The following is a 144,179-nucleotide window of genomic DNA, read 5'->3' on the forward strand; positions in this document are numbered from 1 at the left end:
ATCAAGTGAGTTCTCTCGAACCTCAACAAGCATCAAACTATAAACAGTCCAAAACCTTAATTTATCTACTCTCTCGAGCTAGATAGGTAGGATCGAATTAAGATTCACTCTCTCGAGCTGAACCCACACCAACCCAATCACTACAATCATCAATTGATAACCTTAATTCTAAAACCTCTCTCTCGAGCAAGCATAGAATACTAGACTAGAACTACATTTGAAACTGCAATTCATAAGATAAAACTCAATTATCCATCAAACCCACTTCAAAACAACAACTAAATCAGCAATATCTAAAGCCCATAAGCTAATTAAGTCAATTAATCACATAATCACACCCCCAAGAATGTGGGTGTTGGCCATGCATTATAAAAAGTAGGAATAGTGTTACCAACTACGTTATCCATAAGTTGGGCAATGCAATCCACGTCTTTACAATGGTCTAAAATGCTTAATATCGAAAACCCAACTTGAAATCTACTAGAAAACTCTCAAAAACTAAGAAGAACAATGTTTCAATCAAAACTCAGAGTCTAACAATGGCAGGATTTCTTTTTCGTCTTTTTAAAAATCAATTTATACGTTCCTAGATTTTGGTCTTCGGGGTCACTTGGTGGATTTAGTCGAGCTTCGCTGACCAGGTCAGTGATGTGCCGATTTCTCTTCTTCCTCACCGTTTTGCCTTACTTCTTCATCCTTCAAACCCTGTACCTTTAGGCGATCAAATTTTGCACCGCCGATCCATTCGGCGGTTCACCGAAGGTCCAATGTCATCGACAAGTCAGCTTCTCCCCAAGGCTAACACGCTGGAACATTTGGCAAGTTGAAGTGCCACTCGATGAGTTTGCGATTATCAGCTTTCACTATCTTCAACCTTTTTTATCTTTTTCTCTCTTTTTTGTCCGGTAATGTCCTTGCCTTGTTCTTTTGCCTTTATATCTGCAAATTAACATTTAAACATCAGTTTGGAGCACAAAATAGGATTCGAGGACACTATATATATGAATAACAAGCCCTAAATGAGTCAAAATCCCAGACTCATCAACACCCCCCAACTTGAACTTTTGCTTGTCCTCAAGTATAACACAAGATCAATCACCATTTTGCCTTACTTTTTCATCCTTCAGACCATGTAACTTTAGGCAATCAAATTCTGCATTATCGGTCCATTCGGCAGTTCACCGAAGGTCCAATGTCATCACCAAGTTGGCTTCTCCCCAGGGATGGCACGCTAGAACATTTGGCGAGTTGAAGTGCCACTCGGCGACTCGCCGAGTGGCTTTGGCGATTATCATCTTTCACTATCTACAGTTTTTTTCATCTTTTTCGCTCATTTTTTCCCGATAATGTCCTTACCTAATTCTTTTGCCTTTATATTTGCAAATTAACATTTAAACATTAGTTTGGAGAGCAATATAGGCATCGAGGACACTAAATATATGAGTAAAACTCCCTAAATGATTCAAAATCCAAAACTCATCATGCCCCCGAAAGAACCTGATACCATTGATAAGGTCTTAACAGATGTCCATGAAAAATTTCGGCAGAAAATAAGCCTGAATCCCGAATCACCAAAAATCCATTGACTATAGCACACAAAAATTGGTAAAATATGATTTTTCTTGCTTTGGGGGTCGTTTGAACTTGAAAATGCGTTTGTTTGCCCTCCAAGAGCAACTGAAGCCATTGATAAAGTCTTAATGGGCATCCATGAAATATTTTGTCCAAAATAAGTTGGAATCGTGAATCACCAAAAATCCATGGATATAGCACACAAAAATCAGTAAAATCTGGTTTTTCCTTCTTTGGGGATCGTTTGAACTTGAAAATGTGCCCGTTTGACCTCCCTCCTCGAGAGCAACTGACACCATTATTAAGGTTTTAACGGACGTTCATGAAAACTTTTAGCTAAAAACAAGATGGAATCCTGAATCACCAAAAGATTCATGGACTATAGCACATAAAAAATGGCAAAATATTGTTGTTCCTGCTTTGGGCTCGTTTGAACTTGAAAATACTCTCGTTTGCTGCCCTCGGGACCAACTGACACCATTAATAAGGTCTAAACGGATGTCCATGAAATAATTCGGCTAAAAATAAGTTAGAATCCCGAATCACCAAAAATTCATCCACTATAGCTCACAAAAATGGGCTAAATATGGTTTTTCCTGCTTTGGATATAGATAACTATAGAGCAGATTCAGATCCAACCAGCAAGGCATACGGTCTTGGACACTTAACCAAGCTCTTGATGAGTGGTATCCACCTTCACCTTATTCTGCTCTCCTTAGCCTCCAGCTTGGGCGTGGTGAAGCAAGGGGTCAGTGAGATCGACCCCGATCAGTGCAGTTAGATAATGTGGTTTGAACTTTAAAATGCACCCAGTTGCATTCAGGGACAAGTGACACCATTAATAAGGTCTTAATGGACGTCCATGAAAAATTTCAGCCAAAAATAAGTTGAAATCCCGAATCACCAAAAATCCAGGGACTATAGCATACGAAAATCGACAAAATCTGGTTGTTCCATCTTTGGGGCTCGTTTGAACTTGAAAACCCGTTTGCCCTGGTTTGCCCACAAGACCAACTGACACCATTCATAAGGTCTTAACGGACATCCATGAAAATTTTCATCCAAAAACAAGCCAGAATCCTGAACACCAAAAATTGCACACGAAATTCAGCAAATTTTGGTTTTTTTCCTGCTTTGGTACTCGTTTGAACTTGAAAATGCACTTGTTTTCCCCTCGCTGACCAAGAGACGCCATTAATAAGGTCTTAACGAACGTCTATAACACATTTAAGCCAAAAATAAGCCAGATTCCCGAATCACCAAAAATCCATTACTATAACACACAAAAATTGGTAAAATCTGGTTTTTCCTGCTTTAGAGCTCCTTTGAATATGAAAATACGCATGTTTATCACTCGGGACCAACTATCGCCATTTATAAGGTTTTAATGGACGTCCATGAAAAATTCGGCCAAAAACAAGTTGGAATCCTGAATCACCAAACTTGCATGGACTATATAGCACACAAAAATCGGCAAAATATGGTTGTTCCTGCTATGGAGCTCGTTTGAACTTGAAAATCCACCTGTTTGGCCCCCGGGACCAACTGACGCCATAAATAAGGTCTGAAGGACCTCCCTGAAAAATTCAGCAAAAAAAAATTGAAATCTCGAATCACCAAAAATCTATGGACTATAGCACACGAAAATCAGCAAAAATTGGTTTTTCCTACTTTAGGGCTCATTTGAACTTCAAAATGTGTCTGTTTTCCCCCGAGAGAAACTAATGCCATGAATAAGGTCTTAATGGACATCCATGAAAAATTTCGGCCAAAAACAAGCCGGAATTTAAAATCACCAAAAATTCATGGACTATAGCACACGAAAATTGGCAAAATTTAGTTTTTCCTACTTTAGGGCTCATTTGAACTTGAAAATGCGCTCATTCCCCCCACCCCCCGGAATCAACTGAAGCCATTAATAAGGTCTTAATGGACATCCATGAAAAATTTTGGCCAAAAGCAAGCCAAAATTTCGAATCACCAAAAATTAATGGACTATATATAGCACACGAAAATAAGGCAAAATCTGGTTGTTCCTGCTTTGGGGCTCGTTTGAACTTGAAAATGCACCTTTTTTCCCTCCAGGACCAACTGATGCCATTAATAAGGTCTTAAAATACATCCATAAAAATTTCGCCAAAAACAAGCCGGAATCCCGAATTACAAAAAATCCATGGACTATGGCACATGAAAATCGGTAAAATCTGGTTTTTCCTGCTATGGGCTCGTTTGAACTTGAAAATGTGTATGATTTTCCCGCCGGGACCAACTGACGCCATTAATAAGGTCTTAACGGACGTCCATGAAAAATTTTGGCCACAAAAGATAGAACCCTGAATCACCAAAAATACATAGACTATAGCACACAAAAATTGGGAAAATTTGGTCTTTCCTGGTTTTTTTTTAATTTTTACTTTTTATTTTTTTAGGTTTTTCCTGCTTTGGTGCTCGTTTGAACTTGAAAATGCGCTTGTTTGCCCCCTGGAACCAAACACCATTAATAAGGTATTAACGTATGTCCATGAAGACTTTTGGCCAAAAACAAGTTGGAATCCCGAATCACCAAAAATCCATGGACTATATAACACATAAAAATTAGAAAAATCTATTTTTTCCTGGTTTGGGGCTCGTTTCAACTTGCAAATGCGTCTGTTTACCCTCCGGGACCAATTGACGCCATTAATAAGGTCTTAATAGAACTCCATGATAGATTTTGGCAAAAAACAACCTGGACTCCCAAATAACCAAAAATCATTTGACTAAAGCACACAAAAATCGGTAAAATCTTGTTTTTCCTACTTTGGGGGTTGTTTGAACTTTAAAATGTGTCTGGTTACCCTCGGGAGGAACTGGCGCCATTAATAAGGTCTTAACGGACGTCCATGAAAACTTTCCGCCAAAAATAAGCTGGAATCTGAATAACCAAAAATTCATGGACTATAGTACACGAAAATAGGCAAAATCTGGTTGTTCCTGCTTTGGGAATCGTTTTAACTTGAAAATGTATTTGTTCACCTCACGTGACAAACTGACGCCACTAATAAGGTCTTTATGGATGTCCATGAAACATTTCGGCCAAAAACAAGCCAGAATACAAAATCAACAAAAATCAAAGGACTATAAATAGCACACGAAAATCGGTAAAATTTGGTTTTATCTGCTTTGGGCTTCATTTGAATTTGAAAATGTGCATGTTTGCCCCTCGAGACCAACAGAGGCCATTAATACAGTCTTAACGGACGTCCATTAAAAATTCCAGCCAAAAACAAGCCAGAATTCTGAATCACTTAAAATCCATGGACTACAGCACACGAAAATTAGTAAAATCTAATTTTTCCTCCTTTAGGGTTCGTTTGAACTTGAAAATGCGCTTGGTTGCCCCCCGGGAAAAACTAATGCCATTCATAAGGTCTTAATGTACGTCGATGAATACATTCAGCCAAAAACAAGTAGGAATCCCGAAAACCCAAAAATTCATGGATTATAGCACACAAAAATTGAAAAAATCTTCTTTTTCCTACTTTGGGGCTCGTTTACGAAATTGTTGAAATCTGGTTTTTCCTACTTTAGGGCTCGTTTGAACTTGAAAATACGCATGTTTGCCCACCGGGACAAACTAATGTCATTAATAAGGTCTTAACGGACGTCCATGTAAATATTCGGCCAAAATCCCGAATCACCAATAATCCATAGACTATAGCACACGAAAATCGATAAAATCAGGTTTTTTCTACTTTGGGCTTTTTTGAACTTGAAAATGCGCATGTTTTCCCCCGAGATAGTGACGCCATTCATAAGGTTTTAACGAACGTTCATGAAAAATTTCGACCAAAAACAAGTCGAAATCTCGAATCACCAAAAATCCATGGACCTATGCACACGAAAATCGGCAAAATCTGGTTGTTACTTTTTTGGGGCTCGTTTAAACTTGAAAATGCACTTGTTTTCCCCCGGGACCAACTGACACCATTCATAAGATCTTTACGGACGTTCATGAAAAATTTCAGTCAAAAACAAGTTGGAATCCTCAATCACCAAAAATCCATAGATATGCACACGAAAAATTGGCAAAATATGATTTTTCCTGGTTAGGGGCTCGTTTGAACTTGAAAATGTGCATGTTTACCCTCTGGGACCAATTGACGCGATTATTAAGGTTTTAACAAACGTCCATGAAACATTTCGGCCAAAAACAATCCAAAATCCCGAATCCCGAAAATCTATGAATGCACACGAAAATTGGCAAAATTTGGTTTACCTGCTTTGGGGTTCACTTGAACTTTAAAATGCGCCTATTTACCCCCAGGACCAATTGACGCCATTAATAAGGTCTTAACAGATGTCCATGAAAAAAATTTGCCAAAAATAAGCCGGAATCTCAAATCACCAAAAATCCATGGACTATTGCACACGAAAATTGGCAAAATCTTGTTTTTCCTACTTTGGAGCTCGTTTGAACTTGAAAATAAGCTTGTTTTCCCCTTGGGACCAACTAACGCCATTAATAAAGTCTTAGCGGATGTTTTTGAATAATTTCAGCCAAAAACAAGCTGGAATCCTGAATCACAAAAAATCTATGTACTATACCACATGAAAATCGACAAAATCTTATTTTCCCTCCTATTGTGTTCGTTTGAACTTTAAAATGCGCTCATTTCCCCCCTGAGATCAACTAACGCCATAAATAAGATCTTAGAGGCGTCGATGAAGAGGAAGAGGAGGAGGAAAAATAGGAAGAAGAGGATGAGAAAGAGGAGGAGGAAAAATAGGAAGAAGAGGATGAGGAAGAGGAAGAGGATGAGGAGGAGGAGGCAGAAGAAGAAGGGGAAAAGGAGGAAGAGNGAGGAGGAGGAGGAGGAGGAGGAAGAGAAGAAAGAGAATAAGAAGAAGAAGAAGAGGGGGAAGAAGAAGCGGAAGAAGAGGGGGATGAAGAAGAAGATGAAGAAGGAAGAAGGGAGAAGGAAGAAGATGAAGAAGAGGAGGGGGGAGAAGAAGAAGAATAAGAGGAGGAGGAAGAGGAAGAGGAGGAAGAAGAAGAAAAGCAAAAGAAGGAGAAGTAGGAGAGGAAGGAGAGAAATAAGAGGAAGTAGAGGAAAAAGAGGAGAATGAAGAGGAAGAAGAGGTAGACGAGGAGGAGGAGGAGACAAATGAAATAATAGAAAGTCTAATTCCCTCGAATCAGTGCCAGATAAATAGAAATATATGAACATATATTATTTAAAAATGATGTAAAATTAATATATATTTCAATAATTAAAAAGTTAAAAGACATGTAGAAAATTAGGTTGATTCTCAAAATATTATCAGCGTCGCATAAATTGGGACAAGAAAAGGAACATATATTATTTAAAAATTAAGTAAAAAACACTAGAAAATTACAATAATTAATTACTTAAAACATCTAAAAATCATATTAAATTTTAATTAACTATCTAAATTTTATCTATGTCACATAAGTTAAGACAAAAAAAAACATATATTAGACCCGTACTAGCACGAGCACTTGTGTCCAGTATATATGTAATCTCTTTCATTTGTTCATTATTTTAAAAATAATTTTTTATTTTTACTTATTACTTTTTCCATATCAAGAAAAGACAAAAAAAATCATGTTTTATTCTTAGTATTACTTCCTTCATTCCTATTTACATATTGTCCTTATTAAAATAGATGTTTCTTAATACTTGTCATTTCACAAAACCAATACATAAATAACACTATTTTTTTATCTTTTACCCTTGAGAGTATGATATTGACCTACATAAGAAAACTAAATGATTAATTCATGTTCATTGGTCAATTTAATTAATCAAAATGAATTCATTTGTGTTCATTTATTGAAAACTTGACTTCAAAAGAATATTCCATCCATCCAACTATAGTTGTCCACTACACTATTTTGAGATGTCCAACATTACTTGTCCACTTTATGAAATCAATGGATAATTTTACACTTAGTCCCTAATTTACCCTTATTTAAGGAAAAATCCTTTTGGCCAGAAATTTTTGGCCAGAGTGTTAAAAAGATCTATTCACACTACAAAATAGTTTCTTTTTAGACACTTTTACCCCTTTAACTTAAAAATTGAATATATTCTTGGGAACTCTATATCCCTCCATCATATTTCCAATATATTGAAAATAAGTAATGACATTAATTATAGATGATTTCATAGTCAATTATGAAAAAAGACTACAAATTCCACCAAAGAGAACATTAAGTAAAAAAAATTGTTTTCAAATTATATTTTACAAAAAAAATAAAAATTGTGACATCAGTAATAACAAAATATTTTTAACTTTAATTATATACATCTTGGTGTTGTTTAGCCATAAATATTCCCAAATATATTTGGCAAAAAAATAGAAAATAGTGTTCGACCAGGTCTAATATGTTTTGTGTTATTATATTTTAAATATTTTAGAAATTGTGTTTGAAAATTACTAAATTATATAGTATAATTATATTCAAACATACTAATAAAAAATATTTAATTGGAATTTGGATGTCATTTTAGTAACAAATATAAGTAAATTCTTAATTCATCAATTCGGCGTAATATAGGGGATAAAACTTGTACGATTAATACTATTAATGTTTGAGTCTCTTTGATTTGACATACCGGGTCTAATTTTTTTGAGTTGTCGCTATCCAATATTTTATAAATTACATTTAAAAATTATTTAACTATATAGTTTAATTTTATTTAAATAATAATTAAAAAAATTACTTAGGTAGATGTCATTTTAGTACAAATATAATTAATGATTCATAACTTATCAAATCGACGTAATATAGAGAAAAGACTTGTATGACTAATACTATTAATGTTTGACTCCTTGGTTCGACATATATGGACTTTATGCATGGTTTCCATAATTATCGACATTTACCAGGTCTAATGTATTTTGAGTTGTCGTTATCTCAATATTTTACAAATTACATTTAAAAATTATTTAAATATATAGTTTAATTTTATTTAAACATAATGCTTAAAAAATTACTTAATTGCAAGTCATTTTAGTAACAAATATAAGTAATGATTCACAATTTATCAAATCGATATAATATAGGGAGAAGACTTGTATGATCAATACTATTTATGCTTGATTCTCTTTGGTTCGACATGTATGAGTTATACGCATGATTTCTATAACTATCGATATTTACCAGGTCTAATATGTTTTGAGTTGTCATTATACCAATATTTTACAAACTACATTTAAAAATTATTTGTTTATATAGCTTAATTTTATTTAAACCTTACATAGTTGGAGGTCATTTTGTTAACAAGCATAAGTAATGATTCACAATTTATCAAATTGACAAAAAAAATAGGAGATAAGACTTATATAATTAATACTAAATGTCTGACTATCTTTGGTTCGACACATATGATAAAAAAAAACTAAATAGAAACAAAATATTAAGATAATGATAAACAAATAAATCCATAAATAAGATGTTTAAGACTGAAATTAATCGTTGAAACAAAAAGGTGAAAAAAAAAATTACATGTGAGAAGTATCAAATATATTACCGGACTTTGTGAGATGGATCATATGTCCCTATATGAATTTTGTTTTAAGAAAAAATTAAAACAAATAAGTTTTAAAAATTCAATATTTTCACTTCCATCAAGTGAAAAAGTTATTTGAACTATTTGTGTTACAGTAGTTATATGTGAACCACTTTATTTAACAAAAGTATATCAAATTTAGGTCGCAAAGTTATAATAATGATTATGATGATGATAAAAATAAAAATAAAAATAATCCAACATAACACAATATATTTTTTTTATAAAGATCAAACAATATGTTAGAAATCGAAACATTATATTTTTTAATAATTATCTATTATCTAAAATAATTACAATAACGACATTTAAAACTCAAAACACTTTAGATATAGTGGATATCAATACATATAAAAATTAGAAGAATCATATAGTTTTGATAGCTTTTGAATCATTAATTTTTTTATTATAACAGCTTATCAAATATTATATTTAAATATTTTAATAATGACATAAATTCAAAACACTTTGGACGTATTAAACTACTAAACATTATATAAATTATAAAATATATAATTCACATATGCGACATTAGTTAATAAATAACCAAAGAAAATCATACATTAATGTTGTAGTCGTGCATCCCTATGTTACGGTGTTTGATAACTTGCAAATCACTACTTATGTTTTTTTTATTAATATGACCTCTAATTAAGTAATTTAAATTATTATGTCTAAATAAATCTAAATTATGTATCTATATATTTTTTGTAATTATTTATTACAAAAGATAATTTCCTATATTTTACTCCCCGAGTTTCAAACTTATCGTCACATTTCACTTATTAAGAGTTAAATTTTGTGAATTTGACTAAGAATTTTAAATATTTATTTACATCAAATTAGTATGAGAAAGTGTAACGACATGTTTTCGTCATTAGGGAAAAGCAAATGGGGAAAGAATGAGACTAGAAAAACTTTTGGATAGTGACTTGAGAATTTCTAGCCTAGTCCAAATTTGGACGAAATCTGAGTCATGTGAGGTCTGGAAAAATCTGGTAATGAGTGAGAGATTTAATTATGAATTTGATGACATGAGTGGATAGCCAAGACGTTAAGGAACCCGTACAACTTTACGGAATCGAATTCGGGTGAGTAGAACTCTCGAAACTGATCTTAGCGTGAACGAGTAGTTTTTGAATGTCATGGTTGAAGGCGTGTTGTGAAATGGGTATTTGAAACTCTAATCCGACATTTTGTCTCCGCACAAGCCTCCAAGGAGAGGCAGATGTGGCGGGACGAGGTACGCTGTAGCGGGCCAATCGCAACGGGATTAAACCCCAAAAACATTATTTTCTGCAAGTTTCGTTCTTGATAGCTAAGAGACGACCCAAGGATATTTCTTGAAGGATTTCCACCTCTTCTAGCACTAAAGGTAAGGTTTTTACTCCCCTAATCCATTTTTCGATCCGTAGAACTTAGATTCTTGGGTAATTATTATTAGAGGAAGGTTTTGATCTGAAGTTAATGGTGGAAAAAGTCCTAAATTGGGTATTGGGATCATGGATTTGGTCTTGGGGTATTGGGTTGTTATAATCCGGGTAAATTACACCTTAATTATTGATCCTTGCGTTATATTACTTGTTTGTAGACCTAGAACAAGCATAAAGAATTCGGAAAGGAAAGAATCAAGTGTCTTACATGGATTCAAGCTTGATTTCGAGGTAGGTGATGGTTTTATTTCATGTTTATGTGATGTATGTGGGTATTTGCTTCATTGTAATGCATGTATGTATGTGAATATAGCACTATTGATCAAACCTAATGTAAATGAGTATGAATGAACGATTGTATGCCATGAATCAATACTTGATTGTATGATTATGATAATGTACATTGTGATTGTGATTGTGATTGTGGTATGATGATTGGATCGGGTGTCACGTACTGACACATATATTGGACCGGGTGTCATGTTCCAACACACTAATTGGGATCGGGTGTCACGTACCTACACATACATTGGATCATGTGTCACATTTCGACACACTAATTGGGATCAAGTGTCACATTTCGGCACACTAACAGTTTGGGTATGGGTTCCATGAGAAGACCATTAACTTGTTATATATACTTGTTGAGAATGTTGAATTGTACATTGCTCCGGAAATGATAACTAATATATATATTGATATTATGTAAATGTGTGTTTGTTATGTTGTGACTGCTTATATATGTTTCGCTAACTGGAATAGATGTATGATCCTACCAGTACAATGTGATTGTGTATTGATACTGCACTTGCGCGTTCTTTGTTGAGTCCAAGGCATCTTCAAGCGGCTATGGGTAGACCTCAGCTAGGAGATATCTGATTGAGACCGGATTCAAGGGTGAGCCGGTTCTTTCAGGCTGTCATGGATCCTTCGTTTTTGTTTAGTTCATTCTGTTCGGACTTAGACATTGCTTTAGTAGTTGTTTATGTTGGTTGGGGTTGTACCCCTTTCCTTAGACTTGTTGAACTTTAGATCTTTTGGTACAATGACTTTCAGGTTCTAGGGGTTATTTCCGCATTCGTTGTTAGATGTTAGTTGAACTCCCGGAGTTTCTGGGAACTCCGTATTAATTATTTAATTATTTAAACCTGCTTCGGTAGCTTTAAATGCTTAGCTTTCGGTTAAATTGCTTAGTCGGGTCGTAGTAATGGTTCTCCCACCGGAGGGTTAGTGTGGGTTCCAATCACGACGGTCTGGGACTCTGGGTCGTGACAGAAAGGTTGTAACTTGTAGTACTTTTACTACGTAAACTTTTTTTTATTTTTCTATCACATAAAAGTTATTACACAAAAAAAAAATCAAAAAGTATTTACGAAATTTACTTTACAATGAGTATATTAGTAAGGTAAAATGTCAAATTATATATATATTTTAGTATTGATAATAGAGTGTTTAAATTATTATAAAGAATCAAACTAATGAAAGCAAATGCAGTATTGTATACTTATGAAGCAAAAGATTAAGGGAAGTTTTTAAAATTATCTTGAATGTAATTAACTTATTTTAGAGCGTTATGTCATATTTTTGTTATAAAATATCAAAAAAAATTATAACACAAAAAATTAGTTTCTTTTTTTTTTATTACATAAAGGTCATCTAACTTTAAGAGTTATTACACGTAATTTATCTTACTATATTTATCACATAAAAGCATAAACTTTATTAGAAAAAAAATGTTATTGCTTGAAAAGAATTATCTTTAAAGTATATCATACAAAAATTATTTTATTTCTTTTTAAAAATATGATTATGAAATATAATATTCAAATGAGTATATTAGTGAAGAAAAAAATAATCAAATCATATATTTTTTAATATTGATGTTAGTGTATTAAATATACTATCAAGAAATTAAAATAAAGAAAACTAATGTAATATTGTAGATCTCCAACAAATTTTGTTTTATGAAGTTAGATATGAAGCAAATATTTTTTATGTGCTTAATTTTAGAAATGGAAGATTTGTATATAATAGAAATAAATAAATGTTATTTTACAAGTTCAAAAATTAGAAAATCATTGAAAGATTGTATCGAAAAATATCTTATGGAATTATAATTTGTATAATAGAATTAGTTTTACACGTAATGAAATAGAAAGAGAAAGGATTACAGAAAAGATGAAGAAAGAGGAATAAAAAAAAGAGTGAACTAGGAAGAATTAAAAAAAGATGAAGTTACATTGTAATGGGTCCCACATTATAAAGTCCATTAAATAATTTCCTTCACACAATTAAGGGAATATGTATAAGTATCCCCCAGCCTATGCCCAAAATCTCTAAGACACACCTAACATTTACTAAGGTTCTATTACCCCCTGAACTTATTTTATATATAATTTTTTACCCCTTTTCGGCCTATGTGTGGCACTATCTTGTGGGCCCAGCGTGTGTTGACAATTTTTTCAAGGATAGTGCCACGTAGGCTGAAAAGGGGTAGAAAATTATATATAAAATAAGTTTGGGGGGGTAATTGGACTTTGGTAAATGTTAGGTGTATCTCAGGGATTTTGGGCATAGGCTGGGGGTGTACTTATGCATTTCCCCCACAATTAATAATAATTCTAACTCATTAACATAATAATGGATGTTCACACGTATTTTTAGAAGTTTAGGAAATTGTAGTAATAAAGATTTTATTTTATTTTATTTTAAAAGGAAAAAGGTTAAATTAGTCTTTTTACAATTCATGCCACATAATTCTGGCCATTTAGCACTTCCCTATTATTAATTATAGTCATTTCCCTATTACATTTTTCAAGACATTGTATTTATTGTATTCAAAAAGTGATATAGTAAAATTATCCTTCTATTTATATTTTCTTAAGATGTATGCAAAGTCAATAGTAGACAAGTATTGTTGGACAGAGAGAGTACTAAATAAGTGTACAATAGAAAACTTACCTAGTTTGTTAAGGAGTGAAAATATTTGTTATTTCTGCCCAAAATAATTCTTAAATTACTCCCTCCGTCCAACAATACTTGTCCACTATACTAAAAATAGATGTTCAACAATACTTATCCACTTTATGAAATTCATGATAATATCACACTTAGTTCCTAATTTACCCTTATCATTAATTATAGTCATTTCTCTATTACATTTTTCAAGATATTGTATTTATTATATTTGAAGGGTGATATAGTAAAATTATACATCTATTTATAGTTTCTTAACCGAGTGTGTCAAGTCAATGATGGACAATTGTTGTTGGACAGAGGGAATAAACTTTAAGCTAAAAAATGTGTCTATGACACGTGACATTTTCGTCCAAATTATTTTGACAAAGGGATTTAACCACTTTAAAAATATATATTTTGTAGAAATCATCCCCCACCCCATCTTGTCCACCATACCCCTCTTTATGGTAAAGAACCTCAACCCCCTCAATTTTCTTTCCATAAAAAATTGATAACCATTCCTCAAAATTCTTCTAAGAAAAAATTATTTAATTAGACAAACATTTTGATCATAATTATTAATTATCGCTATAGTTTGAAATAATTCTATGTTATCTTACTAATTAAATTAATAATTTCATACCAAATTTCAAGTCAATACACATAGATATATGTAATTTTACTACTACATACATTAAAATAGGGAGAGAGGCGAGCGAGAGAAGAAAAGAGGCGAACGAGATAGTCTATGTATCCAAGTTACATGTGAATCACACTAAATACATGTATCTAGGATACTAGATATATGTATCAGAGATACCTGAGAGAGAGAGAGGATAGTGGCGAGTGAAAATTCATATACATGTGAATCTACTTGGATATACTATATCTAGAATAAATTACACTTAATTTTGAGTCGGTGTATCTAAGTACATGCATGTGGATGTGCCATCAGATACATGTATCTAATGTCCAAATTTTGGTCAGTTTTGTAATAATGAAAAGGGAAGGGAGGTAATTAAGTACTAAACTAGTGAGATTTCTATAAGTTGCTCATTTTCTATACCTTTCAATAATCAGATAGCATTAGCATTACATGTGTCAGAACCTTATTATTTTGATGTTTGTCATGATTTTCTTACCATAATTGAATTTTTCTTTTCTTAAAAAATGAAAGGTTTTATGACTTTATAAATAGAAATTCATTCTTTCTTATTTAATAGCATTCACAATGTAGTCCTATAGGCTTTGAGCATTTCATTTAGGGGAGGAATTTGTGAGACACAGGTGATACATTATAACATGTGTGAATTTGTTTTTATCTTGAGTGCATTTTGTGAGGTTAATTCTCTCGATATTTTATACTCTCTTTTATATAGTGGAGTGTTCATCTCCTTTTGTGGATTAGGTATATTGACCGAACTACATTAAATGTTATTTATCGATGGAAAGTTATATTAGGCATGTACAACGGACGGGTAACTTACAAAAATCTCACTAGATTAGGAGATAATTACTTATACATTTTCTACTGACGTTCTAATCTCAGATTTTATAATATTCATCATCAACAAGATATGTAGGCCCCGTAGCGGCAATCACGTACCCCTGTGTGATTTTCATTTCTCCTTATAATAAAAATATCTCAAAAGTTCATAATGCAGATGTTAGCTCCAACAAGTCGAGATTGCAGATCATTTTGAGATTTGGCAAAAGTTCTAACTGGATAGAATTTTAGAGAAAGACCTCAAAAATTTCAACAAGTATTGTCAGACGTTTGATAGTCAACTTCTAATGATCTAGCCTCGCCTGAAGTTCAAAGTCAACTTCAAATTCTCCAACATTGTAATAATGGAGCAAAATTAAATTCAGAATGTGAGCCACTAGCGCCTCGTACAAATCCTCCAATAAGACATGAGTCAATATTAACACAAAGTGTTCAAGAGCAAAATGAGATTAAAGGATCTTTTCTCAAGATTTCTTAACTAAGTCGCTAGCTAAGGCGACATTGTGTCTACTAATCGTTCCTTTTTGAGTACAAGAACAGGTGAAAGCATCGAGAGGATAACACTTTCAAGACACGTGAGAATCCACACCTCGTTACAGTTAGACAATTATCCAGTCATCCATCTCGTTACAATTGGATAATCATCGAGTCATCCACATCGTTACAGTTGGATAATAATCAAGTCATTTGCCTCTTTACAATTGGATAGTCATCGAGTCATCCACCTCGATATAGTGGAGAATTATCAAGCCATTCACCTCATTACAGTGGACAATCATCGAGTTATAACACTTTTAATTTGTTGAGAGGCCTATTACATTTTTCATTTATCGAGAGGGCCAATACATTTTTTATTTTCCAAGACGGTCATATCATTTTTTATTCGCCTAGAAGGCCATTGCATGATTAGTCGAAGGAGGCTAACATTTAAAGATATTTATAAGTCACATCTATTCAAAGGTGAAGGATGCTCGTTGAAGCCAGAGGAGGCTAACATGAAGGATATTTATAAGTCACATATATTCATAGGTGAAAGATGTGTAACCTATCTATTCCACGTTAAAGTCGGAGGAGGCTGACATGAAAAATATTTGTAAGTCGCATCAATTTAGAGGTGAAGGATGTACACCCTATCTATTCACGTTAAAGTTGAAGGAGGCTGACGTTGAAATATATTTATAAGTCACATCTATTTGGAGGTGAAGGATGTGCACCCTATCTATTCCAGATTGAAGTCGAAGGAGGCTGACGTGAAGGATATTTATAAGTCACATTTATTCTGAGGTGAATGATGTGCACCCTATCCATTCCATATTAAAGTTGGAGGAGGCTGACATGAAGAATATGTATAAGTCATATTTATTCGGAGGTGAAGAATGTGCACACTATCTATTCCATGTTGAAGTCAGAGAGACTGACGTGAATGATACTTATAAGTCACATATATTCAGAGGTGAGGGACGTGCACCCTATCTATTCAGGTTGAAGTCGGAGGAGGCTAGTGTGAACGATATTTGTAAGTCGCATCGATTCGGAGGTGAAGGATGCGTACAATATCTATTCACATTGAAGTCAAAGGAGGCTAACATTGAAGGATATTTATAAGTCGCATCAATTTGGAGGTGAATGATGTGCACCCTATCTATTCCATGTTGAAGTCTGAGGAGGCTGACGTGAAAGATATTTGTAATTCACATCAATTCATAAGTGAAAAATGTGCACCCTATCTATTCATGTTGAAGTTAGAGAAGGCTGATGTGAAAGATATTTGTAAGTCGCATCAATTTAGAGATGAATAATGTGCATCCTATCTATTCACGTTGAAGTCGTAGGAGGCTGATGTTTAAAGATATTTATAAGTCGATAAATTTAGAGGTGAAGGATATGCACCCTATCTATTAACATTGAAGTCAGATGTGGCTGACGTTGAAAGATATTTATAAGTCGCATCAATTTGGACGTGAAGGATGTGCACTCTATCTATTCGCGTTAAAGTTGGAGGAGGTTGACGTTGAAAGATATTTATAAATCACATCTATTCAGAGGTGAAGGATGTGCACCCTATCTATTCTCGTTGAAGTTGGAGGAGGTTGGCGTTGAAAGATATTTATAAGTTGCATCAATTCAGAGGTGAAGGATGTTCATCATATCTATTCATGTTGAAGTCAGAGGAGACTGGCATTGAAATATATTTATAAGTCGCATCAATTAAGAGTTGAAGGATATGTACTGTATCTATTCCACATTAAATTTGGAGGTGGTTGACGTGAAAGATATTTGTAAGTCACTTCAATTCAAAGGTGAAGGATATGTACACTATCTATTCCACTTTAAAATCGGAGGAGGTTGACGCTAATGGATATTCATATTATATTATCAGAGGTGGTAATGTTCATTACCGAAGGTGCTAATGCCAGTCATATTTCATCATCGAGGGTGGTAATGTTCATTACCAGAGGTGGTAATACCAAGCATATTACATTACCGAAAGTGGTAGTGTTCATTCATAGACTTGCATTTATACCCTACCGATGGATCCTTTTCATTCATCCTACCTATCCTATCGATGGATTCTCATATGTCCTACCGATGGACATGCATTTATATCCTATTGATGGATCATCTTCATTCATCCTACCGATGGACATGCATTTATATCCTACCGATGGATTATCTTCATTCGTCCTATCGATGGACATGTATTTATATCCTATCTATGAATCATCAACATCGTCCTACCGATGGACATGCATTGATATACTATCGATGGACCATTAACATCATCCTACCGATGGACATGCATTTATGTCCCACCGATGGATTCTCATACGTCCTAACGATGGACATGCATTTATATCCTACCGATTAATCATTATCATATGTCCAACGATGGACATGCATTTATATCCTACCAATGGATCATTCTCATGTATCTTACCGATGGACATACTTTTATTTTACCAGATATCCTACCAATGGATTCATATTTGTTCTATCAGTGGATTGGCAATCATTTTTCCGCCACAGTCATATCATAGAGATGGATATTGTTTGTCCTTTCAACGCAATCACACCACGCTTAACAATCAGATGAAGGTTGTCAACATGCATGACTTTTGAAGCAAGAATTACTTTAAATCACCAAGACACAACGTATCCACAAAAATATGCCAAGAACATGGCAGATAGTATCGTAAGTAATGCTACTTTTTTCTTTAAATTTATGCTCTACTAACGAGTTTTATCTTTGTTTTTTCGAGAACATCCAAGAGGATGCATCCTCAATTAAGTCATCGGTGTGGACTACCTCAACAAGGACGCAACACAACATTGAACCTTTTGGAACCAAGTCGAGGAGCGACTTCCACCACATTTGAACCACACTTTTATATGGTCATGTGTTCGGTCAAAATTGAGTTTGTCAAATTTTTTTGTCCATGATTTCTTTCATCAATCATATCCAACGAAAGGGATAGTTGTTCACACCCAATTTTGTTCTAATATTTTCAAATTTCATACTTTTAAGCTTTTTATTCGTTAAATAGTTCAAAATTTATTTTTTACCATTTTAATACAATTTGTCGATAATAATCCTTAACGTTAGGATTTTTATTAGTTTATTTTGAATTTTAATTAATTTTGATTATTAATATTTTTGTCACAATCAGTTGAATATATTGAGAATGTTGTCTTTATTTGATTAAATCATTATTCATTGTCAAGTTACATTTTTTTTAAAATGACATTGATTAATTTTTTTAAAAATTCATTGTAGTATTTTTTTTTTTTTAACATAGTCTAAGAGTATTGGTACACAAATATTTTTTAAAGGGCAAATTACAGAAATCACATACTTTTAAGTGCCAAAATTACAATTTATCCCTTAAAAGTTTATAATTACAGAAATCCCTCATTTTCGCGCATCAGATTAATGTATCAGCGCTTATATTAATGTATCTCGCGCATCAGATTAATGTATCAGCGCTTATGTTATTGTATCTCGCGCATGTATCAACACTTATATAGCACTGATACATTAATCTGATGCACGAGATACAATAATATAAGCGTTGATATATTAATTTGATGCGCTACATACAATAATATAAGCGTTGATACACTAATATGATGCGCGAAAATGAGGGATTTTGAAAATTTGTAAAATTTATAGGGGATAGTGGTAATAAGTAAACTAAAAAGTGAGATTTCTATAATTTTTCCAATATTTTATCAACCAACGATTTTGGATCACGGTCTTGAGCCCATGATTTGAGCCCACTACATTGTATAAGGTGATTTAACAAATTTCCTATTTAATTCTTATTTGGTGTAAAATAAAGAAGGGTGGTGGACATTTTCAAAAGGAGCAAAACCCTAAAATATTTGTTATCCTAAACTCAAAAGGAACAGCCGCTTCAAAGGCTGATTTTAGCGTTCCACCACCACCCATCTAAAAATCCAACCACAACATCAACCAAACTCAAACCCTTTCCCCTCTCCTTGTTCACTGCTACTGGCAGCCAAGTCAACAACAACAATGGTGAGCACCACCACGCCTTAAGCTCCCGCAAACATGAGCCAGCAGCCAACTACCGTCAAAACCCCACTGCTCGCCCGCTCCACCCTCTTCCTCACTCAATGTTCCTACGAGGAACGTACAAATGACCATCGCTTAACTACCACAACAAACTACAAAAGCTCCGACCCAAATCCCTTTTCAAGAGATCTCTCAAGCTCCGACCGAACCCCGATCAGATCTCCACCAACCAATCGACCCCAAGTTTTAACTCCGATGAAAAGCGAGCTCAAAACTTCGTCAAACAACATGCTTGAAGCTTTGAACTCCAGTTGTTACTCCAATGACAGTCGTGAACTACAACAACAACCAATGAGCTCACAAATTAGCAACCAGCGAGCTCCAAGCTCCATCTCCGGTAAGATCGTTGTCTTCTTTGATGATCATCATTGTTTTGGCCTATGCTTGGGAAACAATTACTTTATTTCTTTTATTTTTATTTTTATCGTGATGGGTTTTTGATAATTTAGTTTCATCTTCATTTACATACATTTTGTTTGCTATAATGAAGTTCTCCCGCTGATTTTTATGTTGTTTGTTTATATGGTTACTTTACATTGTTTAATTACTAATGCTCACTGTAATGTTTTGTCTGTTTTAAGTTGTTACTTTTGCCTCTTATTGTTGAGCGTTTTATTTACTTCTATTTTTTATTTATTTTTTTCATTATTATTTATTTAGGTAATTTTGATCAAGAATTATTCTCATTAACTTCTAATTTTCATATTGCTGCCTTTCTTTATATTTTGATGTCATATTAACTTTGGTTGTTATTACTTTATAATTTTGTATTAATTGTTATTACTTTGATAAATAAGTATTGTTTCTTGTTACCTGTTCTTTATAGTTTGTTCAAATTTTTTGTATACAAAGTGCACCGTCATTTATTAATGATTTTGATCTTGCTAGCTATTCTATCTTGTGCTATCTTTTATTTAATTAAATTTATTTAATTATTTAAGTTTCCTTTGGAATCTGGTTGTACTAAATTTGTATTCATGAAGTGTGTTTCTTTTAATGTTAAATTGATTCTTGTTGTATTTGAAGTTTCTTGTTTTATTTTAGCAAACTGCAACGATTCAACTTTTAGTTAGTTTATTAGTTTATCATTTTTCCTTTCATCATTAGTCTTATTTATATTTCGTCGATTTCCAAGGACTCTCATGAATAAAAGGCGGGTTTTATTTTTAAGTTATTATTTATCTCATTTATTTTTATTCGGATTAACTCATTACTAACATTTTTACTAAGTGTGTTTACAGGTACCCAGAAGTGCTTTCCAAGAAAGTCATTCAAATAAAGCTCGAATAATATTTTTGATATACTGTTGCGTATACTATTGACGTTAGGCAAACCCTAGGTTGTTTCTTATATTATTGTTTACTTTATTATTTGTGTATATTACATGCTTATTATACTTTTACATTATTTTTATCTTCTACTCAATTTGTAAAAAATGAATTTACTCGGGACCCACAATTGTGGATTTTGAAGGGGTCTAATACCTTTCCTTCGGAATCACTTGAACCCTTACCTAGAATCTTTTGTTTCATATATATTTTCTTTATTAATTAATTAATTGGTTTCTTAATTATTCCTAAAATTAGCTGGTGAATCCTTAAATCTTTTTTCTTAAATTTTTTTAAAATTAAATTTGATTGGATTAGTTGATTTTCTTTGAGTTACTATGACGTCTTGTCGTATTTGCAAAAGTAAGGATGTAAACACCAGTAAAAGTACTTTTTATACTATATTCTTAACTTGTCATTCTAATTTATTAGACATGATATCATGCACATATGTCTATTGTAAAGGTATAAAAATGTACTCATATTTGTACATTTGAAAGTTGATTCTCAAATGATATTTATGAATTGATTTCAGAATGTCTTATCAATGATCTTACTATATTTAAGATCATTGAAACCTCTTTCGTTCTCACTTTACATTGGTACATATTATGACTATTTTGAGTGTCACTTTTTATACACAATACATTCCACATACTGATTGCATACTTCTTTGTGTTGCATTCTTTCATGATATAGATTCAGGCACTCATTCTCAAATTTGTGGCTAGTCAGGTTTCAACATCCCAATCAGCAGTTGGTGAATCCTCCTCACACGGGGACTTTATGGATTAGTTGATAGTTAGTAGTATTGTTTTATGTTAATTGTTTGTTATTGATTGATGGGGTCATGTCCCGACATAGTTAGTTCTTTCATTCTAGATAACATAGACTTATTTCAAACATTAGTATTCTATTCATGGCTTTTCTTTCATTACTACATCTAACTGAAGTTTAGTCAGTTATCCACTATGTATGCTTCTGCTCATATTTGAGTTTAATATGATATGCTTAGATATGCTATGTCAAAGGTGAGTTTGAGATCACTTGTGATTTTATGTACCGTATCTCAGTTAGTGGGGTAGACTCAGATCATGACACATGGTTGCTTCCACTTCTCTTCTTTGTCATCACCACCATATTTTCTTCTGGAATTGTCACTGTCAATCATCACCTGAAGAAATTATTATTTATGTCCTCTTTAAATTTTCTCTCATTGACCTAACGCCATCGGAAAACATAAGAGGAAGAAGTATGCGATTAACATCGAAATTTATTTTATCTCATTTTGATTTTATTAAACCTAAGAAAAATCCTCCAGCTTTTGCAGCTATTTCAAATCTATTGTAAATAAAACTTAAATTGGGTTATTGCAAAAAAAAAATGTTTGACTAATAAATGATATTTATTCTTCCTCTGTAAAATCATTTGATTGATTGGTGATAATTATTGAATATGAAGTGACTACAACTTTAACTTCTTACTTTTCCATTTTCAGTGTCTTAGAAAAATTGTGGTGTTATTCACAAACCTTCTTTTAAATCTTTGCTTCTAGAGGTAAGAAAAATAAATAAGTTTTTGATGTTGGCTAAAATCGTTATTGTGTTTACTCGACTGTAATGAAGTTTTAATGGGGAAAGGTGATCGGAGGTTGAAAGTTGGCCAAAGGTATTAGGTGGTATGGTGGTGTTGGGGGGTGCAATTGTGGGGACTTATTTTGTCATAAAGAAATTATTATAAAAATAAAAAATAGTGTGACAAATTTTATCTGACATTGACTGTAACATCAGCACGACTGAGAATCACAATGAGTTGAAGGGGCTCAGAAGGTTGAGTTTCATTGAGTATAAGTGTTTAGTTGGCAAAGTCGTGAGTAAAATGGTCTAGTTTTAATCCGAGCCAATTACAAGGGCCTTCCAAGTCATTCTTCCTTTAAACAAATGCCTTTTTTTCTTATTTCATCTCACCCCAGACCCCTCCCCCTTCCCACCTTTCTACCGTCGCCGCAATCCCCTCCCTTCTGCCACTGACGACGTCACCACTTCCTCATCTTACTCCACCACCACCACTACCACCACCACTTCTTCCTCTATCATCATCCCTTCCTCCTTTTCTTTATCTTTCATCATTGTCACAACAACCACCACCTCCTCCTCCTTTGTTGTCACTACCAACACCAACACCTCCTTTGCCGCTACAAACTCTCTCTGTCACCGAATCTTCATTCATCTCATCTTTTGTCAGAAAATTAAATAACTGTCAAAGTTGTTGCAACAACTATGCTAAAATTGGTGTAACAATTTCAACAATTGTTGCAACCACTTGAACATTTATTAAAGTTCTTGTGACAATTCAAACAAGTGTTGAAGTTGCTACAATAATTACAATACCTCCTGCAGCAACTACAATAGTTACTGCAACAACTATCGTAGCAATTATAGTAGTTGTTGCAGCAACTTCAGCCGTTGTTGTACCAATTATCATAGTTGTTGCAACAACTTAAGTGATTGTTGCAGCACCTATCATAGTTGTTTGATTTTTTTGTAAATTTTCTACAATGACTTCAAAAAAAATAATAAGAATAATTCTTAGAAATTTTCAAATTTAAAGCAAAATAGCATAAAAATAAGGACAAAAAAGAGTGGGAAAAAAAGTGCGATAAAAATAATGAACGTCGATGGTGATGATGGAAGCAATAAAGACGATAAAGATGAAGAAGATAGAGAAAGAAAGAAATAAAGAAGAAGAGGGAGAGAGAAATTTGAAAAGAGAAAGAAAATAAGATTGAAAAGATAGTGAAAGTTGGGAAAAATTCAAAAATTGAGATTTAAAAGAGAGGAAAGACTTTTAATTCTTTTTTGAAATATTAATATACATTTTGAAGTTTCAAATTTCTATAATCAAAATCACTTTTTAATATGATTTGACCAAATCAATATCACCAATATTAACTTCAAAACTCGAATGCCAACTTATACTTATTTATCACAATTTAAATTTTTAGTGAGCTAAAATTGAAAGAATTGAGCTAATAAATACACGAGTCAATAAGTCAGAAACATGGATCATTTTAGTATGGTACTATCCAGATGGTATTGGGTAAGATCTCATTTGTTTTCATTAAGATTAAGATGTTTGAATCTGAATGCACGTCTGAATGATTCACATGTCATTTTTAGATCTGAACACTGAATGATAAAGATTGTTTATTTTTTAGCATCTGAATATGTATATTTCATCATCATCATATAAACATAATAAATATATAATTCAAATAATATTACTACGTGAAGTTAAAAGCTTAGGACGTTTAACAAGTATGTAAGAATAAAAAAGACAACTCTAAGAATTTATTCTAGCTTAAGAATAAACTTGAACTATTAAGAGTTCAAGAGTTACTAACAAGCCTAATATTGGGAAAAAAAGAATGTCAATAAACATAAGGCATGAGTGGGAAAAAATAAAGGGAAAAGGGACAAATATATCCCTGAACTAGTGTAAATGGTATATGTATACCCTTCGTTATACTTTTAGGATGTCAATTCCCTTACCGTCCAAATTTTGGTGTGTATATACCCTCTAAACTGACGGTGGTACACGTGTCTCAATCTTAATCGTCGATTTGTTATAATTTGTTAAATTTTTATCCAAAATTTTTTTAAAAAAAACCACCCAAATTATTAAAATATCCACATGAATAATTAAAAAATCCACCCAAATTAATATAACCCAAAACCTCCAATCAATTCACTTAATTTCAAATTAAGAGACTTAAAACACTTCCGTAGCAGCATCCTTTCCCCAATCTTCATCCCCAAATCATCCTCATTCTCAACAGGATATCCTCTTGTCCTTCCCTGACTCCAATTTTTCTTACATGAGGTTTTTTTTGGGGCTTCAATGGCTGAATTACTGGATTTCAAGGTTTCTTAGTGAATCTTCTTCTTCTACTTCTTGATATTGCTCTTCCTATTATAGATCTGGTGGGGTTTCATCTCTTGCTAATGGAGTTTCAATCGGAAACTTCCCTAACACCATGGCGGCGAAAATAACAGACACTGATTGATAGTTATATGGAAGCGAGAGAAAAATCGTGATGAATGGTGATGAGATTTACGAGATGCCTTAGATTTAAAGTAGGATAGTAGGGGATCAACGACTACTACTAGAACTCGCGAGTTTGAAGTCGTAAGAGGTTACATAACGCCGGAGTTTCCAATTAATAGTAATAGCGACATAGAAGTCGGCGTGTACGCATTTGGAGTTGTGATGTTGGTATTATTCTTCGGCGAATAGAGATTTTCAAGTATGAGAAGGCAACCGGAAGTTACTGTGAAATTTCCCTTATAATTTGGGTGTGTGTATTTTTTATTTGAGCGAATTTTTAATTAATCGGGTGGGTTTTTTTGGAAGAAATTTATTTAATATCGGGTTGGCTGATAGAACTAAGACACGTGTACCACCGTTAGTATGAAGGGTATATATGCACCAAAATTTGGATGGCAAGGGCACTAACATCCTAAAAGTATAACGAAGGATATACACATACCATTTATGATAGTTTGAGGACATATTTGTCCTTTTTTCCAAAAATAAAAATAGGTCATGTCTCTGTAAAATGCTAACACGCTGATGAAAATATTAATTTGCCTGATCATTTTGTTTATTCGTATAATCTTATTCCATAAAATCAGCACATACTTTGTATTATTAAATAAGCACACACAAGGCAACTAATTTTATAAACAAAATCTAAAACTGCAAGCAAAATTTCAGAGTACTTGAAAAGCAAACAACAAGCAGTAATACCAAGAATATTTTGATACACAATTTAAATTAATAAAAAAAATACTTATAATTTTTTCGAAAACTTAATTGTTCAAGAGGAAAAAGATTCAACACCCGTTTAAAGGAGAGAAAGGAATATTCTGATAATGGAGAGAGAGAGGGGGACACATATAAAGAGAAAAAATAACGATGTATGTTGATAATGGAGAAAGGGAAGAGAAGGGCGTATGCAGAGAGAAATAATAAATAAAATGTTTGAGGTTTATGACGAAATAAATTAGCATTACAAAAAGAGTCCAAACATAAATAAGACTCTCTCATAGATCTGGACGAAACAGATACTTTCAGACCCATAAAGTGATCTTTAAAAAAAACACATTTAATGACGCAATGTTTGAACCATTTAGAGCATGTTTGACATTTATGTTGGGAGGCTAGAAGCACTTATTTTGAGAAAAAAAATATTTTTGTTGAAAAATTCAATGTTTGGAAAATCAGTAAAAGTATTTTTAAACGAAAGCAGAAGCAGTTTTTCTGCTATTGGGAAGAAGCTAAAAATTTCTGCTTTAAAAAAAGTAGAAGCAGTAAAAAAAAAAAACTCAAGACTAAAATATCCTTTTCATATATACATATTTACCAATATATTTCTTATTAATTAATTAGCATATTTCATAAGTTTTGGTTAAATTTCATTTAAGAATTTTATTTTTTATTTTTATGTAATAAATTTTATAATTTATTTAACGTTTATATATTATTATTTTATATATTATATATTATTTTAAGTACTATTTTGCAGAATTAGAGAAAAGGTAACAAAAATATTTTTACAAGATTTAAAAAAACAATTAAAGATTTCAACCTCCCAAAAGGTATAATATTGATTGAAAGTTTAAACATTTACATTTTAATTTAATAAAAATAAAAATTTAATTCAATTTTTTTATGATAAATATTTAAATTAGTTTCTCTCTATAAAATAATTTTAATATTAAAAGTACATTAATAGTTATCTTTTTTTTTTGTAATTTGACTCTCAAAAACACTTTTTAAAAAAGATCAGTTAAACTCGATTTACTTGTGAAAAGCACTTTTCAAATGAAATAGCCAAACACAAATTATTTTTTTCAAAAACACTTTTCTGAAAAGCCACTTTAGAAAAGCGTTTCTAAAACTAAGTTGTTTTTAACAATGTTGCCAAACAGACTCTTAAGTTCAGACTTCCATTAAGTTAGTGCAAACAAATGAAGCATTTTTTTGCACTAACAATTAATTTACTTTTAATATATATATAAAGAGAACTCTAGGTCCGCCTACGTGGTGCCACCACAAACCAGGATTCCCTTTTAATTTATTTATTTTCAAAACTAGTCTTCCCCTCCTCTCAGAAACCTTCACAACCGTCACCACCATCTTACAAATTAAGCGTCCACCAAATCTTTCATATTTATAAATATTATCCCATTTGAACTTACTTAAATAACGGATCGCCCGATACGAATACTAGGCCAAACTTAAGTTTAACCAACTAGTAACAGAATGAAATATTGGGCCAAACTATGTGAGTTAGCTGACTCGGATGTATATATAACAGATATACCTTGAAAATTTTCTTTTTAATTTTGGAATTATGAATCTGTTAATCCTATGTATACTTGCATTGTTGCATGCATTAGTCTACTGTTTTTTGATAAATTTACTTTATCTTTGTTGATTTGAGTTAATCATTATTTTGTCTAGGGGTGGTACAATATATAGACTAAAGGTCAATGTCATTTATTAAAGCTTTGAATTGATATCTGAAGTACACGTTGTTGGATTTTAAGAAGTGTGAATGAAATATGAAGAGTTGCAACTTTCATGAAAAGTTGTGACTTTCATGAAAAGTTGCGACTTTTTTGAAGAGTTGCGACTTTTATGAAGAGTTGCGATTTTTAAGAAAAATTGTGACTATTATGAAAAGTTGTGACTTTTATTCAAGGTTGTAACCTTTCCAAAGGGTTGTAACTTTTCCAAAGAGTTGTGACCTTTCCGATAAGGCACAATAACCATTTGTTCACACTACCTTTTGTTGTCTATAAATTGAGAGATTTCCTCTCATTTTAAAACAACAAAAATTCTGAACTTCTTCTTCTTCTTCGGCACAATTAAATATTAGTATACTTTGCTCCTATTGAATGACTCATTGTCATCATTGTTTTTGTATCAATAAACAAGTGAATAAAATCGTTCTATCTTGAGAGAATCTATTCCTTTAAACCTCAGATACTAGAGGGAAATAATTTCCTTAAAGGGACATTATGCAATTAGTGGGCTCGATTTTTCCTTTCTGTTTCATTCTATTGTTACAGATCCTGGTATGTTTTCTAAAACCATTAATTTATACTTATGTTATTAATTGTTGTTTTTGAATACGTGCTTTAAATTTTGTAGTTTATGTTTCTGCAAAGTTATTGTTATAAGTATTTGTTAGTACAAATTAAATAACACACATTAATTGAGTATTCACATAAGTTTTCTCTCCAAGAATTGTTGAAGGTACAATAAACTACCATTTCTTGAAGACAATTTAAATTTGGTATTGTAACACCTCAAAAAAAGACTGGTAAGAAAGGGTTCAAGGATGGTGGATGAGTCCACGGTCAGTGAACCCATCCTTCAACCCAAGCCTTGTGTAAAATATTCTAAGTAAAGGGTCTAAGGAAGGGTTCAAGGAAGGTAGAAGAAACCACGATCAGTGAACCCATCCTTGAACCCAAGCCTTGTGAAAAATATTCTAAGGAAATGATAAACAGACAGGTTCACGGCCAGTAGAAGGGTCCACGGACGGTAGACTCGTTCGTGGAGATTGACTTAGAAAAATAAAACTCGTTAGTTATTTTTTCAAGGTTATATGGGTCTTTTCCTATGCATATAATACCTAAACTAGGTCATTTTAATCCTAATACTAGACCCTATATAAGTCTTTAAGCCTAAAATTTAACCAATCTAAAATCACTTTTGAAATTTCCCCAAATCCCTCCAAGTTCTTCCCCCAAAAATTTCTCTCTCTAAAAGCTTGAAGAAGAAGACTAGAATTTCAAGATCAAGTCTCCAAATTCACTATTAATTGTGGGCTTTGAACTCTAAGGCATGATAGTCTTCATTCATGGAGCTCTTTCCTACATGGAGTTCCCAAATTCTCCAATTTACAAAGTTAGAATTCTCTAATTGAGTTAGGGTTTTCTTCTATGTCATGGGTTCCATTAAATACTGATTTATTTGATTGTTTCATGATCTATCAAGCTTGAATTGATACAATTACATGATTATGATGAATACCCATGAACCCATGCTTAACCCATGTTTTCTAAATATTGATGGTTGAAAATGTGTTTTAAACTATGAAAGGTGAATTATGGAATTGCACATGTTCTTATGGAATTGATGAGATGATGTAAATTGCTTTGAGAGTAAAAGCATATATGTTGTTGTGGTTAATTGTTGTGAAAAGATTGCTCACATAACTACTTCATGCATGAATGTGAAAGGTTTTCTCACATAAAGGATTCTAAGGTTGACAGGTCTTCTCACCTAAAATGAATCAAAGATAAGGAGCTATTCTTATGAAACCTAGCTCGGATTGGTTACTTCATTGTACCTTTCCATGGATGACATATCTTGGATTGGTAAGATGACGTGCCCTTCCATGGATAATAAAGACAAGTTAAGAAAATGACTATTCCGTGGTGTTTACGCTTAGTACCGAGAGGATATTGATATGGGAGCTCCCCCGTTAGTAAAGGTCGGGTTTCTAGAAGCAATCTCTTTAGCCCATACCTATGTTCCACTATAGGATGATTTTCTTAAATAGGCATTAGCTAGTGGATCCACATAAGCTAGAAAATCATGGTCTTACCTTGGAAAGTAGGACACCCCTTTTTGGTATGGGGTAGATACCAAATTCTGTGTTGATAGCTCACATGGTCTTATATGTCGGTTAAAGGTAAATCTCCCATAATAATAATGAAATAAGGTTACTTCAAGAAGTATCTCACAAGTGTTCAAAGAACTTTAAAGATGTTGCTTGCATTGACCATCGTTTTATGACTCATGTTTTCTAACCCTTTTTAAATCTTGTTGTAGCTTGGTCATTGCATGTCATGAAATGCCCCTTTTTAAGCATGTAATCAAATGTTATATGCATGACTATCATACTTCGTACATATTTTGTACTAACGCATACTCTTGCCTACATTTCTCAAAATGTAGGGTCCGACAGTCATGGTTCCCAATTTCGTGGCTAGGGGTTGATTTGAGAGATTTCAAGCTTTGGTGAGTCCTCATGCTTCAAGGACAGATTTTCATTGTTTTCAGTTTTTCCTTCTTACTTTCAGTTTTGGACATGATGTATGGGCTAGGCCCAAATTTCATTCTTATGTGCTAGATGGCTAATGAGACAAGTGTTTAGACTTTCGCTTTACTTTTATAAAACTTTTGGACTTGAAATGTACTTCTTTATTTATTTTCATTTTATTTCTTATGTTATGAATGCTAAGTGGCTTGTATGGGGCCTCTCGGGGTCCTATACGCCATGTTACCCCTAGGGGTACATTGGGTCGTGACAAACTTGGTAATCAGAGCACAAGGTTTAGAAGGTCCTAGGAAGTCTCATAAGCTACGTTGATTAGAGTCTTGTTCATGAGTGTGAAACGCGCCACATTTATGAATCAAAGGCTATAAGATAATTAGGAAACTCCACTTCTTTCATTACTCTAAAGTTATTGATAGAGTGTAATTCTATATGTCTTTCTGCTTTTCAGGATATGGCCCCTCGAAGAGTTTACATTACGAGGAATTTGAATGAGAATAAGAATGAGAATGTGGAACGAGAAGCTCTTTGAGCTCCTCCTCAAGATTTTTAAGTTCCAGTCAACCCTTTGGTCGAGCAAGTGACTAATGCGGAGTTTAGGACTACTTTTCAAGTGTTGGCTCAAGCCATGATGGCTCAAGTAAATAGGGAGGTTGTGACCCCCGTGAACACAAATTCTGGTATTGCGGCATCTAGAGTAAGGGACTACACTAGAATGAACCCTCCAGAGTTTCATGGTTCTAAGGTTGAGGAAGATCCTCAAGAGTTCATTGACAAGGTTTACAAGGTATTGATGATTATGGGAGTGACACCGGTAGAAAAGGCAGAGTTGGCCACTTATCAACTTAAGGGTATTGCCCAATATGGTTAATCAATGGAAAGAGGAAAAGGAGGAAGATGTGAGTCCTCTCGATTGGGAGAAGTTTAAGGTCACTTTCCTTGATAGGTTATTTCCCCTTGAGATGAGGGAGGCAAAGGTGCTTGAGTTTATCAACCTTCTGCAAGGAAATATGAGTGTGAAGGAATATGCTTTGAAGTTCACAAAACTATCTAAATATGCTCCCACCATAATTGTCGATCCTAGGGAAAGGATGAGTAAGTTCATTTCGGGTGTGTCCGAAATGGTGGTTAAAGAATGTCGTACCACCACGCTCATCAATGACATGGACATCTCTCGTCTCATGGTACATGCTCAACAGATCGAAGAGGAGAAACTTAAGGAAATGTATAGGGAGGCAAAGAGGGCTAAAACTGGTGATGGTAATTTCTCTCATGCAAGGTCTAATGGACACGGTCGTCCTAAGTTTCGACAAAGGTTTTTCAGCCAAGGTTCCTCCAATGCTCCTTCTAAGTTCAACAAAGATAGAGTGTCTAACCATAAGCCTCAAAGAGGGAATGGTAGTGGATCATCATTGTCTATGTCTACTTGTGCTAGGTGTGGAAAGAAGCACGAGGGTAAGTGCCTAGTTAGCACGGATGGTTGTTTCGATTGTGGTATAAGTGGTCATAAGAGGAGGGATTGCCCAATGCTTACGGCTAAAGGAAGAGAGGGCAAGCAAGCTCCTCCTAGTGGTTCGAGTTCCAATGCTCCCAAGAAAAACTGATTCTATGCACTCCAGACTCATGGTGAACAAGAGGGTTCTCCTGATGTGGTTACCGGTATGTTGAAAGTCTTCCAACTTGATAATTATGTTTTACTTGATCTCGGTGCTACCTTGTCTTTTGTGACGCCATATGGGGCTATGATGTTTGTTATTCTTTTAGATGTGTTGATAGATCTTTTTTCTGTCTCTACCCTTGTTGCTATTCTATTATAGCTAAGAGGGTCTATAGAAAGTGTCTCATTTCCTTGTCCCATAGAGTTACTTTTGTTGACTTGGTAAAGTTGATATGTTAGATTTTGATGTTATCCTTGGAATGGATTGGCAGTATTCTTGTTATGCTTTTGCTGATTGTAGAACCCGTGTAGTCAAGTTTCAGTTCCCGAATGAGCTTGTCCTCGAGTGGAAAAGGGGAAATTCTATGCCTAAGGGTCAGTTTGTCTCTTGTCTTAAAGCTAGAAAGATGATTTCTAAGGATTGCATTTACCATCTAGTTAGGGTAAGGGATGTGGATTCTGAAACCCCTACTCTTGAGTCGGTCTCCGTTGTTAAAGAGTTTCCGAAAGTGTTCCCAGATGATTTACCCGATATTCCTCTCGAAAGGAAAATAGACTTCGGTATTGACCTTCTCCCATAGACGCAACCTATATATATTCCTCCTTATCCTATGGCTCCGATAGAACTTAAAGAATTGAAAGAACATCTCTCCATAGGGTGCTCCAGCTTTATTTGTCTGAAAGAAAGATGGTCCACTCTGAATGTGTATTGACAAACGACAATTGAACAAGGTTACCATAAAGAATAAGTATCATCTTCCAAGGATAGATTACTTGTTTGACCAACTATAATGAAGAGGTTACTTCTCTAAGATTGACCTACGATCGGGTTATCACCAATTGAGGGTGAAAGAAGATGATATTCAGAAAATGGCTTTTATGTTCATTTTGAGATTTTGGTGACGTCTTTTTGTTTGACTAATGCTCCAGTCGCTTTTATGGATTTGATGAATAGGGTGTTTAGACATCTTGACATGTTTGTGATTGTGTTCACTGATATCATTGATATATTCAAATAATGAATGTCAAGCCCCGAAGCTACCCCCAGGACGCGGACGCGGACGCGGGACCTAGGATCACAAGTGACCCTAAGCTAACCCTGAGCTGGCATATCATAAGCATACTTAACAAATACTGAAAATATAACTAATGCGGAAGATAAATCATGAGTTAAACTGAAATGATGGGGAAATACCCATATACTATCTGAATATATGATAACTGAAATGATGGGCTGTTAGATGTAGTTTCACCCCTCTTATGATGTTTTGAGAACGTCCTAGCTTGGAGTCGATAGTTCCTCTTTGGTTGCATGCATTTAGATGAAGTTGCATTGTAGGTTGGGTTATTAGTTCCTCTCCTACTCTTTTCGTGCTAGCTTGAATTTCATTCGAGGACGAATGATCCCAAGGGGGAGATATTGTAACACCCCGTATTCGAGAAAGGACAAAATACCCCTTTACAGAAATTGCAGGTGTCAACCCACATTGACCACCCACGGCTCCTGGAAGGGACCACGGACCGTAGGTGTGGTCCGTGGTTGACACACTGGCACTACCCAAGAAGGGTCAAAACCACGGTCTGTGGTTGGGTTTTGTGGTCCAGGACCCTCATGTTGGGGTTTCATACCACCATTGACGGCCGTGCAGGATGGTCCGTCGTCCAGACCACAGTCTGTCAGTGGGGTCTCGTAGGTCACAGCTGGCAGTTATTTTATGGGGCAGTTAGGTGTTTTCCTAATTAATTAAATCCTATACTAAGTTGTTTTTCCCTTCACTAAGACCCCTATATAAGTATTTTAACCCCCAAATTTCCCAATAAAAATCATTCTCTCAAATTCACCTAAATAAATTGGGTTCTTCCTCTGCAAAATATGTCTCTCTCTAGAACTTGAAGAAGAAGAAATGGTTCAAGCTAGGATCAAGGTCAAGTTTCCAATACTCAAACAATTGTGGGCTTTGATAAGTGAGGTATGATAGTTTTCATCCATGAATTCCTTCCCTTTATGGAGTTTCCAAATTCCTCTATTTTCAAAGTTAGAATTCCCCAATTGAGTTAGGGTTTTCTTCAAGTATCATGGGTTCTTTTGATTATTGATTTAAATGATTGAATTATGATCTCTTATGCATGAATTGATAAAATACTATGATTTTATCATGATTTCCCCATGAACCCATGTAATTCCCATGTTTTCAAGTTATGATCATGTGATATGAGATTTTGACTATAAATGAAGAGTTTTATGAAATTAAGCATGTATTGAGAGCCTTACATGAATATATGATGAAATCCATATCTAACCCTTATTTTCTAAATGTTGATGATTGAAAGTGGGTTTTGAACCTTGAAAGGTAAATTATGGACTTGTGCATTTTTTTATGAAATCTATACAAATGTTTTAAGGATGCTTTGAGAGTAAAGTATCAATGATGATGATGTAGATGTGTTGTTGAAAGGATTTTTCTCATATACACATAAAAGCAAGATGTGAAAGGTTTTCTCACCCAATTGAATCAAAGATGAAGAGTTATCCTAATGAATCTAGCTTGGATTGGTTATTGAAAGATACCTTTTCATGGATAATGATTTAGCTTGAATTGGCAAGATGACATGCCTTTCCATAGATAATAAGAACAAGTAAGAAATGACCATTTCAAGGGATTTATGCTTAGCACCGAGAGGATATTGAGATGGAAGCTCTCCCGTGAGTAGAGGTCGGGTTATAGAAGCAATCTCCTTATCCCTTACCTATGTTCTTGTAACAACCCGAAAAACTAGTAAGCCAAGCTAGAGTCTAACGAAAATGAATAAGTGAAACTAGAGCCTAACTTGTGTGTCTTTGAGTTGTTATGAGGAATAGAGTCATAGATGAGACTTCTCGTGCTTAGAATGAGGGGTTTAGTGGTTGAACGTCAAGGCATGTCTTACACCCTGTACCCTTATAGGCTAACCTAGGTCTTAGTATATGGGGTTGAAAAACCTAGGAAGCGGGCAAGGGCCTAAACTATCAAGGTAGAGGAAATGAGAACTTGTTCTTCTATGAACCTTGTTGGCGATTGGGCAGTATAATTGCCCAAGTGACTTGGCGATGCATCAAATTGCACTTGGGGTCGCCTAGTGGGATGTCCCCTTGGCCGAGGTGCTGGAAATTTGGGCGAGCCAAGTAGGGGCTTGCCGGTTGGATGGGAAAATCACCAAGTTGCCTCCCCATCGCCTAACTGGCCTGCTCAACTTAGTGAGCTACTGGAAAAATGGGCGAGCCAAAGGTCCACTTGGCAAGTCGCCTAGTGCCTTTGGCGAGCCATGAGGTTCAAAGGGTGAGGTAAGTCGAGTTTGGGGCAAATTTTTTAGTTTAAACTTTGTGGGTACTTAGTTCCTTTCCAAAGTTGAGTCCACATTATTTTATTCCTTCCCTAGCAAGTATATACCTTTTTAGACTTGAATTCCTTCAATTAAGTCACTTCTAAGGGAATTAAAAGAAGACCCATCTCCTCTCAAATATCTTCTCTCTAGAAACCTCTATTGAAGAACAAAGAAAGAGATCAAGGAAAGCTTGAAAAAGGGTTCTTTCCAATATGAATTTGATTGGATTATACACCTAAGGTATGGGAGTTTTGATCCTTGTCTAAGTTCCATTCAAGGAGCCCTATCAAAATATGTTTTCAAATCTCCAATTTTCCCCCAAAAACCTAGAGTTCAATCTATGTCATGGGTCTTCTTCTTAAATGATTTCAATAGTTAAATTATGATTTATTATGGTTGTTTATGATGAATTAACATCGGATTGATGGAGTTTTGATGAGAATTCCCCTTGGACCCATAATTTTCCCCACTTTACTAAATTGACTTTATGATGAGGGAATTATTGAATATTGATCCAATTATGTGATTTATGGTTGTTCTTGATGTAATTGCATGATCTAAGTATGATTCTACATGTATATTTGATTAACCTATGATTCTAAGGTGAATTGATGAGACCTAGGGCTATGTCATGAAAGAGGCAAATTGTGGGTTTAGATGTAACCTTCTAAGAATGGTGAACTTCTTGATGAATTGCCTTAGGTTAGATAACCTAGACATGAATTGCTTATAAGTAAAGCTTGTAGACATGAATTAGGGCTTATATGAATGATCATGTTTGTGTAGTGTTGGGAGTGAGGTTATATGTTCCTATATGACTATAATTGATCAAGAATCAGACATGTGGTTAGGCTACCTTGAGAACTAGGATTACTTAATAATCATGTGAGGCATTGCTTGAGAGTAATGCTTGTATTATGAAGATGACTCCTAGGGCTTAAAGGTAAATAGCTAAAATGAATAAGCTAAGGGTGTTAAGGCTCCAAGAAGGAAGTCATTATGTATGTTGAATTGTGTATGGCACTATTGTGAGAAGACTTCATCATGACCTCAAATATGAGTATATGAGTTTATGCATGGAATGAATGTTGTACTTGAGTTATGACTATATATATGTCTCATATGATGAATGCTAGATATGTTGACTTAACATGATCCTTGAATGCAATATATGTGAATTATGCATGATTGTGATGTTATGTACATGCTTATGAACACTTTGAGAGGGGGGGTGTCTATGATGATAATGTTGTTGTTATGTCATTGAAAGGACAAGTTTTCAGTCTGGGGTAGAACACCGGATTCCATGTAGCTCACATGGTCTATGTCGGTTAAGGCTAAATCTCCCAAAATGATAAGAATACGAATTATGATAAGAACATGAGCATGTTCTATGTTCCCTCAAGAGGTTCCACTTAGTATGAATGAGGGTATGGGACTTCATTCGTGCATTGCACAAGTAGACTTTGAGAGTGGGCTTGATATGTCTCTTTTATGATATGATGATTATGAATTGAATGTATGTTTTATATGAGTTATGAACATGAACTATACTTATGACTTATTAATGAGCTTTACTTAGTATGAGTGGGGGTATGGGACTCCACTTATACATTGCACAAGTAGACTTATGAAGGGGTTATGGTGTGGGTTCTCTTATGTTATGAAGACTTATGAGTTATGTATGAAAGGTATATCTGAATGTTAATGTTAACTTCACTTGTTATAAGTTATGAACATGTATGACCCCTTACTTATGTATGTTGGCTATGAATAAGGCAAGGTAAGTGTCACACCCCAACCCTAGGTAAGGCAGACAAGTACTATATGAACACATGATTTACAAGTGACATGTGATTAGAAAGTAAACTACTATGCAGATAGATTTACTGATGAGAAGCTTTATATACAACACATATTGACTAGCTGAACCGATATATGTGATAAGTGAAACTATGAATACAAATGATAGCTTTACAATGTCTACAAAGACTCTATTGGAATCCATGACTGTACCACTATGAAATACGCATAGTAAAGACTCGGCAAAGCCCCGAATCAACCTGGTGCTCACCAACAACCGCTGAGTATCATGTGCTTCTATTGGGGAGATCTACTAGTTGAGTACCTATACCTGCAACATGAAATGCAGCATCCCCAATAAGGGATGTCAGTACGAAAGAATGTACTGAATATGTAAGGCACAATACATCCATATGTACAATAAGAGCTCAAGTGAAACCAAATAGCAATAAATAAGGATTAGAGACCACCTATGAGCTCAGTACATGCTTTAAATTTTGTTGTTTATGTTTCTGCAATATTATTGTTATAAGTATTTGTTAGGACATATTAAATAACAAACGTTAATTGAGTATTCAAGCAAGTTTTCTCTACTGAAATTGTTGAAGGTACGATAAAAAAACCCTTACAAATCTCTAATTTGTTCATCAACAACGTCATTTCTTCACATATAAGGATGAAATTTTGTGTTTTTTAGAAAATCCTCTGAGAATTAAAAACTTTGCATGCCCATTTTTTTTTATGTTATCGTTATTTATTTTTACTAATTTTTTTCACTGGATATTATGAGTACTTTAAGGATTGAAAGTTGATTGAAGTGTTAGTTAATTTTCTAAGGTATGTTATTTTAAAACATGAGAACTTTTCTGGTTAGAATAATTTGTTATCATCATTGGATATCTCATAGTTTACTCCCTTTAATGTATGTTTTTTCTCGCTGTTTTGTTGTCTCCTTAAAATTGTATTTGATTATTTTTCGTTTGGTATACATATGATCTCACTTGGACAAAGCTTTCGTCCTTTTAATGTTTTTCTTTTTTTTCTTTCTCATTCAACTCTACTAAATATTTTTGGTGTGAGTTATGACTATTTTCAGCAAGCTTAATTTGATGATTATGAAACAAAACTTGCTCTAAATATAAGTAATATCTTAATCTACAAAAGATATGTCTATTAACATAGATTTGTTGTCCTTTATGTCCCAAGTCATTGCTGAGCATTTGAGTTATCTAGGTTAGACTCATTTTTAATTTTTGAACGTTCGAGAATATTTCTTTAACATGAGTCTAGAATCCAACATTATGATCTACTTGTACTTTCATAATGCAACAACTATACATACATATTTCTGAAAAAGTCGTAAAGTTGCATTGATGAAGCATCTAGAAGGGCCTCCAGAGTAGCAATTTAATGAAGAATGAATTTCTAAAAGGATCAACAATATTATTTTGTTGTTGTTTCAAATTTATTTTTCTCCTTCTATAAATTTTGTTAGAGTAACAAAGTCACAATAAAGAGAAGTGGTGAACGTTTGACCTCAAACAAGTAGATTGTCTCTAAAAAAAATTAATTCATGTTGTTGTGGTGTACATTTTTANAACTTATTTTAGAGCGTTATGTCATATTTTTGTTATAAAATATCAAAAAAAATTATAACACAAAAAATTAGTTTCTTTTTTTTTTATTACATAAAGGTCATCTAACTTTAAGAGTTATTACACGTAATTTATCTTACTATATTTATCACATAAAAGCATAAACTTTATTAGAAAAAAAATGTTATTGCTTGAAAAGAATTATCTTTAAAGTATATCATACAAAAATTATTTTATTTCTTTTTAAAAATATGATTATGAAATATAATATTCAAATGAGTATATTAGTGAAGAAAAAAATAATCAAATCATATATTTTTTAATATTGATGTTAGTGTATTAAATATACTATCAAGAAATTAAAATAAAGAAAACTAATGTAATATTGTAGATCTCCAACAAATTTTGTTTTATGAAGTTAGATATGAAGCAAATATTTTTTATGTGCTTAATTTTAGAAATGGAAGATTTGTATATAATAGAAATAAATAAATGTTATTTTACAAGTTCAAAAATTAGAAAATCATTGAAAGATTGTATCGAAAAATATCTTATGGAATTATAATTTGTATAATAGAATTAGTTTTACACGTAATGAAATAGAAAGAGAAAGGATTACAGAAAAGATGAAGAAAGAGGAATAAAAAAAAGAGTGAACTAGGAAGAATTAAAAAAAGATGAAGTTAGATTGTAATGGGTCCACATTATAAAGTCCATTAAATAATTTTCTTCACACAATTAAGGGAAAATGCATAAGTATCCCCAGCCTATGCCCAAAATCCCTGAGACACACTTAACATTTACTAAGGTTCTATTACCCCCTGAACTTATTTTATATATAATTTTTTACCCCTTTTCGGCCTATATTCAACCTTAAAGTATAACGGAGGATATTGACATACCATTTATAATAGTTCGGGGGTATATTTATCCCTTTTCCCTTTAATTTATGTTGAAATGTTCTTAAAACCTACTAAAATTTACTTTTTTTTTTTCTTATAACAGTCAATTATTGAAAAGCTGTTCAAAAACTTAGAAAAATTATTTATTTTGCACGGTAAATTACTTAGTATATATATATAAATAAAAATAAAAGGGTAAAACCCTGAGCTTGTTGGCTGGCAGGTGGTGGTTGCTCATAAAACCCTGCGCCGTGACTCTTGTGCTCTCAAATTCGAACGAAGAAAAGCGCGGGTTGGAAGAATTGGTTTGCTAGGGTTTCTAGTTACTCCAATGGCCACAACTACAGAAGCTAATGATGAAGCTTCAAGAAGAAGCACCACCAAGATTGTTGATGCTTCGCTTTGGTGGGACCCCTTCCCACACTTGCTCGCTGAACTCGAATCTGTTTCTCCCTCCTCTGACCTCCCTCCTCCTCTGGTAATTAGAGTAGCAATTTTTGTTTTTTTTGTTTTTGAAATCATAGGGAAATGGTTTTTGGTGGAACTGAAATTTGCATTAGAAAATCAATGTTCTGCTATGTAGTGCAGCTATTAATATCTTATTTTTATTACTCAGGAGAAGAAGATAAAGGTAAATCATGCATGGTTTCTGGACACAGTTTCACTATTTAAGCCACCAAACCTGAAATCAAGGGAGGCTTTAGATGCCAGCCGACTGAAGATTGGTCTACACCAGATTACTGTAGAAGCTGATAAAAAAGAAGCAGCCTTGAAAATTAGTTCTGCTTTGGTAAAACTCTACTTTTTCTGGACCATATGCAATGTTCGGTACTCAAATCATATTGTTGCGTGGTTGGCCTGTAGTCGCTTTTCAATACAGAAAGTTGTTTTATTCTAACTTTTTTCTGTTTGACATGGATCACCATTACTATTATTCTACATCTTGCCCTTATTTAGGTAATTGTTGTAAGGGGCTAAATCCTCATATTTTTGCAGTGTTTGGATGAGGTGCAGTCATATATTCTTGTTGATAGAACCATTAATCAAAAAAGTATCGTTGCTGATGGTGTATTTCACGAGCTTCCTCATTTGGTTAGTGACAGAATTCCCTTGCTCTTTCATTCTCTAATGCTACTCATACTATATTTTGGAGGAAACAGTTTTTATTAATATTGCGTGGAATAATAACTTCTAGCTTGTCGCTTCGCCTCCGTGGCTTAGTTCAGTGCCTAAGGTTGAGGGACTTGTGAGGTCACAGGCTTGAGCTCTGCGCCATGTGAACTAAGCCTGATATTTAAGTGGAGAAGGGAAGAGGGGGTAGGGTTGGCCCCAAACAGATTTCTCAGTCATCAGAAAAAGAAAAAGAACTTCTAGCTTGTTGAGGTATAAACAGGAAACATGTCTATATCTATCCCCACTGCTATAGCCCAAGCCCACACCCACACCCACACCCACACCCAAGCCCCACCCAAGTCCTGCAGTATTGAGAATTTCAGGTGAACAAAGTGACACATGGTAATTTACTTCAACAGTGGTCCTTGTTGGTCCAGCCATGCCTTTGCAACAAAGTACAGTTCACTTGAAATTTAATTTTAAGAATGTAGTAGTGCCTCATTCATTGTGTTGAACTATTTGTTGCAGGAGATGTTTGTACAAGTTCTCTTTTGTTTCATTTTCTTCTTTTTATTGTTGTTATCCAGGTTATGCTTCAGTATTATTTGGAACGCCAATGTTTAATGAAGTGCACGCGTCATATAATTATGCAAGCTTGTGAGTCTTTCTTCTGTTTGGTTGTTACTTATTGCATTGTTATTTTTAAACAACTGTAATAGGAGGTGCATAGGTTCTGCACAGTCCTTGCAGTGTTTCATATATGAGTTATACTTTTCAACAACATTTGGTAATTTCCTAGGCTGAAATATTTAGTTGAGACTATTAATTTGTGCTCTAAATTTTGTATATCAATTGTAGCCAGATATTTTAGGGTCATTTTAATGAAATCTTTGTTCATTGTGCTGCTACACTGTGATGTGAAAATGCTGAGAAGCACGTTGATGTTGTTCTAAACTTAGTTCTGGTGTTGTTGAAGGTGAAAATGGAGTAAAATGCAATCAAAATGTGAGTTAGTTAAAAAAAGGTGTAGAGGAACGAAATAAATAGAAATAAAATATATGTAATGCAAGAAAATAACTATAGTTGCAAATATATTAATATAACCACTTACACTTGCTGTAAATAGTTTATGACACCTGCTTTGTTTGATATTAATGATATGATATTTGATTTTATTAAAAATAAAAAAGATCAAAAAGTACAATTAAGTGAAGTATGCTTATCTTTTAATCAGGACAATTAAGTGAAAAATGTTAAGTAAAAATCGTTGTCAATCAAGTTCAAAAATCATTTGATGATTTTGATTTGGATGCAACGATGTAGTTTTATGTTTTTAATTCATATTTATAAACAAGTTTACAACAAAAATAATAACCACTACGCCTCAATCCCAAACAAGTTGTGATCAATTCTATGAAAAATTACTGAACATGTTCCCTATTTAAATTCATCTCAGTCCAATATAGTACAAAATAATAATCAAAAGTACCAGAAGTTCTGTATATTATATTGGCATAAGAATCTCTAGAGCTAAAACTGCTAGAAAGCATAGGGCCTAGAGTAAACGTAATAACATGCAGAACAATTATGGAGAATGTTCATCTGTCTAAAGGGGATAAGATGGGTGAAACCAGGGAGCATTAAAGGAGTCCTGAGCAGCTGGAATAGAGATGACAATGCTTCTGATAAGGAGAAGAGATGGAAACTTGTCCCAGCATGTATTTGGCGGACAATCTAGCATGTATTTGGTGGATAATCTGGAAAGAGAGAAACAACAGGGGTTTTGAAAATGGGCAGAATAGCTTACAGAAGATCAAGATGAATTGCTTAGCTCTGTCCTCTTTTTGGTGTAAATAAGATATATTAACTAGGACAGAAGACATCTTTGATGTGCTAGATTGTTTACAGGCAACAATCTAGACTAAGACTGTTTTCTTGGTAAGTTGTAACACTTTTGAAGGAGAACTACACTTTTGTTGAAGTATACCTGTGGATATATAGACTAAAGTTACCAGTTTAAAAAAAAACATGACTAAAAAATATATTCCCAATTAATTGGTATCACATATATAAACTTTCATCCACTACACCCTATCATTTGCTAAGTCTGCATTGATTCCAAGAGGTTGTAGGTCTTTCTTATGCTAAAACTATAATTTTTTTTGTGATTACTAACATTCATTAAAATAACGTTCGCATAACTCTTCCTTTTGAAAAGGAAAAAGGTTTGCAGGACACTTAACATATTATTTTTGGTAGCTGTACTTATTGTTTAGTGCTAGCTCTTTCGTCATTCAAGACAAAATCGTGGATGATGAATTGAACCTTGGTGCTTGCATTTGACTGTTGTCAAAGTGTGGGAAGTGTCCAACTTGCAATGAACTTGAATTCAAGCTTAAGCGCACCACAAACAAACCTTCAAGGACGCTGTTTAGTTTTTCCTTGATTTTATTGTGCACTCTTTCATGCTAGCATTTTGGTACACTTAAGTGTTCAATTACAAGTTCTGAATGGTATAACATATTAGCGTGATCCCACACGTGGGGTCTAGGGACTCAACTCAAGAAAAGCATTTTCAAAAGTAGGTTTGACAAATACAAGAGCAAAAGTTACAGTGAAATACTCTACAAAAGGAAAGTACTGACAACAAAAATAGTAAAGATAACTCAAGTAAAAGAAACAACAAGGATACAATTGTAGAATAAGATAATTCTAATAGTAATGCAAGTGGAGTAGGCAAGGTGCATTAAGCTACAACTCTCTACCTACTAACTCTCTACCTTAATTCTCTACGTCAATGCTTTCTTATGTATGGTCATGTCCTGTGTGAGCTGAAGATGTGCCATGTCATATTTGAACACCTCTCCCCAATTCTTCCCCAATCTACCTCTATCTCTCTTTAGACCTATCACTGCCAACTCTGGCACTTCCTTACTAGGGCTTCTGTGTTTTTTCATCTGCTCTTAATATGTCTGAACCATCTCAACCTCGCTTCCCGCATTTATCTACCATTGAGGCAACTCTCACTTTGCCCCATATATCTTTATTCCTAATCTTATCTCTCCTAGTGTTCTCACATATCCTTCTATGCGTCCTCATCTCTGCTACATTCATTTTCTGCACATGTGAATTCTTGACTGACCAACACTCTGCTTCTTAAAGATAGTCGATCTAACACCTACTCTATAAAACTTACCTTTATGTCTCAGTGGCACCCATCTTTGGAAGGTATCACTTAAACTTGAGTAAACAATTGCTTCCATAGCGTTAAATTGTACTGGTAGAATATGTGCAACAAGAAATGCTTTGATTCTTGAGTATTGTCTTAAATTTTGGACATTGAATTATGTAGTGTCCCCTTGTCTTTGTTAGAGGGACAATATTTTGCTGTTGAGAAAAATGATAACTCAGCAACATGGCTGCCCTATAAGAACACTTAAAGTACTTGTGCGTTGACATGGATATTAGGCCTGATTTCAGGAGAGGCTGATGTTTTCTTGTCACCTTTTCCCTTTAATTTTCAGTTGTAAGTTATATTAGTATAGAATGTACTCCATCAGCTTATTTTGGGATTTCTAGTGAAGTGTTCTTCAAAAGAAAAAAACAGCTTTCTGCGAGATTCCATTCAAGTACCAATTGTTGCTTCTATCTCATGAAATTATTGTTTTTTGATTGGAGTACAAATGAGCTGAAAATCTCTTTTCGAATTCACAATACAAATTTATCGTCATTTGAGACTGTTGTCATAGTTTGATATTTTCAATGTTTTAATGCCAACATAGAGCTGAGAGTCCTTATCAATGATCTGTTTGATTGTTTCTTCAATCTCGTTTTTTTTTTCTGACTCTTAGATGCTTGGCTTAGATTCCGATGTACATGTATCAATTTATTAAAAATTAGATCTATTTTCTTTTATTCCTTTTTGTTTCTATAACATGTCTCCACCATAATTGTTTATGCATATAAATTTATCTGAAAATTACATCTATTTTCTTTTATTACTTTTTGTTTCTATAACATGTCTGTACCGTACTTGTTTTTATGCATATACACATTTGTTTGAAAATTACATATCTTTTCTTTGATTACTTTTTGTTTCTATAACATGTCTCCACCATACTTGTTTATGCATTATATAAATTCATGTATTACTTATCTTATTCGTCTCCTAATGCAGTATATATCGCGACAAGATCTCAAGATTCGTTTATTGTAGATGAGGCACAGAAATTGATTTCTGATGGACTGGACAGGAAATTCTTTTCTGTCCTGCAGGAGAATCTACACTCTAACTTTCCTGAGAACATGGTAACTATGTTTTGTATTCGGTGTTCAGGATTGAGTTTGTGTGACTTCAACTCAGGATGTGGTGATCAAAAGTGCTGGGCAAGTTTGTGCATGCATGGGATGGGCTTTAAGGGATTGGATAATTTGACAAGTCTCTGAAGTGGCTAATTTAAGAACTTAATACAGAAACAACAACATACCCAGTGAAGTTCCATTAAGTGGGGTTTGGAGAGGGTAGAGTGTACGCAGACCTTACCACTACCTCGTTGAGGTAGAGAGACTGTTTTCGAAAGACCCTTGGCTCATTTAAGAACTTAATGATAGATAGTTATGGATGTATGAGCCACTAAGAGTGGTTTCTTGGCCTTTCATCCGCACTAAGAAAAGGAAAACAAGAATAAATGTGTGCGTTATAGGAGAGGAAGGAAAACAAGAGTGAAACTTCACCTTCGAAGGTGACTTTCTCTGCACAATCACCCAATTTTCATAATCCCTTCTCTACTAATAAGATAATAATATACATACTTGTGTATTAGAAAGGAATACATTTTTACCTATCAAAGAGAAAAAGAAAAAAGAAAAAAGAAAGGCGTGCACTGTTGGATCGGGATGCATTAATATGAAGTAAAAAGAACTTATGAAGCAACAAGTAAAAGGTGAGGATTGAAGAAACTTGGAAGCAAATGTGAGATCTGGACTTCTATGACTTTCTACTAAATGAATTTGGAGATAATGTCCTTGTTGCTCCAAGGACATCAAGGGAAACATGCGAATGTTAATTTGGAAGCCATGTCAAAACAGTTCTGTACTTTGTTTCCCACATAAGCTACTCTTCTTAATTAGAAATTCTAATTTATTGGTTGCATTAGATAAATTTTAGTTTTCTGTCTTATTGCATGAATGGCTGAATTAGCTTGGTGACAAGGTTTCAGCATTTTAGATAGACTCCATCATCGTCTAAATGCTATATATCAGAGTTCTAGTTCGTACTTTCTTCTTTGTTTTCATTTTTAGTGCAATCCGTTCTTGTTAATCATTTCATAGATTGAAGTACCTGCCTTCTCATGCATAGGATGTTGACCTTTATACTTTGTGGGCTGAAGAAATAGTAATTGAAGACAATCTTGTATTGGATGTTCTTTTCCTCATATTTTACGAGTTCTGCCCCTGCACGGGTGAACTGTGGAAAAAATTGTGCTCACTTTATGAGGTACTTCCTTGAAATTTCAGTTGGAGTTATTATCTCTTAGACTTGCGTATTTGCTGATTCTAGCACAATTTATTTCAGGGATTCATTTCAAATTCTTATAATTTTGGGAAGTTGGCTGTATCTGCTGAAGCAGTTTCCTCTATTTATCATGCCAAACTGCAGCTGCTGCTTATCCTCATAGAAACTTTGGATTTGGAAAATCTTTTGCAGATGGTTCATGATGAAACTCCGTTCAGGTTGTTGTTAACAGTTCATTAGCTCCATGCTTACTATTACTGTTGTACTTTTTTTAGTCAAGTAAGGAGTAAATTCATTAACGATGGGGAAAAACTCCAATATACACAAAGGGGTCATTTGATAATAGTTACTAGAGAAAATAATGCAGTATTAGGTTTGGTATTACTATTCCCTTGTTTGATACACTTTTTCAACCTATGTAAAAATTAGTTATACACCCTTTTTGGTACTATCCTATGTATAACTAATACATAACAAACCAGGTCTTAACTATATCAAGTTTATTAATGCATGCTAATGCATGGTTAAAGATACAATTTCCCCTGAAAGTGTATAAATATGGAGGGTATCTTTGAAAACAATTATTTTTAGAAATTATGCAATGCATGTTATTTGTAATACACCAAACCAAACCGTGGAAGTTGTCTTTATTACCCCTTTTTCATCATTAGGATCATTTAATATGAACAAGTCAACCCATCACCAAGTTCCATTACTCCCCAACACATACCATAAAGAAATACACGATTCTATACACTTAACAAGGGTCGAGAAATCCACTTGCCTCAAATAATCGAACAATCACTCCGGGACTTGAGCCTTCCCGTTTCGTTGTGCTTCCAAATCAATGCAATTTATTCAAATAAGTAATCACAATAAAATTTTGAAACTAACCACACCCATATTACTGTATTTTTTTGAAATAGGTAACTTTGTATTCACACAAAAGACCTCATCAAGAAATTGACGAGGAGGGATTTACAAACCCCTCGGGGGTGCCATCATTCTCAAGTCCAAAACCAAATTTTCAAAAATTTACAATTGTCCTATAAACTTTACTAAACTATCTGCTTCCCCCACTAAATCTGGCTTACACCAAAAAAACAAAAGACTAAGGCATCTCATCTTGATCGTCTAGGCACTGCTAGTCCTCCCTTCAAAGCACCTTCCATTCCTTTCTTTCCATAGTGTCCACCAAATGCAAGAAGGTACATTTTTCCACCAATCTCCCTTTAATCCTCTCTTCCCAATTCCTTGCCAGCGTGTTAGTACCTCAAAAGTGTTTCTGGGCATTGTCCAGTTAACCCCGAGTATACAAATGAACATGTTCCACAGATCTGCAGCCATCCTGCAGTGCAAAAACAAAATGGCCATTTTCTTCATGTTTTAGCATATTACTGTATGTTTTAGCCTTGACCCAAAAACTCACCTAACTCTATAACCAAGTTCCTAAATCTTGATGCCAACCAATAGGTCAAATCTCATATTTCCTAAATTTCAAACCTAGGGTTTAGTCTTAATTTCTCCAAACACTGCAACCCTAATAGTTTTCATATAATATCATACCCCCAATATTTAATTACCTATCTCAATATGTCAAAACTCGAATCATTATGTGATGAACATAAGAAAAAAACTCAATATTAACAATAATATGTAACCAGTACCAAACAGAAAGCTTAACCCAATTTGAATCCATTATATTGCCACTTTCAATCATTGCCAAATAATGGCCAATACTAATTGCTGGCAGTCATAGTTAATTGACCATCAAAATAGTTGAAAGGAAAGATTTAGACGTAGCAATTACCTGTGTCAAGTGTTCGTGTCGATGACGGGGGTGGTATTCTCCAGACCTTTTCCCCTTGTTTCCCTTGTAAAATAATTATGTACTAAAAGTGACTAACCCCACTAACTCATTTTAATAAATATGGGCCAAGTGATATAGGGTATTAAATAAATTAACAATATATTTTAGTCCATTAACCATCAATCAAATTAATTATTTAAAATTACCTGTCAACTAAACAACTGTAGTTAATGAATAGCTCCAAAATTCCCAAACCAACTTCACCGATTGATAAAAAATGACCCGGGGCAATTATAGGGAGGGGTAAAACTGTAATTTTATGAAAATTTCCAAAAATGACCTTCCAAGTTATTTCAATTTTTTAAAAAGTAATCTCTGAATGTTATACCTACACCACATGTGCTCCCAATAATTAAGCCTACTTCTTTCCCATGTCTTGAAAGTTATATTACCACTTAGATCCTCTCACCACTGCATAATGTTTCTCCAAAGACCACACTAAAAGGAATACTAATGTTTCTAGTTTTCCACCCTCTTCCAATATTTCGTATTATTCTGCTATTACATGTGGAATATAAAAAGCTTCTCATTGGCTTGAGTAATAATGTACCAAAGGTGCTCAAGAAATATGAATTTTGGATTATGTAGAGTATGATACATAAGCATCTCTCTGTTTAAGCTTAGGTAAGTGTAATATTTGTAATTAAATATACAATATTATATAGTGTCCTGTAGAATATTCTCTATGATCTTTCTTATTCAAGTATAATGAATCCAGGCGTGTATGAATCTAGATACATATGCACTTGATATTCTAACATGTCCTTTCAAACTCAACATGGAGAAACCAACTTGAATTTGCTTATTTTAAAAAAAGTAGAAGTTGGTGCTGAACTCTTGCTAGAATAGTGGCTAGTGCACAACCACCAAAACTAAAAGTAGTGTTGAAATTCTTTATACCAGAAACTGGTAACTACACAATGAAAAAAGTGCTTCTAGCACTACATACAGAGAGAAATCTATTCTCAATCATCGAAAAAGATAGTGTTGCAAGTCTTCTGAACATTATCAGTGTAACATGAATTTGCAGAACAATGGCAATAAATTCAAAGTTTAGAGGAGGGAGTCGATCATGTAAAATTTGCTGTGCTGTTATCACTGGTTTCTAGAGCGATGAATGGTAGTTGAATGATCTTAGATAGAAGAGCATGTTTGAATGGTCTTATGGAGACCAGGGCACATGTTGCAGGAGAGAGGAGCATTGTCGGGCACCGAAGAACCCCATGAACTACCCAAAACCTCATAAGGTCCATAAGGGCTACCATTCATCCACAAGAACAATTGCCTAATTGTAGATATTCAATATCTTATCCAATTTCTCCACCTGTATACATAACACATGCTCTCATAATGAAGTTTCGGAAGTTGCAGTTGACATGATCATATGCCTTCCCAAGGTTCAACATACACAAAATATGCAGGGGCTTTATCAGCCACATAGAGTTTCAACCCTTCCAACACTGTAGTTTCATCAAAGTCTCTTTGCAGCCACTCTTTCTCCTCTGTGATGAAAGACCTTCCTGTCATGTTGAATTCAGGCCTCCAGGTTTCAGTTTCAGCATAAAGATCCTGATGGTAGCCTACTATTTCCATTTTTGTATCTCTAGGATCAGTAATAACTTCCCTTGAACTTCCTTGTTATCAATATGGTTAAATCTTTGTGAGAGCTGGCCATTTTCTAGAAAAACGTGGTGTTTTTGTCTCCTTCCTTCAACCATTAAGTTCTAGACATTTGCCTCCATTAAATCTCTTCATATTTAGTTACCTCTTAGATTTCCATATAAAATTAGCTTTTTGTAATATTTCATCCTCAATAAATGCGTGCTCAATTCTTGCAAGTTACCCAGTATTAAACTCTGGTTCATTATCTCTATCTTCTTTATTTTTAAATTCCCATAGTTGTTTGTGTGAGAAATATAGGAAAAGAATAGTATTGAATTGTTGTTGTGTCTACATTATTACATTGAAACCCTATTTATAGACACTAGAATACAATCCTTTACCAAGTAGGATACTATTTACTATGCCTATTTCTATTTGTATTCCTATTCCTATTCCTATTCTAAATAGGATTGTATAAACCTATTCCTATTCTAATAGGATTGTATAAACGTATCCATGTTCTAACAGTTTGCATTCCATTTCTTCAACTTAGCTTTCATACTTTAAAGAAAATATTTGCATTCTTAACATTAATTAGGTGTACAGACTTTGTTTCTGGGTTATGTGCTAAATGACTTTGAGTAATGTTTTTATATGTTTCTTTTTTGAGAAATATTTGGTCTAGATATGTTAATAAACAACATATGAATGACCTATTAAACAAACTAAATTTGGTGAACTATTGTGGAGCAGTGGAGGTACTGTAGTGAAATTCTTTGGCCAAGATTAGATTAGCCAAATCAATTATGGAATCTCATTGCTTCGTGTGAGAGCAATAAATACTACTGCCTGGATTTGATTAGCCAAGTCAATTAGGATCATTGCTTCGTATCAGGAGTTGCATCAACTTTGGTGCTGTCTGTGGAGCAGTTAAAGATTATTATGTTTTTTGTTTATGCCAGTCCTTATGTTCAACAACAACAACAACAACAACAACAAACCCAGTGAAATCCCACTAAGTGGGGTCTGAGGAGGGTATAGTGTATGCAAACTTTACCACTACCTCGTGGAGATAGAAATGCCGTTTATGAAAGAATCTCGGCTCAAGTGCATCAAACCCAAGGAGAATAAGAAGAAAACAATGAAGAAAGCAAAAACAGTGCAAAGTCTCCACAAGAAAACACTAACAACAGTAAAATATTGATAATCAAATACAATAACATATGACAAGAACTACAAGGGTACGACTAGTACTAAGACATGCACTAACAAACCTAAACCTTCACAAGGCAAGACACCCTCCACCCCTACTATCCCTCTACCCTAATCCGCAACCTCCACTCCTTCCTATCTAGAGTCATGTCCTCGCCTCCTTGGTAATATAAAGCTGCGCCATATCTTGTCTAATCATCTCTCCCCAATACTTCTTCGGCTACCTCTACCCCTCCGCGAATCCCCTATAACCAGCCTCTCGCACGCCCAGTCCAAGATATTCTTTTTATATTTGTTGAGTTTTAACTATATTTAATGTCACTAGCAGCTCACCAAAACTAGCTTATCATTATTGGCACTTCTGTGAATAAGTAAAACAACATTTCATAGTGGAAATCAATTAAACTAAAAGATTCTCACACATCATATGCACTGATGTATCACTATCACAATTATGGTCTCGAATGATTCAATGAACTGCAGTCTAGTGCAACTCCTTTGGAGTATGAATAGCTTTTTCTCTAAGTCATGTTGCAAATTGTGTGATATCTACTTTTAATTATGGAGGGCAATTGCATGGCTTTTCTGCTGGATGATTGACCCCATTGGAGGGAAGATCAAATAGTACTGGTTAGCTATAAACCTCCGTCTTGTTTTCTCATCTTCTTATGGGTTCTTCAACTTCTCTCAAGATTTTCTGTTCACAGTTTAGCATTGTTGCTTCGGTATGTTTATCCTATTTCCTTATTGACTTAATGGCTACCTTTTTTCAAAATCAGGCAGGGTTATGTTACTTTTTCTTTGTCGGAGGTGGAAGAAATTGATGCTATGGTGTCCACTTTTGATGTTTTCGAAAACAATGAATCGGGACCATTGGTTTTGGCATGGGCAGTGTTTCTCTGTCTAATTTCATCTCTTCCAGGAAAAGAAGAAAACAATAAACTGATGGTCTGTTGTGCTTCATATTGCGTAATTGACTTGCTTGTGCTTTCTCCAATAGCTGTAAAGTTTTGACATTGTTTTGCATATCTTAATGCTGTTTCAGGAGATCGATCATATTGGTTATGTCCGCCAAGCTTTTGAAGCTGGATCATTGAGTTCTTTTCTTGAAATTATTGAAAATGATATACTGAGGGATTTTGATGTGAGTGAATTGCTTGTTTATTCATTATATGAAAATAATATTTCACCCATCTTACCTTTCTAAAATATTCAGGTGGTGCATTATATCATTTTATCTTTGCTTTGATATTTATTAGTTTTTTCAGGGTCCTATTACTGGTTTTAGAAGTGTTTTGCGGACATTTTTATCAGCATTTATTGCATCTTATGAGATCAATCTCCAGGTTATTTAATTTCAAAGACTTCATTGCTTTTTGAAGGAACACACACATCTTAATTATCATGCCTTTCCTGTTTTGCAGCTGGAGGATGGTAACCTGAAATTGATATTGGATATTCTTTGCAAAATTTATCAAGGGGAGGTTTGGATGATTGTTGTGTTTTTGAGCCTTCAAATTCATATGTTCTCTCATTAATACATGGTGACTATTGCCGTATTTTGTGCAGGAGTCCCTCTGTACTCAGTTTTGGGATAGGGAAAGTTTTGTTGATGGTCCTATCAGGTGCCTTCTTTGCAGTTTGGAGGGTGAATTCCCATTTAGAACTGCTGAGCTTTTACAGTTGTTAACTGCACTTTGTGAAGGAGCGTGGCCTGCGGAATGTGTGTAAGTAACTTTCTCTTTCCGAGGAATCATGAAGGATCCTTTCATTTATGTTGCTTGTAGAATGTGTTATGAGAAATTATGTATGCGTCTTGAACAGATTTAATTTTCTCGACAAGTCCACTGGATTGTCATCTCCTGTTGACATCAGTAGCTGTGCAATTGTGAATGATGCTTCTCAGACTGTTATGGTGGTCCAACCATTACAACTTCCTGGTATTGAGGGTCTGGTCATTCCTAGTGGAACCCGTGGTCATCTGTTAAAGATGATTGATAGGGATATTGCTCTAGTTAGATGGGAGGTAACTATAACTGCTATTATATTCATTTCACTATTATGCTTCTTTGACTGTTCAATTCTTTCTACCACTAGCTATGGGAGCAACCTTACCCTGATTTTTCGAAAGTTGTACTTTTTAGGAGCTAATTATGCTGTATTCATCTTCATTTTCATGCGTATCTTGGTATTAGTTTCTTGTTGATGCATATCTTTGATAAAATTCATTTTGTGACTTTGGTTTTGCAACATTCTATTGTTGACACAGCCAAACTTCAATGTTTAGAGAATTTTTAGATGTTAATATCGGACTGCTTTATGTTCCTTCTATATGACTTTGATGCAAATTCCATAATGGATATAATATGAAGTGTGATTTTTTTTTCCAAACTGGTAAAGTAGTAATTGTATTAACGGAAAAGGGTAAAAAATGTCCTTAAACTATGTGAAATTAACAAAAATGTCCTTGGTTAATAGTTTGGTCAAAAAATGCCCTTATTGTTACTTAGTGGGTCACAAATGTCCTCTTCCTACTGAAAATAATAGTATTTTTTTTCTTTTTTAAACATATGCTATTCCTAAAAAATATTACTATTAAAAAAATTAATTCTTGTTTCTTTTCTTTTTAACTCACTTTAACTAATAAATAAGTAGGAGATGATCTTTTTTTTCTTCTTAATCTCACTTTAACGATTAAAATAAAATAACTCAATTTACCTTTTTAACTAATACTGTAGGATATATATATATATATATTTTTTTTTTCTTTTGATAACCGAGAAATCCATCTGTGACCCGCCCTTTGGACCAATCACAGCCTTCTAAACTCGGTGGATAATGGGCCTGCCCCTCTACCCTTCTCCACTTAAATACCGGACTTCACTTTGCATGGTGTGGGGCTTGAACCTGGGACCTGAGCCACAAATCCTCCACCTTTTGCCACTTGAGCTAAGCCTTGGGGCCTGTAGGATATATATATAAGATCACAATAACTCCGTCATCAATTTTCATTTAGACAATGATAAAAAATTCCTAATAAAATAGAATTTCTTAATCTTTTTCGAATTGAAGTAGGATAAGCATTTTCTAATTAAAAAAATTATCATTAGGAAAAGAATGTGTTTAAAAGCAAAAGAAATAGTAATATATTTGTTTGGAAAAAGGGAATTTTCGATCCATTAAGTAACAATAAAGGCCTTATTGGACCAAACTATTGATGGCAAAGGCAGTTTTAGACCAAACTAATAATATTAACTGATTCCATTCTACTCCTGTAATGAGGCTATAAAGTCAAGCACAGTATTTTTCACTGTTAACATCCTGTAGGTTAGACCAAATAGCCACAAACCATAAGCAAGTGTGCTTAATCTTCTGTATCACCGTTATTTTTCTTTCAAAGCATCTTGCACTCCTTTCCTTCCATATTATCTGACACACGTGCTGGCACAGTATTCCAAATTTTCCTCACTGATTTACGCATTCCCTAACACCCCTGCTGGCCAGATGATCCTTTACTGAACAGGGCCTGACAAACGAGACCCTGAAAAGTTGAAAAAACAGCAACCAGCAACCAGATTTGTCTTGGTACTGTGTATTGTGAAAAAAGATGGCTGCCACTTTCCTCCTCACTGTTGCACATGAAGCTTCTGCTACAAATTGACACCCTTCGGTATAGGTTGCCTTGGGTGGAGACATGCATTCTGTGAGGCTATCCACATAAAACATCTGACTTCATAGGTAGCTTTCGTTGGTTTTCTCATTCCTAAGGACTTCCTGAAATAGCTTAATGGTGGAGCATACTCTTGCCAAGGCTTAGTTTGAGGGTTCCAGTCCCTCCTTCCGCTCCTGGCTTCATCGTCTAGTGGTAACAAGTGGAGTGCATAAGCCAGTTTAGACTTCAGAGATCGGGGCAAGTAGTTAGCACTTAGCAGCCACTTGCACAAGGTTCTAAGCCTATTTGACTAATAAGAGGAAAGTGCAAGCCAAAACTGACTCCTAACAAGTTGCGTTCATTTCTATGATATCAACTCACGCACGACACCAGCAATAACTTGACTCTTTGGAAAATGAAACCATATCCACAATCTCTCAATGGGGCTGGAAGGAACTTCTAGAACAATTCATGCCTTTCTGTTTCTATGGTCTGAATTCTTTCTTTATTTTCATTGTTCCCTGGACTTTTTATCAATATGAGTAATTGTAACACTATTTATGACACATGAATCGCTTGCGAGGCCAGCTTATGTCGTCTCTATCACTGTTAAGTATCTTCTAGCAAGAGTTTAAATAGAACACTGCATCTCTCTACCTAGTCCATATGGAAGTATATGGTACTTTTTCATCCAAACCACCTTCTTGAGATTTTCTAAAACAAAGGATTCCCAATCAAAACAATTTTTATGAAAATTAAGACATAAGTTGTGTAGGCATAAAAAGCTCAAAAGTAATTTTTTGATTCCCATTATCACAACTCAGCTCTAGTGTTATCAAAAGCGAAAAGCGCAAAAAAACTTTTAAGGTTCATAGGGGCTTTAAGAGCAAAAAGCGCAAATAAAGCATGAGCTTTATTGAGAAAAGGCACTAATGGAGAAAACATCAAAATATGTATTTAGTGTTAGACTAATAATTATAAGCATGAAAACAAATATATGGACAAATAAATTGATTGTTTTTATGATAAATTGAAATATCAATGGTTTAGCATCCCCTCTTCAGGAAATGCTCATTCACAAGGAGAAGTATGTCTTAGAGCTTTGATGATGACACTGAAGCGCACATTAAGCGAGGTGAAGCACTCAATGCGTTTTGAGCCTCATTTTAGGGCATAAAAGCACCTTTGATAACACTACCCAACTCCCCAACTGATTTTTTTTGATAAAAAGTAATGAAATTATATTTGTGTGCATAGCAAGCTGCCCGTATACTAGAAGTATACCCAAAGTAGAAAATCTACAAAATAAATATGGTTTTCTACTAAAGATATCAATCTTCTATACATTAAGAAACATCATGGGTGCACCAAATGGAAATAAGTATAAGAGACTATTTCTCACTTGAATAAAATTCAACTTTGCACCCTCAAAAGCCTTTTCTTTCTCTCCAAACGACCCACATAAGTGCTAGTGGTGCCACATTCCATGCCTTAGTGGCATCACTCAAGTTACCCAAACCATATTGCTGTTTCGTGCACTCATGTAAGACAATGCCTTCTTGTACTTGAGAAAAGAGCTAGAAGTGTGATCGAAAGTGTAGCTGGCTTAAAGAATTTGCTACCTGACACTGTAATTCTTATCGTTAGTAGGTCCATTTATTTTGTTGGCTGTATTTGACAACTAGTTAGAGAATGTCATCCACACACATGCTCTGAACCAGAAATGCACCAAGGAAATTAGATCTTGTATTTGAAGTTTGGCCAGTCAGCAAGTTTTTTTTTTTGGTGAAAATGCTTCTTTTTCATGTTTTAGAATGTGGTGTGCTAGAGGTCAAACACACCTAAGTTGCTGTCTAATGCAGTCTGATAATACAATCCCCCTTATGGACTTGAGCACATGATTAGAAGTGTGTTTGAAAATGTAATTCACTTGAAATTGTTTGAAACCGAATTTCATATCGTTTATTAGTCATATTATTTTGTAGGTGTTATTTGATGATTGGTCAGATATTGTCATGTGTACACTTCTGATTCTGAATTTGGAATACACCAAGGAAAAATCTTTTATTTTAAGATTAGCTAGTCAGCAAGTTAATTCATCCTGGATTACTTAGCATGTAAACAATTCTCTCTCAAGTTTTTGTTGTGCTGAAGATCTAAAAGTTTACCCGGTTATTCTATATATTTATGGGTCACGTTGCTAAAAAAGTAGCTAAGGTTTTGTCCAAAATTATCCTGTAACCGAGGTTGGTTTTCTATAAAGCTAGAACATAAGGGAAAATAAAATCTTACCCCCCCCTCCCCCCCCTGCCTCCCCCCAGGGTAAAGAGCAAAGTAAAATTATTAGAGGAATATGAATTATTTAAAATTTCATCATATTTTGCTGCTAATATTCTTTCCGTAAGAACTGATATACAATCCCATCCTTCACTTTGTCAGCATTACCATTTTTATCTTTTGCTGACCGTTTTATACAATAATGTGAATACTTCAGAATGATCTTTTGTTGTTGAAAGGATATTCTTTTAGTTCTTCTGTTTTGCATTGCTTGTGTTTTAACTATCTTTTAGTTTTATTTTGGGATTTTCCTATGTAAAAAAACACACATTCTATCTCCTTCTCAAAAAAAACACACATTCTATCTCTCTGCTGCTGTCTCCATTTTCTCTTCTTTCTGATAAAAAATTGTTGTGATCTAGTGTTAGGAGTTTGACATTCAAACCTTTTCTCTTTTATATTCAGCTTCAGTAATTGTAACTTGCTAATTTGTAGTTCCCGCAATCTGGGATTGTCGTGCTGCTTTTGCGTTTGGCCCAAGGGCTGTACTTGGAGAAAACCAGTGAAATCGTTATGACTCTTGGATTTCTCAGCCGGCTTGTGACTTTCAACATGGTAATCCACACGAAATTAATTTTTCTTTGCATGGTGATTTTGATACATCTATTGCAACTGCCCAATCTAAGCGATTAGAGTTGTTCCTTCGTGTCATTGCATCTATGTAAATGCATTTGCACTGATTTCTAGTTGATTTAGTGTGCCTGATGACGGGTGATACATTTGTATCCATTTGCACTGGTGGTGGTTGCAGATGATGTTTGCTATGCTACTTCTGAAATCTTAGTTCTCTTAGTCCTTTTCTGCTGTCCATTTCTTTCTACCATTAATATGGTACTTTGTCAACTGCAATAACGGCTGCAGTAATGACTGCTCCTGTTCTTTAAGAGCTCTTTTGGAAGGATACCTTGTAATTGGATTTGGGTATTACTGAATGTAAATTACACAATTTTGGATTGTTTTGTCTGGTGTAATTACATGGCCTGCATGGAATAGGATGTAATTAAGGGGGAGTAATTACACTTCCCAATTCTCAAGAGGAGTTAAGAGTTACTGGTAATTCCCAGGTGATTTTTCAAATTCTCCTTTATTCTAGTCTTTCAAGCATATTACTCCCGCCTGTCCAATTTATGTGATATAATTTGAACCGGCATGGAGTTTAGGAAAGATATGAAGATATTTGAAACTTCTGCTGTAAAATATGCCATAGTATTTGTGTGGCTATAGCCTTTCACATGCCATAATATTTGTGGTTATAAAAGATTCTCATAAGGGTATATTGGGAAGTGTAAAGTTAATTGTTTTTAAATTTAGAAGTGTCATTCTTTCTAGAACGGACTAAAAAAAGGTATCACATAAACTGAAAGGAGGGATTATTATTGTATACTTATTTCTATCATTTCAAATATAGGAGCATTTATTTTAAACAATTTGTGTTTTGCTGGTTTTCTTTCTTTTTATAATTAGTACAAGTATTTTGTTATAGAAAAATGTTTTCGAAACTCATAAATTCTTTTATTATTTTGAATGGAACAAATCACAGATTCCATTATATTCATGTGTGGAAAGAAACTGATTACTCTTTATGATAGTAGCTATCAATGTATAATTAATAAATATATATTTTTAAAAACTATGCATTTTAAATACCTAGTAATAAATAAGATTTTATATTTTTATATGCACGTATATTTGTTACACATTAATTTTTTTTAATCTAAAAAGGTTTATTTTATCATTATTGTTAACTTCATTTTAAAAATTTAAAATATATCTATGTAATTATACTTGTGCAGCCAAAATGACATGGAATTACATTGTAATTATGTTATAAAAAATAAAGAGTCTTATGTATATGTAATTACTACCCTAGTAATTACACCAAATCCAATTACGAGGTGTTCATCTCAACAAGCTTGCCCCACTTCTACCATACTTTCAAAGAAAACAAGTCAAATACTCAAAACAAGTGTTTTGGAAAGACCAGCCTTGTGATAGGTCTTTTCATGTCTATGCAAAGCCTAAGTTTGTTCAGTTTCACGTTGTGAATGGAAAGAGGTATTCTTTGTTTCACTTAGGGGTCGTTTGGTAGAGTGTATTAGGAAAAATAATGCATGCATTAACTCTGTGTATTAATAGTGCCTTGTTTGATACACTTTTCAACCTATGTATAACTTTTTTTTTTTTGATAAAGGTAATGTTAACTATGTATAACTACTAATGCTTGCATTAATTATACACTCTATTGTGTATTAAAGTGTGTATTACTAATATCATGGATTTCTAGGTATTAGTAATGCAAGAGATTTAATGTGTGCATTAGCATGGTTAAGACTCAATTACCCCTCAAAACCCTTTTTACATTTTTTCCACCATAATTGTGGAGGATATTTTTTTAAATTAATATTTTTATGCAATGTATGCAATTTTTAATACACCAAACAATGCATAAAAGTTATCTATGTATAATTAATGCAAGCATAACTAATACAAGCTCTACTAATGCAATCATTACTAATATACTCTATTTAACATTATTTTTATACACTCTATCATACGACCCCTTAGTTGCTAAGTTCATGTTTTCGTAAGTTTCTATTTGTTAAAAGAGATGTGGTTTTGATGAAGTAAGAGGAGAGCAAATTACACAAATAAAAGATATTTCTTAATAGATTTGAGTGGTACTATGCTGCAAAATAGATAAAGTTTCTTAAATGGCTGTAGTTCAGCTTCTTCGGCATAGGATATTCCATATACAAACTCCAACAACGTGCCAAACAATATCTTTACAAGTTTCTATATTTTGGTCAAACCATATTTGTTTAACTTCAATCATTGCAGGCATAAAAAAATAGTTGGCTTTCTTGCTAGATTGAAAAATATTGTAGGGAGAATGAAGTAACTTTTAAAATACTATTGATAAGAATGGACCTTGGCCAACCCTAATTCAATCCCAAAAACCAGCTCATGAGGTGAGGATTGACCTAGTCCATATAAGGAGCCTAAAACACCCACAACTGGTCTAAAAAATTCAATACGAGAAGATATGGCACTTGAGCTGAATTCAACCTTAAAAGTTAGGTCATGACTCAAGGATTGCCAAAGACAATATAAAGAGACCACAACCCATTTCAATCTATGTGGGACGTGACATGACTCCACACAGCCAGGATTGGACAATTAGAGGGTGATAGCATAACACAAGAGCTCAATTTTGAGAAACACAAGAAAGTGTCTGATGGGTCTAACATTGGTCTGCTACCATGTGAAGAAATGGATCTTATGTCTAATTCAACTTCAAAAGTTTTCATGAGAGGAGGATTGCCCAAAACCATTTAAGGAGACTACAACCTAGTCTCTCAAAAAAAAGGAAATGAGTTGTCTTCTTATAAGATCTTTGAGCAATCTTGATGAGCTACCTTTTGGTGTTGAATTAGTCTTATGGTCCATTTGTTAATATGGTACCAGAGTAGACAAAATTTCTGTGTTCCAGTCTCACCACCTCCCATTATTAGAAAAATAATTTCCACATGCTTGGCTCATCAAATAGAATCAAACTTGCATGTGTGGGGATGTGGTGAAGGCATATATGTAAGTAAATCAAAGTATGCTCTCTTTAACAACTTTAGCTTTTAGATGGGATGACCACCCACTTCAACATGGTATTAGAGCGAACAAAAGAATCAAACCTGCACGTGACATGGTGTATTGAGAATATTGTTAATAAATTAAAAAGTGTTCTCTCAACTACTTAATTCTTTTAGATGAAATGATCACACAAATTTAGTGTGGTACCAGAGCTAAACAGACCCATTCCTATTCTTAGTGTACCCAGTGCTAGCCCCACATGTTGTGCCCTCCATGTTTCAGATGTCTAGTCTTGGTTGTGTGGGAGTGTGTTAAGTATCCCACATTGGTGGATGAAATCAAGTGTTGTCTCCTTATAAGTTCTTTACAGTCCTTACCTCATCGCTAGCTTTGAGTTGAGTTAGATAACTGCTTCCTTTTTGTTCCCTTTCTTAAAGGGGTAGAAACAATTGAGAGGGAGATCACTAACTTGCTTAGACATCAAACTATTTAGTGACTAGATCCTAATCTCTAGTAAGCCCTGTCAACAACATAATACCCACTATAGTCTCACAAGTGGAGTCTGGGAGGGTGGGGTGTATACAAACCTTTACCCTACCTTTGTGGGCTAGAGAGGCTGTTCCCAATAGACCTTGGACTAAAGAAATCAATTTGCAGAATATGTTTAAAAGAACTACAAGAGTAAAAAACTATGCTGAAAATATTGAAAAAAGAGATGTACTAACAGTAAAGTAGTAAACTTAAAAGGAACCATAAAAGTAATAAAAATTGAAGAATAAGATAATTAGCTTGCTTAATAATAATAGGTATGGAAAATAGAAAATGCTCAATTACCTACTAATCGTCAATCCTAATCCTCGACCTCTATGCTCTATCTAGGGTCATGTCCTCGATGAGCTAAAGATGCACTATGTTTTGTGTAATCATCTCTCTTCAATCCTTTTCACTTTAGATTAGCTAGGTTTGTATCAATTCCTTATTGAACCTTTCTTGGATTCATGTCTAGTATGGTTTCCCTGTATGAGTTCATTATCTTCCCTGGTGGATAAATTCTGATGATTAAATGCTACTTTAATTGTCAGATGGACTTTTCTTATCTTGGAATTTTCTGTTCTCCCCAATCTTATTTATACTTCTATCCTTTTGTTTTACCTAGTTTCCTATTTACTTCTTTGAGTTCTTTTTATTAGATCTTGGTTTCTATCAAATATAGATGGCTGTGCTCCTATGTCTTAATGCGCATGTTTTCCAAGTAACATACCTTTTGTCAAGTGTGTAGCGGAGAGAAAGATCTGGAACTCAACCTTTCTTATTTGCTTTAACTGGGAGTCGTTGACTCCTTTCTGTTTAGGACCAACTTTCTATATTCAACTCTCTGGTTTTTTTGTGTATAAAAAGAAAAGAGGATAAGATTGTTGGCAGGTGTAATGGTTTCCTCTGTACAATCAGACATCGGAAAGTAGAGAGGTAGCTATGTGGATTCAAAAAGGCAACAACAGCAAGTGTCTCCTCATAAGTCATATCTCTGAGCCATTTCACACATGCAATTGTTACCTCAACCATGGTTGCTCACTCTTACCTTCCTGCATTTACACTCTAGTCCTTATGCTTTACGGAATTGGAAGTGTTTCTTGATTCTTTTCACTTTCAATTTTATCCTTTAAATTGGTTGAGATTGAGTTAGTCGAGGCTGGAATAAGAGTTAGTTGACCCTTAGAGAGGTTGAGAATAAGAGTTCAGATTGCATCTATATTTGCTTCAACTTTGAGGAACAACCGTAGGCCATAACAAAGTTTTAGAGATTTTATGCCCATTAGTGTGAAAGTCTCCAAGTAATGGAAAAATATCGGTTCCTCACTATGGAAACTTTGCTGAGATACGGGAATTGATGATGAAACTTTTGTAATCCTATTTGCCACCTGTTTCTCATGGCATGTCAACAATTGTTTTGGCTATTGATTTTTCTTGCTGCTGATAATATTGTGTGGTTAGGGTGTTTGCTATTCTCTTCTGGACCTTGGTGGCTATATGCACGATGAAATGAATTCACCAACAGAACACCTGCGGTATGGCTATAAGTTCATTAATGAACCCCCTCAGTTTTCAATTGAACTTTATCCTATATGCTTGTTACTTAATCACCAAAAAAAAATTCTCAAATTCTCGGTAAAATACTATGTCTTTTCATTGAATAACACCCCTTCTTCAACTGCAGTATTAATGTGGCTGAAATCATTTGTGCCTGGATCAAGAATCTGTCTCCTAATTGCTCTGGTGTGGCGTTGATGTCAATGGGAGTTAACATTTTAGCAAAGATGTTAAAATGGTAAACCTTTTTGTCTATCAAGTTATTAACTTTAACTGTGTTTACTTCTCTGGCTCCTTTTCAATGCTACTGAATTGGAAATTTTGAAGAGAATCCTACTATATTACTTTTACATTACCTGCCTTTAGGTTTATGTTCTGTTGGGTTATTGAATGAGCATTTTGTGGTCAGAGGAAATTTAAATAGCTATTGAGTTGTGTTTATCTCCCTGTTGGATAGAGAACGGAATCTACCATGAGAGACATTATTATTATTTTGTCGTTTAGTTTTCTAGTTAGGTTTTCTAATTCTTCAACTTTGCTTATTGCAGCTCACCATATCATGTTTCAAGATTGATAGTCCAGGCAAATATCTTTGATGTTGCTTTTAAGACGAATCCCTTCAAAGTAGACTCCAATGGCCTATCGAGGTCAGATGGATCCACCTTTCTCCTACTTCATATGGAATTTCCATCCTACTAAACGTTTATGAATTTTGTGGGCACAATCTGGTGTATTTATCAGGTTTACTTGTGATTGGTTAACTGTAACGTTTTGCGTACAATCTGATTACAATTGTGCTAGTGGCTTTTGACTGCTATAAACAACTATGACCATAATCTTTTGAGTAATAATGTACTATGAATTGATTTCTACATTGCTGTCCTTTGAGCTTTCCCTTCATGCACTCTATCTGTTGATCCACTCCTGTACCCTGAATGGGTTGATTATATATGGCAAGGCTTGCAAAGCCAAACCCTTTCACCCATGCACAAGGCTAAATGGTGAAGGGCATTTTGAATATGGAGTTTTGCTTTTGTTATACTCGTAAATAGATTTGATCACTATAAAGTAATTTTCTATGTGGAGAGGATTCTAAAACCCAAATTCAGTCATTCTCTCTCTCAAAAGTATCAAAAAAGTTTATGTTGCAAAGGGCATGATACCTTTTATAATAAAGTAAAAGCTTCCCAACCAGAGCAAATTTGAAGACTTCAATTAGTTTCTATTTTGATTTTTGGTGATAATGGGCTTCTATCAGTATCTTCCTTTTTTTTTTTTTTTAAAATTAAGAAAAAAAGAAAGGAAGATACTGTTGTCCTTTTTTTGACTTAAATTTTACTTTTTGTGTTACTGTTGTTTGCATTCAAAATTGAATCTTCTATCAGACATATTAGTTGTCTGCAATCTACAAAAAAATTGATGTGTAGTATACCTTGGACAACATAGTTTTGTTCTAATAGTTTGCTGTTTAGCCTAATGCTTTTAACTGCATCAAGAAACTTCTGTAATTCTTGAAAAATCAAAGTTATCTGGACACCTTATTCTGTGTTTTTTGGGCTGCTTTAGTGGATCGTGGTTGCTTTCTGGTCGGCTCGCGAAAATGCTTTTGATCGACTGTGAGCAGAATGATTGTCAATTGACACTTTCAGGCATGTTCTTTAGTTGTATTTATTTATTTACTTATGTTTATCAATTATGTTTGACATGTTTGTATTTTATATAAAGTTATTGGTGTTCTAATTGCTGTTATACCAAGGGTGTCCATCGCTTCTGTCGCTGAAACATAGATATATCGCTTCTTCTGTCTAACCCAATATGTTTTTGGGAGTCTCATTTTCATTGGCCATTAGTCATGACGGCATATTTTGTTCGATTGTGTGACTAGATTCTTTATGCCATTTTCTGTAGGGTTTATCTTACACACTATTTTTTCATCTTCAGTGCTTGACTTCACCATGCAGCTTATGGATTCTGGAATGGAAAACGATGTTGTCCTTGCACTAGTCATTTTCTCCATTCAGTATGTCCTTGTTAATCATGAATTCTGGAATTATAAAATCAAGCACACTCGGTGGAAGGTGACACTGAAGGTACTCCTCTCATTTTCTATAATTTAAACAGCTAAGCTTGCTTGAATGACATGATATTTTCTGCTTAAAATAGTCCTGGTTGGAGATTAGGCAACCATTTTGGATACTGTTTTTTTTTGTCTCCTTTATTGAGATTCTATAGAATAGGAGGGTTACGGATGGGGACGGAGCTATGTAGGACTAAGGGGGTTCATCCCAACCCCCTTTCGGCAGAAAATTGCACTATTTATACTTGATTAAAATTAGTTTTTTTAGGTATATATCTATTGTGACTTGTGAGAAATATAGGAGAAATATATTATTGAATTGTTGTTGTTTACATTATTACATTGAGACCCTATTTATAGGCCCTAGAATACAATCCTTTACCAAGTAGGATGCTATTTAGTATTCCTATTTCTATTTCTATTACTATTCCTATTCTAATAGAATTGTATAAACCTATTCTTATTCTAATAGGATTGTATAAACCTATTCCTATTCTAATAGGATTGTATAAACCTATTCCTATTCTAACACTCCCCCTCAAGCTAGTGCATACAATTCATGTACCTAGCTTGTTACAAATGTAATTAGCACGAGGACCGATGAGGGGCTTGGTGAGATCTACAAGTTGATCACTCGACTTCACAAAATTGACAATCAATCTCAATGTGCTTGGTCTTCTCATGAAATACTGAATTTGATGCATAATGCCGATAAAACACGGGAGTGATAAAATTACAGTGTTGCAACTTCCTAAACCAAGCTTGCAAAGACTGTTTCAGACCATAGAGTGACTTACGTAATCAGCATGCAAGGCTACTAAACTCCCCCTGAGCGACAAAATTAGGTGGTTGCTCCATATAGACTTCTTCACAATACAACGATTGTTGTAAGTACTCAAAATCTAGTTTAAAGTATGTGGATCATGTTGGAATCAATAGACGAGTCGATATTAAATAAGTCACCGAAAAACTGGCCGAAACATGCTCATATGCTGGAGTATTAGATTTGATGGCTAAAAGTGGTCACAATCTAAGAAATAAAATTATATGGGTAGGGTCGAAATGATGTTACGACCCAACTAGAAAAAGAAATTATATAGGATAGATCGAATGGATGGAACGACCCCATTGAAAAAGAGATAATATGGGTAGGGTTGGAATGATGGCACGACCCTGCTGAAAAAGAAAAATTATACGGGTAAGGTTGGAATGATGGCACAACCCTACGCAAATCAGATTTGAGGAGTCAACGAAAATGATGGCTCGGTACTACACAAATTAAATATGAAAAAGTAGTCATCGGAATGATGGTACGGTGCTACACAAATTAAATATGAAAAAGTAGTCACCGGAATGATGGCACGGTGCTACACAAATTAGATATAAGAAAGTAGTCACCGGAATGATGACACGGTGCTACACAAATTAGATATAAGAAAGTAGTCACCGGAATGATGGCACGGAGCTACACAAATTAGATATGAGAAAATAGTCGCCAGAAAGATACACGGTGACCCAACTTTTGCTAACATAGTCATTGGCCAGATGGGCAACATATATGGGTGCTGCCCGCCGGCAACGGAAGCTCTTTGATTTTCTACCAAGATCGTAGAGGCTCTAATACCATGTGAGAAATATAGGAGAAATATATTATTGAATTGTTGTTGTTTACATTGTTACATTGAGACCCTATTTATAAGCCCTAGAATACAATCCTTTACCTAGTAGGATACCATTTAATATTCCTATTTCTATTTCTATTACTATTCCTATTCTAATAGAATTGTATAAACCTATTCTTATTCTAATAGGATTGTATAAACCTATTCCTATTCTAATAGGATTGAATAAATCTATTCCTATTCTAACATCTATGTTGCTTAGACTCTTCATTTTCGGTGTCGCACCCGTATCGACACTAGGTGTGGGATCCATACCCGATCTAGTCAATTGATTTTGGGTACTTTGACAAAAATCGACGGTGAAATTCCGTGTAGATTCAATGAATTATGTAATCTGTGAGAAATATATGGGAAAAATATTATTGAATTGTGTATCTAAATAGTTACATTGAGACCCTATTTATAGACACTACATTGGAATCCTTTTCCAACTAGGATTCCTATTCTTATTCCTATTCCTATTCCTATTCCTATTTCTATTCTAAGTAGGAAATACTTATTTCTATTCTAACACTCCCCCTCAAGCTGGTGCATACAAATCATATGTACCTAGCTTGTTACAGATGTAATTAATACGAGGACATGTGAGGGACTTGGTGAAGATATCTGCAAGCTGATCATTTGACTTCACAAATTTCGTAACAATATCTCCCGAGAGTATCTTTTCTCTGACAAAGTGACAGTCAATCTCAATGTGCTTAGTCCTTTCATGAAACACTGGATTTGATGCGATATGAAGAGCCGCTTGATTATCACACACAAGTTCCATCTGATCAACTTTGCCAAATTTTAGTTCTCCCAGCAACTGTTTGATCCAAACTAGCTCACAAGTTGCTGTCGCCATTGCTCGATATTCTGATTCTGCACTAGATCGAGCAACCACATTCTGTTTCTTACTCTTCCACGACACCAAATTACCTCCTACTAAAACACAATATCCGGATGTCGAACGTCTGTCAGAGGGTGATCCTGCCCAATCAGCGTCTGTATATCCAATGATATGCTCATGGCCTTGATCCTCAAAGAGTAGTCCTTTACCGGGAGCTGACTTTATATATCGTAGAATACGAACAACTGCTTCCCAATGACTATCACAAGGGGAAGTCATAAACTGACTTACAACACTCACAGGAAAAGAGATGTCAGGTCTAGTCACTGTGAGATAATTCAACTTTCCAACAAGTCGTCTATACCTTTCAGGATTACTAAGTGGCTCCCCCTGTCCTGGAAGGAGTTTAACATTCGGATCCATAGGAGTGTCAACAGGTCTACATCCCATCATTCCTGTCTCCTCAAGAATGTCTAAGGCATACTTGCGTTGAGAAATAACAATACCTGATCTAGACTGAGCAACCTCAATACCTAGAAAATACTTCAATCTGCCAAGGTCTTTAGTTTGGAAGTGCTTAAAGAGATGTTGCTTCAAATCGGTGATACCATCTTGATCATTACCGGTGATAACAATATCATCAACGTAAACAACCAAATAGATACATCGACTTGGTGCAGAATGCCGATAAAACACAGAGTGATCAGCTCCACTACGAGTCATGCCAAACTCCTGAATTACTGTGCTGAACTTCCCAAACCAAGCTCGAGGAGACTGTTTTAGACCATAGAGTGACCTGCGCAATCGACATACAAGGCTACTAGACTCCCCCTGAGCAACAAAACCAGGTGGTTGCTCCATATAGACTTCTTCCTCAAGATCACCATGCAGAAAAGCATTCTTAATGTCCAACTGATGAAGAGGCCAATGACGAACGGCAGCCATAGATAGAAAAAGACGAACAGATGCAATTTTAGCCACAGGAGCGAAAGTGTCACTATAATCTAGCCCAAATATCTGAGTATACCCTTTGGCAACAAGGCGAGCCTTAAGTCGATCAACCTGACCGTCTGGACCAATTTTGACTGCATAAACCCAACGACAACCAACAGTAGATTTACCTGCAGGAAGGGAGACAAGCTCCCAAGTACCACTCTTATGTAAAGCAGACATCTCATCAATCATAGCCTGCCTCCATCCAGAATGAGAAAGTGCTTCACCTGTAGTCTTAGGAATGGAAATAGAGGACAAAGACGACACAAATGCATAATGGGGTGATGATAGACGATGATAACTTAAGAAGGTATAATGTGGGTTAGTATTTCGAGTGGATCGTATACCTTTTTGAAGTGCAAGCGGTTGGCTAGGAGGAGGCAAGTCCGCAGTAGGAGCAGGGTCTGGCGCATGACATGAATCATCTGGGACTAGGGTTGGACGTGGACGGCGATGGTAAGTTAGTAGTGGTGGCACTACAACTGGAGATGTAGAAGTAATCGTAGATTCCTCAAAGGTTGGAAGAGATTGTGAATAAACAATATCAGACAATAGTGATTTATTACCAGAGATATGATCAGAAGCCCCTGAGTCTATGACCCATGATCCAAGAGTGCTTGCCTGTGACACACAAGTAAATGAATTTCCCGCAACAGAAACATCAGGTTGTGCAACCGAAACTACTTGTGGAGACGTTTCTTTATTTGCACGATACCGAAGGAACTCTTTATATTCCTTTAGAACACTAGGATCATAACTGGGTGGTGGACCATGCCAAAATATAACATATGTCACGAGTATGTCCAGGTTTATGGCAATGACTACACTTGGATCGAGGTTTTCCAAAACGTTGTTTACTTGCGCGATTTCGAAGGAGCTCATTATATTCCTTTAGAACAATAGGATCATAACTGGGTGGTGGACCATGCAAAATATAACATACGTCATGAGTGTGTCCAGGTTTATGACAATGCCTACACTTGGATCGAGATTTTCCAAAACGTTCTCTCCTTCATCGATTCTCCATAGACTGGTATGTATGCTGGAAACTGACAGAAACTGCTACAGTGGTCTGAAAATATTGGAAGCTGCCGGAATCTGCCGTAATCTGCCCACAGTGGCCTGAAAATTCTGATTTTACCAGGAACTTGCCAGAAACTGCCCTACAGTGGTCTGCTTTTGCCGGAAACTGCCTGTAAATCACCGGAACCCTAATTCCGGTGATCGGATCTGGAGAAAACTGACTGGGTTCTGGTCGAAAATACTGGATGACCCTAACAGAAGAAAACTGCTCGAAAACAGATGACCGGAGCATCATTCACGCGCCAACGCGTGACCAGATCTTGCCGGAAAACTTCCACCTTCGAACGGCGCGTGGAGGCGCGTGAGGGGCTGTTTTCCGGTGGATCTAATTGGGGTTCGGTCGCCTGAGCTTCCCGAGCCTCGTGATGGTGTTGTCTTTCGCACAACACCTTCAGAACGAAAGATGACACAAATCAGTCCCAACCGTCGTCGCCGGAATTTGACACGGTGACTTGAAGTTTCTCACCAATGCTCTGATACCATGTGAGAAATATATGGGAAAAATATTATTGAATTGTGTATCTAAATAGTTACATTGAAACCCTATTTATAGACACTACATTGTAATCCTTTTCCAACTAGGATTCCTATTCTTATTCCTATTCCTATTCCTATTCCTGTTCCTATTCTAAGTAGGAAATACTTATTTATATTCTAACATAATCAAAACAAAAACTAAGGTGAAATTAAAGGAAATGGAATACCTTGTATAGATTAATTTTTATGTCACTCTTTTTCCTTTTATCTCCTTAGTCCTTCCACTATTCTTTTTTTTGGAACTGGTAACTTTTTGTATTCCTCAACATTAAGGGCTATGCTGGCCACCTCCAAAAAACTGTTACAAGAAAGGGAAAAGACAAAAGAAATACTTGCAGAGAACCTATGAAGTCCACTAATTGGAATTCCTCTTCTATATCCTATTCTTTACACCAAAAACCTAAAGTAGTAATTACTTTCCATTTGATCTTCTGTATTGTACACTCCTTTCCTTCAAAAATTCTGATTCCTTTCTTTCCATATAATCCACCAGATACATGCTGGAACTGTTCTCCACCATCTTTTCTGACTTTTTTTTTTTTTTTTTTGAGAAGGTAACGATTTGTATTGTAAACCAGTACTTATGTAGTACTGAAAGCCCCTTTACAAAAATGTATGAAAATCTAGGAACTAAAACAGCAAGCCTAGCATGATTCTAATACTTCTAGGATTGCTTCTGCATCTACAGGGGAACTCTTTGTACACCAAAAACATAATAACAGAATACAATCTGTTTTGATCATTTGTAGGGATCTGCTTCTATCCTCAAAGCTTCTAGCATTCCTCTCTCTCCAAATGGTCCACCAGATGCATGCTGGAATTGTCCTCCAATAACTTCTGTTCTTTGCCTCAATTCCTGCTTCCTCCCAAGTTGAGAGAGTGTCAACAATCTTGCTAGGCATTGTCCATTGAATGCCTCTGCGATTGATGAAAATCTTCCACAGTTGATCAGTGATTTTGCAATGTAAGAACAAATGCCTAACTGTCTCAGCTGCCTCCCCACATAAACAACAATGTGTCACCAGAATGCTGTTTCGTTTCCTCAGATTCTCATGTGTTAGTACTGCCTAGCAGCCAAGTGAAGCATGCCACCTTGAGTGGAATTTTGGTTTTCCAGATTTGTCTCCAAGGCTAATTGAGGGTTAGAGGAGCCCTGTTCATGACCTTGTAACCTGAGCTCACTTTTATCTTCCTTTGTTGTGCTCTGTCCACTGTAGGCAGTTCCTTCAAACCTTGAAATGATTCCAACCTTTTAAAGAACTCAACTAATCTACAAACTTCCCAGTCATTTAAATTCCTTCTGAGAGATAGATCCCAACCTTGGGGAGACCACATTTCAGCCACTGTTCTGTCTTTATGTAGTGCTAAGTCAAAGATGTCAGGGAAGATCTCTGACAAATTTTGATTACCAAGCCATCTATCTTTCCAGAATTGTGTCCTGACACCATTGTGTACTGTTATAGTAGTATGATTCCTTAGGAAAGGCCACCAGTTCCTAATTGATCTCTAAACAGTAACACCATAGGGATTGGTTGCTTCCTTGGTGACCCATGAATCCATCTCTCCATACTTCAGTTTAATCACCTTGCTCCACATTGAGTATGGTTCATGAGCATATCTCCACAACCATTTCAGCTTTAGAGCCTTGCTTTGGTTCTCTAACTTTTTGATGGCTAATCCTCCTTGTTTTTTTCCCGTGATCATAACTTTCCATTTTACCAGATGGTATCCCTTTCTTTTCATGTTTCCTTGCCAGAAAAAATCCCTTCTTAGTTTATCCAATCTCTGTACTACTCCTGCAGGTATTGGGAACAAAGTTAGCATGTACGTCGGAAGGGCATCCAAGACTGCATTTATCAAAGTGAGCCTGCCCCCCTTTGATAAATATTGTGCTTTCCATCTGACCAACTTCTTCTCACATTTCTCCAAGACAGAATTCCAAATTTCTTTGGACTGTGATTTTGCTCCCAATGACATCCCCAGGTAGATAGAAGGTAGTGCTCCCACCTCGCCTCCTAGCACTGAGGCCAAAAGCTCCATATAGAGACCATGTTTATGGGATACAAATGGCTCTTTCCCCAGTTGATGTGAAGACCTGACATACCTTCAAAAAGCACCAGAATGACCCTAAGGTATCTTAGTTGTTCCTTGTCTGCATCACAAAAAATCAAAGTGTCATCTGCATATTGGAGATGTGTTACCTCCAAACTCCTCTCATTGTTTGTAGACACTTCAAATCCCGTGATCCACATATTTGCTTTAGCTGTCTTGATCATGTTGTTAAGTCCCTCCATGGCAAGAATAAAGAGGAATGGAGATAAAGGATCCCCTTGTCTAATTCCTCTTTGGGCTTCAAAAAAACCTTCAGGAGCACCATTAATGAGGACAGAAAACTTTACTGTTGAGATGCAAAAATGTATCCGTCTAATCCACTTTTCTCCAAATCCCATTTTCGTGAGTATATTGAAAGGAACCCCCAGTTAACATGATCATAAGCTTTCTCAATGTCCAGTTTGCATAGGATGCCTGGTTTCTTTTGACCCACTCTAGAGTCTATTGCTTCATTTGCTATTAACACCACATCCATGATTTGTCTTCCTTTGATGAAAGCCATCTGTTGGGAGTCTACCAGCTTGTACATCACCCTTTTGATTCTTTCTGTTAAAACTTTAGACAACAACTTATAGAAACTGCCTATCAAGCTTATTGGTTTGAAGTCTTTAAGTTCCTTTGCTCCTTTCTTCTTTGGGATCAAGGCAATATAGGTGGCATTGAAACTCTTCTCAAACATTTCCTGCTCATAGAAATTATGGAAGGCCGCCATGATGTCATGCTTAAGAATTTCCCAACATTTGATGAAAAAACCCATAGTGTAACCATCAGGTCCTGGGGCTTTATCAATGGCACATAACTTCAAGCATTTATAAACTTCCTGCTCCTCAAATTTGGCCTGTAGTTGTGATCTTTCTTCCTCTGATATTGAAGGACAATTCACTAAATTTCCATCAGGTCTCCATCTTTCTGTTTCAGAATACAGTTTCTCATAAAACTGGATGATTTCCTCCCTTACTCTGTCTGGTTCTGTGATGATCTTTCCCTCTACTTCCAACCGGTCAATATGGTTGCTTCTTTTGTGGGAATTTGCAGAATTATGGAAGAATTTTGTATTGTTGTCTCCTTCCTTCAACCACAAGATTCTAGACCTTTGTCTCCAAGCACATTCCTCATTTTTGATCAGTTCTTCGTACTCCATAAAAATCTCTGCCTTCAAATTAGCCTCTTCCTCTGTCAATGCTCTTTTGTTCAGCAAAGAATCCAAATCTGCCATTTTGTTAAGCAGTTTGGACCTTTGAATCTGCAGATTTCCTTTTTCAATTTTACTCCACTCTTTGAGCTTTTCTTTCAGTGCTTTCATTTTACATGCTAGGATGTAGTCTGGCCTCCCATTGAAGGAGAAAGAGTTCCACCAGTTACTGATTTTCTCACTAAAACCTTCTGTGTTCAGCCACCAGTTCTCAAATTTGAAATATGATTTACTATGTTCCCAAGGTCCACAAAATAGAGCTATTGGGACATGATCTGAGGTCATTCTTTGGAATTTAGTCTGCTTCATCTTGTTAAATTGATCACTCCATTCAGACGTGAAAATTATCCGGTCTATTCTTTTTTTTGATGACAAGGGAAACCCGCAGCCGCTACCCTTTTGGTGCGCACAGGGTAAAACCTCACTCCTATGCAATAGCTCGCAAACCACATAGGAGAGGTAACCCACACTAGGCAAGCCCGGTGCGACGACCTCGACCCAGAAGGCAAACCCCTTGCTTTCGCTGGCAAGGGGTTTCGAACTTGAGACCTCCAACATGGAAGTCCCAAGCCCAAACCACTGGGCCATCCCAAGGGTTCCGGTCTATTCTGGTTGTTGTTGTATGTGTATCCCCTTTGAACCATGTGTACTGACCTCCTTCAAGTGGCAAATCTATAAGTTCTAGGTCCTCAATAGTATCAGAGAACTCAATCATGGCAGAAGATCTTCTTTGACAGTTTCTTTTCTCCGAGGAGAACCTACACACATTAAAATCTCCACAAATTGCCCAAGGCCCCTCCATTAATCCTCTGACCCCTCCTAATTCATTCCACACCTCCCTCCTTTCCACCTTACAATTTGGTGCATAGACCTCTGAGATGTGGCAGTTGAAATTTTGAAGTAAAGCCTCAAAACTACATGTTAAGAGTATAAGCACCAACTTGTAGTATCTCTCCCTTTTGGATATCAGTAGGTGGTTCCATTCTTCTAACTTGTCTACAGGCATCTATTTGCATGAGTAACTCTGTAGCTTCCTCCTCATGCCCTTTGAAATCTGCTTCGAACGTTTTGCCAAGTTTGATGATGTTCTGGTGAACCCAAGCAGAGTTAACTCTCTCCTGCTCGATCGTTGCATTTTCTATCTCTGTTGCAATGGGAATTGCTTCTTCTATCTCCCATGTCTCCCTACCAATGATCGAGTTATCAATCATGTACTGTCGGTCTTCAATTGTGTTTATCCCCCTCTCATTCACCTCTAAAATAATTGCCTCTGACTTCTTTGCTTTGTTGTCGGAGTTATTTGCTCTTTCCGGTACACCTTCCATGAGAAATTCCTTTACAGATGGAATCTCTTTCGCTTCTGTCCCTGGGGATTTCTACTCTGAATTCCTTAAATTTTCTATTTCTTGTAAAATCTCATTGATAGAGGACTCAGAAGTGGTCTTGGATCTCTTTTCTTTTAATTCTGAAAAAGAGCTGGGCTGGCCCAAATCTTTTAATGAGAGGCTATCCACTCTCTCTATTGTCATGTGCCTCCCATGTGCTCCTGTAGGGCCCTTTCTGAAATTCTGACAGTCACATGTGTTGACCATTCTACAGCTGTCAATGCACTAATTTCTGATATAATTTCAAATGAAGCTTTGGACTTCTGGATAAAACTCTCCCCTGTCAGTCTTCCTTCCATGACCCTTTGGACAATAGCATGTTTTAGGGTTTCTCTTGGTTTTGAATTTACAGTGATCCCAGCCTGAAATTTCGTCGGCGCGGTGGCTGGAATCTTCTCAAAGGAGGCTTGCCTTTCAATACAAATTGGAATTTTGAAGATATACCCATCTTTGGAGATCGAGACTTCATTGGGTATACTTCGAGCCTCCCCCATAACTTCAATTCGAGCCCACTTGAGATGGTTTCTCAATATTGTTTCTTCCTCTGTACTCTTCCAACCTCCACACTTATAGCCGATCTCCCGAATGATTTCTTTAGACCACAAATGGAGTGGCAGTCCCATTGCTCTAATCCATGTCGATGAGGATTTTTGTGGACTCGGACAATAGCCAAATAAAGGGCTCCACTGCTCTAGCTTTGCCTGGGTATTCTTCCAAACCCATTCCCCTTGTAAAACCTGCTCCGCCATGAACCTATGTGGGAATTCAAATAGGAAACTTTGTCCAACCATTTCATAGATGTTGATTCCAAAAGCTTTCTTCCACATGGATGTAGCCCATCTCCTCACTTCTGCTAGAGTAGGAGGCTCGACAGTCTTAAAAGAGCCTGTTAAGTATCTGCCTAGTAGACCTTTCTCATTGGTTGGCTCCACCTTAGACTGGGGGTGCCATTTACTGTCCTCAACAACCTTACTAAATGTGATATCCTTGTTAATCATTTTTGTTCAGATGTTTGGTTGTCTGCATAGTGGTGCCATTAATGTACCTCTCTATTTTGAAAGCTATGTTTGTCCAGCCAGCATTTATGGCTAGTTCAGGTACTATAGTGACCTCTCTGGCTTCCCCTTTTACTGACATGATACTCATGTATCTTCCATGTTCATTAAACTTCTTCGTACCATAGAACTCTGCCATTTGCTCATTCATTCTCCACCGTCTGACCAAGTTCTTTTGGTCACTGGATGCCTCCTTGAGAATATAGCATAACCAGTCCATGACTTTCTTACTCAGAGTAATCCTCCTCATCCTTTTTCTACTTCTTTCAACCCAGTCAAACTAGTGGTTACTGCCTCCATCTGGTGACGCCGAAAGATTTGAAACCAACGTTAAAGTATATTCTGTTCTCCATCATGATGTTGTAAGTGAAGGGTCTCCAGGGATTGAAGCAATAATCACAGTGGGTGATTATTGATTGGCTTGAGAAAAAGGGTTTAGAGAGGTGTCTCCGATAGTGGAAGACCATCGGAGAGAGGGACTGAGGCCCAAAGGGGATCTCTCAGAAAGTTTCCTTGGGAAATGTGCCTGGGAGCTTTTTCTCTCTCCCTTCCTTTTTTTGGTGTTTGTCAGTCATTGACTTTTGCTGCCTCCCCTTTTGATCCAGCAACTAAGAAGGTCAGAGGTGTGTTCGGGCATAGTCCAATATTCATTAGCTATGCTTGTAAACAGAGCCCACACCTGAGCAGTTACCTTACAGTGCATGAATGAGTGTTTGTTAGTCTCTAGGGTTTCTTTACAAAGGAGGCATCTGGATACTATGTTGATGCGCCTCTTCTGCATTGCCTCATGAGTCAAGCATTTTTTCCTAGCAACCAACCAAGTGAAGCACTTCACCTTGGCAGGAGCCACACTTTTCCATATTGTGTTCCAAGGTCCAATGGATCTTCCTGCATTTCTTTTAAGTCCCCAGTTGTATAATCTATTCGCAGAAAATACCCCATCTTTGTGATGTTCCCAATCTGTCTGGTTCTAGAGTAGTACTTGGGAATCCACCAATCAAGCCCAAAAACTCCACCATTCCATCAATCTCCCAGTCATTTAGCAGTCTTCTAAATATTAAATTCCAACCTTGTGGTGATCACATCTCCTCTATCTTGCTGTTGGTATTTGTGCATATTGAGAAAAGAATAGGGAACAAGTCCCTCAAAATCCCATTTCCACACCAATCATCTAACCAAAACTTTGTTTTGTCTCCTCTGCCCACCACAATCTGTGAGTTGTTCTTTAGACTCTCCCAAAGCTTTCTGATGGTCCTCCACACCCAACGCCATAAGTTTCATTAACTTCACTAGTGCACCAGAAGTCCTCTTGCCCATATTTGTGGTTTATTATCTCTTTCCATAGAGCCTGCTACTCCTGATTATATCTCCACAACCATTTTGAGAGGAGGCTCCTATTATGGACTCTTAAATTTCTCATTCCCCAGCCCCCAATTTTTCTTGCTTTGTTGTACTACATACCATTTCACCAGGTTGAATCCCTTTTCTATCTTGTTCCCTTGCCATAAGAAATTCCTTCTGAGTGCATCTAAAACCTTCACTATCCTACTAGGAATAGGAAAGAGGGACATCACATAAGTGGGTAAAGAATCCAGAACTGAGTTAATTAGCCTGGACCAGAGATGTAGAGGCAACCCTAGAACTCAAATCCATAACCATTCGAACTCATGGGTTATTGGGAAAGTCCCAATGGTCGGCGACAACCATTGAAGCTTTAATCTGCTCCATTGTCTTCTCCAGTCACCCATATAGTTTAATGCTTATTGAATTATATCTCAAACACATTGGATGCTACGTTGCTCATATCCTTCAAAAATGTTATGGGGTGCGTGTTGGATCTTCCAAAGTTTATGCATTTTTGGAGGATATGACATGTGATAACATTTTTGAAGGATGTCGGATCCGATCAACAAACATTGGAGGTTTGCCGTTGGAAGCTTAGCTCTGTATTGTGGATTGAACAATGTGGCTATAATTCTTTGAGAGCATAAAGAATTTTTAGTCATGTTTTAATTTGTGAACTTAGCTTACCAGCTAATCATATTTTTTTTTCCTCTTATGCTCCAATATTATACAACAGATTCATTCGTCGAGTCTTTTCCCTCAAAGACAAACGGCGCGGTAAGTATATTATTTGATTGATAGAGATGTGGATGATGCACAATTTTAGTGGTTATTGAGCTGTTGTATTTGCTAGTGTCTTGAATAGGCTGATTTTTCCGTGCACCATGGGATAACTTCACCATACTTAGGCACAATAACTTCCTTCCATAGAGCCTTATCCTCAATGATGTATCTCCATAACATTTCAATAGAAGACTCATTTTGCAGCCTAAGATTTTTGATTCCCAGACCCCCATCTTTTTTACTAAGCAACACTGTTTTCCATTTCACCAAATAGTAAATCCTTACCCTCCTTTATTCCCTTGCCACAAAAACTTCCTCCTCATCTTAATCTTATCAAGTTTTTTCACCACCTTTGCTGGGATTGGAAAAAGTGACATCACATAAGTAGGTAATGAATCAAGGACAAAATTTATCAAGATCAATCTACCTCCCATAGATAGGTAATGGATTTTCCACTTAGCTAACTTCCTCTCAGTTTTCTCTAGAATCCCATCCCATATCTCTGGTGCTTTGTGTTTATAGCCCAGGGGCATTCCAAGATAAGTGGTTGGTAGCTTTCTGTATTCTGCATCCTAGTATGTTGGCCACGCTTTGAACCTGAGGAACCTCCAAAACTTGAAAAATGCTGCTCTTTCCCCTGTTAACTCTCAACCATGAAGCACCCTCAAAGAGTATCAAAATTAGTCGGATAAAACCTAATCTGATCCACTATTGGCTCACAAAATATAATGGTGTCTATCTACATAAAATAGATGGCATAATAATATTTTTTAGAATAGGAATAGATACAGCAAAATGGTTTCTTAATAGTTAAATTCCACACACCTATTGTCTCTGTGATTACCCTTCTTTTATTTCTACCCTCTTCCTGTGATTACCCTTCTTTTCTTTCTACCCTCTTGCTTAGTCAGGCCATGGGGGAAAATAGGATTTATTTTAATGTTGGTTTCAAGTCTTTTGATATTACCAAATGGAATGATGAAGGCGCTGTTTGGTACGAGTGGGTGGAGAGAATTCGAAGAATGATGAGTAGAACTACCGTGAGCAGTAAGGTGATGGAATGGATCGTTTTCCTGCTAAGAGAAGCTTCCACTGATCAGAAGAAAGTCACAAGGAGATGGAGATGTACTGAAAGAAAAGAGGAATACTTCTGCGCTAGGAAACATAATGAATATGGGAGATATATGAGCATTGTAGCTATTAATGCGTAGATCTGTTACCATTATTCCAGAACCAGTACGATTTAGCATTTAAGATAGAAAACTTCATTAAATGTCCTAAAAGGTTGATACCAACAAGTTTACCAAGACTTGTAAACCCCAGATACCCCTACTCAAAGGCTGTAAGGGACAGCAAATGGCTATCGAAAAACCACAAGGAGACAGAGGAGACAAGCTCATCAGAAAAGCAAGAGGATGGGCTTTTGGGTAGGTATCTTGTAGGGTATCTGGAGAAGGCCAGCAAAGAGAAACCTTCTTTGTCTGAAATCAGAAGGTGGTCATCGTATGAATGGAAGGCCTTCGGAGTCAATATTTACGAGCAATATGGTGACATGTTCCTTTTTGAATTTCCCAATAAATTCATGGCGGAACAAACTCTTCAAGGTCAGTGGAAATGCAGAAACCAAAGTTTCAACCTAGAATGGTGGAGCTCAGTTGTAGGCTGCATGCCGATCTCTGTGGAAGTTAACAAAACTTGGATAAAAATTATAGGGATCCCCTTACATCTGTGGTCACAAGAAGTATTTGAAGAAATAGGGCAACTTTGTGGTGGTTGGGTGTCAACGGAAGAGGAGACAGGAGACAGAGTTGAAGAACCATATGAAGTGGGCAAGAATTTTGGTTGCAATATGGGTTGAAGGCAAAGCAAGATATGAAATCTTGCCAGAAAAAGTTTAGAATCTAGCCGGAGAAGAAGATAACAATTTGAAATCAGGCTATGTTATGGACCAGCAGATAATAAGGAGCAACATCTGTACTACAGTACAGAAATCCCCTTTTACTAGGGATCCTAGTACAGATAACCATGTGGGGAATGGAAAGTTGACAGCTGTGGTGGTACCCACTGAGTCATGTGAGAATCATGTGACCTCTTTAATGAAGGAATCTATTATGGGCCTTAGGTCTAGGCCAGAACAATTAAATGAAGAGTATAATGGGCCAGATCCAGCAAGCCTATTTATTTTTAATAGCATATCCAATTCCACCCAGCCCAATCCAGATTGGATTCTTCAAGATAAAGAAACACAGTTCTGCCAAAAGACAATGCAGGTAGCTCACCAGAATACTGAGAAGGAGATAACAACAGCAGATTCGAGTGGTATTTTAGGTGACGTGGCTGTGCTAATATGGGAGAATCAGAGGAGCAAGTTCCATTTGGGGAGGTGATGACTGGGAGGGAGGAAAAAGAGGTATGCAATATTGAAGACCAGAGAAATTGACCTCTGATGAAGAATGGGAAGTCGAAGAAGCAGAGCCACTATACATGCAACAACAACTGTTAATCACAGAAAAAGAGAAAGAAGTTTTTGCTTGGCTGAAACAGAATTTGATCAAACTGGGGAAATTGTTGGGGGCTGATTTCCAAGGTCATGAAGAGGAAGCTATGGAACTGTTACTACAGGTGGACAGTGCCAGACAAGCTAGACACCAAGAAGCTGTAGCTGTAAGTAAGAAGAAAAGGTTCAAAGGCTCTAATGAAATGAAAAGTTTAGTAGCTTTTGATGTGAAGTTCAAAATTGGGGGGTGTAGAGATAAGGGGAGAAACTTCCTAACTATTTCTTGATGCAACTTAAAGTTGTCTCATGGAATGTAAGGGGTTTGAACAGTAGGGACAAACGGAGGGTTGTCAAGAACATTATGGGGGACTGGAAAGTTGACATTATTTGTCTTCAAGAAACCAAACTATAGGGGGATCTTACTGGGCTAGTAACACAGATTTGGGGTGGTAGATGGATCAAAATGGCATGTTTGGAAGCTAGTGGGACAAGAGGAGGGATAATGATGCTTTGGGATAGTAGAATATGGAAAGGGGAAGTTCTAGAGATCGGGACATATACCTTTACCTGTAAATTTGAATCATAGGTGCAGGACTTCTCATGCCATATAACAGGAGTATATGCTCCTAATTGCTATGTGGAAAGAAGACTAGTATGGGAAGAAATTGGCTCTATCAGAGGTTTAATAGAAGGACCATGGGCAGTTGTGGTGATTTTAATGAGGCTAGATATGTCTCAGAAAAGAGGAACTGTATCAAGAGAACAATAGGGATGCGAGAGTTCTCTGATTTGATCGAGGATCTAAACCTAGTTGATCTTCAACTAGAAAATGCGAAGTTCACCTAGTTCAAAGGGGATAACCACCTGATAGCTTCAAGAATTGACAGGGTCTTGGTAACTCAAGAGTGGGATGATGCTTTTAGCAACTTGAAACAATACACTATGCAGAGAATATTATCAGACCACTCTCCAAGATGGTTCCTGGAAGAAGAGCAAGAGCTATTTTAAGTTTGAGAACTGGTGGTTAGGGACTGAAGGTTTCATTGACAGAGTAAGGACATGGTGGAACTCTTTTGATTATACTGGGAGGCCTGATTACATCCTTGCATCCAAATTAAAAGCGCTGAAACACAAACTGAAGGAGTGGAGCAGAAGTGAGCAAGGGAATCTAGGCCAACAGAGGAAATCTTTACTTGAAAAGCTGGCTGCTAAGGAAAACATTGCTACTGATAGAGGTCTAACTGAGGATGAGGCAACAAAAAAGGCAAGGTTACTTCTGAACTTGGAGGATCTGATAAAAAATGAGGAGATCTACTGGAGGCAAAGATCAAGATCAATTTTGTTAAAGGAAGGGGATAAGAACACCAAGTTCTTCCATAAGATAGCTAATGCACACAAGAGGTACAATAACATAGACCAACTGCTAGTCCAGGGGAACATTGTCCAAGAACCAAAAAGAATCCAAGGGGAAATAGTGGAGTTCTATCAGAAGCTTTATACAGAGGAGTTGCAGTGGAGACCTGCCAACAATTTTTTAAATTGCCCAAGGTTGACAGGGGAGGAAAAGGGGGATCTTGAAAGAAGCTTTGACGAGGAAGAAGTTCTAAGGTGTTTAAAGCAGTGTGCAACTGATAAAGCACCAGGACTAGATGGCTTTACTATGGGGTTTTATATCAAATGCTGGGAGGTGGTGAAAGGTGACATAATGGAGGCTTTTCAACACTTCCACGAACAAGGGAGGCTTGAAAGAAGTCTGAATTCGACATTCATAGCCCTAATCCCAAAGAAGAAAGGTGCAAAAGAATTGAGGGATTTTAGACCTATTAGCTTGATAGGTAGTATGTGTAAGATCTTCTCAAAAGTGCTTACTGAAAGGTTGAAAAAAGTGATGTCCAAGCTTGTTGATTCTTAACAATTAGCTTTTATTAAAGGGAGGTAGATAATGGATGCCGTCCTTGTATATAACTAATGAAGTTGTAGATTCCAGGTTGGTCTAAAAAAAACCAGGAATTCTATGCAAATTAGACATTGAGAAAGCATATGACCATGTCAATTGGGACTTTCTTATGGGTATGCTAGAGAAGATGGGATTTGGTCACAAATGGAGATAGTGGGTTAAATTTTGCATAACTTCAGCGAACTTCTCCGTATTGGTAAATGGCTCTCCAGCAGGGATTTTTAGGTCACAGAGAGGTCTTAGGCAAGGTGATCCCCTATCACCCTTCCTTTTCATACTAGTCATGGAGGGACTCAACAATATGATCAAGAATGCATGCAATGAAGGATGGCTGAGAGGTTTTGAAGTTGCTAGAGCTGGAAGGGAAAGTCTAGAGATCACTCATTTACTATATGCAGATGACACCCTAATTTTTTGTGATGCTAAAGAAGACCACCTTAAAATATTGAGACTGATTCTAGTTATTTTTGAAGCTATGTCTGGGCTACATGTCAACTGGAGGAAAAGCTTCTTGTATCCAGTAAATCAAGTACCAAACATGGAAATTTTGAAGTCAATATTGGGAGGTGAAGTGAGTGTCCTCCCAACCACATACTTGGGTATGCCTTTGGGGACAAAATCCAACTCTATGGAAATCTGGGATGGGGTGATTGAGAAGTGTGAGAAGAGGCTAGCAAGGTGGAAGTCTCAGTACCTTTCACTAGCGGGAAGACTAACTTTGATTAATTCTGTGCTTGATGCACTTCCAACATATATGATGTCATTATTTCCTATCCCACCGGGAATCATCAATAGGTTGGATAGCATCAGGAGAAATTTTTTATGGCAAGGGAAAAAGGAAAGGAGAGGATTTCACTTAGTCGAATGGAAAACTGTGATCACCGAAAAGAGAGTTGGGGGTCTGGGGATCAAGAACATGAAGAACCAGAGTAAAGCTTTGAGGATGAAGTGGCTTTGGAAGTACTCAAATGATAATCAGAATCTGTGGGGCTCAGTCATAAAGGCAAAATATGAAGAGAGTGATAGTTGGATGACAAAGGAGGTTACCACCTCTTATGGTGTTAGCTTATGGCAATCCATTAGAGAACTTTGGAATGAATTCAAACCTAACACCAAGATCAAAGTGGTAGATGGCATAAAAACTAGGTTTTGGAAGGATGATTGGCATGCAGAAGGAAATATGGAGACTCTCTTCCCTGACATCCACAATTTAGTTCTTCAGCAACAAAGTACTATAGCTGACTTATGAACTCCTCAAGGGTGGAATTTTGTATTTAGAAGACACCTCAATGACTGGGAAATTCCAAGAGTAAAAGAATTTTTTAGAAGCATTGATCAATTTAGTGGTCTGGAAATGGGGCGAGACAGATTGCAGTGGTTGGGAAACAGTAAAGGGGTTTTTAAAGTAGGTGCAGTGTACAAGAAGTTGAATCGTCCAAATCTGCAGCTACTCAAGTGGCCCTGGAAACATATATGGAAAGCCAAGATCCCCTACAAGGTGTCTTGCTTTGTGTTCTTATTGGCTAAAGAAGCAGTATTGACACAGGAGAATTTAATGAAGAGGGGAATTACACTTTGCTCTAGATGTTTTTTCTGTGGGAAAACTGCAGAAACAGTCAATCATTTGTTTATCCAATGCGAAGTCATTGGCTAGTTGTGGAATTTGTTCCTGAGACGTAAAAGCATCTCCTGGTCCATGCCTGGGAGAATTTCAGAGGCTCTATTTAGCTGGGAAGAAGCAGGGACACTAGCAAAAAACAGAAGTAACTGGAGAATTGTCCCTGCCACTATTTGGTGGACAATATGGAAAGAGAGGAACCTTGGAGTTTTTGAGAATAGGGAGAGTAGTATGCAACAAGTTAAACTGAATTGCATTTCGACTCTGTGTTTTTGGCGTAATCAAATTTACTCTAATGATACCGTCTCTATCATTGATGTCTTAGACTCATTGTAGGGATAGGTCGGTATTGTTAGAGTTTCCTTGCGTAAATACGCGTTTCAGTACAACCTATGTACTGTTCTGCAGAAATAGAAACAATTACCATTTTCAAAAATAAAATAAAATAGATGGCATATCTCTTTACCCTCTCCTATTCTGTTGTTCATCTGAAAACCTCTGATCCATCTCTTTTGGATTGCAATCCTCACCATACTGTCAAACCCCTTCATAGCTAAAATAAACAGGAAAGGAAAGAATGGATCTCCTTGTCTCAACCCCTCTCAGAGGCAAAAACCCAACAGGCTCACCATTCTACTTTTTTTTTGGACGCGAGATCATACATGGAGTTTGACCGAGGGTCAAGTATTTCACTGAGCTCCTCTTACATTGTTAGATTCAGATACAATACCCTTGTTAATATGTCAGAAATATGTTAATTTGAAAATGCTGTCTGCATTCCATTCTAATGTGATTCAAACTTTCAAAGACAGAGGTATGACTAATCAATTATTTTGCTTCCTACATATAATGGCTCTCAGATGTCTGCATATCTTCTTCCTTTTCAAGGTGGCTTTATCTTCCATTCTTAACAAATGCTGAACAATTTTAATTTTCAATCACAAGACAGAGAATCTAACTGTTTTGATAAAAACTTCCATCCATTTCACCCATTTATCTCCAAATCCCATTTGCCTTGGGATATTGAGGGAGTTCCAGTTTACATGGTCATAAGCTTTTTTTATGTCACGCTTACACATTATTCCAGGAATACCATTTTTCATTCTTGCATCTATGCACTCATTGGCTAATAATGCAACATCCATGTTTTGTCTTCCCTTTATGAATGCCATCTGATGGTTATTGACTAGCTTATATGCCATTGTTTTGAGCTTCTCAGCTAGAATTTTAGCTATGATTTTATAAACCCCCCTACCAGACTAATAGGTCTATAGTCTTTCAGCTTTTTTTTTTGATGACAATAGTCTTTCAGCTTTGTGGCACCTGGTTTCTTTGAAATTAATGCTATGAAGGTTGCATTGAAGTTTTTCTCAAAAGTTTGGCAGGTGTGAAAAAAGATGATTGGGAATCACACATCTGCAATATTGTCATGACCCAAAGTACACCCTAGACGTGACATGCTAAATAGAACCCCTAGAGGCCCTAAACAAGCCACTTGACATAAGCATGATGTAATGAATATACAATTTAAGAGATATAACAATATAAGTCTCATATGATAAGATGACATAAATGATACAAACAGAGTACATAAGAAATACGTGGAATACTACTAAGTATGACACATGCCTTTCTAACATCATAAGAGTGATTGAGACGTAACCCATACACTACGTACAAGTTTGAAACAATGGACATAAAGTTGAAACAACTAAAACATCAGTTGTCCAACTTGTCCTCAGAGCATGAGGACTCACTAATCCAAGTAGTCAAGCTGAGCAATCTTGAATCTAGGCACGTCCGGGAGGAGAAGTGTTGGAACCTATATTATAAGACTATATAGCCACAAATATGCATTAGTACATGGAATGTACTAAGTATGGGGAAATGCATAAGAACATAGACATGATCTATGAGGACTTTAAGCATAGACATCCTAGGATCCTTATAAGATGAAGGAGGATCTAGTGATAGTTTTGCTTTTTTCTTTATCTTTTTGTTTGATAGGCACACTCCTCTGGATGTAAGATATGATGTAAATTTTTGGATACTAGCTTTGAGATGATGGTTGATATACAAAATGTTACCTTTATAAAAAGTAATACATATAGAAATTAAGATATAATAGATCTTCTTCTCACATGTTCAAACACACTTAAATTTCACTCACATCCAGATGAGATACAAGTTAGACTTATTACTTTCATGACAAACTTTTTGCATGGTTAGAGTTTGACTACCAAATAGCGACAACCATTCAACTATAAAAAAATAAATTTAGAGGTTAATAAGTATAAATAAGTCACATAACTTAAGTAAAGCTATAAAGATGACTAAACCAACTCACTTACCCGGTGACCTTGTGTCTCTGGCTATAATAGCTTGACCTCAACCAAACATCCAATTTGCATTTTTGTACTTAGGAAGCTCAGCGACTAGTATATCTTGAATTGCTATATTGTGGACCATCTTCTCAACACATCTATAGTACCTGGGAAGTATAAAACAATCCTGGGTTCATAATATGACTTGCTGTATGCAAAGGGCAATGGAGTTGGTCAGTCCACCTTGCATCAATGATTCCAAACACTTTCTCATATTGCTTCTGAACTTCACAAAAAGCCCGTTCAATAGTTTCCTTGGCTCTATCCGTTGCTTTATAATTATAGCCCATTGGTGGTTTTTTTTCCCATCCACCAAACGAATCACGTTGATCAAAGGACCACCAACTTTTAGTGGCTAGACAACATCATTCCAAATGTGTTCAGAAATAAGATGGATGGCAACTTCTTTCCCCAAAATTTCTTTTGCAAATCTACTTGTAGTCCATTCGGTTGAGAGCATAATAGTTCTCAAGTTTTTCTTTTGCATGTACATAGCTTGCAAAGTTAAGAAGGCAATTGCAAATCTTGTCTTGGTAGGTTTCACCAATTTTTTATCTCTTGTGAATTTCTTCATCAAGTTCAACAACATGGTCTTTGACTAATGTAAGAATAGATCTTGGTGGCCTTTTTAAAAACCGTAAAAGTAAGATTATAGTAATTAGTAGCTAATACTCCTTCCGTCCCTATTTACTTGTCAAAAATTTCCTAATTTGATTCGCTTTTTACTTGTCATTTCTGACAAATCAAGGAAGAACAATTTTTTTTTCCTATTATACCCTCTATTTATTAACATTGAGGTAATGTCTTTGAAAAATGTAGTGAGTAAATATGTTCAAGATTATCAATTAATCGGGGTAAAATGGTAAACTCACTATACCAATCATTGTTTTCTTAATAGGTGTGACAAAGAAAGTTAGAGGAGAGGGTAGTTATATTACCTGAAGCATATGAGTTAATCTTGAATATGTCACCAAACATCAAATTGATGCAGCACATGGAGTTCATTAAATGTGTGGGTACACGCCCATCGTCATGTCACCCACTTTAACATTCTCACTAGCATTATAAGTGACAACTTGTACAACATTTTCAGTCCGATTCTCTCAATAATCTTCTCAAAAGTTATAGATTTTGGTGGAATAGGTAGATTCATTGCTAGCATCGACACAACCAAGAAACACTACCTATTAGAGAGTTCACCAAAATATTGAAGATTATTTTTCCATTTCGTACTGTAATCGAGAAATGCTTTTGAAAATGGTGAGAATTTCCCTTAGAACTAATGGGTCATCTGCATACAGGATGCGTGTAACCTCCAATGCATCAACCCTGGCTGTCTGTGCATTGAAACCCTTCAACCATCCTTTTCCATTTGCAATCCTGATCATGTGATTTAAGCCTTCATTGCTAGTAAAAATAGAAAGGGAGAAAAGGTCCCCCGGCCTCGATCCCCTTTGGGACTGGAAATAAACCTTCAGTGCTCCATTTATGATGAGTGAAAATTTCACATTGGATATGGCAGTATCTGATCCATTTGTTGCCAATCCATATGATTTAGAATGTTAAGAAGGAAATTCCAATTGACATGATCATAGGCCTTCTGAATATCAAGCTTACACAGGATATCGAGTGTCTTTTGTTTCACCCTAGAGTCCCCCAGCTCATTGACCAATAAAGCTACATCTATAATTTGCCTTCTTTTCGAAAAGGCCATTTGGTGTTCATCTACTAATTTCCCCATGACAGTTTTCAGCCTTAGTGATAAGTTTAGACATGATTTTGTACCCTCCACCTATCAAGGTAATATATCTCACACTACCATTATTTATCTTCTTCTCCATTTTAACCCTAAGCTTAAACAATACTCATTTCATGAATTTTTCTTTTGATGAAGTAAGAAGTTTTATTGAGAGACATCAAGAAGGTGCAAGAAGGTGACAAAAAGATAGGGTTAACTCCAGCAATACTGCCTAAATTATAAGGGAGCTAATGAAGTCCAGAAAATTTTAAGGGCAGGTTACAAACGAGAGATTGTGGCAGCTAAATAAAAGTAAAAAACATCTAGGGTGTATTCATGTTTTCAAATTTTCTCATGTTCAGTTTGTCAAATATTTTGGAAAACATTTTCTCTAGGAAAATAAGCTCCTTAAAAATGAGGAAAATGACTTCCCCAATGAAAGTAGGGAAAACTAGTTGCACTAATGATATTCCACATTGATTGTGTTGTCCCCACCCTCCAATACACCTCATCTTTACCCCCACCCCCCATAGCCCTCATCTCCCCCCATCCCACACCCCTACGTCCCCATCCCGACCACCCATATCATTTGTTTGAATTATATGCAAATGCTTTTAGGATAATATTATTTGCTTATCTACCGAACACAGGAAAATAAGCAAGAAACCGACTTAATTTCCTAAAGAACATTTTTCAAGAAAACCTTTTCCATGGAAAACATTTCCTACTCTTAAGGGTGTGGGTAGGAGTTGATACTACATCAAACATCTGCAATTTTTTTCAGTCCAGATAACCCAGAAAATGCAGGCTGGAACTGTGTTACAAATTTTCTTGATGGCAATATCAACTTTCCACAGACTCCAGCTTTCGTAAGCACTTTTGGTGCAGATAGGCATGACCCATGAGAGCCCAAAATAGTGAGTAATTTACTCCAGATATCCCCAGCTACTCTAAAATGCAAGAGGATGTGGCTGTTGGATTCATTCTGCTACATGCACCCGTTCACAGTTTGTATACTTCTTTTGTTGTGGTTGTTTTGTGTCAAACAGGCTTGATATAGAGCTGTCCAGCTGAAGCATTTTATCTTTGGAGGCAGTTTGGTGTTCCATATTTGCTTCCATGGCCAACTTTCTGTGATTTCAGAGTAGGAGATCAGCTGTGCATAGTAGGCTTTCACGGAGTAAATACCATTACTTGGTGTACGCCAGTGCATACTATCCTCTCTGCTTGGATGGATAAAGGGTTTTGAGGTAGATAGGGCTGGGAGTGATAGCCTAGAGGTGACTCATTTGCAATACGCTGATGATACCCTCATATTTTGTGATGCTGATAGAAACCAATTGAGACATCTCAGAATAATCCTAGTGCTCTTCGAAGGCATCTCAGGCCTTCACATAAATTGGGGTAAGAGCTTTCTTTACCCCATTAATGATGTGCCCCACATGAATCTGCTGGCATCTATTCTAGGAGGAGAGGTAGGGTCTTTGCCAACCCTTTATCTGGGAATGCCTTTGGGGGCCAATTCAAAGTCCATTGAGATTTGGGATACTGTTATTGAGAAATGTGAAAAGAAATTAGCAAGATGGAAGACCCAATACTTGTCAAGAGGAGGTAGACTGACCAAATCAACACAGTCCTTGATGCTCTTCCAACATACATGATGTCCTTGTTTCCCATTCCAGCAGGGGTCATCAAGAGATTGGATAGAATTAGGAGGAACTTCTTGTGGCATGGTGACAAGGAGAAGAAAGGCTACCATTTGGTCAAGTGGAGCTCAGTCATTTGTGACAAAAAATGGGGTGGTTTGGGTATCAAGAACCTGAAAATCCAAAGTACAGCTCTAATGATGAAGTGGTTGTGGAAGTTCACCAAAGAAAACCACTTATTATGGGGAAGAGTGATTAAAGCCAAATATGAACAAGAGGATAGCTGGATGACCAAGGAAGTCAATACTCCATATGGGGTCAGCCTATGGAGGTCTATCAGATCCCTCTGGAGTGAGTTGAAAACTCAATCAAGAATCAAAGTGGCAAACGGAAACAAAACCAGATTTTGGAAGGATAATTGGCATGAGGTTGGTATCATGGAACTGGTCTTTCCAGATATCTTCAACCTAGTACTTCACCAACAGTATACTATAGCTGAAATGTGGACATCTGACGGGTGGAGCTTGAATTTTAGAAGACATTGCAATGATTGGGAGGTTCAAAGAGTGGCTGATTTCCTCAGCAAACTTGATCAATTTCCTGGGGTTCAAGCTGGTGAAGATCATTTATGGTGGCAGGGCAACTCCAAAGGCATTTTTAAGGTCAATGCTGCATATAAAATTATGAACCAATCCAACCAACAGATAGCAAACTGGCCATGGAAGCAGATTTGGAGGATAAAAGTTCCCCACAAGGTATCAATTTTTGTATGGTTACTAGCAAAGGAGGCCACTTTAACAGTGGACAACTTGATGAGCAGAGGTATGACACTGTGCTCAAGATGCTTCCTGTGTAAAGAAACAGCTGAGACAGTCAACCATCTATTTCTGCATTGTCCATTCACAGCTCATTTGTGGAGAATCATCATAAACCTTAAGGGTATAGCATGGACAATGCCAGGCAAGATAACAGAGGCTCTTAGCAGCTGGGAGGGAATATGTTCACATGCAAAGGATAGGAGTAGATGGAGAATTGTCCCAGCTTGTATCTGGTGGACAATCTGGAAGGAGAGGAATTCCAGATGTTTTGAGAGCTTAGAGAATGATGTGCAGAAGATCAAGTTGAACTTCATCTTACTGCTATGTTTTTGGTGTAATCAAATTTATTCTAATGATACTGTGTCTATCATAGATGTTCTAGATTCTCTATAGCTAGAAAGGAAAGACACTAGAGCTCTATTGTAAATATGGTTTCAGTACTACCCAAGTACTGTTTTGATCCTTGAAATGATACAAAGTTACTGATTTCAAAAAAAAATTTCACCATAGTGGCTTGTCTTGAACTCAGTTCTTCCAATTCTCAATTTTGGACATGTTTTCTGAATCATGGAGCCCAAGAGTTTCCTTCACTGTAATGTGAAATGGCCACAGTCAGGGTCACTGGCAATGTTGAAGAGATTGGGAATTCATTCAACAATATTAAAATTCCCTACTCATTTCAAGAACTTGTACAATACTAAAACCAAATGGAAGTTTTACTACAGAAAACCCTCCCCCTCCCAGTACTCAATACAGAATTATATTCTGTGCAAGACGGGCATACTTTGACACACAAGTGAACTAAACTATCTATTAAGGTCCCCTTGTCTCCTTTGCACTACCTCGCGGTGTGAAGTCACCTCCTGGGACCTGAGATTTCCTCGATTCACATGGGAGGCTGTCATAGGAACCCCTGTAGGTCTCCTTGTTTTCTTTGCATTGTTTTCCAGTTTTGGCCACTCCCATTAAGCAAAACCACTTCCAACATGTTTTCTTCATATCTCCAAGTATTAATGACCTTTCTATCCTCATGCGGTCTCTCACATACTTTGATGCGAATTAAATTGCACTTATATCTTATGATTAATTCTAATTAGTTAGGAATAATTTACAGGGCTTTACATGAGTATATTGCCATTTTATTATTTGAATAAACGCCTCCTATTTTAGGTTACATTCAAACCAAAGTAAACCAAGCGTAATTGGTCACTACATCTTGTTGATATTGATTGAGAAGTTTGATGGAGTTTAGCCAAATGATTGGGCTGTATTATGACAGGTTTCATCAGCTCAAATGATCAATTAGCAGATGTTCTTTTCTCGTTCTCTATAGTACTCTCAGGCTGCTATCCAATATCAATACACTCAGATGTATATATGTATTTCATATGAAAAGGTGTACTATCATCTTGATTAATGTTGTTTCTGTTGTTGACAGGTGAAAGGTAACCGTGTGAATCCTATTCCATCTTCTTCAGATTTTGTAATGTCCAGCAGTATTGATTTATTAGTAGTGTTATATAGTAATCACGTAGCTACTGTTGCTTCATTTGCTTAATATCCTGTAATTTTGCTATCTTATTTACTTGCAACCCTGCTTCAAATTCTTCTTTTCTTTTGAGCTGAGGGTCTAGCAGAAATAACCTCCCTACCCTGCAAAGGTAGGCTAAGGTCGGTGTACACCCTACTATCCCCAGACTCCACTTGTAGGATTACATTGGGTATCTTCCTATTGTTATTGCTATATTTACCGAGTCATTCTCTGTGTTACAAATTGACTTTATAATCATTNCCTCCTGGGACCTGAGATTTCCTCGATTCACATGGGAGGCTGTCATAGGAACCCCTGTAGGTCTCCTTGTTTTCTTTGCATTGTTTTCCAGTTTTGGCCACTCCCATTAAGCAAAACCACTTCCAGCATGTTTTCTTCATATCTCCAAGTATTAATGACTTGTAGGATTACATTGGGTATCTTCCACTTGTAGGATTACATTGGGTATCTTCCTATTGTTATTGCTATATTTACTGAGTCATTCTCTGTGTTACAAATTGACTTTATAATCATTTAAATTGTACCGTCTGAATGCTAAGGAAGATGGACTTTGTTATTTATTTGCTTTTAGGTGCTTGAAGTCTTGAAGAAATGCATTTTGTCCATTTCATATATCCAGAAACTTGGTGAAGTGGTCAAGGATATTTTATTTGGTGATTCTTCAATCCACAATGCACTCTTTCGACTTGTTTGCACAACTTCAGATGGCCTGGAGGTGCATCTTGCAACCTGTTGTTCCCTTACATATGCTAATAAACTCTACTGTGCGCTGAATCTTTAGCCAGGATGCAGGATCCACACTTGATACCATTGCTTTATGTTTTCTTCAACAGAAGCTCTATTTCAGCCGGCTTTATGGACTGACAGATATTGAAGGATTACAGCAGGCTATTGTCTTGGGATTGGATATTCTTTCCAGTATGCTTTCCGATTTGTCAAGGGTATGCTTGATAAAATTTTTGCTTCTCTTTATAAACTTCTTGAAGGGTTGCATGCATTTGGAAGAAAGTTTGCTTTTCTTCAATCTCTGCGCCCCTGTTCCGTTCCACCTCAGGTTGAATAAAAGCAAAATTTTCCTCGTCTGTTACTTACTAGCTTATTTCAATAGGAACCGAAATGCTTGAGAAATTCATCCCGGAATGAATGCTTTTTTGTGGGTGAGAGAGGATGAGAATAATGTAGTGTGCATTTACTTATTTGAGCTCAATTCTTCGAGCTTATTTTTTCTGGGGATCCAGATTGAGTTTGCTGTCGACAAAATCAGACATCAGTAATTCTTGCATTATTTTTTTTGGAGCATCTGCATAAAGCATTCTAATCTTTAATCAAGTGAAAGGTGTCCCAACTTGGCATTCATGATCTTTGTCTAATATTTTTCTCATACCGACACCCTGTTGAGTTGTTTATTTTTCTCTCTCATTCTGTGATAATTATAGATTTCAGAGTTTTCCTGCTTTCTTTACTGCTGGAATCAGTCTATTAAACAAAATTTACAGCACCTAGGTTGAATGAAGTTCATTTTCAGAAGACTGATATTCATGGATATCCCTGATCTTGTTTTACTTTGTGAAGATGTTTGACAGGAAAAACTAAAACCTGCTTATGGTTCATTTCAGGTTGTGCCCACTTTCACCGTCTTTTGTCAAGCAGTCATGTCACTGACGGCAAAACCAGTGCCTGTGGTTACTGCTGTGATATCACTGATGTCATTCTTCCGAAATCCTGTATGTTGTCATCACTATTTAATTGAAAGCAATTTTTTTCTTGCTTTGCAAAATTTCTTCGGAGTTCAAGAATTTTCTGCTCATTTCCCTAGTGCATTAATACATTCACTTTGATGTCACCCTTCTAATTGTTGCGATAATACAGTTTCACTAGTTTACTGCTTCTTGTGGTGTTAAGGTTTTGAAGATTGTGAGTTCCTATTCTTCCTGTGTTATCTTGGTTTCAGTGCTGATTTCCCTATTTAGGTCAGGTTTTGTGCTGATCCAGTACTGAAATCCTGTTACTCCAGTGCTGCTTCATTTCCGAACCTGATAGCTGTGTTAGTCTAATCTAACTTTGGATTAGATTTCTTTCAGTCAGGTGCAAGTTGTCTCAATTTACCAATGTTATATATGTAGTGGTAATTGTTGAAATGATTGACCACCTCATCTGTAAACTTAAGCTGTCAAAGAGGGAACACTTTATTTATTAACTTCCGCAAAAAGTCTTCTTACGTGTTAGCCTAATTCTTTTTTTTGCCGGCCAAGCATGAAAAAATACTTTTTTATATTTGGGTGGCGGTGAGACCCGGACCAAGAGCTACAATGTTTTATTTTGTTATGCGACAATAATGATCAAAACAAGATGTGTGAATTTCATCAACTGTCCCAATGTCTCCAACAACTTTATGTTATGATTTAACCTGTTCAAGGTGAACTACTATCTCGGTCTTTATAACTTAAATTGCTTTCTGAAACAACTACTCCCTCCAACCTATTTTATGTGGCACAGTTTGACTTGGCACGGAGTTTAAGATTTTTTTTTTTTTTGAAACTTGTGGTCTAAAGCAATCCTCAGATATTTGTGTTGTTGTAAATCATTTGACTAGGGTAAAAAGGGAAATTTTAAAGTGATATTGTTTCCAATTATATTAAGTTGACATTCTTTTTAGGACGGATGATACGCTCAAATTACACCTCCCTACAGAAGTATAAGCGATCGTTATCAAGTAAAGAACCCAACTTGTGGGTTGGGGTCGATCCCACGATGAAAATGGTTTAGACTTTACTTTAACCAACAATTATATTCAATTGGTAAAATTACTTCCAGAAATAGGTAATTAAAGGGGGGTTTGTTTGTGTGAAACAAATAGTAAGAATTTAATAAGTAATCAGTAATCAAAACTCAACTTTGGTTGTTATCAAGGTAAGAGAAATAACTAGGGTATACGTGTTCCCCACAAGCTCATAACACAGTAATCCTAGTAACAACAATCCTTTCCTAGTGTATTACATGCAAAGTGATAAGTTAGGTATCTCTAAATCCTTGGTCTGGCATCTAGAGAATTTCACCCCGCACTGGTTCGGCTACGTGTGTATAATTTACTAACCCTTACCTTTACCTCATATTAGACATCATAATCGATGTTTGGCTTAGTTATTACTTTGCACCAATCGACACTAGCCTATTAGATAGTATCACACTAAATCTATGTTGATAATTCTTTTCTTGTTGATTACCTCCTTGGTCCGGCAAGTAGCAACAAGGTGAGTTTTAACGCGTGCACTCGTTAAAAAGACTTCTAAACGAAAGAATTATCAATGCATGCAAAACACTATTCAAGAATTGATTATTTACTATTCATAATTTGTTAATCGCTCATGGTTTCCACAACCCTAGTTGTGGATTTAGTTACCCATATTAGCAAGAACACAATTTAGAGTTTTAGATGAAGAAATCATGAACTTAAGTAAAGAGAATAATAAACCCAGAAATTCAACTTGAATTGCAAAGCCAAAGTCTTCAAAACGAACTTAGGAAATCAATAATTGCTAAAGTTGCAAATTAATCTCCAAAGTTACAAAATAAAACTAGAATAATAATGTCTAACCCTCAAAAACGAGGTTTACATGCCCTATTTATAGAAAACAAATCCTAAATTAAAAAGGAAACAAATGAAGGAAAGTTTGTTCATGCACGCGTCTTCATTCCACGAGACTGACTTACAGACCGTCAATGGATCTACGGTCGTCCCTTCCGTCAGCCAGGACTTAGAAACTATTTCAGCCTCCAAAAATCAGCTTCTCTGAAGCAAACAACGGACTTGCAGTATAGACCATAGATCGATCTACTGTCCGTCAATCCCCTCCGTAGCTTCACACTTAGAATCTTCAAAAATCAGGTACTGGAACCCTCGCAGCATCATTCTACGGATCAATCAGTACGGTCTACGGACCGTCAATGGCCACCGTGGTTCCACACTTGGTCAGATTTCCCTGATTTGTCATCCATACCTTGCCTGCTGATCTACGGCCATCACCCACGGACCGTCAATGGACCTACGGTCCGTAGATCACCTCCGTGAATGCCCTTTTTCTGCATTTCTTTCAGCTGTCTCTATACCTCCGCGCCTGAACATCTTTCCTGCAAAATACAATAAAAACACATAAAAACCAATACAAAAGGCCCTAGACACACAACTTGTAAGTGAAATGTATTAGAAATACTGTAAACTCACGGTATATCAACGGACTACAAAGGAAAAAGTGTCACATAAAATGAGATGGAGGGAGTATAATTTTCCTGGCGTTATGTCAGGTCCCAAATTACCCCCTAGACATGATTGGGCACCAATTACACACCACCGACCAGACGAGCCTTTCTTGAGCTTCAAGTGCCTCATCTTCATGATCAAGGAGAGTATAACTTGAAGATGTGTACTTGAGGTTCCTTGAATTGTGAAAAGCATGTTCTTGAGCCTCAAACCTTCATTTCAAACTTTCTTCAAGCCCCTGACACAGTTACTTGATGAGATGCTCTTCAACTCCCGAGCTTGCCTTGGCGTGTATGCATCACTTGTGGTCTTGAATATGCCATAACATTCTTAATTTTTGAAACTTATGATTTTAAATATGCCATAACATTTGTGTGGCTATAAAAGTTTCTTATTAAGGGTAAAATTTAGAAATGAATCATTCTTATTGGAACTAGACTAAAAAAAGAAATAAGTTTTACTTAAATACAAACATAAATGGCTTTCTAAGAAAGACCCAATCTTCAATAAAGGAATTTCATGGGTGCACCAAATCAAAATGAAAGATATACTTCTCAACTGTACCAAGTTATTTTCACCTTCTCAAAAGCTCTCTTATTTTTTCTCGCCAAACAACCCAAGCGGGTGCAAGCTTCAATGCCGTGCATCTTGTCCTTCTACAATGTTTCCAGATGAACATAACCACTTTTACAATGTCTAGCATCATCTGAACTGACCCAAACCATCTAACTATTTCCCACCATAGTCTAGCTGCTAAAAAAATGTATGAGTAGGCTGTTGACATCTTCACCTGAACCCTTGCACATAAAGCACCAACTGACATAAATAACCTTCCTCTTCTCAAAATCTCAACCGTCAGAATCACCCCTCTTATTGTTAACCAAGTTTTAACACATTTTTTTAGGTACCTTAGAGATCCAAATCGAACTAAATGGAAAGACAACCTCCCTTGTCAAAGGCTTCTCATAGAGAGACATAATAGAGAATTCTTCATTATTACCCGTCCACTTCCTGAATAGTGGCTATGTTGTGGTGTACATTGTTGCGGAGTGTATAACCTTGCCACCTCCAAGTGTCTTGGGATGCTGTGGAGAAGGTGTAGAAAGAGCTAACATGTCGGGAAGGGGGAAGCAATAAATGGGAGGGCAAATTAGTGGTGTACAATGGAAGGAATAAGGAGATGGGAAAGGGAGGGCAAATTTGCCCTCCGATAAACTGGATCAGTTATTGTATATCCACTGTGAAGTTCTCCGTCATCATAAATGGTAGTAATGAAGGGTTTTTTCCATCACAAAGGGGATTGAGACAGGGAGATCCCATGTCTCCTTTTCTTTTTATTTTAGCCATGGAAGGTTTAAATCACATGATCAGAATGGCAAAGAGCAATGGGTGGATTAAGGGTTTCCGTGCTTCACCTGCAGTGGTAGTGCTATGGAAGTCACTCGCCTATTATATGTTGATGACTCACTAGCTTTTTGTGATGCAGATATATCCCAGATCAGACACCTTAGAGCTATCCTAACTATTTTTGAAGGTATTTCTGGATTGCATGTTAATTGGCATAAGAGCTTTATCCATCCAGTCAATCAGGTGGACAACTTGCCACTGCTAGCAGATACTCTTGGATGGGTGGCTCCCCTTCCAATCAAATATCTTGGTTTACCTTTGGGAGCCGAAAACAAAGAAGCCGAGGTATGGAATGAAGTCTTGGAGAGAAGTGGCAAAAAACTATCAAAGGTGGAAGAGCCAATATCTATCTTTGGGAGGTAGGTTGGCACTCATCGAATCTGTAATGGATGCCCTCCCTATTTATATGATGAGCTTGTTCCCAATTCCCTAGAGTATAGAGAAGAAGATTAACATGTTAAGGAGATCCTTCTTGTGGCAAGGTAGTAAGGAAAAAAGAGGGTACAATCTGGTTAAATGGGATACCCTCACACTCAATAAGAATCACGGGGGGTTAGGGATCAAAAACCTTAATATCCAGAATGAGTCATTAATGCAGAAGTGACTCTGGAGATTCTGCATAGATGACAGGGATCTATGGAGAAGATTTATCGCTGAGAAATATGGTTTACTAAACCTATGGTCTATTGAAGAGGTTTTGGGTACTTTTGGTTGTTGTGTCTGGAAGTCCATCAGAAGGTTGTGGCCACAATTCTATACCAATATCTCCTTTAAAGTGGGTGATGGAGTAAGAATAGATTTTTGGAATGAACTCTGGATAGGGGAAAACAATTTGAGAACTCTGTTTCCTCGGCTATATGTCTTTAAGTTCACAAAAAAATGCTTCAGTGTCACAAGTCTGGAGTCCACAAAGATGGAATTTGGTTTTCAGGCGAGCTATGAATGACTGGGAAGTTACAGAGATTGCAAGATTCCTTCAATTGTTAAGTACGTTTCCTAGGATACTTAATGGAGTTGACAAACCTATTTGGTTGCTTCACAACAAAGGGGTTTTTACAGTTAAATCTTTCTATTGGAAGAAGAATAACAATCAATCCACAACGGGCTTCTGGCCTTGGAAGCAAATCTGGAAGGTCACAAGCCCCCTAAAAGTCTCTTGTTTCGTATGGTTTAACAATTAGGAGAGCATGTCTAACTCATGAAGTCCTACAAGGAAAGAGAATGCAAATCTGTTCAAGATGTTTTATGTGTGATCAAGACGCAGAGAGCAACTTTCATCTGTTCCTTCATTGTAAAACAGCCACAAAGTTGTGGGACATGTTCCTCAATATTCTTGGGGTCAGTTGGGTGATGCCAAAGTCCACTATGGAGCTGCTTAACTGTTGGAAAGGTATCAGTAGTAGAGGGTCAAAGGAAAACTGGTAGATGACCATTCCAGCATGTATCTGGTGGACACTATGGAAGGAACGGAATACCAGATGTTTTGAAGGCAAGAATAGCAACATTCAGAAGATACAGAGTCAGAGTCTTAGTTTATTGTATTTTTGGTGTAAACAAGAGTTGGGGGATATAGTAGCACTAGTTGACTTCATAGGTAACTTGTAAAGTTCTACTTTTGGAGTCCTTTCAGAGGATTTCCCATACTTTTGGTGGGTGTAAGATTCTTCCTCATCATTTCTTTGATGACGAGTTTTTTGTGAATACAAAGTTATCCTTGTCTAAAAAAAAAAGGAACTCAAGCAAAAATCACCAGCTAAAATTCATAGAATCAAAATTTTAACCTTAAAAATTTCAAATGGATTACGAACATTGAGAATATGAATTCTCTAAATTCAACTTACCCTAAAAATTCTGAGTGAAATAAATGGGATAGTTTGATGATTGAATTTGAGAGGGTAAGGTTTCGGATTTTTATGACAAGGTCACTGTTTTTTTTTGGTTAAGATGGTGGACTGTGCTTCCATGGAAAAAGATATCAACAGTGGTTTGCGGCAAAGTGGTTGTAGCTGTGAGATGGAATGGTGGTTTCTAGTGGTTAAGAAATCAAGGATATGGTGGTCTATTGGGTGTATTATGATGGAGGAGATGTTCCTTGATGGTGGAGAAATGTGCCGACTATATATGTATGATAATTGTGTCGACAAATAGTCTTACCTTCTGGGATGGAAGAAGTGAGCATTTACTGAAAATGGTCATCGTAAATAGAGCAAAGAAGTCTCTCTACCTCCACGAGGTAAGGTAAGGTATGCATACACTTAACCCTCACAGACTTCACCTGTGGGATTACACTGGGTATGTTGTTGTAAATAGAGCAAAAAGACCAAACTCTGTTGACCCATTTTGATTTCTCGAGCATCAGATTTAATCTTAATTTTTACTTTAAGAGAGTAGTCCTTGAGATCAGGACTAAGTGTCAAGTGTAAAATGTATCTGTAGCAAGTTACCGACCAAGACAAATCTTGAAATAGTAAAGCAATAATGAAGAGAATGATGAGCTTCATAGAAGTAAAAAAAGAAGAAGAGGGTGGGTGGTATATTTTTTAAATATAAAATTTTATCTGTAGAGTAACATTTTTTTTTTCGAGTAACATTACCTATTGGAAGCTAATGGAACAAGAGGGGGAATCCTAATTTTTGGTACAATAGGATATGGGATGCAGAAATGGGCATACTCTTATCTCTTGCAAATTTACTCTAAAGACTTGAGAGTTTACTTGGCAACTCTCCTGTGTATATGCACCTAGTGATATAAAAGAAAGAAGAAGTTTGGTCGGAACTTGCCAGTGCCATTTCTCAGGACCATGGGCTGTATATGGGAACTTTGACACTGTATGATTCCCATAAGAGGAGAGGAATTGCAATAGAATCAGTAGAGCAATGAAGGACTTCTCGGAGTTTATTGGTGACATGGAGCTGGTTGATCTACAACTATCAGAGGGCTGATATACATGGAGACAGGGTGACATAGGGAAGTGCTATTAGGTTGGACTAATCTCTAGTATCAATGGACTGTAATGAGAGCTATAGGAACGTTAAACGATCTATTCCTCATACAGTTACATCTAACCATTTTCTTGTGATATTGCAATGTGGCAATTGGGATCGAGTTAAGTCCTACTTCAAGTTCGAGAATTGGTGTGCTACAAACAGAGGGCTTCAAAGAAAGGGTGAGAAGGAGTGGTAGGAATCATTTGTGTGTGAAGGGAAGACTTGACTATGTTTTGGCTTTCAAACTAAAGGCTCTCAAGGTTAAACTCAACCAGTACTCCATTCAAAGAAACCTGGAGTTGCAGAAAGATTGTATTCTCAATCAAGCTTAACTGAAGGAAATCAATGATCAAATGAACCTGAATGAGGAAGAACTGGTCACGCAAGCATCTTTAACTATGGAATTTGAGAATATTGCAAGACATGTCGAAGTGGCTTGAAGACAAAGATCCATGGCCTTGTGGCTAAATGAGAGGGACAAAAATACAAGATATTTCCATAGAGTAGCAAATTATCATAAAAGACTTAACAGCATTGGTAAGTTGTTAATTGTGTGTCTGTGTGGGGTGGAGGTGGGGGGGATTCTGATCAATCCAGCTGATATAGAAAAGGAAATTGTCACCTTCTATCAGGATTTATACTCTATATGTGAAGGATTGAGGCCTCAAGGCCATATAGGAAACTGTCCTAGGATCAATTTTTGTCTGAAGATAATGTGTTGCTTCAAAGGCCAAAGCCCCTTTTAAACACGAGATATGGGATATTGTGAAAGCATGTGCCTGGGACAGAGCCCCTGGACATAATGGAATCTATATGTTCTTTTTTCATCTAGTGCTGGGAAGTGGTAAAAAATGAAGTGGTAGTTGCAGTACAAAATTACTATGATCAAGTTTTTTTTCTGAAAGAAGCTGTAATGCTACTTTTGTAGCCTTGATTCCAAAAAAAAAAGTTAGAGGACTAAAGGAGCTGAGAGATTTCAGGCCCATCAAGCTCGATAGGGAAGTATTTACACGGTCATTTCCAAACTCTTGACTGAGAGATTGAAGAAAGTAACATTCAAACTGGTGGCCAATCAATAAATGACTTTCATTAAAGGAAGATATTATGGATTCTAATTTGATTGTCAATGAGATGGATACGAGAATTAGAAGCAAGGAGCCTGGAATCTATGCAAATTCGATATAGAGAAGATTTATGATTGTCTCAACTGGAGCTACATATCAGAAACTCTGAGGAAAATGGGTTTCGGTGACAGATGTTCAGCTGGACTAAATATTGCATCCGTACAGACATACAGTAAGGTTTCGATCCTTGTATATGGATCACCAATTGGTTCTTTTTCCATCCAGAGGGGCTTGAGACAGGGTGATCCCCTATCTCCCTTTTATTCATCGTAGCTATGGATATACTTAAGGTTAGAGGTTTTAAGGTGAGTTCAATGATAGACAACGTTCTGGAGAATTCTCATCTGTAATGTGCAGATGACACCCTAGTGTTCTGTGAGACCAACTGTGAATACTAAGGATTATTTCCATTCTCTTTGAAGATGTAAGCTTTTTTTATCTAGTAAATGATGTGAACTAGTTTCATTTTTTGGTGAGTATTCTTGGTGGAAGAGTTGGGGCTCTACCTACTGTATCTAGGGATGCTTTAGGGAGCCGAACACGAGACAAAGGATATATGGAATAGAACCTTGGAGAAATGTTAAAAGAAATTAGCCAATTGAAAGAGCCAATATAGTTCAATGGGAGGAAGGCTAATTCAAGGACCATCCATCAAAATTTGAAACAGAGGTTTCCAGAAATGTATATACTTTCAATACTATAGGTGGCATCAGTAGGAAAACTATGGAGCAATCAAGACTAGAATCTCACTTTCAGAAGACCACTTAATGATTGGGAAATAGACAGGCTAGAAGATCTGTTTACAACTTTAGAACAGGTCAAGGAACTTTCAACATCTGAGCATAGCATTAGGTGGAGTGGGGAGAAGCAAGGAAATTTTACTCTTAACATTGTGAACAAGGCATTGTACTCTTCTAACAATCAAATTGAGTGTTGGCCATGGAAGGTTAAAATACCATACAAGGTAGCAGGCTTCACCTGTGTGTTAGCTAGAGAAGTTGTTCTTACACATGATTCCTTTAGAAGAAAGAATATCAGTTATGCTCTAGATGCTACCTTTGTGGAGAAGAGGCAGAGACAATTGTTCATCTCTTTCTGCCAATTGTTCATCTCTTTTTACATTGTAATAGGACTACTCAACTATGGAGGATGTTTCTCAGCCTAAGAGCTGTAAGTTGGAGCATGCCTAGGAGCATAGTTCTAGCATGTTGGAAAAGAGAAAGAGCTAACTCTCTTCAGAAGGAGAGATGGATGGTCGTCTCAACTTTTATCTGGTGGATAATGTGGGAGGAAATGAACAATAGATGCTTTGAAGATAAAGATGAAGGGCTAGGTACTTTTGTATTTTTGGTGTAGAGGAGATTGTGTTGAAGACCATGAATCAATTTTTGATGTTTTAGACTCCTTTTAGATGATAGAGGAGTTGTGTAATTTTGTATGATTATACCGTCCTTTCATTTATATACACACTAGTAAACTAACGCGCGCCTCGCGCGGGAATTCAATATCACAAAATTTATAAAATAATACTTAAAACCTATCGGTCATTAAAATTAAAACACTATATTATCTTACATACAAGATTACGTAGTAATGAACATTAATAATTTTATAATTTATCCTTTTGCTTCCAGGAAGTTTACTGTTTGATATATGTGGGGAATCAAATGAACATAGTAAACAAATATTCTAATTTTAACTTGTAGAAAGTTCAGCCCTACCTTTTGCTTTACAATATCATTTTAAAGTTCCTAATTTAAATGTATCATAAAAAATTATTAAAATAAGGAAGAATGTATCATATTGGACAACAATTCAACTTATCATATATACTTGAAAGGGAAAAATATTACACAAAACTATTTAGTTTGTTTGGGTGCTTTTTAAAAATCAGCATACTAGTGTAATGAAGTTCAATTTGAAATTACACTTCTATTCCAATCGCGTTGTAGAGAAACACATCTATTACTTCAAGAAAAGTATTTACAACTTGCTATAAACTTGAGAATCTATCCATACTTCATATTGAATATGAACAATTAATTTATTGTGTAGTTATTTATGTCTTTGGGATTAAAAGAGGCTCTAGTCTAGTCATATTCCTCTATAGGTCATCCGACACAACATTCTTGAAGCCATGCCAAAAGTTTATTATTTCTTGTCTTCTTTTGCTGGTTCACATTGCACATCAAGGTACGATAACGTTTTTAAGATCGTTATGTTCTTACAATGGCATACCAAGTTTGAAATTTGTCTTCAAGAGATGGTAGTATATATCTTTAAGGGATTTTTTTTATTATACCTTCAACAATTTCTGGAGAGAAAACATACGTGAATACTCAATTAATGCGTGTTATTTAATCTGTAATAACAAATACTTATAACAATAACTTTGCAGAGTTTAAATCATGTACTCAAAAACAACAATTAATAATATAAAGCATAAATTAATGACTGTAAACAACATTCCAGGATCAGTAAGAATATAATGAAATAGAAAGGAAAAAATCTAGCCCACTGAATGCACTATGTCCTCCTGTGGAAATTATTCCTGCTAGTACCCGAGGATTAAAAGATTCCTCTCAGGATAGAACGATTCTATTCACCAATGTATTGATACAAAAATAATGGTGTCAGTGAGCCACTCAACAAGAGTAAAGTACACAAATATTTAATCGTGTAGAAGAAGAAAAAGTTCATAATTTGCGTTGTTTAAAATGAGAGAATATCCCTCTATTTATAGACAACAAAGGGTGGTGTGAACACATGCTTATTGTGCCTTATCGGAAATCTCACAACTCTTTGGAAAAATTACAACTTTTCGTAAAAGTCGCAACTTTTCATAAAAGTCACAATTTTTTATGAAAGTCACAACTCTTCATATTTCATTCATACCTTTGAAAATCCAACGTGTACTTCATATATCAATTCAAAGCTCTAATAAATGACATTGACATTCAATCTATATTGTACCACCCCAAGAAAAAACTATGATTAACTCAAATCACCAACGGTAAAGTTATATTATTGAGAAACGGTAGAGTAATGCATGCAGCAATGCAATTATACATAGGATAAAGTTTGACCCAGTATTACTAGCTGGTGATCAATTACTTAAGTTCAAAGGGGCCTGATAGTTATACATATAGAAGATTTGGTGGAGGCTTAATTTGTAAGATGGTGGAGATAGTTGTGAAGGTTTCTGAGAGGAGGGGAAGACTAGTTTTGGAGATAAATAAACTAAAAGGGAATCCTGATTTGTGGTGGCGCCACGTAGACAGCCTAGGGTTCTCTTTTATATATATATGATATGTTACTTTTCTCAAAAAACTAACTTTCAACTATAAAAATAAATAATTATTTTTTTCTGATTTTAATCTTTCTTTAACTTGTCGTGTGATGTGGATCTGATGTATCATCCATCTCTGGGCAACTAAGGAACACACATAATTAGAGGGGTTTAAAATACTTGTTTTAAATGAGTTGAAGTGTCCGATGAAACTCCATTGAGTGGGGTGGCCGGGACTTCAAAACAGTGTAAGTAGAAGTTGTCTATTAGACTACCTGCCAATATAAAAATTGACATTCTTTCTAAAACATGAAAATGTAGAAAAATGGCAAGGCCTTCTTCTGGGGCTTTGCAGCATATTAAAAGATGGGATTTTTTAAAGAAAGGAGCTAATTAAGAAAATTAGTTCGGTATAAAATGCAAGAAAATTAACTAACACTAACATTATCATTCTCAATTTTTTTTAACTAACATAAACAATTATTGTTTTAGTAAGAAAATTGAAAAATTAATTGGGTGAAATATATGAAGCAAAAAATCAAGTTAGTCAAGTTCAAGAACCATTTTCTGATTAAATGTAAATTTGCCTATTAAAGCTTCCGGTGACTAGTTTCCTTGCAATTTCTAGTTTCTGTTCCTAATATCTACATCATTCATCATAATGCTGTGTTAATAATCAATATATTGATTTGCCAACTCTATTTAAAGGCAGAGGTGCTGGGTGCATGCCTTAGCACTTTGAATACCGCAGAATCTCTAAGAGGGAAGTCACGTAGGTTCAGGTTTATATGTGCCTCTAGTAAGTATTAAGAAAAACTAGGTTCCTCAATGAAATGTGACAAGATTCTTATGAAAATCTAAGTGCTGACTGCAAAGAGAAATAATATGGGTTTGTTTTTATAGTTTTAAAACGAAATCAACCTATTCTTTTTATCTAATACTGAACTTTAGGATAATGTAAACTACAAGAAAGAACTTGATCTTGCAGAATGTTTCTGGAAAAAACTCTGTGCTGCATCAAGGTCTCTCTTTTTTTTGGAGTGGGGGGTGGGTGGGGAAGAAAAAACTCAAAAAAGTAAAAAACGGATTAACAGGTTTCTAATGATGAGCAAAATCTAAACCATTTATTGCATGTATGTGTTTTATTTTGTTGAACCTTTAGCGCTCTCCTGTGCACTCTTCTTTTAGTTAAAGGTTGCAGCTTTTTTAAGGTTGTATCTATCTACTTCTCTCCACTATTTTTTTTAATTTCCGGGTAGTATCAGAAATTACAAGAAATAATCTTCTGTTGGAAATAGAATCTTGGCATTCAAAAGGAAACCAAAATAGGTTCCAGTGAAATCATTCCAAGGTCTAATATGGTTTGTAACTGTGCTAAATGCAAACATCTGCTGCCAATGCAGAAGATACAGGTTGGTGCAGCAAGACTGCTCTCCAGGTTATTTATTATTGGAGACGACTCACAATCATATGCACTTAGCAATGTATATTTCGGTCTGGATGACAAGCAGGTTTAGCTTTAAAATATCGGTATTATTTTTCTTAAGTTTATTATTTTGTGGAATAAATGTTAAGCTATTTTAACTGATCTCAACTAATGCATTTGCAGATATATAAATTTAAAAATACCATTTGTAGCATTCTTTGTCAAGAAAAAGTAGAAAGTGAGGATCTCATAATTGCTACTTTCAAGATGCTTACTTCTGCTGCACGCTATCAGGTAATTTGTCACTTGTTATTTTCTTTTTGAGCTCATAATCTGCTGCATTGCTGCCAGACCATGGGATCTCCTATATCTGAACGACCTATTGCCCAGGAGCATTTAAAGCTATTATCAAGCCTAAAGTCCTTGAGCCCTTGAGCTTCAAACTTGATCCAAGTTGATTTTTTTACCAAGGTCATGGGTAAAGTAGAAAATGATGAAGATGGAAGGCGTTGTGTTAGTTCAGTCCCAAATTTTACCTTGACATAGAAATATCCCGCCAATTATTTAAAGGAACGAAGGAAGGACAACTTGCTGTTATGACCATTTTGCCTCTAAATCAATTTTATTGTCATTAAAAAATGTTTTCATGACTATATTATGCATCTTTATTCAAAGCTTCTGCAACACTTGCTCAGGTTATCTTCAGTATTGTTTTGTTACAATGGGGTGAAAGTCAATAAATAGCTTCTTATACCCATTTTTACCTTAAGCAATCAAGTGGAGAATGTAAACTCCTTGTTCCACACAGCTGTAACTTATAATGTGTGTTTATACAAACCAGTCAATCGTCATTGTTAAGAACTCCCACATCGGAAAAGGGATGGGCAATTGGTCTCCTTATATGTACTTGGACATTCTTCATCCTATGAGCTTGCTTTTGAGGTTGAGTTAGGACCATTATCCATTTCTTTATATGGTATTAGAGCTAGACCCGATGTGGGCCACCAGTCCATGAATGTGCACGCACCGGACTGGACAGAGGAACCCCAGATAAAAAGAATATCCGGATCTGGACGTGGAGAGGGGGTGGGGGTTGATGAATGGATTCCTTGGCTCCTTATAAGGCTTGGGCCAAATAAGTTTCCAGGGACAGTTGTCTAGCATGGAGTTGCAGGAGCATAATTGCTGGTAACACTTTACAGTGTAGTTGCCTTCTCCCTGATTGCGCCATTTTATTCTATCTGTAGCAATAGGGTTCAGGTTTCCTTGCAGCAGATAAGTGTTGAGGTGTAGGAGCTCAAATAATTCCCACTCATAGAGATTCCTGTACTTCTTCATAGTGTGATGTTCCAATTAACCCATTTTCTCTATGCAGCAATAACAGCGATATCTCCTTTTCCCTTATCCAATGGCAACTCTCACAGTAACTGTTCCTATCATTTTAGATGTCACTAAAATGTATTTATTTGATTTTTTGTTACTGTTAGTGTCTAATCCCTTAATAGATTTAGTTTTAAGCGCTGAATTGGGTATGAAAAAGATCATAATCTTTGGCCCTTTCTGGTATTTAAATTGAAAACCATTCTTTCGTAGGCTTCTTTTCTTACCGCTGTGATCGCTTTGGAAGAAAATTCAATTTCTGAATCATGCAATGGTGACAATCATCCAGCCAACAATGATGCATTACAGTGCAATGCTGCAAACATATTAGATTGCATATGGATTTATGTTAAAAGATCTGATGATCTTGTGATGACGTAAGGTTTCTAGTCATTTTTGTTATGCCATAAATCATTTCATTATTCCTTGTGACGTTTAATTATTGAGGTACTCCATGATTTGATTTAAGAGTTCTTTTTTGGTTTCTTTCAGCAAATCACGTATAATGTGTAATGTGCTAAACTTCTTAAAAGCATTATGGCAAGGAGCTGCTCATTATACAAATCTTCTGAAGCAGCTGAGAAATTCAGACTTCTGGGAAAAGCTACTGATTTCTGCCGTGCTTTCCATAAGTAAGAAGAGTTGCCAATCTGATAGCACGACCGAATTGGAGCTCCAAAATCTGGCATACAGATATCAGTGTCAACATAATGTATTGGATGTGGTGGCCTGTGAAATGATCCTGCAGAAAAAGATTTTACATTCTGAGTTGGTCACAAAAGAATCTTCCAAATGTTTACATAACGGGTCAGATGGCTGTAAAGTAGCAACAGCTGAAAGTTCATGTTACCTGAAGGAAATTTTTGGAGCGTGGTGTGGGAGCTCATTGGATGCGGAGACTATCAAGACATTTGTTTCATTTGAGTATGATGATTCTGTAAAGCTGCGTGCAAGGGTGAGCTGTATTTCCTGGAACTCTTGTTTTCTATTCTGATTGTACGTAGTAACTAAGTCTCCACATTGGTTTATGTTAGCTTACATCATTGCTAGTTCTGACTTTCAGCTTCATGTTGATAATGCATGTGAATAATGACAGAGGCATTCTATTTCACTTTGCTATTTGTACCTTTGGATTGAAGTTGAATCCTTATAGTTGCTTAGATTTTAATCTAGGTCTTCATTTTCTTAACTAGAGTCTTGAGGAGGCGAAATAAATTAGTATAATTAAATAAGTTGCAACATAATGTGTTAGAGCTAGAATGTTTGAGTTAGTGTACCCATCAAGTTGCGACATGAAGTGTTAGAGGTGTTGAGTCTTCAATTTTATTTCACATTGGACTACATGTGTAATGTTTGACACAGGTAATATTTCACATGTGTATTTTTTTTTCTTTATCAAAAAAATAGATGTATCGTGTGCTCAACAAATTATCAAGTCAGCAATACGGCTTTCTCTCTTGTTTTCTCTAATGACACGAAATCCTATAAGATCTCAAGATCTTCAGATTCAACCTATTAAATGTTGCATGTGTTTTGTGAATTCAAATCTTTCTTTCTTTAAATAGTTTTATATCTGTCATCTCCCCGTTGTTTGTTCCCACGGTGTTTGCATGTGCTTGGATGGTGATGCCAGTGTGGCAGTTTTCGTCCGGGGATAGTTATATCTAGCGCACAGCCATTGAGGACGACGGATGCAGAGCGTGGTGGTTTGTTATGATATTATTGCAAGGAATGGGACTTGAGTCCCTCATCGGTTAAATGGGGAATTGATGTGGGGCTTATAGCCTTGGGCTCTCCCACCTTGATAACTAGCTTTTAGGGTGTGGTTCTCCTAAGGTTGTATCAGGCGCTTTTTCAATTCTCTAGGGAGTTTTCAATTTTTCATCTAAACTCCGCTTACTGTTCTTTTGATTTGTTTATTCTGAATTTGTTCTAAAAATATCACCTTCAGAGTGAATGGAGTTGTTCAAAACAGCTTATCTTTTTAATTGATATGAGGCTTTTTCAGTATTTTCTGGAAACCTTCTTATTGTCCCTTGGTAATACATCAAATGAGTATGCCTTAAATCATTAGTGATAGTACTTGCAGGTTGCTGCTGGTCTGTTTGCTGTGCGCATCATGTGTAAAGTAAAAGGTGGTGATAGAGGAAGTTTGTCTGTTTCACTTGTTGATAAAGTTACTAACCTGTGGCAAAAGGTTTTATTCCTTTTTCTTTTTGCAGCATTTCAAACGATCTTGCATTTCAAACAATCAGAGATACTTATTTTCTACATTATGTTTGTTTTCCCTTTTACAGTTGAGGAAGTTGCCAGCCTTTTCTGAGTTGATGGCTATTTATACGAAGCATGGTTACAGGTAAGTGCTTGATTTTTTCATGCCTTGTGAAAGTGAGACTGGTCCTGGAACTGGTTTGTCTGTTATTTACTACTCCCTCTGTCCCAATTTATATGAGTTAGTTTGACTTGACATGGAGTGTAAGAAAGAAGAAAAGACTTTTGAAACTTGTGGTCTAAAATAAGTCCTAGATATTTGTGTGGCTAGAGCCTAGAAATCATTTCATTAAGGGTAACATGAACATTTTAAAGTTAAATTGTTATTAATTATAGAAATGTGTCATTCTTTTTGGGACCGAGTAAAACGGAAAGTAAGTCATATAAAGTGGGACAGAGGGAGTAGTTCTCAGTTATTATATGATAGCGATATCCTGATCATAGTCTTATTTGACATGAGTAACTAATAGTGTGGGAAATTTATAGTAATTTGTTACTCAAGAGTTGAGGCAGAATGGACCAATTGTATTACTTTTTGTTGAGTAATAATTTAAATCAACGGGGCATGCATGTAATTATACAAAAAAAGGCAGTTGGGACGAAGCATTCTGCGTTCACGCAGGGTCCCCGGAAGGGCCACACCCCAAGGGGGTGTGATATAAGCAGCTGTTTTCCATGGCTCCAAATCTACAACATACAGGTCACATGGAAATAATTAACCGTTGCTCTAAGGCTCTCCTTCATGCGTGTGATTATACAACCCAAAAATATTTTAGAAGCAACTGAAATGCAAAATACCTTGTGTATCCAGTGGATCAATCTATTCTATAAGTTACACAAACTCAAGACTTATTCTTTCTTCTGTCTATTCTGTTTTCTTCCAGTGGAGGAAATGAACTGGACGACTTAATTCTCAATGATTTATTCTATCATCTGCAAGGAGAGCTTGAAGGTAGACATATTTCCCACATGCCATTCAAGGAGCTGTCACAATATCTGCTACAGTCAAATTTCTTGCAAACATATCAGCGCAAGCACCATGAGGACATTTTCCCTCAAACTGATGGTGTCTGCTTATATGACACTGACCGTCTGCAAGGGGACATGGCTATTGATTTGTGGGATCTTTCGGATTGGAAAGCATCCAAAGCGGTTGCAGAAATGCTGTTGCTCTCTTTGCAGAATGTGAATGTCATGGTGTCACTCACAACATCCAAGCTTTCAGCTTTAATAGCTTTGGCAACTACTTTCTCCATATCTGACAATGATAATGTGAGTTTTGCGGTCAGTTGCATTTGACTTCTTATGCAATCTTCTAATTTTGAGTTATTTAGGATTTTCAATTGTATGAACTTATTTCCTTAAAAAGCATCGGCAACAGTGTTATCTATGGTGATGCTGTGAGCTCCATTTTTAGTTGCATGTCCAGTTTCTACGTACTGTCTTCTAGATTTAAGTCATTACCTTAATGCATAACCTTTAAATCTTATAAGTCATTACATTGTGAAACTTTTTTGAATCGGGATACCATGGTTGGTGAAGCTTTGTCATTGATCAGATTATATATCAGAAGCATTATTGGTGTTTGATTTTTCAGATCGGCCTTGTGAAGATTGTTCCTGCTTTAGTTTGTATTTCATTACACCCAGTTTCTCTAGCATAAAGTATGCATAGCTTGCAACTGTGGTTGCAACTATGATTACTTTGAATTATTCATTGCGTTTTGTGTAGCACAGATAGGCATAGTAGTGTTGTAACCAAAACATTTTGAGAAGAGCGGCCCAAAAAGAATTGGACAAAAAGCTATTTATTTATGGTGTGGGGGTATGAAGATTAATAACTCTCAAGCAAAATATATAGAGGATATACCCATCAATTCATAAATTTGAATATAACGAAATATTTATTCAAGTTCAATATCATAAAAGAGCATCTAATAGCTCGAAATGCTAGAAAGCGTAAAACATGACACTAAACAGCCAAACCATTTTTTGATTAAGATTTGGGCACATAAAGGAATTCAAAGGGTTATTTCTTACAAGTTCTGTTCCATGAAGTGATCCAAATATTTTGTACCTACACTGCTTATCATCCTATTGACATTTAATGCAACTCAAATGGGCAGCCTAAAAGTTGGTGTTTGTGCTTCCTACGTTGCATTTGAAGATGACAGAAAAATTAAGGCCTTATTGCCTCATAATTTGATCAATATGCCTAGTCATGGAAAGAAATATTTGTGTAACTACTTAAAAGAATTTTGTCGCCTATTCGTTTATAATACATTTATTTTTCTTTTGAAAATTAGAAGCACTATAAGCACACAGTGAAGAATTCATTATGGGTCTTAGGACTAGCTAAAATCTGGTCACACATTGAATCATGGTCAGTAGGAAGTCTAGCAAGTGTAAGAACTAAAAAGAATGTCTACTTGTGCTCTTGTTGTTTTTCCACGTTCGTAGTGAATGGCATCAACGTTTCAAATTCCTCCATGACTGCCTGGACATGTCTGGAATGGGCAAAACAAGGGCATCAACTTGAAATCAATGGATAGCATAGGAGACTACATAATTGAGCATTAACCTTCTCCCATTGTTTTTTGGCTTTTGCATCTTCCTCACTAGCCTTTGTCTATTCATCTACCACACAAGCATTTTTCATTAAGTGGTCTTAGACACCTTGACCCTTGCACCATAACTCAACCGAAGAAGCCCAAGGTAAATAATTTGTGCTTCCCATTAATGGTTCTGAAGTGATCATAGGGATTGAACTTCTCATTCCTATATTCTTGGAGCCAAAAATATCAACCCCTAAAGACATATTGTGAAATTAGAATTTTGTAGCCAAAAATCTAGAGACATGTTGCCAAAATTTGAAAAAGATCGTTAGAATTTGATTAGAAAAAAAGGCAGGGGTCTCTGGAAAATTAGATCGGATTGCCAAATATTGGTTGGAATCAGGAAATAATTGTATGTGTTGCCTCAGATTGAAGTGTTGATCCTACTAGGAAAAGAAGAACTGTTGCAAAGTGGCCGGAACATAGCTCATGTACTGGTGCGTGGTCAGATCTTTGCCGGAAAAGTCGCATCTCTGAATGGCGTGTGAGATGTTTTTTTCACATGGGTCTGACTGGGTTTTTGTCGTCGGAGAGTGAGGGAGCTAGTGGTGGTGTTTGTTTTCACACAACACTAATGGAAATAGATGATGACACAAATCAGCCTTGACAGTAGCTGGAAATTGACACACAGTGACCTGTCTGATTGAGTTTTCTTCCTTGGAAGTTTCTCACCAATGCTCTGAATTCTGATACCATATGAGAAATATTGGATATTCATATTATTGAATTGTGTATCTACATTATTACACAAGACCCTATTTATAGACACTACAATACAATCTTTCACCAAGTAGCATATTATATACTATTACTATTCCTATTCTAACAAAAACCAATAACATTCCTAACCGAACAAACTAACTGATAAATGCTCCTACTTGAGGTCTTATGTTTTCTAGAAGTGTTTTATCTTAACTTATATGCCAATAGAAAATATAGAGAACTTTTAGTACTTTAATTTACATGGGTTTGATGCACTTGAGTCGAGGGTCTTTCGAAAACAGTGTCTCTGACTCCATGAGGTCATGGTAAGGTTTGCATACACTCTACCCTCCCCAGACCCCACTTGGTGAGATTTTACTGGGTATGTTGTTGTTTGTATAATATTTATTAAGAACTTAAATAAAGCAACACCATAAGTGAGGATTCATATAGCTGCACTCAACTTGTATTGAAGTGTAATTGTTGTATGTAAAAATGTAGCAACTGTAATTTTGTCCAAGAAAAGGGTAATTGTATATATTTGCTCTCTATGTTTGACATGGTTTCCTTGTTTATGCAGTCACTTGATAATGAGGTTAGAAGTGGCAGAAAAATTCCTGAAAAATCATTGTCATCTAGCATTGATAATATATGCCAGTCTCTCCACCGCACAATCGAGCTATTACCTCCTGTTTCTGATGCTAGCGAAGACATAGTTGATATTCTTGCAGCTCAAGCAGAGTTGCTTTTCCACTTTACCAGGTCTCTGAGTACACATTTATCTTTATCTACATGCCTTCTGATATTAAAAACTTCAGGTTATGGCCTCAAGGTGTTGTGTAACTGTAGGCCATTGGTTAATGGTGTTTTTTATCCAATGAAGATATTTTTGATGCTAGTTCTCTTTTCACTCAAATCAAGTTGGAGAGATTCTCGTCTTGGAGTACAAACAAAAATTGAGCATAATGAAGCCTTACCTGAGGCAGCTAATGTGAGCTTGGGGCTACTACCGCTGATTTGCAACTGTATTGAACTTAATGAACATTGCTCCCTCTCTGTGATTATTACCGATCAAATAATCAAAGGTTTTTCAACACCTGCTACTTGGTTCCCCATAATTCAAAAACATCTCCCAATGCAGCGTATTGTTCTTAAACTTCAAGATAAAAGCTCCTATTCAAACATTGGCATTATATTGAAGTTTCTTTTGACTATTGCACATGTGAAGGAAGGGGCTGAGATGCTTGTAAAAACTGGTTTCTTTGCATCGTTAAGTGTGTTGTTGGCTGACCTATCTAATGGTAGACCTCTCTCAGTAGTTGAGAGGGAGAGAAATCTGGCAAACACCTTTGAGAATAATGAAAGGGCTCAACCTATTTGGGGACTTAGCTTGGCTGTGGTTACAGCAATTATTAACTCTTTAGGAGAAAGTTCGATTTTCAATGTGGAACACGTGGTGACTTACTTCCTCTTGGAGAAGGCTGATCTAATTTCATATTATCTAAGTGCTCCGGATTTTCCACCAGATGATCATGATAAGAAAAGACTTCGGGCACTCAAACCACATACTTCATTGAGTGCACTTAGAGAGATTGAAAATACAGTTATGTTAATCTGTGTTCTGGCAAAGCATAGGAATACCTGGTCAAGGGCCATGAAAGAAATGGAGTCACAGTTGAGGGAAAGATGCATCCATTTATTGGCCTTTATTAGCTGCGGTACACCACGTCATGGGGAATCACCAGGAAGAGTTCCCCCCATCTTTTGTCATCCTACCCTTAGGGAGGAGTACGAGTGGCACAAAAAGCCATCATCTATCAGTAGCAAAAATGGCTGGTTTGCTTTTTCTGCTTATTGCTGCAGTCTAAATCCCAAATATTCATCTTTTTCGTCTAGAACTGCTACTTTGATCAAAGATCAACCAAATGAGCATGCTAACCTGACTTCGCAGACACACTTTTCAGATGCAATGTCTATTCAGATATACAGAATTACCTCTCTTCTCCTTAAGTTTTTGTGTCAACAAGCTGAAGATGCTGCTGCAAGGGCTGAAGAAGTGGGTTTTGTCGATCTTGCTCATTTTCCTGAGCTACCAATGCCTGATATCCTTCACTGCTTGCAGGTGAAACACATTTTTTGACTGCTTTATCTTCCTCTTTCCGTTCTTGATCTTTGGATGATTTATGCATTGAGCTTAAGTCCGTGTCAGTATTCCAATGTAGTTTGATGAACACAGCGGTTTGTATGTCCCTGACCTTATGGAGGCTTAAGATTGCAGGTTGACTTCCCAGGATTTTCTCAATCTAACCACCTGTCTTGTTTAAAGGGAAAATAAACAGAGCTAACAGAATGGATCAGTTTTACTTAATTGCTTCTGCAGTATTGAGCCTGTTGTCCTCAATATTTATGTGTCTCCCTGTTATAGTTTGTTAATTTTAACCTTTAATTTTTCTTTTGAGATTTTGGGCTACGTTAGTCACTTTTAATGGGGGCTCTTCCCTGAAACTCTTAAAGATGATCAATTTTTATTCTAAGGTGAATGTGAGGAATACAAGTTTTGTGCTGTAGGATGTAAAGGGAACTGCACCTAGTTTCCAACTCTGCATTCGTCAGCATTATTTTAAAAAAACTTCATGAGGATACTGCCATGTTACCTTCCTAGAAGATATTTTCTAGCAGTCTTATGACACTCATGTTATGTTTCACTCTGGGGTTGTAGGATCAAGGAATATGTATTGTCACTGAATTGTGCGAAGCCAACAAGTTGAAGCAGGTTACTTCTGAAATACAAGGGGTCTGTATTTTGCTGTTGCAAATTACTGTTATGGCATTGTACCTGGAATTTTGTGTGATCCAAATCTGTGGAATGAGACCTGTCCATGGACATGTTGAGGACTTCTCCAAGGAATTTTATGCTCTGACAAAAGGTAGTGTAATTATATGATTCTTTCTGCATGGTGTTTGTTATTTTTGATGGTTTCAATCTGTTACACTGTTGATTCTTGCAGCTATGGAAGGACATGCATTTTTGAAAGAATCTATGAACTCCTTGAAGCAAATGGTGTCTTTTGTGTATCCTGAATTATTGCAGGCAGAAGATGTAGTATGAAATTTAGGTTGTCTTTGAACCCTTGGGTAGGTGAATCTCATAATATTGTTGATAATCAATTATGGTGGGAAGGTCTTTTTGCCTCTTCATGTGCATTTTCTTGCTTCATATTATGTGAATCCTTTTGTCCCAAAAATGGTTACTGGGGCAGGAAAGTTGGGGTATAGGCTGCGATTGTTGACAATGATGCAGGGGTTATGATTTCAGTTTGATATTTGAGAGGCTCAAACCAATGTATGGGAAAGGAAAGAGTGGAAGTATCCCCCATCCTAGAGATAATTTTGTTAGGATACACTTGCTGAAGAACATTTTGCAGAAAACGATAGTATATGTATATTGCTAAAATTCAAGTGTAATGTTGGCATGTAGATCATAAGCACAGAGAAGAGGGGCTGCAGAAACCAGTCTAAGTATATCTTGACTTTGTATGGTTTGGTGTAGCTTCAATTGAATCTATATATTTATCTATATAATCCTGGAAATGAGGAAGATGACGTGACACTTTTCTTTGACCAAAGATTCTATTTATCTTTTTTTTTTTAATCTTTAGTGATTCATTTCATCTAATTCATTCATTTTAGAAGTAAGTAAAACGATATCAACAACCACTTCTTATAACTCCTATTAAAGGTTCCTTATGTCTATCATGATAATTCATCTATTTGTTTCTTCTAAATTCGTGTGAGCAGAAAAGCTTGTCGGTTAAGTTTTGATGAAAAGCTCTACAATTAGAAAAGTGTTGAGACAATTGATAAATGCATAAAAACGATTCCTTTTTTTGATTGACCCACTTCCTCTGCTGAGTTCGTATTTTATCCTCTTATTTTAATGCATTTTGCTTATTTTATTTCTCAAACTTGTCTTTTGCATCATGATTCCGATTTGTGACAGCTATTTATTATTTTTAAATGTTTTTTTTATAGAAAAATTATTGAAATTAATCCAGCAAAGTGCACTCATATTAGCTTCTGGAGCCGTTATTTATTTGTACCCACTGTTCAAGTCTGTTTGCAAGTTTACCCAATTCAAAAACAACTTTAAATATGTGAATAAAGTTGTTAAAATTTGTGTACAAATTTGCCAAACTTCAAAATATTTTTGTCAAAAGTGTTATTTTAAAGTTGGGGTAATGCATAACTACCCCTTAAATTATGATTGAAATTCTTGTTGCACACCTAACTTATAGGTATTCTTATCCCATAAAATATTTTAAAATGGAATAAGAACACCCCAAAAGTTGACATGGTAGAGAGAGAGTGCACACTCTCTTGAAGGCAAGTGAAGATCTAAAGAACTGAACATGTGTTCTTTTTTAATTGGTCTATTTACAATTAGTTAGTACACAATTTCTTTTACATATGTAATTATTTTTATTTCTTTTTTTGTAAAATATTTATTTTAATTTCTATCTCACTTTAATCTTTATTTTTTTCTCTTTCATTAATTTCTTTTCTTTTTTCTTTTAATTATTTTTAAAAAATTATGTGTATTTTTTAAAAAATAATTAACTAAAAATTGTTCTTTAATTTTTAATGTTTTATTTAATTTTCTTCACTTATTTGATATCCTTCAAAATTTGCTTATTTTAATACAATTTTTAAATTAAATTTGAAATTAAATCAAAAGAAAAGTCAAACAAAATAAAAGGAATAAACAAAATCAATAAAAGAAAAAGGAGAAAATATAATGAATGAAGTTAAATAAAATGAAGAAAAAAAGTTTAAATACAAGACAAATATTTTTTTCTTACATATATTGACTTAATTTAAATATAAGATAAAAAATAAGAAGCTTTTAAAACAAATAAAAGAAAAAACTAATTTTTTTTCTTAAAATAATTATACATGTGACGGGCGTGAGTTGTACAAACGCAATCAACTTACCTGGTTGAAGGTGTCACGTTAGTACAAGGTGTACAAAAATACAAAAAAATGAGTTCAATAGGAGGGTAATAGGATCCTAGTTAGGTTAAGGTATGTCGCTGGGATTTCGGTCATAATTTAATGATACTTATGCATTATCCTTTTAAAGTTCAAATATCAAACATTTTTGTTTGAATCCAAATTAGTTCAATAGTAGGGTAATAGGATTCTAGTTAGGTTAAAGTATGTCGCTGGGATTTTGGTCATGATACTTATGCATTATCTTTTTAAAATTCAAATATCAAACATTTTTGTTTGAAATTTTAAATGACTTGATATGACCATTTTTGATAGACATTTTGACTGACAAGGTCTAATTTACTATTAAAGTTTTGACCTTGGTGTCAAATTTTAGGTATAGCCTAGGACTCCTTTACAACTTAGACGTTTGAATGTAGAGTTTGTATGCTAACTTTGCTTAAAGAGTTGCTTGGTAGGGTGTACAAGAATATTATTGTATTTGATATGTTGTATGGGATAAGGCATAATCATTATTTTTATCAACTATTTGATATGTTGTATGGGATAAGGCATAAGCATTATTTTTATCAACAATTTGATATGTTGTATGAGATAAGAAACAAGTACCATCTCGAACTATACCCGAAGTTTCAGCGAAATACCTAGACTTAACTAGGGTCCTATAATCTTCTTAAACTCATTTATTTATATTTTTCGTGCTCTTTTTATACTGATGTGGAGTCAAGACCCAAGACTCAATTCAATTAGCATGGTGACATGACTCGCGCTGCCACACGTATAAATGTTTGTTTTAAATTTGTTTTAGAAAAAAGATCTTATTTTCTTTGTCTTGTCTAACACTTCGAAAGTGCCTGACTCAGTTAAAAGTGGAAAAGTGCAGAAAAGTTGCTGAAGTCTACAATTTTTTTCTTCCATCAGGGGTGTTCATGGCCCATGATAACACTAAAATTACTCTAAAAACAACTAGAAGAATAAAAGACCGTTAACAATAAAAATACCCAACAAGAGAGTTGGGGTCGAATTCCACAAGGAGTGATATAATGCAAGGAATTCTATTAGGAGATTAAGCAAGCAAACAAATTCATTGTAGTAATAAGAACAAGGTGGATGATTCCACAAAATTTACAAAAAAGATTTTGGTACCAATTATCACAATGAATCTAAAATTAGGAATTCAAACAAGTAAGAGACGATCAAGGGGTGTGGTTGGTATAGATGTCAAATAGGGGTACATGTGCATTCTCAATAATGCTTGACAAACATGGATACGTTGGGTAATCTTCAATGACATTAATCTTCTTTCAATCTCAAAGCATCATATCATAGAATCTCATTTCGGTCTCATCTATGTGAATCACAACTCAACCAAAATCTTACTAAAATCTCTTTTTTCGAACAGTTTTGGCAACTTGTTTTGAGCCATTAGAGAGTTGGAATTAAACAATAATTTTCAACATCCACTTTGATTTGAACCCTCAAATGTTAATTATAAGATTGTTCAAAAATACCAAAAATTAAGAATATTTCTCAAAGGGTAAAATACTAATTAAAATATCATCTAAATTGTTCTCTGAAAAATGATGAAAATTTTCATACATTCTCTCTCTCTCTCTCTCTCTCTCTCTTCTTTGGACTATTTATAGTTTCCCAAAAATTGGTCCAAAATTTCATGCGTGAGCAGTTCAGCTACATTAGTCGGGCTCGCCTAACACGTATGGTGGATAGCTGATTACCATTCTATTCGCCTATTAAGCTTTCATTTTACCTTAGAGATCTGTCACATTCGGCGATGGACGTGCTAGCTTTCCCATAACTTTGGTGAATCGTTGTCTCAATTTTAGTTCGCAAACCAGCCTTGAATATTTTAAATTGTGAAACTTGTCACATTGGGCGAGGTCTTGCAAATTGGGCCATTCGCCATTTTGGTTAGGCGACCATTGATGCTTCACGTGATCAAGACTCTTCTTCCAATTCTAAGAGCGTACGATCGTGAGTAGTAATATAACCCAATCGAATTGGTTGGGGTCGAGTCCCAAGGGAGTAGTTAACAATCGAGAATCAAATAGTAAAGTAAAACTAAGTTCTAATCAATCATAGCTATAAATATTAACGAATAAACACATACTAAATCTAATGGTGACACGAATGTCAATTATCAATGGGGTTTTTTGTATTGAACTAATCAACAAAAACAACAAAAATAACAAAAATATAATTATGTGAGATAGGGAGCGGGATTCTTGGGATGTGATAGGAATATGAGATAAAATAAACAATCAGGTAAATGTTATTGATAGTAAATCACTGAACATTTGTAACTAAGCTAGATTTTAGTGGGGATAAATTTTCTCTCGAACAATTTATCCCGAATCAACTCGGTTTCTCTCGAACACCGAGTTGCAGCAATTAAGCACAACTTTCGCCTTAGCCCATTCACTCTCTCGAGCTGAATGTGTGGGAGAAGGCCTAGGATTCATTCCCTCGAGCTGAACCCACGACGACCCAATAACCACAGGCTATCGATTTAGTAGTTTTGGTTTTAAAACCTCTCTCTTGAGCAAGCCAAAAATACGAAGATGATATCGTATTTACAACTACAACCCTATTAAGTTCAAATACAATTACTAAACGAAATCACATTTAAACAGCAAATAGACTATCAATGAGCAATACCCAACAATAAATTTAACCCATATACACAAAATCACACCCCAAAAATTGGGGTTTAAGCTAGACATGTAAAAAAGATATAAATCGATACCGATAAGTGTTTCCATCAAATGGATACGATAAATAAGGTCTTTAAACACGTCAAGGATGAAGATTGTTCAAGACCCACTTCCAATTTCTTGGAATTGAAAACCTTCAAAATCTCCAAAGCTCAAGAACAATGTCTCCCAAAAACTCTTAAAACTGAAAATGCCTAAGTCTCAGCTCAAGAATACTCTAAAATTCAGTAATAATTTGATACTAAGTTACAGATTTAAATAGGTATTTATAGTTTCCGAAAATTTGTGTTGCGAAGGACCACTCGACGCAATTATTCGGGATCGCCAAAACACTCGGCGATCCGCCCTTTGGTTTGGTTCATCGCCTTTCTGCTTTTGCCTTCAACATATTCGCGTTTTGAATCATTGGGAGATATGGTGCTGCTTCGTGGAACTGTTCGGCGACGCGCTGACTGCTCCCTTTCATCGCCGACTTGATCTTTTCCTTCAGGGCTCAACACATTGGAACATTAGGCGAGAGTAAGGCCATTCGGCGACTCGCCTAATGCATTAGGCGATCCTCGGGCCTTCATTTCTCTGTTCTTTTAGCCTCTTTGTTCCTTTTTTGCTTGATAGCGTCCATGCTTTGTCTCTCAATTCAAATTCCTGAAACTTAAGGATTTACATTAGTTTTTGAGACAAAATATGCATTTGAGGACACTAAATCTATCAAAATATAGCCCTAAATGAGTCCAAATTGCGGATTCATCAACACCCCCCAACTTAAACTTTTGCTTGTCCACGAGTAAAACTCAAGTTCAACAGTTCAAAAGGATGTCTCAAACAGTGCTACACAAGATTCAATCATGAGAATACATAACAAGACTCAACTTACTCATGCAAGGATCAATTGTGTACTCAAAGACTCAAATTGTGACACACCATTACCAAATATTCTCAAGCTCACAATACTTGCTTCAAATAAAAGTTTAAGCTTAACGAAAGTGTTCAAATGCCCTCACAAAAAGAATGATTCTATTTTCACACACAATGGTTTAATCATTTAAAGTTCCGGAATCAAATGCAACGCTCACACTCACAAAGATGAACAAAATGCATGCGTTCACCCATAGGCTTGCCCGTATTTTCCAACTGACAATTGCTTCAGCTTACTCAAGATCAAAAAGGTTTTTTCAAGGCTTGTAATGGGGCTGAGTGCAAATGTATGGTCATTTAAGCTCAGTGATTTTTATCCTCATGAAATGTGGTGCTTACAACACTTCCTTTCCTTCTCCTTATCGAGTTTGTTCATGCTCACAAGTCATCCCATTATTCACTTTCCATGGTTTGTTGGAAACCCCATTTTTTTTTTGCATACTTTGTTCCACAACTTTTTCTTTTTCTTTTTCATTCTTTTCTTCTTTTTCATATCCCTTTTTTTTTTTGTATGGAGGGGTTCCATTTTTCTCAACACATGGATAGAAGGGAATTTTCTTGCACTTCTTGACTTACCTTCTCTTTTCACAACACCCCCAACTTAGGCTTTTGGCCTAAGTTGGATATTCAATCAACCACAAATCAAGAGGATTCTAGGTAGTGGATTAAGAAATGTCATGTTTTCATCAAGTTTCTTCCAAAGAAGGGTAAGGCTCAAGGGGTGTTCAAAAGAGGTTCACACACTCACAAGGTAGGCCACAAAAGAGGTATATGTCAAATTGTTTCACACTTTTCAAAGTTGCCTAAGATCATATCATGAGATCACATCACTTCGCCAACCGGACCAATGGGGCAAATTCTAGGTGTTATCATGCATGGTTCACAGTAAGCTCATCACACAAGACATCGACACTATAGTCAAACAAGACTCCACACTTTCGCTAGTGTGCAATGTTCATCACAAGAGAATCGATTTGATACATGGCTAATCACAACGAGATGCAAAAAGTTCACATATTGTCTATGCAACTTCATTTGGTCTCATCATAGCCGCACATTCATGTTTGTTCGATTATGAGCACTATTTAAGTCATCGGTATTGGTCAAAACTGGACTCAAATTTGCCAAAGAACACCCACATTCAACTAAATATAAGAGGTGGTGAAATTTTTTAGAAGGGTCAAAATCATTTACAATTAAACCAAAAGGAGCTACAAGCTCAAACATCAACAAAAAGCAGTGTATAACACAAGTTTTAAGCATAATGACCCAAATATATGATTAAAATATCAATCGCAAAAGAGAGGTGGGCCTCACCCCACCACAAATAAAAGTATTTGTCCTCAAATGCAAAAAATTTTATCCAAAATTTAAAATAAAGTAAGAGAGAGAGGGAGGTAAAGAGGGGATCCTATCTAAGAAGTAGCTCCATCTATCTAGGCATCAGTGCCCGGAGTCACCTCAGAAGGGCCAGCTCCACTAGAGGTCGCTAAAGGTGTATCTGCTAGGGAAGCCTATACAACAACATTTACCATAGCTCCCTCAGCCTCCGCAACGTCAGGAAAGTCTATAAATATGCTCTCCTCCCATATCGCTATCTGCTCCTTATCTGTGTTTGCATTTGACTCATCATCTGCTATTTCATCCCTATGTACATCTCTGGTGGTAGCCGGAGGTATCTCTGAAGTCTCAAGAGCTTCCAAGTCATCTACAACCCTTATTAATGAATTGAAGTCGGTAGACTTCAGATAGTCTACGTCCTTCCACAATTCTGCTACCTCAACTTTCAAATCTGGAATATCAGAGGTTCCCCCCTGCCTGCTTTCACAAGCTTCAACTCTCGTAATGAGAGTGTTGATAGAAGTCTGCTGAGGGGTCAGTGCAACTAGAATCGCAACCTCAATCATCAAGGGGGCAGACCTCTCTGATCGGGTGGCCCTCACGTCAGATGACTGGGCCTGATTCCCCATCTTCAGGATCATTTCCTGAGTGATCTTGGTTTGCTGGGAGGAAGATGAGGTGCCTGGAGACTGAGAAGATAAGGAAGGGACAGAAGTACCTGAAGGCCGGAGTAGGCAAAGATGCCTCTGCAGGTATAGAATCGACATCCAGCTCTGGAGAAGTATCTGTCGGTGCTGCTCTCCTCCTGTCAGCCTCCTCTCTAGTGTACTCGGCCTCAATACGCCGGATATCAATGAAGGATGACGGGGTAATCTCAATGTCTCTGGCAGCATCCCGAGGCACTTTAGCACACCTGCATAGTTCTGTGATCAGTACTGGGAAGAGCAAAGAGGTCTGCTTCTGATTGGCCCTCATGGCTATCTCTTGTTCTATGATAAGGCCAAAGTTGAGCCACCTATTTGATAATATAGACCTTAAGCAGGCTTCTTTTGCATGTCGGAGTATAGATTCATTCTTTGAAGGCATAATTGAGCAACTGATGAATCCGAACTAATAACAGGCAGCTACATTCAAATCCTCCTTTTCGATCTCGACTCCGGCCTCAATCCACCTAGGAATGGTATCAGTAATAAAAGGAGCAAGCCAACCCTTTAGATCCTCCAGAGTTTGTGTCGTAGGCAGACCTTCATATGAGAGTGCAAACTCTAGAAGCTTATATAATGCAACATTAATGCACTCCTCACTGCAGCTCACCTTTACACCTCGAACACTGACCGACTTAACTGGTCTGAACTCGTTAGCCTTCTTTTTTCTCTTGGGCACTAGTTCACCATATAATGTGTAGAACTCATGGACCCATGAAGGAATATATGGACCTCGGGGCCTTGTGAAAATCCGGAACTGGTGCCACTATAATAGTTCTGCTACACTGGAGTACTTGCCCTCCAAAACCTTTATAGATAATAGCTTCTCCTCGAGGATGGTTCGCAAACCATCTCCTTTCAGCCTGTAGAGGAGTCTAGGTGGAGGAACAACTGGTGGCACAAGAGCCACAGGAGGTGCCGAAGTTGGCACTGATTCTGCTGGTGTAGATGTATGAGGGACTCTGTTGGACGCGGTGTGAGATCTAGCCCGGAGCTCAAACTGCTGGGACTGGAGAAGCTGGTCATCATTAGGCTCAAATAGAGCAGCCTGGGATCTAGCAATGGCCATGTCAGACATGGGCCTCTTTCCCTTTCCTTTGTCACCTGGTGGAGGTTCTTGCCTTCCTCTTTTTGGAGGATTTAATTCCCCTTCGTTGATTGTGACACCCCGTACTTTTTTTCGAGGTTGCTCATCTATGTTTGTCCTTGTCATGCCTGCAAATTTTTTAGAAAAAGTTAGGAAAGACTTAATCAACTTCATAGAGAAGTAGTTGCAGAAGGATTCATCGAGATACTTGGCGAGTCGCCAAATCGCTTCGGCGAGCTGAATCGGGTTCGCCGAAAGGGTTGGCTCCAAATATTATGGTAGGTTGGCAATGTAAAAGGTCTTTTGGCAAATTGCCGATATCATTCGGCGAGCAATGGATAGCTCGCCGGAAGTTACAGTGCAACAAGGGTGAAACAAGAGACGTTTGGTGAGTCACCGAGTACCTTTGGCAACCTCAGGCTTCTCGCTGAAAGTTACAGAGGCAAACATCAAGTTTAGCATAAAATCAAAGGCAAGATGAGGGCATTAGGCGAACCGCCAAGTGGTTCGGCGAGCTCGACCCAGCTCGCCAAACGACCCAAGATGCCTATTTTCAACCCATACTCTCGAATTCAACCCCGCAACCCCCGAAAACATAATCAAACCATGCACTACTCAAATTAAAGTAAGACCCATAGCACCCATTTCCCCAGAATACTCAGACTTCTCCCGGTTTTGCCAATTTTAGCCAATCTACGATTTTTTTCTTTAAGACCTAAGGCACCCTTTCTATCATCAGGAAAATTATGCTGCTTGGCACAAATACGGGCTATTCAGACTTCACCCAAACAAACTAAACAGTATGCAAGGATAACCCCACAAAATTTACTCAATTTTAAAACACGAAAATACAGGATTTCACATCGACAATGCACTACAGGCAAGATTAAGAGATACAACGGGCAATCAAATATTCTAATTAAATGAGAGAGGCCTAGCGCACAACATATGATAAGATCATTTGCAAATGATTACAAATTTGATAAAAATAAATTTGGGGTTCGGAAAACCAACCTTTTACGCCAATTAAAATAATATTGAGATGCTAGGCGGCAATGTAATCCTCTCTGAACACAAATCAACAACTAAAATACGATGGAAAAACAAGAAAAATATAGAATACTATGCTGGTGTGAGTTTGAGAGGATTAAAAAGTGAGGGAAAGTGAAAGAGTTGGAAGTTTAAACCATTAGCCCTTATTAAAGACCGTCCAGTTCATGCCCATTCAGCGACGTTAGTCGTGATCGCCAACTCACTCGGCGACACGCAGAATGATCACTTACCTCTCTGAGTTTTATAGGACCTCCAGTTATATTGAGAGTCCAAACGGCGGGCTAGATCGGTATCGCTGACAAGGTCGGTGATTTGCCAATAATTTCAATGGTTCACCGAGTTTTACCGACTCTCATTTGAATTTGTCTTGAGTCTAACGGCGGTCTAGGTCGGGATCGCCGACCTCGTTGGAGATACGCCGAATGGACCTTTAGTTCGCCAATTCTGCATTTTCAACACTTTTCTCACTTAACCTGCACAATCAACACACCCTTATTCTAGAATAACAATTTAAAGCGATAATACCTTGGGTTGCCTCCCAAGAAGCGCCTTAGTTAACGTTGTGGAACGATGCAAGTCCTTACTCAAACTCCATTATTGGGGTTGGCCCTAGTGTCACTAGGTAACCCTAATTGCTCATTTGGGTGGAGATGAGGCACTACATGACTCATGAGTGTTTCGATCAGCTGGATAGATCTAGAGTAAGAGCCAATCATTTGATTTAACACTTCAATATTCTCCTTCATCTCTTCCAGCACTCTATCTTGCTCACTTATCTTTTGAAGAATGATTAGTAGTGTGTCCTCGACACGAATCTTCTCACGGTCTCTAGACTTTCTTAGCTCATGAGGGGGTGTGTACCTCCCGTTGCTTTTGCACTGGACTTCTACCTTTGATATTTTGGTGGCCAAATCGTCCAGCTGAGTTACCAATGCAGTTAACTTGAAGTCCCTCTCGACTACTTCATTTGTCTCAGGTAATTGGCCACCATTTGTATCAGCCATGCTCAAAGTATTTGCTTACAATAGCAATACAAAGAAAAACAAAACAAAAAATAAAGTAAGTATCATGATAACTAATAAGAACAATAATGCTACTTAACTATAAATTCTCAACTAACACCACTACCTGACAGCGGCGCCATTTTGATGCTTCACGTGATCAAGACTCTTCTTCCAATTCTAAGAGCGTACGATCGTGAGTAGTAATATAACCTAACCAAATGGGTTGGGGTCGAGTCCCAAGAGAGCAGTTAACAATCGAGAATCAAATAGTAAAGTAAAACTAAGTTCTAATCAATCATAGCTATAAATATTAACGAATAAAAACATACTAAATCTAATGGTGACACGAATGTCAATTATCAATGGGGGGCATTGTATTCAACTAATAAAAAAAACAACAAAAATATAAAGATGCGAGATAGGATAACGGGATTCTTGGGATGTGATAGGAATATGGGATAAAATAAACAATCAGGTAAATGTTATTGATAGTGAATTGCTGAACATTTGTAACTAAGCTAGACTTTAGTGGGGGTAAATTTTATCTTGAACAATTTATCCCGAATCAACTCAGTTTCTCTCGAACATCGAGTTATAGCAATTAAGCACAACCTTCGCCTTAGCCCATTCACTCTCTCTCTCGAGCTTAATATGTGGGAGAAGGCATATGATTCACTCTCTTGAGCTGNCCCAAGACTCAGTTCAATTAGCATGGTGACATGACACGCGTTGCCACACGTATAAATATTTTTTAAAAATTTGTTTTAGAAAAAAGATCTTATTTTCTTTGTCTTGTCTAACACTTCGAAAGTGCCTGACTCAGTTAAAAGTGGAAAAGTGCAGAAAAGTTGCTGAAGTCTACAATTTTTTTCTTCCATCAGGGGTGTTCATGGCCCATGATAACACTAAAATTACTCTAAAAACAACTAGAAGAATAAAAGACCGTTAACAATAAAAATACCCAACAAGAGAGAGTCGGGGTCGAATCGTCCAACTGAGTTACCAATGCAGTTAACTTGAAGTCCCTCTCGACTTCTTGATTTGTTTCAGGCAATTGGCCACCATTTCTATCGGCCATGCTCAAAGTATCTGCTTACAATAGCAATACAAAGAAAAACAAAACTAAAAATAAAGTAAGTATCACGATAACTAATAAGAACAATAATGCTACTTAATTATAAATTCTCAACTAACACCACTACCTGACAGCGGCCATTTTGATGCTTCACGTGATCAAGACTCTTCTTCCAATTCTAAGAGCGTACGATCGTGAGTAGTAATATAACCCAACCAAATGGGTTGGGGTCGAGTCCCAAGAGAGCAGTTAACAATCGAGAATCAAATAGTAAAGTAAAACTAAGTTCTAATCAATCACAGCTATAAATATTAACGAATAAAAACATACTAAATCTAATGGTGACACGAATGTCAATTATCAATGGGGGGCTTTGTATTCAACTAATAAAAAAAACAACAAAAATATAAAGATGCGAGATAAGGTAATGGGATTCTTGGGATGTGATAGGAATATGGGATAAAATAAACAATCAGGTAAATGCTATTGATAGTGAATCGCTGAACATTTGTAACTAAGCTAGACTTTAGTGGGGGTAAATTTTATCTCGAACAATTTATCCCGAATCAACTCAATTTCTCTCGAACATCGAGTTATAGCAATTAAGCACAACCTTCGCCTTTGCCCATTCACTCTCTCTCGAGCTTAATATGTGGGAGAAGGCATATGATTCACTCTCTTGAGCTGACCCAATAACCACAGGCTATCGATTTAGTAGTTTTGGTTTTAAGACCTCTCTCTCGCAAGCCAAAAACACGAAGATGAAATTGTATTTGCAACGACAACCCCATTAAGTTCAAACACAACTACTAAATGAAATCACATTTAAACAACAAATAGACTATCAATGAGAAATACCCAATAGTAAATTTAACCCATATTCACAAAATCACACCCCAAGAATTGAGATTTTAGCTAGACATGTAAAAGAGATAGAAATTGATACTGATAAGTTTTTCCATCAAATGGGTACGATAAATAAGGTCTTTAAACACGTCAAGGATGAAGATTGTTCAAGACCCACTTCCAAATTCTTGGAATTGAAAACCTTCAAAATCCCCAAAGCTCAAGAATAATGTTTCCCAAAAACTCTAAAAAATGAAAATGTTTGAGTCTCAGCTCAAGAATACTCTAAAATTCAGTAATAATTCGATAATAAGCTACATATTTAAATGGGTATTTATAGTTTTCAAAAATTTGTGTTGCGAAGGATCATTCGGCGCAGTTAGTAGGGATCGCCGACACACTCGACGATCCGCCCTTTGGTCTGGTTCATCGCCTTTCTACTTTTGCCTTCAACATCCTGGCATTTTGAATCATTGGGCAATATGGTGCTGCTTCGCAGATCTGTTCGGTGACGTGCCGACTGTTCCCTTGCATCGCCGACTTGATCTTTTCCTTCAGGGCTAAGCACACTGGAACATTAGGTGAGATTAAGGCGATTCGGTGACTCATCTAATGCATTAGGTGATCCTTAAGCCTTCATTTCTTTGTTCTTTCAGCCTCTTTGTTCCTTTTTTGCTTTATAGCGTCCATGCTTTGTCTCTCAATTCAAATTCCTAAAACTTAAGGATTTACAACAGTTTTTGAGACAAAATATGCATTTGAGGACACTAAATCTATCAAAATATAGCCCTAAATGAGTCCAAATTGTAGACTCATCAACCATTAGTTGAGAGTTTATACTCATTTCAATGTTTCTGACCTCTTTTTCATGTATTTATCCTTGTCTTGTCCTTTAGCTTCATAGTTGCAAAACATTACAATATCATCATAATAGGACCTAAATAGGTTTTGAGAGCACTAATTGTTAAACTAAAAATGACTCAAAGTAATGGAAATCTACCACTCATCAACACTCCAACTTAAAATTTTTCTTGTACTAAAGTAAATCAAGAACATAATTAGTTCAACGTGTCTACAACAGTTCTTAAATGGGAGATAACATACAAGTGTCCTCACAAAACTACTAACAATCATATGCAATGCTTAATCATGCTTAAAAAGCTTCAAATGATGACTAGTTAGTATCAATCCAAGCTTAAGCTCACTAGTGATCCCTTCTAATGCAAAACATGTTTCAACAAAAGCATTTAAGTCCTCTCACAACAAAAATCATTTCATGCTCTCACAAAGCACATTAATAAAGAAGTTAGGAATTAATACAACTCTAACTCTCCAAAAGAGAAATACATGCAAGCTTTATCCCAACGCTTTGCACATATTTTCCAACCATCATACAACCTAGTTTAAGCAATATCTCAAGGGTATTTTAAGCTTGTAATGGAGCTGAGGGTAAAATTATGGTAAATTTGGCTCAGTGATTTCACCTATTCAATGCAGTGTTGTACTCATCTTCACCTCTTCTCAAGTTCTTTTCATCCTTTTCACTTGGAGACTCAAACTTCAATTTTTCACTCAGTTTAATGGACACCCCTTTCATTTCATCACACTTTCTTTTTCATTTCATTTTCAAACTTTTGATCACTTTTTTTTATAAGTAGGGATTTCTTTTTCTTTTTGCTACAAACCTCAAGGTTGAGTCTCACTCTTCTTTCTTCTTTTTTCACTTGACTTCCTTTTCTTTCATCCCTCCTTTCCAAACCCCATACTTAGGCTTTTGGTCTAAGTTGTCTATCAAAGAAAACAATCATTAGAAAATGATTTATGTGTAAGAAGTTAGGGACATATTTGGCTCAAGAGGTTTCAACAAGGTTGACAACAAATGATTTAGGCTCAAATGGTGCCAATATGGTTGCATACCCTCACAAGGTAGTCACTAAAGGTATGAACATTTGTGTTCCCTCTCATAATTCATTCCCAAGTTCATTTCTTGCATTCACCAAGGATAGACAATTAGACTAACAAGGCAATATCTAGGAATCACCAAGCATGCTTTCAAGAAGAACCTCACCATACATGTAACTTCAAACACAATAAGAAAAGAAAAAAAAGTTGGACATAGAGGATGTCACATCAATGACAAGATAACAAACCAACAGAGCNTTTCTTGCATTCACCAAGGATAGACAATTAGACTAACAAGGCAATATCTAGGAATCACCAAGCATGCTTTCAAGAAGAACCTCACCATACATGTAACTTCAAACACAATCATCTAGAACAACTCTACAAAATCAAAGAGCTTGCATGCGATGTTCATTGTAAGGTTCACATCAATACATAACTAGTCAACACAAGAATAAAAAAGATCATTCAAAAGTAAAGCCATACTGATTTCTTCTTGCAGCATCTACACAAAACACATTTCTCATCATGAGTACTATTAAAGACATCGATATTGGACTCAATCGATCGTCGATCATCAACAATGAAAACACAAACAGTGTCAATCATTTCACATCTCCAAAATCATGGGGCAAAGGATAGACGGACAAAATGAAATAAAAACCACCAAATATTAAAAAAGAAACCAAATATCATAGAGAAAATCAAATACTACAATATCTAAAATAAAATTGAAATAACAAAATACAATCCAAAAAGGGGATTATTGGCACAAATGCCCTCACCTCATAAAAAATAGCTAGCAATGTCCTCAATGCAATCAAAATAAGTATGTGAGGAGAATGAGTGAAAGTTCCCCTGACAGGCTATACTTGTGAAGAACTTATTCCTATGGCTTTCAAGGGATGTCATCATCTCGGGCATCAGTACATGGTACAACTAGAGTGGGAGGTAGCACAGTAGCATCAACTGATGCATCAGTTCCAAGCAAATCAGTGGTAGGAATAGTAGAGCATGAAAGACAGACCCAATAGTACAAACCGTGGAAGTCTCCAGACGAGATCTCTCCGTAGTCGCGTGCACTATTGTTTCCTTTATAACCTACACCTTTGTTAGGGTCTTCACAATCCTTTGCTCATCCTCACACTGGAAAGCATCCTCCTCAGTCTTCTCAGTAGCATCATAATCATCCTCATCATCAATATTTGGCGGCTACTCAACCACAATAGTAGGTACATCTGCTCTCATCTCTGTAGGAGGCACAAACTTAAGCAAAGGAACCTCACTCCATAGCATAGAAATATCGTGGGACCTCAGCTGGTCCACATAAGCACTAAGCGTCACGACCCAGGGGTACCCCCTAGATGCAACAAGGCGTATAAGACCCTGAGAGGCCTCGTACAAGCCACTTAGCATATCATAACATAAATTAATAGATAATGGTGCAGAAATTTAAAACATTTCAATACAATGAAAGTCCTTTATCAAATGAGCGGAAGTCTAACATCATTGCCTCAAACCATCAAAAACAATATGAATAAAATCTTGAGACGCAACCCATACAAAATTACAAGACATAAAAGAAAAGACATAAGAGAAAAAGGGTGATCACATCCTCGAACACAATGAGGACTCACCAAATCTTCACTTCCTTGATCAACAAGAGAGCTAGCCATGAGTGTGAGAATCTATGTCGCCGGACCCTACATTTGATAAGAATGTAGGCAAGAGTATGCGTTAGTACAATTAAGTACTAAATATGATAGCTAGCATAAATAACATAAACATCATGGTTAGTCAATATAAACCATAAGAATAATCATGCACATTCATCAATATCATAATAAGAAAGGAATACTTCTCAAGCAACCTTACTCATCCTTAGTCAAGACTTGGGTCATCACCTCTTAGTCAACTTACCTCATGGATGGTACCTCAAGCAACAATCCAAGCTATTCATTCTTCATAAGATAATTCACATAGTTAATACTTACTTTTAAAGACATGGGGATTCACCTCATTGCCTAACTTTCAAAGGCTAATGGGTATTCAATTTTTGCCTTACTTACTTTTAGATTGCGGGTACTCGCCTCCACAACCTCATCATATGACACATGTACTCTACTCCACATTATTTCATAAGGAGCATGGGTACTCGCCTCCATGTCCATTCAATCATAATAGGAACATAGGATTCACCTATTGTTTAATTCTAAGGAGTATTGGAAATCACCTTATATCCTTCACATATGGAGGTCAAGTGTAGTCGCCTCTAACTTTATCATTTACATAGTCTTTTAGTCTAGATTCATTTTAGGTGAGCAATCCTTTCAACCTAGAATCACTAACGTGAGAAAGCCTTTCACATTCATACATTCATAATTAGGAAATCATGTGGGAAGTATCCCTTCCTCAACAATAATATCAATTACCAACAATTCACATCATAATATTTAATCTTAAAACCCTAGATCTCATGATCATCATCTAAGCTTCATTCTAAAGAAATTCTACTCATAATTCATCAATCCTATAAGGACAAGCCTATACCCACAAAGTTTCCCTTCATGGCATCAAGCCAATTATATCAATTCTAGGCCATAATCATGGTATAGGCATGGATACATGTAATTCAGCTCTAATAACATGTAATTATACTAATTCAATCATAAACAATCATAATCCACTCAATTGGATCTATAATCAACATAACCCACAACATTGGAAGAAATCCTAGCTAGACTTGGGGGAATTCTTCATCAAATTGGGGAATTCTAGGGGACTCCATGGAAGGAAGGATCCCATGGATGAAAAGACCCAAGGCTAGCCCCTAGACGCGACACGACGTACTTGACCCCGAAGGGGTCTCATACAAGCCTTTAGCATCATCATTTACATAAGATATAGAACTAATGCGAAAAAATTCAAAACTTTACAATCGAAGTTCAACTTCACTTTTCATAAAAGAAATCATAGAAAGTCTAGACTTTGTCACATGAACCATCTAAACATATGAATACAAGTTTTGGGACCTAGCCCTTTACATGAATAAAAGTCTCAATATACGAGATACAAAATGGACTAAGAAATAGGAAATCCCGTCCTCAAACTTGAGGACTCACCACAACTTGGAGATAAGCAATCCAAGTCTTCTTCAAAGGAGAGTAAAAGTCACCTAGCGGGAACCTACACTCATTAAGATGTAGAAGGGAAAAAGGTATTAGCACATAATATGTACTAAGTATGGAAATATGCACAAAAACCTTGAAATATGCTTAAAAGGATATTTATGTGAAATATATGCATTTATGAGGTTTTGGAAACCAACTTGCCGCATCAACATTAAATACAAGCCAAAGTCACAATTATACTCATAACATAGTAAATTCATCACCTTAGCAACCCCTAAGCTGTACTTTTGCAATGTATGGTTGGCATCCCATAATACCAACCCTACTAAGCACCCCTTTAGAGATACCGTGGTCAAACATATTACCTTTAGACCTCATCATATTCAATAGTCATACATAAAGAATTAGCCATGTATATCATTTGAATATAAGGAAATTCATTCATAGTAACTATCCATTCAATACACATGCATACATTTATGTCTCAACATAATATAAAAGAACCATCCCATAACCTCCTACCAAGTCTACTTGCGCAATGTAAAAGTGAAGTCTCATACCCCCACTCCTACAAAGTAAACTTACCAAGAAGTCATAGTATAGTTCATGTCTCATTCATTATCTCATTACATAGGGAAGAATAACCATAACCGACATAGACCATATGAGCTACATGGAATCCGGTGTCGTATAACCCCACACCGAAAGAAGGTGTTCTACTTACCTAAGGTAGAACTAAATATATATAGCTATAAGGTGGATCCACTAGCTAAGTCCTATGTTGACACATAGTTATGGGATAGGGAGATTGCTTCTAGAAACTCTACCTCTTGCATTACCGGAGGAGTTTCCATCTCATGAGTTCACTAAGATGACCCAACCTCTTGCATTAACGGAAGGGTCTTTACCTCATTGTCCATATCCACTCGGTGCTAAGCATTATTTCCCAAATTATACATTGATAGTGTTTAAATTGTATCTACATGTGTGAAGGAGATACTTTATCCTTTGTTCAAAACAATTCATCAAAATAGCTCATAGATTCATTAAAGCGAGAATGTACTTTCAACTTTAGAATCAACATTAGTATGTGAGTAGAACTTTCACATTATCATTCATAGTGTTTTCATGAGAATAGACTTTCAATCAACACCATGCATTAATATAATTCTTTACAATGCATACATCATTATGTGTAAGGGGCAAGGGAAGAAAGACCATTCAACAATACCTCACTTGAACCATTGTCATAAAACCTTTACCTTTCAAGTAAATTCCAAGTTCCACTACTACAAAAGGGTCCTTTAGCGGCAATAAAATATGGCTTTAGCGGCAATAACATTTGTCGCGATACTCTATACCGGCCAATGAATTTTAGCCGGCAATGTTGGGGTCGACAAAGGCTTTTGCGGCCATTGTGGGAAATGCTGGTAAAGGGTAGCATAAATTGCCGCTACAAACCATTAACATTTACGACAATTGATTGTGATAATTGTGTTGGCTGCTAAAGGTAATTCATACTGTCTAACTATTGTCTTTTACCATCCATTGATTTAGCCGATAAATCTAAATAAATAGCTGCTATAAGGTAGTACTTTTAATGTCAATTGTTTGCGACAATTGTCTTGGCTGCTAAAGGTAATTCATTCGACTAACTATGGTCTTTTAGCGTACAGTTATTTAGTTGATAAATGTAAATAAATAGCCGCTAAAATATAGTAGTTTTAATGGCGATTGTTTGCGGCAATTATGTAAGCTACTAAAGGTAATTCATATCGGCTATTCGTGGTCCTTTAGCGTTCATTGTTTTAGTTGATAAATCAAAATAAATAGTTGCTAAAAGGTAGTAGTTTTAACGACAATTTTACAATGGTGAGTAATGGCTACAATATCTCTTCTAAAAATATCTTTGTTTTCCCCTTTAACGTCCATTTTATGGCTAATAATTTCCACTGAATTGCCGCTAAATATTAATGTTTAACGGCAATTGTTTAGCCGCCATTAATAATATCTACTACATTATAGATAAAATGTATATATAAAAATCCAACAAACATGTTCGCAAATGAGAGCCTCATAGTAACAACAATTTTCGCTAATGGTGAAAACATATATATTACTATTGATCCATATAATATAATAAATCTCTTTAAATCTAGACAAACAAAAAGAAGTACTAATCCAAAATATGACAATAACAACTTTAAAAAATAAACGTATATTGTTCAAACTATTGATTAATGTCTTCAAATAAGTTTTGTTACTCTTCTTCGAATAATGTCTTTGATTAATATATAAAATTTGAGAACTTCAGATTGTATAACCTGAAATAAAAATGAAATGTGTCAATAGATGAAATCCAAAGTATAAAAATATTGCAAGTAGTGTGACTAATCTGAAAAATTACAAGTAAGAAGCATCCATTTTCATTTTGTGCCATCAAATCAAAGAGACAACAAAATTGAAAAAGTGAATTACTTTTTAGAGGATAAAACACCTATAAATTTGGCTACCCTAAAATCACTACTAAGAAATGTCTACCTCGCTTGCCACATATAAATTTGGTTAAAAGCATAGTACAATCTCTGTGAACTTGCTCGACACATTTTCACTTGATAGTTAGAAGTTTGAAGTTAAGATCAGATTTTTCATGAAGAAAAGAAAAAAAAGTTGGACATAGAGGATGTCACATCAATGGCAAGATAACAGACCAACAGAACAATTATTGTCATCTTGATTATTGAAGAGAAACTAACTAGAGCAGTAATGGAGAACATGATAACAATTGGATTTCTTTAGTTAAAAGATAAAACAATATTTTCAAACTGAAAAAAACAGTATACAACATGTCAACAACTTTGAAGACTTTTCATTAGGAGTGATATTCAGATTGTACAAATAAAGCATGCAAATAATTTCTTTTAATAAATTTTCTCGCGAAATACACATGCTTAATAAAAAAAAACTTTCCCTGTCTTTGAAAAGAATATTCCAATCTGAGATAAAGCAGCATATTTATTTATCAATTTTGTCATCGTCATGCTAGAGAGATTTCAGTAAAGTACTACACAGAAGGACCACCATCTGCAATTTTTAGGTAAAGCGAGTATAATGCCAAATAAATAATGTGGAGTTGTCGCAACCGAATTCTGTGATATTCAAAAGAGAGGATTTTATGGTCAAGTTAGCAGCTAGATGTAAGTATACTTTTGTGGGAAAATTCAGCAATACTATGCCTAAGGTGGAGATGATCATGAGTAAAAACAAAAATGCTCAGGAGAAAAAAGAGCAGACTGGAACTCAAGGGACAGGAAAACAAAAGAGTACTAAAGCTCTGCCTCACACCCAAGAGGAAGAAAACACACAACATGAAGAATAATGGCAAGTACCAAAAACAAAGCAAGTCAAAAATCAAGTAGCAACAGATCAGAGTACTGATGGAGGAAAGATTGCAACTTCATGTCAACACAACAAAGGACTTCACAAAGAAACTCAAGTCCATACAGATATGAATAAGAACCCTTCCCATAACAATTTTATTGATCTAATGTCACATGATCAGCCCATTGAACAACCAAAAGAGGATGAGCAGGACATAGAAAAAGCTCAGGCTGAGGAGAGGCAACAATATAAGAGACTAGTACTGAACCATATCTTAAAAAATAGGATATTATATTAAAAAGCTCAGGTATAAATACTAAGACTCAGACTGAAAAAAAAACAAAGGAAAGAAGACCACATATTTTTTAGAGAATGAAGAAGTTTCCAGATTTTGATTAATGGAAAACACCAAAATAAATAAAGCAACACTTAGAAAGAAAAGAAGACAATCAGATTCCCAGCCACATTTTGAAGACAAAATAGTTCTACCATGTAAAGGACTATACATGTATTTACAGATAAGCTAACAATAAGTAGAGCCAAGTTAAAACAAGATTATGACGAATTACAAACGTAACATCACCTGTTGAAATACAAAAGATATGGACAACACTGAAGTTATGCTAGAACAAAGAGGAATTCTATGAGATTAAACTAAGACAAGTAAAGTCTATAATAATGAATCAAGAGCGAAAGAGAAGATAGCCAAGACTACGAGTGAACAATGAAGAAACATAAATGTACATCTAGTGCATTCAAAATCTAAACCAAACGAACATCAAATAAACTCGAGCAAAACAAAACAGAGATTCAACTAGCTTTTAGAACAAGATTAGGTCACATCAAAGCCAAGAAACTGATTTAGAATAGCATTTCACCATTTCACATACAACAACTCATATCATTCTTTGTTCCAAGACAAATAGAGAAAAGTTCCCTCAAAAGTTGGATAAATGAGATCTCTAACACTTGACCACTCATCATACAAAAGTTGGAAATATACAAACCTAGCTATTGTGTCCAAGTGTCACATGTTCTAAGAGAAGGAAACTTTAACTAACAGAGGTTTTGATTGTGCACGTACTATTCAATACAATAACTCTCCGAAACTCCCATCTAACGCTAAAAAGATCCTGACCACTGATAAATAACAAATTCCAAGCATTAGATTTTAGACGATAAGACAAATGGAACCAGAAAGATAGTCTATACTTGTAGAAGAACTACTACTACTACTACAAAAAATTGCGAGTTCTATTGGCGGACATATCTATTAAAAACAAAGACAAGAAAGACTAGTAATGAAAACTTAAAGAATAACGTTAAATGATAAGATGAGTAGTACCATGAGGTAGAGTAATTTCAGCATTACTAGATATCCTTGATGATTGTGGTACTCCTTCTTGCTGCTATTATTATCAGGAACTGTAAGTATTAAGACATTAGTTAACAATCCTTTTATAGGATAAAAAATTTTCATTAAAAATTCCTAAGACATGTAAAATTTAGTTACCTGTTCATTTGAAGTGCTATTGATATCTTGAGGAAGGGTTCATTAGGAGCATACTTTTGCATGAATTGTCTCATTTGGAGTAATTCTGATTGCAGCTTCTTGTGATTTTGTTTCATCAGATCCATTTCTTCATTTTGTTTTTCCTTTAACTCAGTTATTTCTTGTTCTAACCTTTGTACAATCTCATTAGATGAATATTCTACAACAATATTTCTACGAAAGATTTACTACCCCATAGAATTGAAGGAGTTGTACCAAGTCCTAAACCACGAACATACCCACCCTTCTCATTTCCCAACACTTTAGAATACACATCACCTTCCCAAGCAATATTGTGAGGAGGTTGGTCGATAGATCTTTCATTATTGCTCATCCTTTCATTTATCATGTCCTAATCATAGAATACACAATAAATCCATTTTGAAATTGGCTTATTCACTTGTAATATTTATTTTTAATTGTTTCATGATTTAAAAATAACATTAAGAAGAAATCTTACGATTGCCTTGGCAAAATCATCATTTAGTGGTCTACCATTTTTTATCAGTTTATAAGAAAATTTCTGCTCGTGTAGGCTTTATTCCATTTTCATCCTAAGCAATAGAATTGATATCAGATATGCGTGACAAAAAATCTTTAAAAATATGTTTCACAGATTTACTTGCTCATGCATCAATGTTGTTATACTTTTGGATCCTCCTGTGTGAGGTATCTTTTGATTGACCCTATTGTTTCTATTTGCTTGGGTACGCTTCTGTTGTTGAAATATTTAAATAATATCTTACAAATTATAAAAATAATGTAGCATAACTAAAATCACCACATAGTTAAAATAAGAAAGTAGGTGTGATTTCAAAATTTGTTTATACCTTTGCTTTATCAGAAAGACAATAAGAGACTAGACCACTCCATTGATCTCTCAGTATGCGATTTGATCTATTTTTCTGCAAAGAGTCTTTAGTCTTATATTTTACATATACTCACCTTTAATTTCACACTTGTAGTCTTTCCATTTCTTTCCTAGTGACTTTAAGGCAAACACTTCTTCACGTTTTGGAAAAGAAAACTTCTTCTGTAAAATAAAAGTCAATATATTGTTTCACATCCATCTTTTATTTCTAGAATTGTTCATGGCGTTCAAGATATGATTTTATTTTCTACAATTATTGTAGGAGCTGAAAATACGTTAGTAAAAAAAAGAGAAAATTAATCAAAAATGTATTTCAGATAAAATATCCATCCTATTAGTACATAGGGTGCAATACATGAGATGACCGTCAACATGTTTGGTATCTTCCAATGAAGTCCAAAGATAATCAATACCTTCATTTGTTAATGAATAAGCAAGATCTTTAGGCACCCTGTTTCTAGCAGATAATGTTTCTTGAAGCATGTTACCAAATTTCATGTATTTGTGTATTTGTGAATTTGTGTGTATTAAGTTTCCACGGTGTTGACAATATTGAGGTACCCTCATAAAAATAAATCTAATACATTTAAGATTACTTGACCTATTGACATTACAAAATTTAACACAGAAAGAAGAAAGGATCATCATCGAACAAAGCTAGCTAGATATAAATATCGGGACTAAGAGACATCATGGGTGATGCAAAAACTGAGTTTCTGATGTACTATTTATGTATGGGATGTTTGAAATTTTTAACCTTTGCCTTTGCATTTTCCTTTCTAATGCACTATTTATTGAGTTCTTACATTTGTTTCATGTTCAACTTGGTGCTGTATTTCTGAAATTGTGTTCCAGAGATTTTTTTTTGTTCTTTGACTTTAATTAAAAATCACATGATGAGTTACTCGGATTTTCCTTCAAGACATAATGGGTGATGCAAAAATTGAGTTTTTGATGCACTATTTATTTATGGGACGTTTGGAATTTTTATCTTTGCCTTTACATCATTTGCTATTTGTTTCTGCTTCAAGAGGATGGAGTCTAATTCTTTCCAGCTTTATTGTAATAATAACTATTGGGACGAGGATTTTTATGGCTATGTTAATATGTTTCGTTTCAATATTCCGTTGAATCACAAATAGATTGTTACTTAGATTGGTGTTACATTTTTGATATTAACTTTTATTAGTTGCATTTACCTGCTATGTTTGTAAGTGATTGTCTATCTGTTTGTCTGCTAGAGCTGAAACTTTTGCAATGCTTTTAAGCACAAGAGAAATTTATTTTTGCTTCTTTTTGGGATCTTTCCAATGGATACATGAAATGTATTTTGGTTAATTTCCAGTGGATCCATGAAATTAAGAAATGTTATCTCTTAATTCCTAACTAGTTGCTGCTTAGAACTTTATATAATTTATTTTTTCCATTTGGAAACAGAGAAACAAGTTTATGACATTTTTTGCTCAATGCTCATAGAGTACAAAGGTATAAAGGTGAAGCACTGATTGGAGAGGTATGGAGGTTCAGAAGATCAAAGAGTGGAAGAAGGTGATTGATGAAGAGTGAAAGAAATGTGCTAATTTCCACTTCCCTATTTTTATGCAAAAGTTGAACTCTCTCGCATGAAATATCACAGAGAAACAATGTCTCCAGCTCTATTATCATGGTACTATTGAAAAATATACTAGAAACTCATAGGCTTTAATGATCAAACTCTCTAGGAAATACTGCCATAAAGATAAATAGAACAGAGAATGCTACAATAGAAAAAAGTCAAGTCCTTAATTCCCTGGAAACAAGCTTGGGATTTAACTATGAGAGTATCAGACGATCAATTTGAGTTATAAGTGAAATTCCTACCATTAGAAACATAAAGCATCAGCTTCTGCAAAAAAAAAAAAGATTTGGCATCTAGTCAACTACAACCGTAATTGGGGACTACATACATGATCAATAGTTCATTACACTCATCTAACACGTATCATGTAATCTTATCAATCACCCTCTATTGTTAGCTAAGATAATTCTCTTTAAGGGAGCAAATTTGTACTGAACAATCTTTACGCTGGTTCTCTGTAAAATTTGTGCAACTATAACTCTGTTATGGAGATTTTCTCTTTGTTCAGTAAGGTCAAAACTTCATCAATGACATTTTGTTATGGAGAAGTATGGAGGTTCAGAATTTCAAAGACTAGAAGACAAAGGGTGATTTTCAAGTATCACATGTTCTAAGAGAAAGGAACCACCTTGCCAATTTTTTAACTAATAGAGTTTTTGTTTGTGCAGGTACTATTCAATACATTAACTTTGAGGAACTCCCATCAGAAACTAAAAAAATTATGAAACCACAAATTCCAATAATTTGATTTCAGACGATAAGAGAAAGGGAAGCAGATTAAATGGGTATTTCTAATACTGGGTTTGGGGCTGATCAACAATAACTCAATAAGCTACAGGTCCAAACACTAAAGGCATACTGAAAAACGCATAATGAAGTACTTATATAGGTTTTTACCATAATTCCATTTTGACAGCTTGTTTGTGGATTCTATTGTGATTGTTTTAATGTGTGGTATCAGTCTCCTCAGAAGTTCAATCTGCTATAATCAAAACAATGAAAGTCACAAAAGAGACACTTTGAATATATCTTATGTCAACAATTAAGGATTATCGACCAACTTAATCATCAGCTTCATCTGGATTCAGTTCTCCTCAAGTTTGAAAGAGAATTATTTTGGGTAAGATGTCACAACACCTGGTGGGGGATAGTCAATGTTTAGTCAAACAATGGAATGAATGAAAGACAAGGCCCAAGCAAAAATAAATATGGCATTCGTGATGGTTCATTCAGCTAAAAAATAGCGCACAATAAGATAAGTGAAGCAGCCCAGACAACCAAGGATAATATGAGTAGAGAAGGTCAAGCTACGAAGGATAAGGCAGCTTGAGCAGCTTAGACAACTCAATGAAGACAACTAGAGCCAATCAAGCTACTAAGGCGAAGGCCAATGGAGCAGATTAGGCTACAAAAAAGAAGGATTTAGAAATAATGGAGTAGACATAAGAAACGACTCAAGCTGGTGAAAACAAAGCTAAACGAATCTTGTACCAACCATGACCTATGGTGTTTCTGATGTTGTGTAGCACATTTTTAGCCTGGCTGACAGTTATGAAGATCCTAATGTCCCAAAATACAAACATTATATCAATAGGTGCCCTAGTCGAGTTTTTTTACTTCGATAGCTTTTTAATTTGTTTCGTGATGTATTGAGATTCAGATACTTGTGTATCTTGTGTTACGAAACTACATGTTTGTTCATTTAAAGATCCCCCCTTCCTTCGAGGGGATACAATCTATAAATAGATGATGCTGGAGGTCTACTAACTTTGTGCTTGTTAATCATAACCAGATCATAGATGCCTCAAGTGTACTATTTTATTCATTGTATGGTAATGTTTCATATTTTATGGCCAAAAAATAGATATTCTAATAAACGTCTAAAACAGAAAATTAAATGAATAACAAGAGTATTAAATAAAAGATTCAAGGACAAATGCTAAACCTACCACAAATTAGACCAAAAGGTTTAAAAAATGCTTCTAGTTACGGATAATCTCAATAACAGAGAGCTCATATAGTCAAAACAAAAATTGTTGTACAAACATGAATCTAAACAATAGTGAATCTATGTAATCGCTAAACTTGAAATTTTCAAAAAAGAGATCTTAAGACGAGTCAAAACAAAACAATTATTTCTTTGTACTATTTCTTGTATTCACAATAGAACTTTCGAATGATTATAAGTTACAGATGAACTAAAAGCCACCCGCCTTAATATATTAACAACCACACACCTTAATATAATAGCCACACACATTAAAGTATATTATCAGATGAATTGATTTAATCAATTGCAATCAAAATAGTAGCAGCCAGAGATCACAAACGCAAAAACACTACTTTTACGAATTTCAAATCACTTAGAAATCACAGCTAATACGTAAATATTGATTAGTTCGTCAAGTATATTTTCTCTTTTCTTCTTAGTTAATGTGTGAATACTCATTAATGAACATAATAGAAAATAAATAATGGGGATAAATTCATAACGAAGATGTACAGAGCAACAAGGGTAATAGAATACGATAAAAAAAGAGGAGTGGAGATGAGTGACCTACAAATCTGAAAACTTTGTTTTTCCTGGACGTATTTCCTGCAAGTAATCTATAGCTGCTGGACGTCGCTGCTGCAAGTTGATATATGCTGCCGGAAGGTTGCTGCTATGAATGAATATATGGTGTTGCACGTCACAACTCTAAGAGATTTAGGATACATAATTCTTATGTGTGTGGGAGATCGTTTTAGGAAATTTTTCCTTATTTGAAGCGTACATAGGGTTTTTTTCTAAGTAATGTTTTCCTTATT

General features: G+C 35.9%; 2 protein-coding genes and 1 non-coding gene across 8 annotated transcripts; all 3 read left to right on the plus strand.

Annotated features, from left to right (window-relative positions):
• The first annotated feature begins 19,397 nt into the window (after positions 1 to 19,397).
• Positions 19,398 to 21,951, plus strand: LOC125844811 (uncharacterized). Of its 2 annotated transcripts, none has more exons than XM_049524150.1 (2): positions 19,398 to 19,984; positions 21,675 to 21,951. In XM_049524150.1, exons 1-2 carry the CDS (start codon positions 19,624 to 19,626, stop codon positions 21,704 to 21,706), a joined length of 393 nt encoding a protein of 130 aa, XP_049380107.1. In that variant the 5' UTR covers positions 19,398 to 19,623; the 3' UTR covers positions 21,707 to 21,951. The 2 variants fall into 2 exon arrangements, with proteins under 2 accessions (XP_049380107.1, XP_049380106.1); XM_049524149.1 differs by lacking the exon at positions 21,675 to 21,951 and adding an exon at positions 20,889 to 21,249.
• A 17,700-nt stretch (positions 21,952 to 39,651) lies between these two features.
• LOC125844801 (uncharacterized) lies at positions 39,652 to 116,775 on the plus strand. 5 transcript variants are annotated; one of them, XR_007444192.1, is made up of 33 exons: positions 39,652 to 39,912; positions 40,051 to 40,224; positions 40,431 to 40,526; positions 41,135 to 41,204; positions 44,725 to 44,855; positions 45,907 to 46,044; positions 46,123 to 46,280; positions 51,526 to 51,694; positions 51,792 to 51,890; positions 52,006 to 52,092; positions 52,171 to 52,230; positions 52,316 to 52,473; positions 52,571 to 52,772; positions 57,171 to 57,290; positions 62,313 to 62,386; positions 62,536 to 62,646; positions 62,957 to 63,055; positions 63,975 to 64,057; positions 64,350 to 64,498; positions 92,262 to 92,405; positions 92,524 to 92,631; positions 93,307 to 93,414; positions 106,160 to 106,267; positions 106,366 to 106,476; positions 107,776 to 107,939; positions 108,055 to 108,517; positions 109,652 to 109,759; positions 109,860 to 109,918; positions 110,718 to 111,117; positions 113,730 to 115,271; positions 115,869 to 116,076; positions 116,158 to 116,354; positions 116,471 to 116,775. XR_007444192.1 is itself a non-coding variant. In XM_049524136.1 (32 exons), the coding sequence occupies exons 1-32, from the start codon at positions 39,766 to 39,768 to the stop codon at positions 116,256 to 116,258; spliced, it is 5,949 nt and encodes a 1,982-aa protein (XP_049380093.1). In that variant the 5' UTR covers positions 39,652 to 39,765; the 3' UTR covers positions 116,259 to 116,775. The 5 variants fall into 5 exon arrangements, 4 of the variants coding, with proteins under 4 accessions (XP_049380093.1, XP_049380096.1, XP_049380094.1 ...); XM_049524136.1 differs by having other exon boundaries at positions 116,158 to 116,775; XM_049524139.1 differs by having other exon boundaries at positions 110,718 to 111,105; positions 116,158 to 116,775.
• A 23,865-nt stretch (positions 116,776 to 140,640) lies between these two features.
• Positions 140,641 to 140,712, plus strand: LOC125846175 (small nucleolar RNA snoR60). The gene has a single exon (XR_007444334.1). It is a non-coding gene; the product is annotated as a small nucleolar RNA snoR60 (small nucleolar RNA).
• Positions 140,713 to 144,179: the final 3,467 nt, after the last annotated feature.

This window comes from Solanum stenotomum, chromosome 11 (assembly GCF_019186545.1).
Source record: "Solanum stenotomum isolate F172 chromosome 11, ASM1918654v1, whole genome shotgun sequence".
Taxonomy (NCBI): domain Eukaryota; kingdom Viridiplantae; phylum Streptophyta; class Magnoliopsida; order Solanales; family Solanaceae; genus Solanum; species Solanum stenotomum.

What these genes read in the sequence shown, in the direction of transcription:
- LOC125844811 (XM_049524149.1), top strand. Translation starts at nt 19,624, where the DNA reads ATGAGCCAGCAGCCAACTACCGTCAAAACCCCACTGCTCGCCCGCTCC. An exon ending in AGCTCCAAGCTCCATCTCCG is followed by an intron (nt 19,985 to 20,888) that starts GTAAGATCGTTG and finishes GTGTGTTTACAG; the next exon opens with GTACCCAGAAGTGCTTTCCA.
- LOC125844801 (XM_049524136.1), top strand. Translation starts at nt 39,766, where the DNA reads ATGGCCACAACTACAGAAGCTAATGATGAAGCTTCAAGAAGAAGCACC. An exon ending in TCGGTCTGGATGACAAGCAG is followed by an intron (nt 106,268 to 106,365) that starts GTTTAGCTTTAA and finishes ATGCATTTGCAG; the next exon opens with ATATATAAATTTAAAAATAC. An exon ending in CTTCTGCTGCACGCTATCAG is followed by an intron (nt 106,477 to 107,775) that starts GTAATTTGTCAC and finishes ATTCTTTCGTAG; the next exon opens with GCTTCTTTTCTTACCGCTGT.